Below are 119,847 nucleotides of genomic sequence, written 5' to 3'. Positions count from 1 at the left end.
ACCTCTTCAGACACTAAAATTAGACAGCTTTTTATTACTGGATTGAAGTGATTTGGAAGAAGAAAGAGTAGTGTAAAATGACATGTAACCCTCCAACTGGAATTGAATCATCTTCACAAGAAGATCCTAGCGCTTTTCCAACATTTATCATTGTCAGGTCTCAGATAAAAGCATTAAAATGAGTTCTGGCATATGAGTTCTTATCATGGGACATTGGTTTTAGCATTGACCTCGTAAGACCTCACAGATCAGGATTGGATGTCAATAGTTTTGAGTTGTATTTTTGTTCTCATCCTTCCAAACCTCCTTTAAATTAAGGCAAAGAGCCAAGCCTAACAGTCCCACAGTGCAGCAGATGAGAGAAAGTTATCAGCTGCCCATAAAATGTAGCCTATAAATCTGGTCTATATGGCTGCTCTTCAATTACCCCAGACGAGCTTGAAATTAACCTCATGTCGACCTGTTAGCACCTGATCCAATCCAGAGGTGAGAGACATTGCAGCGCCAGTGATAATGAGTATCATTGTCTCTGTCTCCCCACATCAAACGGAAACTTCACCTTTAGCTCTTTAATCGTCATGTGCTGCGTTCATGGCGCTAGTTAACGCAAAGCCCCATATCTTCAGAAAGAGTTATTTTCATAGGACCCACATTAACCTGGAGAGACTAAAATATTTAGGACGGTTCCAATGGATATTGGTTCCAGTCTTCTTTTGCTGCTCTGAAAGGCCGCATCAAAAGGACGCTGAAGGTACATTGACCGCAGCCGCTCAGAGCCAAATAGTAGTGTAAAGCTGATAGCAGCTCAACAATAGCGCTAGATGAGTGTCTCTTTAGCAGTAAGAGGGCCCAGTCACAGTAAGGACAGATCTCATCAGCCGATACATCTGAAGTGAAAGCGCTTTCTTCATGTGTGGCCCAGATATTCATTTATCTACTCTCCATCTTCTCTCTTGAGTCGTTTTGATGGAGAACAAGATGCGGATGCACTTGAGTGATAACCAGTGCATCATTGTGCTCTTATCTTGAACATAAAGCAAGTCAAGTCAACCAGTGTATTTTAATAACTGGTAAGATATTTGACGGGTCACTGCAAACTTTGCAGTTTTTCAGTGGTGAATTAGGTTTATGAGTGTGTTTGCTTTCTTCTAAACCTTTTTTAAAGGGGGGGGGGGGTGAAATGCTCACTTTCACTCAATATCCTGTTAATCTTGAGTACCTATAGAGTAGTACTGCATCCTTCATAACTCCAAAAAGTCTTTAGTTTTATTATATTCATAAGAGAAAGATAGTCTGTACCGATTTTTCCCGGAAAAACACGACCGGCTGGAGGCGTGACATGTGGGCGGAGCTAAAGAATCACGAGCGCCAGTAGACTTTTGCGTTGAGAGCGTTTGGAATCTGTGACATTACAGTGAGAAAAAAAACCAACCAAAACAAACCATGGCTAACAGTCAGATTCAGCGTATATTTATGATCCAGAATCAGATCCAGAGGCTGAAATTGAACAAGAGCAGCATCAGCAACGACGTCTCTATGTGGTATGTACTGAAACTGTATATATTTGCTTAGCGGTTTTGGAAAATGACTAAGTTCCACTTATGTCGTCTTTTTTTTTTTTTTTTTTTAAGCTGTACATGTGGAAATTGCAGTTTGATGACAACATCGCATGTTGACAACACAGAGATATTTGAAGCAGTTTTTACTCACCGCCTGCGGTTCCAACACACGATCGTGACCCTTTTTCGTTGGGACTGCATTATCCTTAAGAAATAAACGATGTGCAATCCAGGCGTCAAACTGGGCCTTGTTTGTAAAACAAGCATCTTCGAAATGCAGGGAACAAACAAAAACACTTGCACAACTCCGTTGATGCTCTGTAAAAATTAAACTCCATCCACTGGTCCCCTAATGCTGTTTTTTTTTTTTTTTTTTTGTATCTGTGCAGCGGTTGTCTTGCCCTGGCAACCAAAAACACACTTCTTTTGTGACTTTTCGCGACGCTCTCGCTCTGGATTCAGTGAGTGTCTGTGCTCTCAGTGCTCTGCTATACGGGAGCGCACCCTCTTCCGGCAGAAAGTGCCTTAGGACCCATATAAGGAAATTCCGCTCCATCTAACGTCACACAGAGCCATACTCGAAAAAAAACTTTCTGAAAACCTTGTGACAAACGGAAGGAGTATTTTTTGGAACAGAATACTCCTTCAAACGTACAACTTAATTTTTGAAACTTTGTCCATGTTTAGCATGGGAATCCAACTCTTTAAACAGTGTGAAAAAACTCAGTATGCATGAAATAGCATTTCACCCCCCCCCCCCTTTAAATATTAGTACCCTGTTGAAAAACAAAAACAAAGGTATGTTTTGGAGCATGGCAGCTGGTTTGAGCTTGTTTAAGCTGGTCCTTAGTTGGTCATGAGCTGGTTAATCAGCTTCATTTTCCCCAGTATCATTGCTAGCCCTGACTTACATTAAAATCCATTCAAAGCTATCATGTGGCTTCAAAATGGATCACGCTACCAAAAATGAAAAATCTGTCATCATTTACTTGCCCCTCAATTCGTCCCAAACCTGTTCTGTATAGCAAAAAAAGAATATAAATAAAGAGTATTTTAAACACTATTGATAACTAAACAGTTGCTGGTAGCATTTGACTATGGAAAAAAGTTACTATTAGAGTCAATGACTATTGTTGGGTGTACCAACATTCTTCAAAATATCTTCCTCATGCAGGTTTGGAACAAGTGGAGAGTGCTTTGTCATCTTTTTAGTTCAAACTAAGAAATGTTGTTCCAGCAATATTAATGAAGAACATGTCCTACTTGGCAGAATCACAGTAAGATAAGGAAGAGAGGAAAGATAGATTTAAAAAAAAAGAAATGGAGAAGTAAAGACTGCAGTGCTTTCTGGCCATCCTTCATTGGCAGTGATGGATGGACGTGTCTCCTGCTGAGGACTGATGGTCAAAGAGTGGAGCTGAGAGACATTTATTATTCCCTGATTCTGTTACAAGTCTCCATCCCAGCTGTTCCTTCTGTCCTCCAGCCTAAGTGACAAGATCTCAAACAATCAATTATAGTTAGAGACAAAATCTGATCTGGGGGCTGATGGAAGTTAATACACATGTTTGTTTACAGGCCAACTCCACAAGAGGGCAGACTGTTGAAGATGTTTACATGTGCCAGCTTTCACAGGTATAAGTGTGTGTAAAGCGCTTTCACCCTTATAATGTGCCCCACACCGAGCATTTGCTGAGGTTGGCAGTTTGTCAGTGCCATTGCTTAAGGCTCTGTAGCGCCGCACGCAGAACCATTAAAAATAACGAGCTTTCCCTCACCATGACAACCACATAACTCCTCATCATAGCAGAGCGCACAATAGTTTTTACAAGAGCTTTTAATTTCAAACCCATCCAGTGAAAATTCCCATTGGAAAGCACCTTGGCATTTTCATTGGCAAAACATTATGTTACAATTGTAGATGATACATGAAAAGAGCGTCAAGAGACTATGGTTATGAAATGAAGGAGAAAAAACAGCACGGGATGGAATCATGTGAGCTCAATTGATTGTGTGTTTATTTCAGTTGGCCGAGTCCCTCTCTGAAATGTTAAAACACTGGAAACATTGCCTCCAACAATTGCTCTCGATCTCTGTTGCCTGTCAGTTGTTGGTAATTTAGCTAGTGGTTTCCACAGATCAATATGCTTGCCCTGCGGAGCTACACACAACAGATTTGTGTTTCATGTTCCTGCCATCATAGAGAAAATTTAGGACACTGGGATGTAGGAATGAATCTCATATTTCACCCCAAAATCAAAAGGAAGAATTTTGCGGAAGTAATGGGTTCATATATATTTACAAATATTTTTACAATTATTTTTTTCTTTTGCTCACCAAGGCTGAATTTATTTTATTAGAAATATAATAAAAACTGAAATATTGTAAAATATTATTGACATTTAAAATAACTGTTTTTCTATTGTAATATATTTTACAATGCAATTTATTTCTGTGATGCAAAGCTAAATTTTCAGCAACCGTAACTATAGTCAGAGAGCTGCTTACACAGGCAGCACTTTTTTTCTGGATTCTCTGAAGGATAAAACATTCAAAAGGACTTTTTTTTTTTTTTTTTACTTTTTAATATTTCTTTAAAAATCACTTCATTTATAAAGTGTAATTGTGTCCATACAGGATGAGTTTTTTTTTCTTCTGAACTTCAGTAATGAGATTTACAGAAGAAAATGTGCTAATTTAACTCAAGATTACATTAAGTGAAAGGGTTTGTTTCTATCTATGCGAAATATAATTTTATATAATATAACTTCTTTTGATTTTGGGGTGAGACATGACCCAGACATTTCTTTGTGAGATTCATCAGTGAAATTCATCACAAAATAACCCAGTAATGCTTTGATGTTTTGTTCACTTTAGTGCTTGTTTTCACAAATCTCATAAAACTTAAGAAGAGGAGAGGACGCTGGGGTCTCAATGTCAACAACCACATTCTTGTGAAAGCAAGACAGAGAGCATTGTTTTTCCAATTCCAAACAATTTAACATTCAGACCCAACTGGAGACTGTTCTTGCTCATCGGTTGCTTACCGCAGCTGACATTGCAGTATAAACAACATACCCCTTCCGGACAGATTTAAACAGTGACCACCATAGCTGAGGTCCACAAAACACACTGCTCTCTGAGGCCAGAACAGCGTGAAACATTTTCTGGATGTGGTAGCAGCTGGAATGCCAGAATGTAATTATTTAAGGTGACTGGAAAAGGAACATTACGACCCAGTCCCTTAATCAATCCTTTTATTCTGGCCTTTCGGGGTTTGATACTGTAATTTAAAGGTCTACTTTGATTATTAGTGTTTTGAGTCCATGACTAAGATAAAAGATGAGATGCATAAAGGATCTAAACAAAGTCAGATTAAGAAAAAGAGACAGGGTGAGCACTTGGTTTAGAGGCCATGAGGCTGTTTATGTTTCTTATGAATAAGAGCCTGTGTTTTTATAAACTTTCCTCTACAAGTCCAAGCCCGACGGACCACAGATATTGAGTACTGGCAGGTCTAGCATCTGCAAAGCTGCTCTTCAAGCACTGACGAAAACAATTCATTAGCTAAAGACATTTTCTTTAAATAAATGTATTTTTCTTTCTTTTTAATGTTTTGGTACAATATTATGTTTTAACCCAATTGCAAGTGCAGTTTAAAATCTCTCACAGCCCCATTCAATACAAACAGTGTTGAATTTTTATTCATTTAGCAAAGCTTTTCTGCACAGATAATGTCATCTGGTGGTCAAAATGAAGAAGCGCACCCCACTATGAACCAAAAAATAAATGCAGTTTAGGACTTGAGTAGAGTAGTTATGCACTTAAACACACAGGAATTACCCTAAAAAAAAAAAAAATCTCACCTTATCAAAAGTTTTTCCACGTAGACTAGTGAATGCATACTTTAGTAAAGTGCATGTGACATAAAAGCCGTCATCAGGAGAGTATGCAAGTACTAGCCTACTTCCTGTATTTTTACGGACATTTAATGGAACCAATAGAGACTTGAATAAGCAAATATCAGTGTAGGCTTTACACAATTTGGAATGCAGTCTGGTAGAAACTGTTCAGTATGCCATCCGCTCCACTGATGACAGTCGCCACAACATATTCAGAGATACTCAACAGCTGTAAAAGAACAGTTCCTGCACATTGTGTCATATTCCAGCCCATCTGCAGAAACAGCCTTGACCCACTGTGATAAACTGCAGGAAATACGGAATGTTTACACATCTGTAAATTCACTAGCTTTGCATAATCTTATAATCTTAGGAGGTGATTCATATAAAGCATATGAAGTTGAATGATAGCCTAAACAATAGTGTGTTTTCTCTGCTTATGTTGTAATGTGATTGTAGGTCTGCTGGGTTTCTTGGTGTTGTTTAAGGCTCTGATGTTCTCTTGCTGCTTCACAGCACATTTATAAGGTTAATGTTCCTGTAATACGATCTGGGTGGGTCTCACGTGCAGTTACTCAAGTAAATGAGAAGGGAAACATATACAAAATGTTGTCATCTATGTAAAAGTGAATAAAGAGAGAAACAAAGTATATCACAATATCGTTATTTGTTATTAAAATATTATGTAAAATTAAATGGTTAATTTTCAATAATTTTGTATTATTGATTATTTTATGTTATAAAAATAAAAATAATTCAAATTTTGCCATTGTTATTGACATTAATTTTAATATTTGATTATGTTTGCTATTATTATTTATTTTATTTATTATTTAATCTTTTTTTTTAAGTATTTGTGTTTTCTTTAAATAATACAAGAGAACATATGTTCTATAAAATATAAAACTGAGGCAGAAAATCAGGGTTCAAGTTTTTCCCCTTCTCCTGCTTTTTAACAAATGAATGCAGTTACAATTATCTTCCACAAGAGATTAACACACACATTAACACATGATCTGGTGATTCTGGTCTCGTGCATGTGCCTGTTATCCATCCATTCTCCAAAACGCTTTGTCTATGTATGAGGGGATGCTTTCTGACCCATCGGAGAATCATTTCCACCAGCCCATTTTACTTTGGTTTAATTTGTATTAAATGTTGTGATGTTTGATTTTGTAGGCGTGAAGAAGCCAGAGTCTCACTCCTCTATCTCCAGCCTCATGATCAGAGCTCCAGAGAGACTCACATCCTCCTCCTCATGAGTGACACTGAGGAAGATCCAGTCCGGCTTTACTAACTCCTGCTCGATTCTGCAAACACAACAACACAAATTAATTGTCTTAATTGTGAACAAACATCATACATAAAATCAAATAAACATCTACTTCAGCTATAGACTATATATATATATATATATATATATATATATATATATATATATATATATATATATATATATATATATATATATATATATTTTTTTTTTTTTTTATTATGTGTTTACATTATGAGTTGAGTTCACATTATGCTATTAAATTCAACAACACAATATTTTACCCTGACTTAACACATTCATTGAAAGCTTATCTGGATCATTAAAAAACTACTAGATCCAAGTTGCTCTGCTGGTCAAATACCTGACAAAATATAGATTTGTTGTAAAATATTCTACATTTAAATGTCGGTCCTCTCACCTATGATTTGCCATCTCAGGTTTGTGGTTTGTTAAGAATGCAGATCAACTCATTGACCACAAGAAGGAGCAGATGATCAGCTTTTTGTCACCTGCCTTGTAAACATTGAATCACATAAAAAAGGGGGGGATTTTGCTTTTTCTACAGTAGGAGAATCTTAAAGCGCATTTTTATATATCATGGACAATGAGGCAACTCTGAGTCCGTTGGTAATAAAATATAGCTTATAAGGTAAGAACAGGAGTGCAGTTTTTCATCCGCTCCAGCAGGCCGCGTCATCGAGCTTTAGTTTAGTTACGTTACAGCTTCGGATGCTTGACAACAACTCTTGATAACAGTCGAAACAACACGTACTACAGACAAGTATAACTTATGCATATGGAAGCTCGGTTAAAAACTTCCATAACCACTTAACAGCACACATTTCAGACCATAAACAAACCAAACTGACAAACGCTGTGATAAAGCGCAGGAATAGAAGGTGTCACGCGACTCGCCTGTAAGTCTCCTTCTGTCCCAGTGTATTATTTGTTTACCTTACAAAATCACCTCCACACGTCTAGCAGCACTTCGTTATAGTTAAGTAATTGAAATGTTTGTTCATGTGTAGGTCCGATTCAGAGCTCATGTCAGGTAATTCAGTCTTTGTTTACTTGCTGAACTCCCTGTCGGACCTTCAGAAGAACAAATGAATCAGTAGATTTACATTTATAATCAGTGAATTAATCGTCATCTGATATTCAGATTATAGAGCGGAATTATAAGTACTCGTAGTTTAGTCTCTTTTGTTGTTGTAGTTTTACTGTAGACTGATGTGGACTGGATTAATGTTAATACAGTCAGTCAGTGTGATATTCCTGCTGCTCCATGGTTTAACATTAGAGCAGCGTTGCTTTGCTTCTAATCCAAACCATCATATATTCAGTCCTTTTGTAGAAATTATGTAATGTAGTTGGGTACTTATAATGTAGACTTCAAACTGACTGTAATATTCTGTATGGAGTGATGTCAGTTTATTCATGTCTCTGCCCTACAGAATATAAAGAAGAGTTACACTCAACAGAAGCACGTGGACACACATTAATGATGGACATCTGCTTATGCACAGGTAATGTTTATAACGTGCCAGTTTGTGCTGTTTTGCTTGTACTGTAAATGTGTAGGTTACTTTCACATTCTTTCACTTTCGAATTCCGATTTATTGGCCGCTGTAAATAATAAGTGCCGTAGATATATTATATTCACCTCATTTTGGAATGGGGAGAAAGCTATTGTCTGCTAATGAGAAGTTAAATACGCGCTATAGGTAAATAAATAACTATAAGAATAAAGTGCAGTAAATTGTAAAAGTATTTGCACTACTATTCAGTGTGTTTATAATTATGACAAAACATCTTTAACCTAAAATGATGTTGTTTAAAATGTGTTTGTTATTGGACAGTGAGCAAAGTATTAAGATACTCACATCTTCTATGAAGGTTTATCACAGACTTTGTTTACATGCTGTTTTAATGCTGAACCTGTCAAACCTTCAGAATAACAAATTAATCAGATCAATTGTTGCGTTACTTTTATAATCTTTAAATTAATGTTATATATTATAAAGTGGAATAATAAGAAATCATGCTCTTTGTCTCTTTTGAAAGTGTGACTGTATATGACATTTATATAATTAAGTCTTTAAACTGGGGAGAAAGGCAGATTCAACTAAAAGATTATAAAAGGTATAGGATTGGCTTGCGTATAATAGACTGCAATATTTTTACACTGTTTAGGAATTAAGTTTTTGTACTTAATTTATATTCATTTACTATTATTTTTAGATTTTAATAAATGCAATATTAAACATTAGTTTGAATGAAACTGATAGATACAGCATTACAGAAGTATAATAGAATCTGCAGTGTTGTATAAATATGCAACATTAATATACATATATTTTTTGTATTACCTGTTTTAAGTCTTGATATGCAATATGTCTGATGATGTCTGTATTTCTGTCGTCTCTCTAGAATAAGAGGTGTCTTGTTGGTTGTAAACTCGTCAATCTGAAGCAGAGCTCTGGGACGTGTGGACAGACGTCGCCTGTAACGATGGACATCTGCTCATGGCCAGGTAATGTATCTTATGTGTGTTCTAGTGCACTAAACATGTAGGTTACCATCATTTTCTTTTTGAAGGGCCTCCCCTTTGAAAAGCAAACGATGGTAACCTAAGTAGGTGGGGAAGGGATGGGGGATGAGATTTTAAGTAGCTTTATATAATTTTTTTTCAGTCTGTCCAAAAGCATAACCACTGCGGGTCACAGTGCCGGAAGCTCCAGGGGGAGACCGTACTGGTATCCCCCTTCTTTAGGCGCGCCTTCACACACACACACACACTCCAATCACAGAGACCTGGCTGGGATTGAACCAGCAACCTCTGAACCCATGAGGCAGTACTCTTACCTGTGAGCCACAGGTCTCTTGTTGGAATAAAGGAAGGAACTTATATTTGACTGTTTAACTGTGATTACCCAATAAAGAAGTTAACTCAAGCTGGGTACATGATTTTTAGAGGTGGGATTTGAACCCATGTCTCCAGCACAATCTCATCCTCAGAGAACATGTGTTTATCCACTCACCCACCATGGATTCCCCTTACTTTTTTTGGCATGAGTAAGTAGTATAGGGATTTGAACTCAGAGCTCCCAGATTATAAGACAATGCTTTATCTCCAGAGCCACTGAGTCTGTGGAGTGAAGGTTTGTCTCAAGCTCATCCTCAGAGAATGTGTGTTTATTGACTTACCCACCATGTATTCCTCATTGTGTTCTGGCATTTGAGTGAGTTTTTTGTTTGAGATCAATGTCAAGTAAGCAGTAGTGGGGTTTGAGTCCACATATCCCAGATTAAACAATGCTTTATCAACTGAGCCACTGAAGCTATAAACTCTGAACGTCATTCAATTTAATAACAATTTTAAAGTTACCAATTGTGGGATTTGAACGAAAATGTATCTCCTAACCCACTGAGTCTTGTGAGATAAAAGATCTTTTGGGCAGATTTTTTTGAGTGTTGTGTATGATATGAAGAAAAGCATTGAGCTTTAGAACTGATGTCTCAGTCGCAGCATTATCTCAAATGACTGGTGTTTAACCACTATAGCATTCACAACAGCAACATCCATTCAGAGAGCTTCATTTGATTTAATGAAAACGGTTTCAAGTAAACCCTTGTGGGATCTCCCAGACAGAAAGATAAAACATATTCTTCTGAGCCATTGAATCTGGGAGTTTGATAAGTATTTTGGACAAGGTTTTAGTGAGAGCTTTGTTTAACCTGTTAAATGTCACCCCGTCCCGTATACGGGACGCCTACGTTGACTATACTATATTACAATCAAATCTAATCTAATCTTGACAAACTATATATAGTTGGAAAGGTCTATGACTCCCAAATATATATTTTACCAATATTTTTTGTTAAAAATTATGTAGGAAAAGGAATAGATGAATTTATGACAAGAGTGCACCCTCAGAAATCTACATTACAAAAGGAGCTTTGACCTTTGTTTAAAAAAAAGACTTCCTCGTTGCCTTTTTCTCTATCACATTTTAGAAATCATCAGAAGTTATATATCACTTGAAAACACAAAATCTCAAAATTCATCCTTCAAAACCCATTTTAAAATCAGACATTGCATTACCATGTAAATGGCACATCAAAATCATGTTACAAAATGTTTTCAGTCATGAATTATAAAAATGTATGTTTGTATCATGCACATTCATGTCTATCTTCAAAAACGTGAGTGACAGTTAACAGGTTAAAATAATGGAAAGCCTTAACAAGTGTGGGATTTGAACCCAAGTCCTAATTATAACCGGATCTAAATAGCATACCTAACCACTAAATCACTGTGTTCTCAACATGCAACAGGGACATTTCGAATACCTTGTTAAATTTAACTTAAGCAATAGTGGGAGTTGAACTCAGAACACCAAGATTTAAAAAAAAAAAGCTTTATCAACATATTAAAGTCAAAGTTATCCTCTGAGTTTGCAATTAATTGTTTTGGGGTGTTTTTCATGAGATTTCACAGGTCATGCTGAAATTACCTGATTATTCAGAAATGAATCATGAGTGACATTCTCCCAAATGAGATCAAATATTCCGATCAGTTTTTAACAAGCCATACAGTATGTCAAATGTCAGTTATGTGTTTAAATGCATGAAGCTGAAATATTCAATTACTGAAGCACAACCAAACAATCAGGAGATTTGTCAATAAGATTTTTATTAAATCTTTGCATGTACATCTTCAAGGCCTATCAAGAGTTCCAGATAGATTGCTCACATCCTCCTCATCAATTACACTGGCACAGAAGATCCTCTTCTTTTCTTGCAAGTGAAGGCACAAATGCTTTATGATAGGTAGTCCTTGTAGTCATTTACATAATATGGAACAAAACAGCCCTTATATTTGACGTTACCAAAGATCCACATTATTTAGTCTGTAAACATTTTTAATCACTGTCACTGTGAAAGATTGCTCTTCATTATCTCTATGAGACACACAGTAGCGTAGCAGGACGTATCCAGATCAAAGGCTAGTGATAGACTGGGTGTGCCAGTCTCGTCTGACTGACCCTGCTGCTCCTCTGCGGTCCGCAGGCTGTAGGTAATATTCTGTGGCTTTGCGAGTAGGGGGCGATAACATCCCGGGACATTGAGTTTAAGGGGAGTCACTCTAAAACGGCATTGCCCCAAGCCATCCTGAGCCAGTCGGTCATGATACCACTGGCCCAGCAAGTTTTCAGGGTATTTGACACTATTTCCTGGCATCGGAAGAATTACCTAGAAGCAATTAAGCAGAAACACCATAAGGGACTGAAGGGTAAGGGTCAGCAGAGCAGACACAGTCAGAAGAAAGGAGACAGCAGAACATAGAACCTGGTCTAGTGAAAAAACTTCATCCTTCTCCTCCTCAGAGGTTACAACATGGACCTATAACATAGAAATTAAAAGCAATTACAACAAAAGTCCATAAATGACATATTTTATATCCATCTATCTATAATTGATATTTTCATATAGATAGATACACCCTATATATATATATATATATATATATATATATATATATATATATATATATATATATATATATATATATATATATATATATATATATATATTAGAGGTGGGCATAGATTAATTTTTTTAATCTAGATTAATCTCACTGTGATTTTGAAATTAATCTAGATTAATCTAGATTAAAATGGCTCATTCGAATTCTGTCGTCGGCATTCAGAATATGTGTGTTACCCAAATAAAATTGACAAACAGTAAGTCTTTGAGAAGGGGTTAATCAAGCTAGGTGGTGCATTAGAAAAGGGGCTCATCTCCTGTTTCCAAAATGCATCACAAAGTGCTTGAAAAAGCTGTAAACTAATTCCACATTGCACAAGGTGCAAACAACATTACTCCTGTTTCACACCAATGTTTACGTTTTTTTTTTTTTCCAAGTTTGTAGGTGTCAAGGTACAGAAACCAAATAATAGCTCTGGATAGTCTTCAATGTAAAAATGAAATATACAATCAAACCTACATTTATTCAGACACCTTCAACATTTCTCACATTATTACAGTTTTGCTATATATCTCAAAAATTATATCTGGTTTCTGAATAATTTTTGGTTTGACTGTTAAAACTACAAAGAAATTCAGTCAAGAGCAGTGAGTGATTTACATTTTAATTTTCTTGGATTAACATTACAGCAGCCAGTCGCTAAATTAGGCCCGGTCACTTTAAGAGACGATGAACGCATCCAATATAATACACATCCCATTTTTCCTCAACTGTTTACTTTCACTTAAGAAATAACTGACAGTTTTTTCGAGCATAATTTCCAAGGTGGATATTTTGACATATTTTGTATGTATTTGTGAGCACAAGAGCAAAAATAAGCAAATTCGATGTTCCAGTGTTTTGAGACGCCTTTCTCTGCGCGAGCCCTGAACACCAGAACACCAGAACACCGTGGTGTTGAATTGGGCTCTTTCACAATTTTTTTTTTTGTTCAAACTGCGATTTGTATTTGTTCGTTCGGGTGCAGGAGGAACTTCGAGGTGAACTTCGCAGAAGAGAGCTCGGTTCAGTGTGGCTGTCCGTGATAAGCGTCTCTCTCTCTCTCTCGTGCGCAGAGCTGAACATTACTCTGTTCAGCTTTTCCGCGTCTTGTGTTTGGATGCTTTAATGTTTAAATCGACAAGCAGTAAGGCTTAACAACACGTGAGAAAGATAAGCTTTCATGACATTGCGCAGCAGTGGCCCATCAACTGTCCTGAGCATCTTTTTAGGCTGTCCTCAGCGAGTCAGTTATATAAAATATCAAGGTGAAAGTCATCATAGCTTGCTTAGTATAGACCCAGCTCTCAACCCAACTTTGAGAATAGATTAACGGCGATATTTTTTTTATCGCCCGATAAGAGTCTCGCGTTAACGCAGCACGTTAACGGCGATAACGTCCCACCACTAATATATATATATATATATATACTACTACAATTGAAATGACTTCAAATAAAATGTATTGTTTTTTTTCCCCCCAAACACTAACTTAACGAATTTCCTCACCTGTGGAGTGTTCAGTTCCTTTGTGGTGTCTTTGAGTCCCTTTTCAGATCCAGCCCAAACCAGATCTCCCTGGACAGGCTTAAAGCCCAGTTTCTGGAGCCGGTAGTTGGCGGCTTCGTTCCACACTCTGCTACAGTAAGAGTGGAGGTAGAAGACCCTCATGCTGTGGGGTAAACTGAGCCAGCCACGTATGCAACCCTCCTGTCCGCTGCCGTACCTGTGAAGCGCACGGAGCATAAGCCGCTCTCTGGCTTTGTAAGCTGGCATGAGAGCCAAACTCTCCTTGGCATTCCCTAAAGAGAGAGATCCGGAAAATGTTAGATGTTCTTGGATGTATAGGAACTGTATGCAAAGTCAGTCAAATGGGTTTTGAACGACATGAAGAATCAACACACGGTGACCACATTTGCATTTTTTGGTGTACTATCACAAGCTTCACAATCAGAGAAATCCCAGCACACACCAGTGAGAAGAAAATGACGTTTTGCCTTGTTCTGGAGATCTTCACCCTCCTCTGGAGTGAAGAACAGCTTAACAGAAGCCTCCTGTCCAAAGACAAAGGCTTTAGGACTTTTTAACAAAAGCAACAAATATAGATGTTAAATGGAAATTAATGATATGAACTGGTACCATTTTCTCCTTCAAGAGCTCAAGTCCTACTTGGTCTGCTTGGACACATGATCCACTTCCAAACCGTTGGGGACCATAATAATTTACGAAGCCTCTGTTCTGTAAAAACAAAATCATTTTTGTAGCGGTGTGTCTACGCCATTTATTCATTAAATACTGGTGAACGTATATTTACCTTCACATTTTCCACTGCCTCTTTTACAAGCTGCTGCGGTCCTCTAACTCCATGTTTATCATGAGGCTTCAGGTCTCTGATGACAAGATCAAAATGATTGCCCTGTAGTCTGCCAAGTTTAAGGGGTTCAGACACAGGACGGACGCGAGAGATCTGCATTCCCCTCCGCTCAAACTCGGAGACTTTGTCCAGCAACCTGCCAATAGAATTATTAAATATATCTACTTATTGATTAAACCTTCTGATGCCTTCTGATTCATTAATTGTGCTAGTTACAGTACCCAAATGTCTAAAGATAAAATGTGACTCCAAAAGTTAAACATAGCTTTGATTCTATTTATTTTTCGCTCTCCACTTTTAAATACAATGTAATTCATTTTAAAATATTATTTTGTTGTTGTTGCTTTTTTCTAGTAGTTAAGGTAAGAAAGAGAATATTTTCCGAGCAGAAAAATGGCAACAAAAACGGACATTTCCACTTACCCACTTATTTCATTAGGTTCAAGAAAAGAGAAGAAATAAATAATGGGAATCGACCGAACATTAGATAATGGACTAATTGGCTAATGGTGCGTTTACCGCTCTGGAGAGATCTTTTTCACCACCATGGCCTGGTAGGTGATGGCTCGCTTGTCTTTGATTCCTGCGTAGGTAAAATCAGACGGAAGCACTCCGAGTACAGCAGCCATATAGCTGATGGCCTCCAAAGTCTCCAAGTTCTCCTTTCTCAGTGTGAAAGCTGAGGAGGAAAGACGTTTTACATTTTAGGCAGGTTTCCATAGACTATCAGCTTTACATGATGCTATAAAATGTTTTCTCTGCTCACCGGTGTATAATATCAACTCCTCTTGAGAATCCGCTGCTCTCTTTTTGGGGTGTTTGCTTCTCTCTCTTAGTCTCACTGTGATAGAAGTCCTCTGCTGGTCTGTGAAGCTCTTGGTTTCCACAAGCTTTCCAAACCGCCTGCTAACAAAATGGTGAACTGAGGTTCTGTGCTCCTTGCTGTCATCTGGCAGGAAAGTGAACGCAGAACCAGGTACTTTGGCATCGATGAACCTGAAGAACTCCTCAGCTTCTCCCTCAGAGGCTAAGCTCGCAAGCTCCTTGAAGTCTGGGTCCTCTCTGACCCGAATTTCTGATTGGTTGGTCACCGTCTGGAGGAAGGGGAAGTTGTATCGTACTGCTCTATGGACAACAGCTCTCAGGTGTTTATCAGGATAAGTACCCAATGACAGTTCCACCTTTTCTTGCTCACCAGCTCTTACTCTCACTTTGTTAGTGAAATGTTCCAACTCTTGGTTCACAGCTGGACCCAAGATTATATTCAGATCAAAGCAATCCTGATTTAAAATGTCAGTGTCATCTGGTTTAGACTGCTTTAATTTATCATCCCTTTTGCTAGCCTGACTTGATCGAGAAGGACTTTTCCTAAGTTCTTCTTGAACATTAGAACTGTTAACAAGTTGTCCATTGATGTCTATCTCAATAACCACAAAGTCTTGGGGTGACTGTTTTATGGTCCCATGGAAACCTTCATGGTCTGATATAAAGCAGGAGAGACTGGGCCTCTCCATTCTTAAGTCCTAAACAAAAATACACTTAGCAATTAACTCACTCAATCATTTGGTTATTTTAGCGATTTGTTAACTTGTATGTAACGTTAATGTAAAAATATAATAAAATGTAAAAAAAGGGGAATTCTTCGGATAAACATTTAAATTATTATATAAAAACAACTGAATCCCTATTACAAAGCTGGTTTACTTAACCCTGTTACGTCAACACAAAGCAAGCAAAATGCACATTTTGGAACAGAGTGCTTCTGCTTCCACTCACCCGCTACTGTTGTCAGTTCACTTCCTCCTCACCACGTGGTCCCGGTCTTAAAGGCACAGAAGCATAAAGACGGGAAGGGCAGTGTATTCTCGTTTTGCGAGGATTCCAAGAATAGATCACTGATCTATATATATATTCTATATTATTGATCAGTGGAATAGATACAGTATTTCTTCAATTTGTAAAGCATGTTGTCATAAAATCGTAATGAGAAACTACCATTAAAAGGCATGTAAGGGGGCCATTAGACAGGTACCACAGGTAGTAGACACACACACACATATAATAGAATCAAAAGGCTTAAGATAACAAACGACTCCAAATTTAAAGGTAACTTCAAATCTTTTTATTTTTGTCTTTTATTTATTTTATACAATGCATAAAAAAAGACATTTAAGGACATTAACGATTCCTTTCTAGACTTCATAATACCCTTACATAGCAGACATGTTAATTAGTGGTTTGCCTGTTGTGAATCAGTAGATGGATTGTCCCAGAGGTTCAGGAACTTACAGTCCCTTCCCTTATGAGTGGTTTCAAAAACTTCCCAAGCATGATGCTAAGTGAACTTAACTCCATGCACTGTATACATTAGTGTGGTTGCGAATGGTATTAAATGGAGGCTGAGTTATAAAACATTAATTGTGAGACAGACAGGATGACCCTAACCGTCTGAAACCACGGACACTCACTTTAATATGTCAGACAACGACATCATCTGGACAAACAGCTGTCTGGGCTTAGAAAAATAGTATCTCTGCAGGTTTAGTCTTCACTAAAAGAACACGAAAAATAGCTAAGATGTAAAGAAGCATCGCTTTTTCAGATTTTTTATGGCGAATTCAATTATAGACATATCTCTATAATTACACAATCATATATTTAATAAAAAACGACCAATTTTTACATATTAAAAAAGGAATCGGAAACAATTTCAGCACATTATTCTTGGCAAATCCTTCATCAAAATCATCCCTAACCTATCGCTACAAGGTTCAGTGGCTGTCAGAATACTGATTATTTAAAATTTGTCAACCTAATCAATCAGAAAATTAATAAATTATATATATATATCCTCATAAAACAGAGCTGGACTTCTGACCTTCCTGATCAGACAACCACAAAAGTTAAGCCGTGGACTGTTTAACTTTCCAGGCTTGTTTTCCAACCATAAATCATGCCTAATCTCCAAGGGCAATTTCCCAGACAAATATTAACGTTACTCCCAAGCTAAATTGTAATTTTACAGAGTTACCATTAAAAATTAAATTTATACCTAGACTAGAATAGATATCTGATTATGGGAAACCATCTTTTTCTCAAAAACATTCTTCAAAAAGGTTTTTCCTTAAAAATCAATATCTATTTCTGGAAAATAAGCACTATATTTCAACAGTATTGCACTCTATATCATCATCTTGGCTAATATGCAAGTTAACAGCATAATAATATTAAAACTATTACCAGGAACATCACAGACAGCATCCTTGTAAACAAGTGAAGCTTAGTAAAATACATTCTTCTGTACCTCAGTCTGTGTTCTTCAATATATAGAAAATATTGCAATATCTGACAAATATCAGATTGCAAGCTACAAAATGTAATTTCACAGGCTTAGTGTTTTACTTTGTGCATAGTTCAGTCTATAGGGCTGTGGTCTACATGAGTCAAAGTAAAAATGGGAATTCGCTTTGAGGACGGGATTCCTTAGACTAAGTGGAATATACCACCGTCAATTTCAGAACAGGAAGAGGTTTAATCATCATCACCGTCGTCCCCTGGTGCCCGTGTGATTCTGCGGCCCCCCTTTTTCCCGGTTGGCCCCTTGGGTTTGGCAAAAGCTTGCTTGTGTGCATGCTGCTTGGGGTGAACCTCTTCGTACAGGAAGTCACTGGTTAGTTCTTCACCATTGTCAATTTCCAGCTGAAAGGAAAAATTAATGTTTGAAATCTACAGCATTAACATTGTTGTAAATGGTCCGATAACCTTGAAATGAAGCATGCCTCCAGGAAAACAGGATGGTGTATGCAGTACTTAAAAATACAGTGAGAAGGGTTATATAGGTAAACAAATAAATAATACCTTTTTAGCAATTTCAATGCCTAAGTTTTTCTCCACTGTGTCTACGAGAGGGTTCTTGCAGCTTGAATAAAGCATTCTCTCTTTGATGCTGCATTTATAACCAGGCATAGAGTAGATGAACACTGCAAACACACACACACACAGTACTCTTGAAACTATTGACATATGGGATAAAACATGTCCAAAAATATTACTTTCCGTTATCATGAAATAAAGAACAAAGAAAAAAAGGAAGAAAAATAAAAAATATAGAAATGGTAATTAAAAAAATAATCATAATTGGTCAACAGAGTTTCTATAAAATATATATATATATATATATATATATATATATATATATATATATATATATATATATATATATATATATATATATATATATTTATTTATTTATTTATACACAGACAAACATACACACACATACAGATATAAAGAGAGATATAAATCATTTTATTCGGCTAGGGTGCATTGAATTGATCAAAAGTGACAGTAAATATAATTTCATAAAATACTTATTTTTCATATAGAAGCAATTATTTTGAACTTTCGACAGAAAAAAAAATTCTGAAAAAAATATATATATATATTTTTCCACAAAAATAATAAGCAGTACAGCTGTATGCAACATATACAGAAATCATTCTACTAAAGAAATATATTTTTTTTATATTTCCTGAGTAGAATGATTTCTGAAGGATCATGTGACTGAAGGCTGGATTAATGGCTGGGGAGTGTATATAACATATTTGCGTTTAACATTTAAACACATTTCTTTGAACATTTGATATTCCTCTCTTACCTGTGGACTCAAGGTAGTCTCCTTCATGAGAATGTTTGTAGAGGAAAAAGTGATACCTAGCTGCATCATTTGGGATCCTTTTAGGTAAATCTTTCACCTCTGTGGGAGACGTGCTGGACAACTTGATGGATTCTTTAGGAAAATCTATTTCCTGTTAATGGGATAACATAATTAGTGTATTTGAACACAACAATGTATTTCCGTCACATGCTGGTGATTCTGCGGGCAGGGGCCAACCCAACCAGTCTGTCTTCTAACAGTAAAAATACAGTTCTGGCTATTCTTCTTCGTTTTATGCAATATACAGGATGAACAGGATGTTACAGGATGAAAAGGAGGAATAAGATGCTATTGTACAAAGCCGCTGGGAGTGGTAGAGAGGGAAAAAGTCCTGAAGTACCAGTTGAACGTAGTTAATCCTCTTCTCCCTAAACTGCTCCAGAGCCTGAATAGCGTCTCTCTGCATAGGGAACGCCACTCCCTGAAGAGTCTGCTGCTTTGTGTCAACATGGATGTCTGTCTGCAACTGAAAACAAGCATATAATCCTTTAATAATATGTATGCACTGACCTGTATAACCAAAGCAGTCACAGTGGTTGTTAAATGATTAGTTAGGAACGAGCTCTGCAATTCATGTTGTAAATTAAAAGCAACGTTGTGTATAAATTCCTGAGGATAAAATCTTCCCAACCCTAAATGTTTGAATGGTATACTTAAAATATAATATAATATTTTTAAAAATGACACATTCTGTGCTGCATCCAAACAAACTTCTGCATCCTTTGCATCCAGGATTGGGACCAGCATTTTATCCAAACATCTACTCAATAAAAATCTCTCTTTCAACAAATTAATAAAAATAATAACACCACAAAGCAGCTTTCCTCTCCTCTGGTACATGTAGATTAGTGTAGCATTCTCCTCCTCCCACAGCTGCTCTGGGGGGAGTTCACTGAGCCTTTTCATTGGTTCATTGATGCAGCCTGTAATTTTAAACAGCCAATGATGCAACTAAGAGTCAGAGCGTTTCCTTTTATGGTATGAGGGGAGGTTTGTAAGCATTGCCAGCAGCATCCTTTGCAACTGGTTCCAGGAGCTGGTTTAAATGAGAGAGTGCCTGGGACTGAGCTTCTCTATTTTTAGTCAGCGTATGTTTGCTGCTAAATATTACATTACATTTATGTCTCTTCCACAAATCATCTTAATATACAGTAAGCTTAGACATATGCATGGTGATTTGGAACATGCCTTCTAAAGAGCAAGGATCCATCATTTTGTTTTGAGATAATGTTGCGCATAATGTAATGAAACTGACTCTTGGCCTGATATGAACCGTTGGACTGATGTGGTTACACCTTATTTTAATAAAACCTCAGCAGAGCCTGACTAAGGTGTACACCCCTGCTGTGTTTATGTTGGTGTCAGCATTACCTCACTGAGTTTGATTTGCCTCAGTTCCTCCTCTGCTGCAGTCAAAGGCAGAGGCGCCGCCTGGGAGCTGAGGTACTTTTTATAGCCATTTCACGAGTTCACACTTACATATAATTAACTGAATATTATAATGCGTATTTGGCGTGCTGTCCGGGGAAGGGGCTCCGAGCTCGGGAATGGCCCGAACCTAGAGTACCCCCCCCCGTATATGAAAGTGTAAAGTGAACTCTAGTGGAGGAGAAGGGGTGGAGGGGGGATGCTGATAAACCGTCAATAGAGACAGGTAGGCTGATTCAGCTGTATTTATACCCTAAGGTTGATTATCTTGAGTGGTTCCACCTGTGCTAATTAGGTTAAGTATCTGACGTGCTTCTCCCGAACCTTGTTATGAAACTACATTTCACGAGTTCACACTTACATATAATTAACTGAATATTATAATGCGTATTTGGCGTGCTGTCCGGGGAAGGGGCTCCGAGCTCGGGAATGGCCCGAACCTAGAGTACCCCCCAAAAAGCTTAAGAGCAGGAGGACAGCCGGCCGAACTAAAGACCCCCCCAAATGAGTGCCACGTTTGGCGGGCTGGCGTCTCGAGAAAGGGTCTGAATGTTTGTCCAGTGGGCCTGTGATGGCGGCTCACTGTACCTGGACTGACGGGCCCTGCTGGCCTGCAACGGGGAGCAATTGTAATTTGGAGCGACTGATCAGGCGAGTTTGTGCCTTTCTCCGCTGTGAGACCGTTGCTCGCTGGACCGAAAGAGAAAACAGGAAAGAGAGAAAATGAAAGCTTGACCGGGAGATTTTCTCACACTGCGTCCATTGTGAGACCAAATGCTCGCTGGACGAAAGAGAAAACGTAAGTGCTCTACCGGGAAAGTTCTCACTGCGTCCGCTGTGAGACCAAATGCTCGCTGGACAGAAAGAGAAAACAGGAAAGAGGGAAAATGAGAGCTTGACCGGGAGATTTTCTCACACTGCGTCCGTTGTGAGACCCAATGCTCGCTGGACGAAAGAGAAAACGTAAGTGCTCTACCGGGAAAGTTCTCGCTGCGTCCGCTGTGAGACCAAATGCTCGCTGGACAGAAAGAGAAAACAGGAAAGAGGGAAAATGAGAGCTTGACCGGGAGATTTTCTCACACTGCGTCCATTGTGAGACCAAATGCTCGCTGGACGAAAGAGAAAACGTAAGTGCTCTACCGGGAAAGTTCTCACTGCGTCCGCTGTGAGACCAAATGCTCGCTGGACAGAAAGAGAAAACAGGAAAGAGGGAAAATGAGAGCTTGACCGGGAGATTTTCTCACACTGCGTCCATTGTGAGACCCAATGCTCGCTGGACGAAAGAGAAAACGTAAGTGCTCTACCGGGAAAGTTCTCGCTGCGTCCGCTGTGAGACCAAATGCTCGCTGGACAGAAGAGAAAACAGGAAAGAGGGAAATGAGAGCTTGACCGGGAGATTTTCTCACACTGCGTCCGCTGTGAGACCCAATGCTCGCTGGACGAAAGAGAAAACGTAAGTGCTCTACCGGGAAAGTTCTCACTGCGTCCGCTGTGAGACCAAATGCTCGCTGGACAGAAAGAGAAAACAGGAAAGAGGAAAATGAGAGCTTGACCGGGAGATTTTCTCACACTGCGTCCGCTGTGAGACCCAATGCTCGCTGGACGAAAGAGAAAACGTAAATGCTCTACCGGGAAAGTTCTCGTGCGTCCGCTGTGAGACCAAATGCTCGCTGGACAGAAGAGAAAACAGGAAAGAGGGAAATGAGAGCTTGACCGGGAGATTTTCTCACACTGCGTCCGCTGTGAGACCCAATGCTCGCTGGACGAAAGAGAAAACGTAAGTGCTCTACCGGGAAAGTTCTCGCTGCGTCCGCTGTGAGACCAAATGCTCGCTGGACAGAAAGAGAAAACAGGAAAGAGGAAAATGAGAGCTTGACCGGGAGATTTTCTCACACTGCGTCCGTTGTGAGACCCAATGCTCGCTGGACGAAAGAGAAAACGTAAGTGCTCTACCGGGAAAGTTCTCGCTGCGTCCGCTGTGAGACCAAATGCTCGCTGGACAGAAAGAGAAAACAGGAAAGAGGGAAAATGAGAGCTTGACCGGGAGATTTTCCTCACACTGCGTCCGCTGTGAGACCCAATACTCACTGGACGGAAGAGAAAACGTAAGTGCTCTACCGGGAAAGTTCTCACTGCGTCCGCTGTGAGACCAAATGCTCGCTGGACAGAAAGAGAAAACAGGAAAGAGGAAAATGAGAGCTTGACCGGGAGATTTTCTCACACTGCGTCCGTTGTGAGACCCAATGCTCGCTGGACGAAAGAGAAAACGTAAGTGCTCTACCGGGAAAGTTCTCGCTGCGTCCGCTGTGAGACCAAATGCTCGCTGGACAGAAAGAGAAAACAGGAAAGAGGGAAATGAGAGCTTGACCGGGAGATTTTCTCACACTGCGTCCGCTGTGAGACCCAATGCTCGCTGGACGAAAGAGAAAACGTAAGTGCTCTACCGGGAAAGTTCTCGCTGAGTCTGCTGAGACCAAATGCTCGCTGGACAGAAAGAGAAAACAGGAAAAGAGATAATGAGAGCTTGACCGGGAGATTTTCTCACACTGCGTCCGCTGTGAGACCCAATACTCACTGGACAGAAGAGAAAAGGTAAGTGCTCTACCGGGAAAGTTCTCACTGCGTCCGCTGTGAGACCAAATGCTCGCTGGACAGAAAGAGAAAATGGGAAAGAGGGAAATGAAAGCTTGACCGGGAGATTTCTCACACTGTGTCCGCTAAGAGTTCCAATGCTCACTGGACAAAAGAGAAAACGTAAGAGCTCTACTAGAACAGTTCTCGCTGCAAGACCAAATGCGGGAGATGCAGACAAGGCTCATGCAGGAGTGGACACTGTTGCGGCAGCGGGGAGATACAAAAAAGCTCCTGCGGGAGCAGACACTGCTGCGGCAGTGGGGAGATCTGTGGCAGTGGAGAGATACGGAAAAAGCTCCTGCGTGAGCAGATACTGCAGTGAGGAGGTACAGGAAAGGCTCCTGCGGGAGCAGACACTGCTGCGGCAGTGGGGAGATACGGGAAAGGCTCCTGCGGGAGCTGCGGCAGTGAGGAGGTACAGGAAAGGCTCCTGCGGGAGCAGACACTGCTGCGGCAGTGGGGAGATACGGGAAAGGCTCCTGCGGGAGCTGCGGCAGTGAGGAGGTACAGGAAAGGCTACTTGCTTTCGGCTGCTGTAGATATTGGCTGCGGGAAGAGTAAAAAGGGTTAGTAACATTTGATGGGGCAAGCAAAAAAATGAATGGGTAGCCTACTGTGTTACCAGCTTAGCAATTGGTTGCCTGATTTGACAATTCCTCAAGCATTGTCCACATTATTATGTTACTGTTGGAAAAGCATCTTTTCCTCTCATTTGGCCTCCGGGCTCTTAGGCGGTCTCCCGGGCGGATACGTTTGGAAGGCTGTTTTCACGTTGTTGTATGGACTGTGGAAAAAAAAAAGGGTTTGGAAACGATGAAGCATGTTTAGTCTTGCAAGACATTGTACCCCGAGGACATGATTATAGCAGTAACGTACCAGTCACCCCCCATTTTGCATGGAGACAGAAATTACATACCCAAAATAAAAATGTTTCTGCTCATGATTCTTTCTGACTAGATACATTATCGACGTTTGTCCATGAGCTGACACTTCAACGTTTTACCGTTCAGGAATAGGAATCGTATTCCTGATATAATTTACTAAATAACTGTCACTGAAAATATGTTTTATCGAAATATTGGTCAAATATCGAAGCCAGAGTCTTTAGACTTTCAATTGATGCACGGTTTATCCATATCAAGTCAGAGTGAAGTTTAACGTGCTGTGGAAGTGAAACAATAATAAACTGGGGCCGTCGGCGATGCTTGCAAGCAAATGGGTTAATAGCAGTTATGTGCTATTCGCTTCTAAGTGGTTTCTAAAGATATTTACTTGCCTGTTTTTTATATTACGGTCCTGAAAAGGCAACAGTAATTTTACTCCCACTTGCTGTCCTGTGTCAAAACACGAGGGCAGATGCGTTTTACATGAATTTTGAGTGATCACTAAATAAGTCCCTAAATAATTTGGTCCTGCCAGAAAAATTGCATGGAGATAATTTTTTTTTTTTTTTTTTTTTTTTTTTTTTTTTTTTTTTTTTTTTTTTTTTTTTTTAACTTATCATGGAACATTATTGTATCATTTCAGTGAGGTTTAAACGTGCTCGGTAAGGCAAATGTAATGTCTTGGACATTTCAGTGTGGATGAAGACTGGAAATAATGCCTTTGTTCGTGGTTAAATGTGGCATTATCATCTGACGGATCTACATTTGTATCTGTAGTCCAAATCTATGCGCACTCCACACTCCAGATCAGCAGGTGGCGGTAATGCATTTTTACGCTGGTTTGCCAAAATCACCACAAAACACTAGTAGAAGATGGAACTGCGTCATGACGTCATTTAACAAACTTTAGCCGCGAACCTGCTTTTAGATGCAACACTTTGGATGCCAACTGCCGTAAAATCCAATGAACCTGCTTTTAGAGTTTTCGCCTGAAAAAGTGTTGGTTAACATCGCGCGGTCAAACTGCAACTCGGCCGGAACGCCGGTGTGAAAGGCTGAGTCGCGACGGGAAGTGAGAGCCTTGTTGCCGTGAGAACTTGGGTGCGGCCCAGGCTGGTTGGATTCCAGCTCGAGGAGAGCTCGGTCTCGGGCGGCATGAACATTGTGTCGAGCGAGCGAGCGAGCTCGGAGCTTGCACGGTCTATTGGCCACGACTTGTGGCTTGACGAGGAGAGCAGCTGTCGCGATGACGCTTAATGCTGCTCAATAGTCGTGTTTGACTGGGTAGGAAAGATCGCGGGTCCGGCAAAAGCAGCAGGTCTTATAAATCCCCGGTGAAACTCTCTTCGTTGGTACGAAAAATGGGTCCGTGGTAAGGTGACAGACGAAGCGAACCGGCATGCTGATAAACCGTCAATAGAGACAGGTAGGCTGATTCAGCTGTATTTATACCCTAAGGTTGATTATCTTGAGTGGTTCCACCTGTGCTAATTAGGTTAAGTATCTGACGTGCTTCTCCCGAACCTTGTTATGAAACTACATTTAGAGAGACATCGTCCTGAGCCGAAAGAGAGGCATTAATGGGTTAAACCTATGACTGTGATCCATTCATGTGGAGGTTTGATTTAAAGAATGGCAGGTGATATAAGTCATACCTTCACTGTGCCAAAAATCTCCTCTTTAATGTGGCCACCACCAAACTCTTTCTTTAGCGTGGCCCTCGTAGCAGCATACAACATTTTTTGTCGAACCTGAAAGGAAAAGTTTTTCAAAATAAGTTTCTGGATTTGCATGTTTTTACTTAATATATTTTCTTTTTAGGAACAAGAACATACATCAAATGAAACTGTTTTAGACCAACATACTTCTAAAATCCAAAACAGACATTATCAAAAACCAAGCAAACATATATAACAGACAACATATACAAATAATACAAATTAATTTATATATATATTTTTATTATTATTATTATTGATTGCCGTTTGTTTAACCAGGTAAAAAATTTCTGAGATTACAAATCTCTCTTACAGTCATCTGGCCAAGATGCAGCATTACATTATTATATTCTCCCATATTGTTATATATTCTTGTATAATTATGGTACTACTTCTACTGAATGAATAAATAAAAAAAAAAAAATAAATAATAATAATAATATATATTACTGTCCCTCAATCCATTGAAGATTAACTTATTTCTTAAATTGAACAAAAAATCCTCTGCAGTAAATGGGTGCCGTAAGAATGAAATGAGTCAAAACAGCTGATAAAAGCATCATAATCCACAAGTAATGCACACAACTCCAAATGCCTTCATGATGGATTTGTTTCTTATAATCATGCAGCTTTTCACTTCACAAAGCATTAACTGATGGACTGGAGTCATGTGGATTACTGTTATGTTTTAATCAGCTGTTTTGACTCTCATTCTGACGGCACCCATTCACTGTAGAGGATCCACTGGTGAGCAAGTGATGTAATGATAAAATCTATTCCAATGAAAAGACAAACTCATATATAATCTGGATGGTTTGAGGGTGAATACAATTTTCAGCAAATGTTCATTTTTGGGTGAACTATTTCTTTAAAACTCGAATCCAACAAGGAGGAATTTCTGGATTTCAATTTTAAAGTTGTTTTGTTATAGGAAAGCTTAAAGTTTGAGCAATTTGAGCTGGCTTCAGATGGGCATGAAGTGAACGATTGATTTTGGTGCGATTGGGACTCTAGCCATTTTAGTCGCCCTCTGGTCGTTGAACATTGAGGGAAAACATTAGAATTGCAAATGTGTAGCACAGAACCACAACTGTCCATTTCGTATCAGGTCACCCGTGCTTTTCATATAAAAAAAAAAAAAGAAAAAAAAAAAAAAGGAACTGTGAAAGTAGATCAAACTGTTTTGCTTAAAAGCACAAAGTATCCCTTATATGAGCTTACCTGATACTATATCTTTTGATAAAAGATCACATTACAGGGGATCTCCAGTTATTTGCACTCACTTAAGATACACTCATTTATTATAACAATGATAATGATCATATCCAAATAGTACTACAAAAACTTCTTATTTTAGGCTGTTTTATTATGGACTGGCTTCACTGGCAACCAGCTATTTAAAGAGCTTTAAACCAGGGATTCTATATATGCTGGGGATGGATTCAAATGCACTGAGCAATGTCATCTCATGATGTCCTTTGGCCTCATACAAGCTGAAAGAAAACGACAGCATGCAAACAAACTCACTGGAGAGTGATCCGGAGACCAGGCCAGGAAGATCCACTCATAACCCTGGTTGTTGGTGGTATCCAACCTGTAGAGAAGGTACGAGGGCATGTCGTCCTCCACGAGAGGAAGAACATAGCTGTCCCATTCCTGGTCCCATTTCTTGGCAGCACGTTTACTTCCGCCAAGAACTAACTTCTCTACAGCAACACAATATAAATAAAAAAAGGAAAATGTGATATGATTCTTTGGTCATACGTAGACAATATTTTTTTAGTTTATTGTATTTTGTTCATTCAAATACAGAGCAAAAATTACAGCAGTAAAAGAATTGTGTTTTTTTTTTTGTTGTTGTTGTTGTTGTTTTTTGCATAACTTTTTTGCAGATACTATTAGTTTTATCAATATTTTTAATTTGTTTTTAAATTTTTGTTATACATCTTAGTCAAAAGTATTTTTTTTTTTTATGTCTACATAGTTTTCTTTTATTTTTGTTTTGTTTCAGGTTTATCACGATAAGCTAAATGAAAATGAGAAATGTTGCCTTGAAGGCAATCTTAAACAATATGTTTTTGTTTATATAGATTTTTTTTATAAATATATATTATTTTCAGTTCAAGTTTATTTCAAGTAACAATTTTATTTTTATTTTATGGTTTTTGTTTTAGTTAACTAAAAAAAAAACAGATGTGAAATAACAAAAATAATAATAACAATAATACAGAGTGAACATATAAAAAAATACATACAAAAAATAAATTTTGACTTGTTTCTTGTTTTTTGTGCTCCCATGTTTAAAGGGATTTGAAGTAATATTAATATCAGTGTTACCTCAAGTAATATATGGATAATTCTTGACTTGTCAATGTAACATTTTGCTAATGTAATTTAATTAAGTAATTTTTCTTTTAATGGTAGTTGGGGTTTTGTAAAGAAAGTAAAATATCTCTCAGAATTTAAATCTCTTTTAAGTCAATCAAACTGAAAGGAAAAAAATGCACGGACAATTTTGCCATTTGTCCTGAATATTACTTATTTACAGTATGTTTATTTTAAAAAGCCATTTAATAAATGCTTGTATTCTGGTGTGTAAAATGGTCATCTCACCATTTTCAATCACTACTTTGATGAGCCGATATTCACCATTGCGAGCCTTTGCAAAGATTTCTTTGACTTCCCCGGTAGCTGAGAAGAGAAAGCACAGGGTGAGAACAGGACACAATCAGACCTTTTATTCTGACACAAAACAAAGCTGACCATCTCTGGACAACGGAACTGAAATTTGGCTGATGAACCAAATTGAGGAATCTAAAGAGGCATTGTCAGGGACAAGTTTGAAGACGGCAGTCCTTTCCTGGAGTATGTTCTTTGAAAATCACAATGTGACCATTCAAGGTGATCTTTAATTGAAACTTTAGCATGACTACATTGATTCATACACTTGTTTTCATGGCAACACAACACTACTGCAGTAAAAGCTCAATGTAAACAGATGTCTATTGCATAATGCCTAGCAACAACTTTGAATAAAGGTGACACGGTTATTACAGCTGGACCTTTGAGACCTGCTGCCTTCCTGCATAACTCTCAACTCCAGTCTGATAGTGAAAGACCTATCCGAGTTTATTTGCATGACCATATTAGTGCAAGAAAAGACAGAGTACACTTGACACAGATTCACGGTCTAGGATCAGGTTTGTTTACTGTAAGCTCGCAATAAAACTCTATAAGGTAATTCCGTCTGAGACGACCACAACAGGTTCTTCTGTTTGCAAACAAGCGCCAAATCGTGCATTATAGCGATTCAGTTAACCTAGTCTCTATTATTTTAATTGCCAATAAAAGATCGTTAAGGATTTTACCTTGGATGCCGGTTTGATGAGACATTCTGGTTCTATTGCGTCGGTTGATGGTAGTAGTGAAAGAAGAACACGGAACCCGGAGAATGAACTACAGTAATTTGAGATGCCTGTCATGTGACGCCACGCCGTGGCCCCGCCCACTGCGGCGTGGTGCGCGTGTAATTTCTTTCTTTTTCTTTTCTTTTTTTTAGACAAAAACTACAAACACCTGTAAAAATAAAAAAGAGGACGTCTTTAAAAGAGAATATGCTAATGTAATACAATTCGTTTTTTATTTTGTGGTGTTTTACTGTGAGGGTTTTGGGGTAACTATCTCTAGAAAAGTTAGTGTTTTTAATTTACGTTATATAATGGATGAATACTGAAATAATCTGTGCTAAGGGGTCCATGGAAAGGTTTAGAGAAAAACAGTGCAATAAATAAATAAATAAATACATAACCAATCAACCTACAATACTATAATGAATAGAAAAAAACTGTGTTATAAAATAGCTTAATGGATGCTACATATTATATTGTGTGATATTAAATAATATTTAATAAAATATAAACAGGTTATTTATAAGAAACTATTTCAGCATGGGGGTCTCTTGCGCAAAGATGGTCAAATTTGGGGGATTGTGGCAAAAGACTGAAAACGCCTGTGCTGTGCAGTTCATGCTGAGAGAAGCAGGGCACTTGGGTGCACTTGGGACAGATCTTGGAAGCGGTGGAATTTCTCAAATGCAGGGTGGGGTTGGGAACATCCCACATGAATACTATATAAATATACTGCCAGACTATAGTGTTGATTCAGTTGCTGCATCTGCGTGTGCTCTGCTAAATGAACCACAGACTCAGCAGGAGGGAGTGGCACTAGAGCAATGGCAGGGCAATTCATGGTAAAAGCAGACTAAGCCTTCCTTGTGAATTAGAGGTTACTGGGCCACACACCCTACTGCCAAAGGCCTTAATCGAAATCCTCTGTAATAGTTCTGTGTGTAATAACATATTCTATTTAAAGAAGACCTTTCTATTGTTACTCAAACTGGACTGCTAATTACTAAAAGTCCTAGCTTACCATATCTGCCTTATTTTGCAGTGCAAAAATACGTTTTCTATGAATATGCAAGACTTGATAGTGTGATTTGTTAAATAACTAAGAATAACAACGTGCAGTAAATTGTAAAACTATCTGTGTTGTAATATTGTCAGAATATCTGATTCACGCAACAGTCATTTGTGATTTGTGGCAGCTCCTGTTTATCTGGTTATGTGAAGTCAAGAAAGGAAAACAGCTTTGAAATTCAGAGTGCCTGGATTTTCATGACTACTCCCATCAACACGTCACTGAGGATCATTTACAATCAGAGAAAACTCTGACACTATACAATATGACTAATAAAGTTAGAAGCTCAATAATTCAAATGAATCATAGGATATTCCTTGAATACGCAGTATACAGTGTGTAATTGTTTTTTTTTTTTGTTTGTTTTTTTTTCAGTGTGTACAATAAAGACCTACTACATTTGCAAAAAGTTGAGTACAGGCCTACAAAAGAGCACACTGGAAAAAAATCTTCTATTGAATAATGCAATGTTCAAATTTACCTTTTCAACTCCAAGTGTGATTAATGAACAAGTAACATCAGTCACAAATTTTAACATCTCTTTCTGACTCATTATTTACCAAAAGATACGAAATGTAAACAAAATTGAACTGAAAATGCATGTTTAGTTTAACTTCTGAAATTATAACCGGATGCTCTTCAAATGCAGTGTGATGAGGATATATGTAGCATACAACGTTTTGAAACATTAATGTTCACTTTCTCCTTTTTAAAAGTATAAACTCACTTGGGCGGTACCTTTTCAAAAGGTACACCTTTGTACCTTAAAAGTAGGCTAACCTAAAATGTAGGCCTACATTCCTAAATTTTGTGTATTTTGCACAGTATTCAATAAAACAACAACAAAAAACATATTCTGGTTAGATTCCATATTGAACTTACTGGACAGAGTTAGAGTATTTAATTGCACGCATTGTATGAAGATCCTATAAGGTCCTATAATATCGCATCACAGCTCACAACTTTCAAAACTGTTTCATGGTTTATTAGTCTACTGAAAGTTTCTTTCAGAACTACATTTCAACATCGGTATGTTGTTAAACAACAGTACATTCCACTGAATGCACCATACATTTATCATTCACACAGCCTCGTTTACATTCATGTAAAAAAAAAAAAAAAAAAAAAAAACAATAATAAAAATAGGAACTACCCTGACTAAGATGTATAGCATACAGTAGGTTCTCAAACCTGCTCCTGGAGACCCACTTTCCTGCAGAGTTCAGCTCCAACCATAATAAAACACACATGAACCAAATAATCAAGGTCTCCAGGATCACATGAAATGAAACGTTAATGCTGTCTGAACCACTAGGTGGCGCCATTATCCTATCTATTTTGGGACATTTATTTTTTATTTCTTAAACAAGTTCAGACTAAATATGACATGTAAATTCAGGAAAGCAGTTGCAGATTAGTGTTTGCTTTCTCCAGATGCCGTCATTCAACAGAGGGAGTGAATCTTCTTTATTCTTTAAATCCATTTCTGAAACACAGCAGTGTTTCACAAAACAAACAAAATAGGAATTTAAATGCACAGGACACAGTTAAAAAGGTGTCATGGGGCACATACTCAGTCAGGAGGGTTCTCATGCAAGTACACATAAAAAAAAAATCTCCAGTACACACAACAGGCCCAATATTGTCTTGCCTTCCTGTAATAGGAAAATAAATAAACTCATCCAAAGCTGTCATTCAGGTGTTTGTCCAGAACTGAAAGGCTATATCAAGATAGGCATAGAGGCCTTAACTCAAGCTGTCTCATTTGTTTGAGTGTGTTTACATGTGTGTGTTGATGACGACACAGACTGAGAAAGAAAATGAAAATGTGTTTTTGTTGGTGTGCGTAGGAGGGAGATAGAGAAAGGTAGAGAACAGAACAGATACAGCCTGGAAATATATTTCTGCCCATGACTATGATATTAGTGTACAAAATCACAAGCACCTACTGTAATGATGCATATTGTGTGCCCACTCTTAGTCTAATATGAGCTATAATGTATCCTACTGTTAGCTCCTTTTCAAATCTCATTACTGAGAAACATCACCGCAGGAAAATCCCACCATTCATCCTCTTAACCAAACGAAAAACTAATTACACCCCAAAGAAGATGTTATACCTGTATTTGGAGGATCTGTAGGGAAATTCACATAAAATGGGTGAATGTATTCTCATTTTAGCGCTGCTGAGAGCACTCTTGCCTTCATCTGTCAGCGGGCTCCAGGTTTAGTGGATTTGGCACAGCTCGGCTACTTTATAGCTCATATCCAGATGGACATCATCAAATTTTGGTGCTTAAAATTTCATGACCTTCAGCGGCAGAGTAAGAGATTTATGGTCGCTGCACGAGATAGTGCTACATTCATGAAGAAAGTTCATGGAAAGCCACTTGAATTTATAATCAGCATGAATCTGTGTTTTATTTCACAATGTGACTCGACACAGAGGGACGTACCAAGGCAATTATTGTCTCTCTAAGACATGTTGATCTGCCAAACTGTATGTTTACATGACGCATTTAAGAGCTTTCCCCAATGCTGTGGGATTTAAAACATCCCAGCACCAAAGTATTCTTTCGGAATGAGTTCAATTATCAAGCAACAAGCCTCTATTCATCTTTTGATGCATTATCGCAAATCAGACACACCAACAGAGATATAACAAGTTTTAAGAACATTATCCTAACATTTCTATCACGTGAATGAAACTTCTGTGGACATTCACATTTTTTTTAAAGAATATGTTCTAAGATCATAGACTTATTCTTCTTAAGTTATTTACTGTTTTTAATGTTTCAGGAACACTTACGTTTTTTTCACAATTGAAAAATTTGAATGGTCAGAAATAATGTTTACCTAACATAATTAAAACTTTATAAAAATGTACTTAAAACAGACATTTTAGCTAGATAGGCTTATAATGTATATACTGTATATATGGGGTGTCTAAATCACATAGTGATTTACAATAACAATACAGATTGTTTCAAAACTGCTTCATGGTAATAAACTGCAAAGTAATAGTGTTAATTTGGCCAAAGCCTGCTAATGTTATTAGAATGTCCTTTTTAATGTCCCTTTAACCAAAAAAAAAAAAAAAAACTATTTTCTTTAATGGACAATTTTAAAACAACAGTTTTAAATGCTGAGTCATTATAGATGCAGATATGTAAAACAACTGCCTTTAGTAATATTACACTATAACAAAAAAGTTAATAATGCTTTCATGATGTTTTATCAAGTCTATTAACGTTGAAAAGAAGTGTCATTTATAGAACATTCTAAGAGCTTTTTTGAAACTAAAAATCAAACACAAATTTGTGCATCATATTGGGTCCAATTTGTTATTAACATGAAAATACATGGCATGGTCCCATATTCCATCTCTTTCCCATGCTGTACACCTGGAATTATTGAAAAACATGAAACAAGCTTCAAACATGTTTAGAAACCAAGAGGCACAATTTTGCTCCAAATGATATTTTGAAAAGACCATTTCAAGCTAACCTAATGACGCTCCATATTTGCTCTACAAGAAACAAGAAGTTGCCCTTGGGATGTGCAACTGGCTTCTGACATTTTACAGCACTGACTTATCAATGAATCAGTATATGATGGGTGACACAACAGCGCCCCAGTGCTACACTGTCTATTTTATTAAACTCATATTTTATAGTTTTACCAATGCTAGCCAACAACTCATGATGTGCGTTCATTAGGAGCAACTCTGAAGGACAGCAGAGTATTTCTCTTTGTGTTTTTGGGGGGCAGGGTAGATGCTTTTGTAATCACCCCATCCATTACTCAGATCATGAAAGGTGGCCGATGGGGGAGGGACATCCTCTGAAGAGAGAGATCTTTTTGACACATTGCAATTATCTTGTAATTTAATTTCACTTATAAGCAATAGCAAATTAATCTTTTGGACGCTGGGTAAAAAAAAGAGAGATAGAGAGAGAAAAAATAAAGATAAACATCTTTCTTTGTGTTTTGAAGACCATTCCAATGATGTTGTTGATTGCTCTCTAGAGTTGGGTGTGGTCTGAAGCACCGAAATTAAATGGTACTGTCCAGCTTTGACAGCACCTTCCATTTAGAACATATCTCAGCTGTTATTACCCTCTTTCTTTCTGCAGAATAAACTGCATTTTCTCTCTGTAATTCTCTGTGTATATGATGTTTTGAAAGCAATCTTAGAACCTAGTGAAGATCAGTTGACACATTCCATAGTCCAATGGTTTTCAACTCATTTAAATTGAGAATTCAACCCTAAAACACTTAATGTTAACATAATCATCTTTTTAAATGTTTTTCCTTAATGGGCAATTAAGTGTATTTTAAGCACATTGCTGAAATTAAACTTTTTTTTGGGGGGGGGGGGGGGGGGGGGGGGTGGGGGGGGTTAAAAGCTTGTGTTCTCAAGCATTATTAAGGCAAATATTGCAAAGAAACTAGTAAATTAGGAGAGGTTGAGTGACGTTCTCAACTGTGACAACATTAATGTTATACAATATTATATATTATATTCTGTAATGTGTGTGTGTGCATCTAAAATTATATGTTTTCCTTATTTTTTATTATGATATTATTATTGTTCATTTATAATCACATATAAAGTACACAAATGTATATACAATTATCAATAACAATAATAAAAATACATTATTTTTCTTTTTAAATAGTTAAGTTTCTACTAGAAAATTTATTTATTTACATTACATTACATTTCTGTCACACGCTTGAGGGATTCGGCCAATCACAATGCACTGGATAGCTGGCCAATCAGAGCACAACTTGCTTTTTCAGACCGATGAGTCTTGTAAAAATCTACACGTTTCAGAAGGCGGGCATAGAGGAGAAACAATAATCTGAATTTTTAGCAGCATCATATGACCCCTTTAAAATATTAGCAATATTGCTTTGCTCAACGTTACAATTAAAGTATCCCTGTACCTTATTAGACTGAACCTAGGATCTCATTATCATGACATATTTTCCCCTTATAGCTGAAGTGCCTTATCAAAAGTCCTACTGAAGCTTTTCCTCAGTAGAGAGTAGCAGATGGCATTGCTGTTAATACTAATGAACTGGCTTAATTGTACAGAAATGTATTTGACCAAGAAAATTCCAGTCAAACCGCTGAAAATGCTTCTCTCAGCATGAATAACTCTCACAGATTCAATTAACATCACCTCAGTCTACACACTGCCATTTATCAAGCACTGCTAGAGCGCAGTGTGTGTGTGTGTTGAGGAGTGGTGCAGAGGGATTTATTTAGAATGATCTATTGTGAGGGGGATTTTGAGGCGGTAAATGTCTTACATGAGAGGGCCATTAGAAACGCCTGCTTAGCCGAATTACAGCATGCAGCTAGTTCAATTCACCATTCCTCTCCACCCTTTCATTGTCTTCCATTCTCCATCGGAACTCCTGTTTGCCCCATTCACTGTTTCTCCAAATTCACTGTGAATGGTGATCAACCTTGCTGCTTTTTAGGCTAATATTATACCCAATGATGGGTTTTCCTCCATTTAATTTTCCACCAGGCAAAATCTGACAGCATTTGGGGTGTTATTTACATCCACAAGCACAAACTGTATGACTTTCTCATTTTCTGTGGAACATGATATTTTAAAGAATGTTGGTAAACAAATGGCTCTTGGTCCCACTGACTTCCATAGTGTGGCCAAAAATACCATATGAGCCAAAGGGACTCATATTAGACAGAATTCATTATTATTATTACTATTATTATTATTTACTTGAGAAGCTGATATGGTTTTAGATTAGATAGAGTATATCTTGAATGTGATTTTATATTATTATATTTTTCCTGATTTATGCATAAATAAATAAAAATGTAGTAAAATATTTAAATTAAAGATTAATTATAATATTATATTTATACATTTTAATATACAGTAATAATAATAAAAAACTATATTTATATTTATAAAACCAGCTTTATTTTAATCATATTAAAATGTAAGGTATTCTACAATTCTCACCTTTTGAATTAAGCTTTTAGAATTTCTGAATTAAATTAAGTAGCTTCTCATTTTGGTTTACTATTTTTGTTTTTTCATTTCAAAGGCACATATCAAACACAATTCCACAATTCTTCTAAGCAGTATATTAAACATACGGCCACAATTCATGCATTTTAGCCAAAGCGAAGGATTCTACACTTCTGTTCACAGCATCCAATCAGCTCGGCTCATTCCTGATATGCGCAAAAAGGCACATACGTATTCACACCTGGCCCTTACACACAATCTGTCTGAAAACGGAGGTCTAATGAAGAGCCCAGGGGGTCTGGCTATCTGACTGATGCATGACATCATGCGAACGGACACCTTTTCATGTTGCTGTAGTGTGTAAGAGAGCAGCCTGCTGAAAAACGATTAGAGGGCTGGGAACGTGACCCCCACAGCTTACTAATTACATTTCTACAAGCTAGTCCAGAGCTGTGCATTGGTTTGCTGAGGGGAATATTAAGATAGAAGCACCAGACATACTTCAGAGGTCAGTTTTTAAGGGCTAATGTAATGAAATGAAACAAAATGGAATGAAATGATTTTGCACTACAAACAGTATATATGTTTAAATATGTATATATGCATATGTTTTAAATAAACAATTTACCCGATGAGCAAAACAAATGCATATATAGTATATTTGCATATTTTGCAAATAACCTTTGGCTTTGTCACAAAATCAATATCAGTAACAGAACATGTGAGGCTCTCAAGAGGAAATATGACCTTATTTGAGATTTGTCCTTTTGGACCTGGTACTTTTTAAGCCTGAGGGGGTTTGGTGATTGGAGGACGCTGGAGCAGACAGTAATTTAATGACGAATGGTTGTAGGGGCCGTCATGCTGCTCATGGTCTCTCAGTGGAGAGCGAATGGCTGAATCCGCTAGTCTCTCATTGCTTTAGTATGATAATGATGCCTTATGGGGGTCCAGAGGTGCAGCTGGTGGATCCGGAACACCTGAGTCCACCACTTAAAAGTGAGCCATGCCAACAATTATTGGAACACAAAGGAATTGCAGATTCTAAATTAATATTCATTGCTGAAGGCAAACTGGAGCACAGAGAGCATTTGTAAGATCAAATATAAGTCTCAAGCCACAGTGAAAAAACTCACTGAGAAACTTCATACTTTTAATATTTTCTTTTCTTGTTTTGTATGAATCTTGAGCAAAGGCTTTCTAAAGTCTTTGAAAAAGTAAGAATCGATAATCTTACACCTTTTCCTCTGCGCCAGACGACTGCGGGGGTCTCTCTCCAGGTGTGTGCTGCTGAACAGATGCACACTACTGGTGGCCTGAATGTGGTTTTTGAGGTTTTTTGTGTATATTCATGAGTGTGCTGATGTGACTGTATCAGCCCAGCAGGAACTTCCAGTTTGCATTTGGCAAATTCTGCTACCCTCACAAACTCATAATTAGCACTAGTGAACTAAAATGGCTAATGAGTCTCAGGAGGAGTTCAAAGATTAACCCACAGTAGCAGGAGAAGACCCGGGTTTGATGGCCACATTGGCTCTGACAGGTGTCCTACATTCTGCCTGTTTCAAATTTTAGCATACATGAATAAAGCATGCAAGAGGAACAAATGAAACATGACTGACCTAATGATTAAAAAAATTTTAAATCACCATTTGAGAACAAATGTGAGCCATTTCTTAGCTTCAGTGGTTTATTTGCATATTTTACTAATTTTTACATTTTACTTTTGAAACTTCATTTTATTTTATTTTTAAATCTAAAATATTCTCTTTATTTTTAAACATATCAAATATAAATGTATTGTATTATTTTATGTTTATATAATATTTAATTTTGACACATCTTTTTTTTCCATTTAAAAATATTGTTTAAAAATGTTGTTTTTATTCAATTTTATATAATTAAATTACTAAAAAAAGAATTACATGTTATTTTAAATAATTAAATTAAATTAAAATTCTGACTCATATAGCATGCAATAGCATGCATTGGACATCTGCATATTTAAAAAAAATATTTTTAAACACTTTACTTATTTTGGTACAGCCATTACATACAGCCATTATTTTTATTTTTACATTTGAATTTATTTTAAATATAAAATATCCATATATTTTGAATGTGTACAACATATAAAAAACATCAAATAATATTGTGTGTATATATATACACACACACACACATACATACACTAATACACTAATAATTGAAAGGATTAATAATAATGATAATAATAATAATACAAATAGTTTATTCTACTTTATCTACCCATCCCTAAATGCCACCAAGAAACTATTTTGGTTCCCCCAAACAACTTTAGACAACCGGACACTTTTATCTAGAATAACACAAGACTATGTTTATTATCTGGTTACATGAGACAAGGTGAGCCCTAAGTCTGACTAACACAATTACATTTCCCGTAAGACTCTTCACACAGCCCAGGGTCATTAAAATTGTAGGAGTATGACTAAACAAACATAGTTTTTTTGTGACAGAAATCCATTTGGACCAGCTTTAAAAAATGCATTAACATGATTTAAATGGATTTTCGGATATAAACCCTAATACTGAACAGCAATTGTAACTAAACCCTGCACTCGAGAGATAACATAAAGGTGGCCACTTCTCTCTGGAGGTGGATGAGGCACAGGTTCAGGACACGAGAGGTTCCCGGGCTACTGTGGGTTTGACGGACGATGGGGATCTTCAGATCTAATGAGCTGTGTAGGAAGCAAGTGGAGAGGAGAATATTTCCTGCAGTGAGTCAGCCAAAAACGACTTAACAAAAAGAAATATGCAGGAGGTCCAGCAGCAAGGGGCTTTTCATTTTCTCCCTTCTCTCTTTCTGCCTTCCTCTCTCGATTTCCTGCCTCAAATTGCGAGTGAGGAGAGTTTTAATCCGTGAGGAACAGGCAGTGCAGGCCTGACGAGAGGCATCTGTGGGCTGACATTTTTGATATGCAATAAAATAAGGCATTGAGAATCAGGCGGGAGTGAATTTGTATCTGGAGTCGATCATTTAGTTCTCGTTACGGCTGATACTGAGTGAACAGTATTACTGTTGTGTTTGAGGGGAATGACGTGGCATTCATTTGCACAGTATTCAGTTGCGGTTTGAACATTACCTACACCTACACAGATCCACCGAACAATATGTAAATGATCTATCTCACTGAACCGTGAGCTCAGCTTAACCTGAGAGGTAAATGTATGTTGTATATATGTGCAGAGGCAATATGTGGGCAATGAGAGCAGCAGGGAAAGATGACTCAACGTAACAGATGTTAGAATAAATTACGATTAAACTTTGAAGTTGTGTTTCTTCGTGCTGTGTGGTTTTAAATGAAACTCACTGCACATTAGGAGGAGTTAAAACAAGGTCAATGGGTGTGTTAAGGCCACAAAAATCCAGATTAACAATATATATTCACCAAATTATAAACTTGCATATTGTAGAATTGAGATTTCAATGAGAAACACAACCAGATGCGAGATAGAGACTGTTATTTTTTTATATTCAATTCATTTAAATAATTAAATTAATAATAATAAAACAATAAACAATAAAAACTAGTTGATGCAAGATAAAAAATAATAATAATATTTTACTGAAAATGGCAAACTCGATGTCTGATCACAACACCTAGTCAAGGACCCATGTTAAATGTGGTTAGATGATCCTATGAGTCACATGATCATACAATCATAAATCACAAGTAACACTTTCATATTAAACCAGACAAATCATTAAATTTGAATGTGCAGTTATTCTGATACTAAAGCCTGTAGACAATTTTCATTCATGTTTTTTTATGTAACAGTTTAGTAATTTACAAGAGTGAATACCGCATCCTGGAAAATTCAGGTAGTGACGACCATATTATATGGACAACTCATTTTTAATGACACATTTGAATGCATAGCAGAGTTGTGCCTATTCTGTTAAATAAGTGTGGTCCAAGAAATGACATTTTGACTCATACATTTTGACAGATCTTGTTAGGAATAGACTAAATAAATAAATAAAAACAAGCCCATAATGCGTGTTGCTTATGAGGAAATGGCAACCCTTTCAAGAGCACGGTCTGCTAAGTAACCCAAACAAACAAAACACGACAGCTCTATTGATGGTGGATGTTTCTCCCCGAAAATGTACACTGTGTACATAGCCTTAAATAATGCTAAAAAATGCAAACTCCCTCTGACTGTTAACACTGAAGGCAGACCCAAATTCTGCTACACACATACACAAAATGTACATGTACTTATCAACTGTGTTCCAGTTTCTAGAGCTTTGGCTCTTCATCCATCGACAATATGGTCTAGTCGAGATACACTCAAGGGAAAGCAACTGACCCAGATTCACTGGTCATATCACTGAGCAGAGTTCTCAGTGTGGCCCATATACAGTCAACACAAGCCCACCTACTAATCGATGATACATGCTTATTACTGAAATACAGCAGGGGAAGGGGAAGGCTAAAACAACATTCACTTACCATTAATGATCAATATGCATTTAAGGGTTTAGCAAGCAAAACAATGAATACTGTGCGTGCTTTATTCAAGGATTACCGTAGATATGATTAAAAACACTAGGATTGTATCAGCTTTCAAAATTTAGACAGTAGATTGAGGGATCAGGAGTTTTGAATCCACTTATACAAGTTCATTTTCTTACGAAAGAAGAAATTACGAAATAGTTCACCCAAAAATTAAATGAAAATAGACTTTTAAAGTGCATACCTTGCTTCTATACATTATTTGAATACAAAACATTTTAAAACATGAAATTAAATGTAAAACAAATAAATACAATTCCAGAAAGTTCTTGAAATATATCTCATAAATTGTAATTTTGAAATATGACAACAGCACTGATAATGGATCACTTTTTGTTTGGACAAACAGTTATTGCATAACAGACATGGATGATGTTCAAACAGACTGTGTGAGTGGGACTGAATCCCTCATTCTGTTTCAAACACACACACACACACACACACACACACACACACAGTGAGAGACTCTGACGGCAGTCACAACTGATTGGCTCTCATTCACTCATTCACACGTCCACTTTCTGACACTTTCTCCCGCTCATTTTCTTTTTTTCCCCCCTCCTACTCATCTCTGTTCTCTCAAGATGCTGCTTCTGTTGTCAGTCATGCAAAGACTCTAGAAAAAGATTGGCACTTGTGTTCAACAAGCGATTCATGTTAAATGAAGTTGGTCTGGACCACACAGAGGAGTGCGCTTGGATCAATCTTTAATATATGTGTTTATTTTCCTACTGCAATGGCAGATTTTATAAAGTGTTTTGAAAATGCATATGTTTTGGTTTTGTTCTTTTTTTCAGATTAAGGAAAATTGAGCATTATATCACTTGTTCATAAAATAATCCTCTATAGTGAATGGGTGCCGTCAGAATGAGAATCCAGACAGCTGCGACAACAGATCGAGAGAAAGAGAGAGAGAGAGAGAGAGAGAGAGAGGGAGAGAGATGCAGAGCAGGGTGATGCGAGGAACAGGATTGAGAACCGCTGCTTTAGAACATTATTTTGCACCCCTAGTTTTCTCCATCAGAAGTGCTGTGAGTGTTCAGTCAATAGAGAGCAACAAGTCATTCAGAGACATTAGATAAAGAAGAATACAAGAGATGAATGACATGAGTGCATGAGATGCTTTAAGGTCAGAGAGAAGAAGGTGGATGGAACTTGAGGAGAGGGAAAAAAACGAGTTTGTGATAAAGGAAGAAGAATGGAGTGATGGGCTTGGAGGATAATGATGAGACTGGGTTTGAAAGTGCTCTGACAGTGTCCTTTAAAACACTCTTTGTGCTTCCTTCTAGAGAGAGAGAGAGAGAGAGAGAGAGAGAGAGAGAGCAGGAATCTGTCAAGACCTTACACTGCAGTCTTGCAGCTATCTGATAGTTTACAGGAGAGAGTGGCCTGACAGCTCAGTGTAACACCTGCATTAGCATTCAGAACGTGGAGAGAGAATGCATGTAAGGGCAGGACAGAGTGCTGAATCCTGCTGATATTACAAGAAAGCTTTTTAAGCACAAATTATTCAAAAAGTAGCCCTTTTGTGAGGAAATTCACTTTCCTCACGCAGACACACACACGCAATCAGGCTCCATTTTGACCTTGGAAGGAAAATAACCTTTTGTCGCAGAACCGTCTTTATTCTCAGGGTTTATTGACATTTCAAACAGATGAAAAATGCAGGGCTGCATTAATGGCTTACGGTTACCTTGATGTTCAAGCAGGTTTTTGCCAAACGGTTTATTTATTATTTTTATAATAAAGCAGGTTATTTATGAATATAGGTTACAGGGAACACAAGACCTTACACTGGCTGAAAAATGCTTGATTCTATCATTCTATCTATTCATCCTAATGCTAGTGACTTGGTCAATTTCACACTGAACTTATAAGCTTGAGTTTACAGCCTAAAGATGAAACACAGCACAAGATATTCACTCTCTATGATTCACACAAGTGTTTTTCTTATTGCACTGACAGATTGGCGTTATCACTCTAATGCTAAAGCTGAATGACTAGGTCACTTTTACATTGAATTTCTTGCTAAGCTTAAATGTAAAGACTGCAACCATACATTTGTGTATATCCCATGTGAATAAAGTTTTAAAATATTATTACTCTGAAACCTCCCTCTCTTGATTGGAGTCTCGTCCCTGGGGTCCTGAACTATCGAGGCCGACTGACAGATTATTCATATGATACAGTCTTGGTAGTCATTAATATCTGTAAAATGACAGTGTCTTTCCACAAACTGTCAGTAATAGTTAACGTCCTACTTTTTTTAAACATGACAGATACTGCATAAAATAAATCAACGTGCAGCACACTGCCAACAAGTAACTGGAATAAATCTGCATTTCAAAAGAGGTTTGTTTTCAGCTAATAAGACATACATGCTAACAGAGATTCTCTCCAAACTAAAACTAAATTTGATTCTCAAACACATTTGCGTTAAAATACAGGCACTACAAGTGTGGTCGGTAAGGTTTTTAAGATTTCTAATGTTCACCAAGGCTACATTTATTTGATCAGGAATAGTGAAAACAGTAAAATATTGTTACAATTTAAGTTTCTATTTTAATATCTTTTAAAATGTGATGGCAATTTTCTTTCTATTATAATCTCTCTTTTCCAGAACAACCTAGAATGATTCCAGCATAATATCTACCGGTCGGCCTGTTTAACATTACATATAATAATGTATAACATATAATAGAATAACATAATAATGTTTCTATATGTGTGTACAAGAGGCATGTACTGTACATCTGTGTCTCTAAGAATACCATGGGACCCCCTCCTCTCCCCCATCACATTCTCTACATGATGACACCCATGGGAGAGAGGTGATAATGATTATTAAGCCTTATTAATAATCATAATTGTAAGTGAAAATATTCAGGCTTACATCTGTTAGGGTTGTGTTAGAATCTCACACCCTACATTATCTCCCATTATGGTCCTGTAATTGGAAACTATCCTTTTCTACTGCATACAAAACTATGAATGATGAAGTCTATTAGCCTAAATAATTCAAGCCATAAATCGGAAAATAAATCTCTTTTGCGAAGCATATGAAAAGAGACTTGTAGCAGGAATAAAAAAAAAGGATTTATTTCTTAGAGACATGGACTGCTTTTAAACTCTGCATTAAGCCCCTTCAGTGTATGGCTGAGCTTTATTAGAGAAATGTAATCAAATAGAAAGTGGCAGCTCAAAATCTTCATGCTTTTCAAGAGTGTCCATTACTGCATGAACACGCTCAATGGCACAGACATCAAAGGAAAAGCCCTGGCCATAGATCTGCTGAAACTTTAATACTGCATAACCAATCCCCCTTCTGCCATACTTCAACTATTCAAGCTTTTCACACACTGAGTGCTTAGGTGGTTTTATGTCAGAGTAAAATCATATCAAAGTAGAGGTTCTCCACCATTGAAATGATTAATCTGACTTCAAATTGGTTTAAAATGACTTTAAAGGCGTAGTGCTTCTGGTAACAGTGTAACTATAAAGCATGAGTAAATGTAAAAAAAGGAAACTTAACTTTCCCTGCAGTGAAGTTAGATCATTCAAGCTGCTTCTATAGGTCTATAAAAGAAATATGGCAGAGAAAATCGATCTCGCTACAGATCTTCTTAATTTCTTTTGACTGAAGTGAGTTGAAAAGGTGGGATTGAAGAGGAGAGCAAGGGAGAGTGAAAGAGAGTGAGACGGAGGTTTCACACTGTGACTTCCTTCATTCAGTGAAGATCAAAGGTAACATGATTCCTTTTCTTCTGGCGGATCAGAGGTTTTTAATGTGTCTGCTCCTCCCTAAAGTGCTGTCTTGCTGAACTGGATACGACTGGTCAGAACATCACACCCTTCGCTAACCTCACTGAACATTTCCTCCTGTCAAAAACAGTTCATATATTAGAAAATGTAGACATATTATGGAAAATTAGCATGACTCTCATGTTTAAGGAAACCCCAGCATCAATTTAATAGCTCATAACATAATTCAAACGGTGAAACACAATTTTAAACGGTTTAACACTGAAATGTAATAATTTTAACATGCTAGGTGTTCACAAACTGTAGAAGTTCAGACAGTCGACAGTAATTTGCTTTAATGTCTTTTTTTGTATTTCTGTACAGCAGCGGTTCTCAATCAGGGGTTAGCACACATGCAAAGGGGCCTCAAAATCATTTAAATTTATATAAAATATGATAAAACAACTAAAAATCAAGTTATTCCTTCTCACCCCTTCAGCAGTTTGTTGCCTCTGCAATTGTTTGTTGAACCAGAAATCTCACAGTTATAAGACATTTCCGATTCATTTTTATTACTAAAATATTTTTTTCTAGTTTGCCAAGCTCTAAAATATTTTATTGTGTAAAAACGGAGAAAAAAAAAATCTTTGTAAATAAACTGGATAATGTTTAAGGATTAAAACAATGGCAACTAAATAAATAAAAACACATATTAAAATTAATTATTTTTACAAAGATCAAAATGTTTAAGTGAAAATGTTAATAATAATGAAATAGTAAAATATATTTGGTTAAAGGGGTTCCCGTTGACAAAAACAAAAGTTTTGACATTTCTGGGTCAGAGGAACATATTAAAAGAACCCAAAGGGAAAATATTGTCTTTTAGAGCTGCTTTACAGCAGAATCTGAATTGTCTGACACAATTGTAACTGACACAATCTGTAACGTATAAAGCGTTATTAGAAATAAAGGTGACTTGACTAACTAGCACATTTAAAAAATATATATATTATTATTTTTTACACATCCAACACTAGGGTCTTTCGGACACCAAAAATAATAAAGTCAGTCTTACCAGAACATGAGAGATACAAATGAAGTCTTAATATGTCTCTCACACTTTAAGAAATTTCAATAATATCCCATCATCAGTGAATAATGACTTAAATACCAGTCTGTTCATACAAACTATCATATGGCTTCGTATGGTTCACTCTTATGGTGTTTTTATGGTGATTTACAGTCTTCATGAAGCTTGTATGCTTCAGTCTCCACTCATTGTAACTGCATAAAAAAGACTGACTAGCAGACTTTTTTTTTTTTTTTGCTTTCCACGTAAGAAAGAAAGTGATACAGTAGAGGTTTGGAGCAACATGAAAGTGAGTAAATGGCACCCTGAATGTTCATTTTGGGGAGACGTATCCCTTCAAGCCTGTAAAACTAAGTCAAACACTCATAAAGAGATACGCTATCCTCTCTGGGAGTCAGATTTCCTGGCATCCTGTCCCCACCGGCACTGACGTAAGAGAAACTCTCAGAGGAGCTCTCCGTGGTGCTGATATTTCCGCTGAAGCGTGGGGCTCTTCTCTGCTACACTGCTACAGGCTTTTCAGAGCCAGCTGGATAACCAGACAACATGCCGGGTTCACTTGGTCTCCCCCCTCTCTCTCTTCCTCTCTGCTCTTCACAGGCACGAGGAAGCACTAGTCAGACTCTTGGCTCCCCATTAGCCGGCAGACAAATATAGAGCCAAAGTGTCCAACAGGGGAAAGACACATTGCCAGTTAGTTTTGGCAGAGACCCGATTCACCACTTCAGCAAGATTACACGCTGTGCTGAAAAGGGCAAGAGATTAAAAAACAAGCACTTGGTGAGAAAGAGAGAAAGAAGACAAGAATAAAAAGTATGGCTACAAAAATGTCAATCAGCATGGTGATTATAGGTCAAAAGTGCCATCAGTAATTTTTCCTAGTTAAAAAAAAAGAAGAAGAATTGAATAGTACTTTTGTTCAGATGAAAAGCAAAATAAAACACTGGTAACAAGAAACTCTATAACTTGCCACTAAGAATTGAACATCATGATTTGTCCAATATGACTGCTGATATATCAGCCAGCATAAAACAAACAAACAAAAAAAAAGTGGTTCTTTAAAAATATGCTGAACATACGGTTTATTTTTTTTTATAAAATACAGTTTTTAATGGCATTTATGTATTGCATTTCTTTCTCTATTTTCTTATTTTAATTTTTGTCATTTTATTTAAAAAATATAATTTATTTCGCAATAGTGAATTGTATAACCTAACCATAATTATTATTACTATTACTACTAATTATATAATTATTATTATATAATTTGCAAAATTGCAAATAAATAATTTAAATTGACATTTTTTTAAATAAAAAATAAATAAATAAGCAAAGAGAGAAATAAATACAATACATAGTAACTGCCATTAAACATGATATTAGATGGAGTTGACACTGTACAGTGACACTGTAACACATCAATATTCCAAAAGTATTTCATGCCAAGTACCCAAATGCTAATTCAATAAATAGCTACTCACATTAGACATGTATTCCATCAAGAGAAATCACAGATACAAACCCACACCCATATTGTCCACACATTCAAGCATACACTATAGATCAGACAAAGGGTTGGCACATGACGAGGCTCTCATAAGGCGAGGGCTGGCACAGTGACATCAAGATCTGCAGTATGGTCCCTAATCTGTGGGATCAGTAAAATCACGGAAATGAGAGCCATCACACTGCGGTAATCTCCTGCATCGGGAAAACAGTGTGTGCGTTGTGAAAGAAAGAGATGAGAGAGGCTGTATAGGCCGTGTAAACAGAACCAGCCACTATCAACCAACTATTTAAACCAAGTGTAATTGCACAGGATTACTGGCACTAAAATAAACCCAAGTTCATCCTGCATCTGAAGAATGCACAGGATTACTGGCACTAAAATAAACCCAAGTTCATTTTCTGATACACAACTGCTGGCTGTTCAATTAGATTTGTTAGAGTGTTTTGAGTTAAATTTTAATAAAAAGAACAAGAATGCATCTTCTATATTTTTCAATGGAAACCTTTTATTTCACCATGTCACAATAGTGCACCGAGCAATCGAAGGAAACAAAACATCAATTTGACAGAAAGGTGTGACATAAAACATCAAAGTAAAGACAGAATTCAAAAGAAACACATTAAATTAACTATTCACAACATCAAGGTCATATTTTCCCGGGAGGGAGCAGAACAACCATTAATACTGAAAGAAGTAAATACTCGTAAGACCTGTAGGTCAATTACAAATGATTTTACCATTTCTGCAGTCTGTTGAACCCATCAAGCAGAAAATACTGCCATCAATAACAAGTTAACCTTTATTTTTTCAACATAGTTTTGATATTGAACTCTGAAAATTGAATGGAATTAGCTAAACTTGACCTCTTAATCTGAATATTGCGTCATGGTTTCTGATGATAATCATTAAATGACAAATAAACATCTTATCAAATGCATCAAGCAAATCTTAAACACTGTTCAAAGCTAAAACGATTCGGTTTTCTGATAGTTACCTTTATCTTGTGTTAAGAGTGACTTAGCTATCTGTTTATTGTTTATGTTATAATACATGTGAGGATTTGGTAAAAAATTATCTTCTGAAGGGGATGGAACTGTACAGAGAGCCGAGACAAAGAGGGGGAAAAGTAAAACAGACAAAAGGAGAGCGAGAAAAGAAGAAGTAGTCAGACATTTTGCCTTTGAATAAGACTAAAGGCACAACGGGTCCACAGAGCAACAGATGTGACCATTCTGTAGAGAAAAAGAAAGGGAGGGAGGGAAGGAAAAGAAAGAAGACATTTGTCAAAAAAGAAAAGCAGTCAATTTGACACTCACTCAACCATTTCCATACTGTATGTGTGTAATGCATTGAATAAGCATCAGTACAGCCTCTCGTGATTCATCTTTCGGCTCAAATGTAGCTGATGACCTTGGCCAGTCACATAAGGTGCTTTAATAAGTAGATTTATTCTCTCCGGTGCTTGACTACTGTTTTTTATTCCTGCATTCATCCCATTCATCTCACACAGTCAAATCTCACAGCATCCGGGACCTTTTTCCCTGAGCTCAGCTGGACTGTCCGTGTTTCTAAGCTATCTGTCTATTAATGACTTACCCCATCATTAAGAGAGGACTTCAAATGTCAGAGACCACTAGTGAAAATACATCGTCAATATATAAAAAAAATTACATAGAAGCCCATTTACGCAATGGAATGAAAAAAAAGGTAATTGTGGCTTTTTATCTCACACTTCAAACTTTTGTTCTTGCAGTTCTGAGTTTATATCAAAAGTCAAAAATGTAAGATATAAACTCAGAATTGCAAGATATAAACTGTGACTTACTTTCTTGCCATTACAAGTCCACATTTCACAATTCTGACCTTTTTTTCGGCCGCAGAATATTTTTCATCTGGCAACTCTGACTTTTCTTCTCAAAACTGGCAGTTATAAACTCACAATTGCGAGTTAACATCTCGCAAAAGGTATTGCTATTGATTTACAATGCTAACAACCGTGGAAACGTGTCAACAAAGTCTGTAAAAAGGGTTCATTAATGATACAATATCATAAAGTTTCTTTGATTTCTTTCAATTTTTCTAAATTGGAAACCTTTGCATATTTCCATGTTTAGATTAGTTTTTAGGGGTCTCTATTCAGTGGGGTCTCAGATTTTTGGATCTCGCTGCAAGTGTTTTATGAATAATATTTATATGCACCAAAACAATAAAATCAAAGCTGTGACTGGGAGCACCACCAAAATCATTTGCCTTTGACTTAATCAGTATTAAAATGTTTAAAAATAAATTAGCCAGATGTCCATGAAACCCCATGAAAGCGGTGTTTGTTTTATGTGAAAGGACCCAGCTTAAAAATAATGACAACCACAAGGGTTTATGTCTAAATTCTCAATAGTAAATAAAGTGCTTGATCTTGGTGATTTGCAACCTGTGTCTGTGGGTGGTTATGTAAATGTCAAGTACCTTGCATTGGCAGAGGGAACACTCCATGCCGTGCTTGGTCCAAGCAGAGCCGCTGAAGCGAGTGACACCGTATTCATCCACGCAGCTCTTGGTGATGTCATTCCGAATGGTATCGGCCAGGCAGGGGTCCGAGACACAGCGTGGACAGCACTCGCCCTCTGGAACCACTGTAAACTCACAGTCAGCCACCGGCGCACACGATATCGGCCAGCAGTCTACTTCACCCCTCTGAGAAACACACAGACAGAGACGTATTTCAGCCCTATACAGAACAGAATCAATATTTTCACAATTCCGTTCAGTGAGGACATAAATTACACACTTCTTCTTTAACATGCTGCAAATCACAAATAGTGTATTGCCCTTAATGATCCAGAGAGGAGCGTGTAATGAAGGATCGATACGACACTCCTAGGTCAGAGCTGTTTTAATAAAGTCACACACAGGGTTCTGTTTCCTCCAGTATTCTTTAAAACTTTGAGTAACATCTGCTAGACTGCAGGTGATGTGTCAAAACATATCAAAGCTTTGATCCTCTTTGGATGCTTTCCACAGGTACAAGGATAAAGTGACGGTGTACTTGGACTGACAAACATAAAAGTGTGTGAAGGTCAGTACGAACAAACACTGCACGGTAAGTCTGAGTAAAACAGACAGAGAAGAGACTTTAGTCTAACCAGGGACAGAATGAGGGAGATCATTTGCTTAATATGGCGAGTCAAGTCAATTCACTTTGTGAGGCATCTCGTTTTATTTTTACTCTGTCATGTGCATGTGCAAGAACAGCATTTATTTGAAATGTAAATATTTTATCATTATAGGTCTCTGCTGTCCCCTATGATTAATTTATAGCGTTCTTGCTCAATAAAAGTATTAATTTCTTCAAAAAACAAACAACCAGAACAACATACTTGCTAAGACAGCCTACGATTTTATTAGAGTTCATGAATCAAGTAGTGATCTTCGGTGTTCTGTACATTATTAAAATACTTTCCTTTTGTGTTTCAGGGAAGTTACAGGTTTGAAACCACGAGGGCAGATAAATGATTCATTTTTGGACGGGAAATGATTGCTGTTTCGCTGCAAGACAGCATATTTTTCAGATCACATCCTGAATCAGACCGAGCAGGTTATGTAGACCTTGATTACAAGGGGAATGCAGATATTTCTTTGGATGTCTCTCTCCACCCTCCTGGAGTTTTTCATTCCGGAAACATTCTTTGTTCTTTCACTCCTCACACTTTTGTATTCTTAAAATACAAAGCGTTCTTCTCTCTTTTTCGGTGTCTCTTCCTCTCTTTCAAGTTCTGTGTTCTTTATGCTTCACAGGGAGCGAGGAAAAAAACTGATGAGGAGGGATTCGAAGAGTAAAGGGGGTAGAAAATCACTAAAAGAAAGCGCTGACTGAAAGAGAATGTGATAACAGTCTGAAGGTAGAAGAAGAACATAAAAGAGACAAACAAAAAGCAGCTGTACTGAAACCTAATAAGATTTCACTAAGGCCATGCAAAACCGACTCTGTTTGATCATGTTTCTTTTTTCAAAATTGCTTTAAAGGACACAGACCATGCTTGTCTAGGATTAAAAAGAGCTTTCAGTTGAGAGTCAGTTATTGAGCAGTTAATCCAGAGACTGGCTTTAGCATTAGCCTGGAAAACAAGCCTGTTACACTGTCCACAACTGTCCAGAAGTCTTTAACAGAATTCATTATATGTAGACCTTGATTACAAGGGGAATGCAGATATTTCTTTGGATGTCTCTCTCCACCCTCCTGGAGTTTTTCATTCCGGAAACATTCTTTGTTCTTTCACTCCTCACACTTTTGTATTCTTAAAATACAAAGCGTTCTTCTCTCTTTTTCGGTGTCTCTTCCTCTCTTTCAAGTTCTGTGTTCTTTATGCTTCACAGGGAGCGAGGAAAAAACTGATGAGGAGGGATTCGAAGAGTAAAGGGGGTAGAAATCACTAAAAGAAAGCGCTGACTGAAAGAGAATGTGATAACAGTCTGAAGTAGAAGAAGAACACAAAAGAGACAAACAAAAAGCAGCTGTACTGAAACCTAATAAGATTTCAATAAGGCCATGCAAAAACCGACTCTGTTTGATCATGTTTCTTTTTCAAAATTGCTTTTAAAGGACACAGACCATGCTTGTCTAGGATTAAAAAGAGCTTTCAGTGAGAGTCAGTTATTGAGCAATTAATCCAGAGACTGGCTTTAGCATTAGCCTGGAAAACAAGCCTGTACACTGTCCACAAATGTCCAGAAGTCTTTAACAGAATTCATTACAGACCTACAAGTTTAGCAGTCCTAAACCCTGAGGAAAAAACGTCATTCTCCGTGTACTAAAAAAAAAAAAAAAAAAATCTCTCAGACGGAGAAAATGTGAGCTGGGAGCCTGGCATGTCATGTGAAGATCCCCTGACAAGTTTAGGAGCCCTGTTTGAACCCATTGTCAGTTCGGCAAATACTGCAGTAAGGATTTTCACAAGAGATAAAGATAGAGTTAGCTGTACTTTGTAATTCAATTCTTCTCAGAGTGCAAAAAGTTCTGCATAAAGAAAGAAAAAATAGCTATTGGTTGAAAGTTTAGGGTAAACCACACAGCACACAGGAGGGAAAAGCACCAGAGGGGCTGAAAACTGCATTGTTCAAGGTTTGGCGCAAGACTTCCTGACTGAGATATTGCAGAAAGTTCCACTGTGGACCAGCAGTTTCTCTGAATCTGAATCTAATACACAGGGTCAGTACAGACAGTGGAGTTTATTCTGAGCATTGTGCATTTGTGAATACTTACTGTTTACTAAAGAGGACATATTTCACACTTTTGCATCATATTCTTTACCTCGAGTACAGTTATTTACTTTGAGTCCAGAGCATTTTCCAACCCTCACTCTGACTCTCAGGCTGTTTTTGACAATGTACTTTTACAAAACATTTTCCAAAAACTACAAAAAATATTATTATAATTGAATAATGCACAAATAATAATCATATTAAAAAGTATAACGTGTTAATTTTCGGTTTAATTATTTTTACATTTAGATTTAGAATTTAATAAAAAAAAGTATGTAAAAAATATAAGAACGTTTAAATGTATTCTTTTAAGATATATTTCAAATAATGTGTTATACATACTATATTTAAAAATATGCATACACCTACATAATAAATATTTATATTTTTGACATTTAACATATAAAAATATAAAATAATATAAAAATACTACATTTACCTCATATTAAATAATTACATTATAATAAATGCACAAAATAATAATCACATCCAAAAGTATGCAAACATCTTAATTTGTAGTTACATATATTTAAATTTAAATTTAGATTTTGAAAAACAAAGCAAAAGTATGATACAAATTTAAGGATTTTAAATACATTATTGTATGTATATTATTTTTAAAATGTGTATATGTTTAAATAATAAATATCTATGAATAAATATAATTTCTCTGACGTTTACATATACACAATACACAAGATGCTATTCGGAACATTCTCAGATCATACTATATGAACCATTGGGTTTTATAATAAATCAGGTTCATTAACATATTTTATAATGACAAAAAAGAAAAACATATATATATATATATATATATATAGATTTTTTTACGATTTTTACTATTGGTCTCAGACATTTGGAACCCATTGTTTTAATAGAATCTTTTCTAATATTCTTTAGCAAGAGGTCTTTCTAACATCAACTATACACTACATATTAGTTTATAAATATATACTGGCAATCAGAATGCATTACCACATCGAGTTGGCATAACATGCTGCCACTCACCATGCACTGGCACTGCTGGCAGTTCTCCACCCAGGTCTCTCCGTTGCTGTACGCTAGCAGACCATTCTGATGCAAACACTGAGAACTCAAGCGAGGATCGCATTCAGGACAGCACAGCACATCCACTGTGGGATTCTCACAATCACACACCATCCGTCTACACATCACCAACCCCGACTAAAACAAGACAGAAAGATAGAGAGAGAGTAAAAAAGAAAAAAACAGTTTTCCTTATGACTACAATTCCCATCAACCCCTTCGTCTCACCTGACAAGAGCAGACCGAGCACCTATCGTCATCCAGCACCCAAATCTGCCCATTGTGTTTCACCTTCCCATCATGGGCGCAGTCGCCCGTGCAGTTCCTACCGTGCGGACAGCGGCAGTCATAACCTCCGTCCACGTTAAAGCACACAGTGTCGTTAGCACAGCTGTGCCGCCCCATCTCACATTCATCAATGTCTGCCATGCAGAAACAAAGGAGACACCAAAGCCAAAGTAAGTCACTTGATTAATCCAAGCAGTCATAGTTTAGTTAGTTTGCATGACCTTGTTAGCTAGTGTATGTCATAACTACGGACACACAGCAAGCTGAGTATACTATACTATACTGACTTCCATTAATTCGAAACAAGTTACCTTCACACGACTCTCCATTGGCCGAGAACATTCCGTTGTCATGGTAGCCATCACGACACTCGCAGTGATACCAGCCAGGTAGGTTGACGCAAGTGGCTCGACTGTCACACTCCACAAATCCATCGGAGCACTCGTCGATGTCTAAAGAGACAAGGTGGAGACACGCATGAGAAACCCGGTTGCACTTTATTTTACAGTACGTGTACTAACATGTACTTATAGTGTACTTACAGTGTATTTATCTAAGAAAGTTCTGGTAACACAAGGTGACTACATGGGGTAGGGTTAGGTTTAGGGGTAGGTTCAGGGTTAGTACCTAGTTATTGCATAGTTATTGTAATTACTATAATAAGTACATAGTATGTACATGAGGAACAGGACTGTAAAATAAAGTGCTACCGTCACAGTGTCACTTTAGTTGAGGACAACTGTACCTGAATGACGTCAAAAGTTAAAAATGGTCTGAAATATTTAATATGATCTATTATGCCATTTAAAGAGAGAAAGACACTTAAAGATTTTGTGTGTGTGTGTGTATACATTATATACTATTATTGCTCTCTTATTGTTGATTGTTTCCATTGTCCTCGTTTCTAAGTGACTTTAGATAAAAGCATCTGCTAAATGACAAAATGTAAATGTATATACTATATATCTATATCACACACACTTTTTACATTATTCATTAATTTACTTATTTTTTTTCCTATTCATCAAAGAATCTTGAAAAATCTGCACAACTGTTTTCAACAATAATGATAATAATATATGTTTCCTGAGCACCAAATTGGCATGTTAAAATGATTTCTGTCTGAATATTCAGCTTTGCCATCACAGGAATAAATGTCATTTTTTTTAAAATATATTAAAATCTAAAACAATTATTTTAAATTGTAATATTATTATTGTAATATTATTGCAAAGTGTGTATTGTAATGTTGATTTATGCTAGAGTGTGTTGTCCTGTTTCCAAAACCTTTTCAAATTCCTAAATGGGTGCAAATCTACATAAGTATATTTGATGTCTGTCCTCACACCAGACACAAAGGTAGGGAGACAAATAGAGCTTTTGCCATGGGCGTCTTGAAAGGAGCATATCCAGCAGCTGTTGATAATGATGCTCTTCAAAATCTATTCAATTTTCAGTACTTGTCCTTGGATTACACTCCCACACACCCAGCCAGTTCAATGACAACTTCAACCACAATGGCAGACTGGGAGAGAAATTACTTTGTGACTTAAACTTTAAGCTACCGAATGTGTTTCACCTCACCTATCTCATTAGATTGTTAAGAGAGCAGTGTATTACATTGTACTTCAATGCCAAGTTCAATGTCTGGAGTGAAGGCAAGGCTGAGCAGACAGGGTTAAACAAAAGCCATATGAATATTGTAGGTATGTGTATGTGTGAGAGAGAAACAATTTAGGTAGCCTTGAGAGTATTTGTGAAAGAGCACAGAAAATGATAAACCGCCTAAAGGACCTTTTGAATTAGGTGTTGCATGTTAGTATTGCATGGGCTGAGAAATCTTTAAAGAGATTAGAGTTTTAAAGAGATAGTTCCCTCAATAATTAACATTTTGACATAATTTTGACATACTGAAGTGTAAATGTTTAACCTTTACTCTGCCTCAGCTCTATTTAAATATTTAAATATTGTACATTAAAAATGCTTAACACTGTGAACATCCGCACATGTTAAAAATTCATATTACATTTATTGAATCTAGGGTCATTAACAGAAGGTTATTGTTCATTTGAGTTTGTAAATGATGACAGAACATTCTCATTTCGGTGAACTGTCACTTTAAGAGAACCTTCTGTTGTACATTTTAACATAAGTGGAATGTCTGATGTGCGATTTTTTTCCTGCAAGGGTTCTGAATATTTTTCACTCCTCTGACTTTGATTTCCACAGTTTTTCTAAGGATTTCACTTGCCTAACACTAAATTCCCTATCCCTCAAAAACAAAAGAACGACGAAAATAACACAAACAGTGCTGAATAATACATAAATGTAGGCAGTGCTGATGACATTTATTCATTGTCTTCCTTGAGCATAAACACATACTGCACTCATCTCTCTCAGAGGAAAGGCTGGCATTTGTGCTGTCAGTAAGCAGTAGCGAGTATTGATTGAATGTGTATTCATGGGCAAACCCCCAGGGTTCCCGTTGTCCTGCAGCCTTGCCACTAATTTGTCACGGAATGTCACAAGTCGACGGCACAATACACTGTCTCCATCTCATTTGTTCCATCTTCAGCATTTGGGATCCTCATATATTTGCATTTGTTTGCAGCAGCAAAAACCAAGGTCAGTTTAAAAGCAGAGTTGACTTAAAAATGAATATTTGCTGAAAATGTACCCACCTTCGGGCAATCCCAGATGTAAATGAGTTTGTTTCTTCATTGGAAAAGATTTTGAGAAATTTTGCATTACCTTACAGTAAATCCTCTGCAGTGAATAGATGCCATCAGAAAATGAGTTCAAACAGCTGATTAAAACACCACAATAATCCACAAACAGTCCACACAACTCTACAGTAGTTCATCAATCACTGTCCTATGAAGTGAATAGTTGCATGTTTTGAAACAAATCAATCATCTAAGCCTTTTAACATTAAACCATTGAGTTCATAATGCTTAATAAAGCTTTGTCCAGTGACAAAGTCCATCCTCATTTTACCTCTCACATCAAAATTCACCAACTTATCTGTTTAGAGCAATTTTGGACTTTAAGTTTAAGTTTCATGTTTAATTTTGGACCAGTTGAAGTCTATTAATAGATGAGACAGGCAGCCCATAATATGGCAAATTTCAATAATCAAGCCATGATGAATCAAAAGCATGCATTTCAATCTCAGAACTTTGGAAGGGTTCAACTTTGTTAACCTTTGAAGGTGATAAAAGCTAGAGCTGACAACAGGATTGATTTGTTTGTTTAGCTTTAGGCCATTATCCAAAATAAAATCCAAATCCTTGGCATCAAAAGAACGATATAGAGTGACAGAACCTAAGTAAACAGGAATCAAATCAGTTTTCTCGGTAGGCCCTTCAAAACAATTTGCATTTTATCATCCTTCATATGCAAAAAAAAAAATACATATGTATTGGTTAGCCATGATTTCAATTCTTGGATTAATTGATTCATGGCATACCTGTCATTGCACATAAATGGCATGTAAAGTTGGGTATCATCATAGTAGCAATGATACTACACACACAATTTCATAAATAGAAACAATGGGTAATATATAAAGTGAAAACATTAATGGTGCCAAAGTTGAACCCTGAGGGACATCACATGTAACACATAATATGAAAGAAGAATGCTTTATTATATTTATAGAGAATCTTCTGTTGGACAGAAAGGAACAAAATCATTCAAATACACTGCATCTAACACCGATCCAGCACTCAAGTGAGACTATAACAAAACAAGAGCTGAGTCAAACACTAGCAAGCACTAGTCAAGCACTAAAGCCATAGTATTACCAGCATCAGTATTACCTTTCAAAGGGCAGACTCTGTGCTGTGTAGAATTTTAAAACCAGCCTGAAAATGTTCAGAAATACTGTTACTATTCAAACATATTTTGCAGCTGCAAAGGTGCGCACAAAAAAAAAAAAAGATGCACAAAAAAGACAGCAGGGTAGAGATTGGTCTAAAACAGAGGTCTTCAACCCTGGGAACCACTGTCCTGCAGAGTTTAGCTACAACCCTAATCAAACACACCTGAGGCAGCAAATCTAGCTTCTCAGTGTTGCTTGAAAATACACAGGTAGGAGTGCTGAAGCTGGTTTGAAATAACCTTTGCAGGACAGTGGGTCCCCAGGAGCAGGGTTGAAGACCTCTGATTTTGAATAAGAATGAATTTGAATAAACTATCAGGCGAAGGGTACTTAGGGATTGGTGACACAGAAGCTAGTTTAGAAGCCACTTCTGAACCACAGACAACATCAGAGGCATCTTTCCTAGGCTAAGGAGAAGAAGAACTGGACTGTTGTGCAGTGGTCCAAAGTCCTCTTTTCAGATGAGAGCAAGTTTTGTATTTCATTGGTGGAGAAGCTCAAAGCCCAAGTTGCTTGAAGTCAAGTGTTCAGTTTTCAAAGTCTGTGATGATTTGGGGTGCAATGTCATCTGCTGGTGTTGGTCCATTGTGTTTTTTGAAAACCAAAGTCATTGCACTCGTTTACCAAGAAATCTTGGAACACTTCAGGCTTTCTTCTGCTGACCAGCTTTTTGAAGATGCTGATTTCATTTTCCAGCAGGATTTGGCACCTGCCAAAACTGCCAAAAGATCCAAAAGTTGGTTAAATGACCATGGTGTTGGTGTGCTTGACTGGCCAGAAAACTCACCAGACCTGAACCTCATAAAGAATCTATGGGGTATTGTCAAGAGGAAAATGAGGAACAAGAGACCAAAAAATATAGATGAGCTGAAGGCCACTGTCAAAGAAACCTGGGCTTCCATACCACCTCAGCACTGCTGAGAGTTTCACAATCTGAGTTGAATTACTGAAATAAATTAACTTTTCCACGACATTCTTATTTACTGAGATGCACCTGTATACTAGTAGAACAGGCTGAACACTTCCCGAGTCAAAATGCAAGGTAAAACAGATTATCCAATCCCATGAGTACAGATGGGAATAGTTATGGGTCCACAATAGAATCCTTAAGTCGATTTCATCAGGGATGAATCTTCAAACGGTAAGTCATCAATCCACTCAGTCCCTTAACGTCCCGGCTGTTCCCACGCCAGCTATCTCCTTCATCTGCTCTGCTCTAATTTTTTTTCCCTTTCTCTTCATCCCCCCCCTCCATCCTCACGCTAATGAACAGATTCACACCCACTGCTGGTTCTCACTGGGGAGCTCGGCACTGTAGAAGGGCCTTGATGCAAACAAGAGTGTGTGCATGAAAGCCTGGTCCCATTCTTAAAAAAAAAGTTTTTTTGGCAATTCAGAGGAAATTACTGTATTATCTTTAAAGTAGAACTAAACTGCTGTTCATAACCCGTTTTATTGATATTTCAAGATATTCAGGGAGAAAAAAAGAAATCTTTAATTGGAACAACATGAACATTTAGAAAGTAAATACAGTTGATATTTAACTGAATACGAGAATTTTTTTCTGTTTATATACTGACACCATTATCAATGTTTTTCCCTGTTTTAAGCAATTTAGAGAGATGCAAGAACAGTTAGAATAAACAGGTAAGGAAAAAAAAACTTTATAAAAAATAAAAGACTTCAAAGGCATTTTTTGCAGTCTAATCACTTATTACACAACATTTCACCACAAAAATAATTAAGGCAATAGAAGAATTAAGACAAAAATGTTTCAAAACCTTACCAGTTTGTTAGTTCTCTTATAATCCATTACATCTTACCAAACAATCGTAGCAAAATGGCAGCAGCTTAGTTTGTATGAAATGAGAGCGAGTCCGCGATACCAGGATTGTACACCATTTTAAATCAAATTTTAATATTTTATTAGCTACAAACAGAAAACTTCCACCAAGAAAAAAAATTGTTCAAGAAGAGTACAGCGCGGACTGCTGTTACCCGGATGAGTCTGTTATTAGCTTTTTCTGGTTGTTATCTAGGGATAACAAACCTCGGAATGTCGTGACTGACCAATCAGAATCAAACATTCCACAGAGCTATATAGTATATTTATATTTAATATTGCGACATATATATATATATATATATATATATATATATATATATATATATATATATATATATATATATAATAAAATATCAAAATAAATTATAATATATTTATAAAAGTATTGGTCATCTCATTAATAAATACTTAAACACATTACATAGCATTTAATAATAATTATAATATTATAACCCCCCCCCCCCCCCCGTATACATATGTGTATATATATATATATATATATATGATCAAATCAACATAAGTTTAAATTTAACAATTTAAAATAATATATTTAACAATTTTAATAATTACAATGGAAAATTATATATACTGAATTGTGTATTAAAATATATAAAGTACAATTTTAGAACTATTTTACATAATATTATACATTAATGTTTCAGTTTTAAGCAGGATAAATAGTAAGGGTAAATAGTAAATAGTTAGCTCCACCTCATTAAACAGAATGATTATTTTATTTAATTAATTAAATGTAAATATTTAAATGTAAATATTATGTTGCATTATAAATATATATATATAAAAGAATATAAAATATATAATTATATAGATATATATAAAATTAATTAAAATATATTTTGTGTTACTCTGATTATGATAAAATTGAGGTTTATTTTGCACAGTGAGGGAAAACAATCAACAGCTAAACACTAATTAGCTCCACCTCATTAGACATTATGAGTAACGCCTTGGAAAACATGAACCCAATGAAGCAGACATAATCATAGCACTTAAATAAACATGGAGGAGTTTTATCAGAAGACCCACCCAGCAGCTGTTTTGAATCTCTTTGTACATATAATGTTACACTCCTCCCTGTGGGACTGTCTCACCAGCTTCATTAAAATTGAATAGAGGTAGGGCTACTTTCTAGCTTTATATTATGAGTAAACACTTCTTGAGACTCCCATCCTGGTACAAAGACACAGTTAAGGAGTTCTGCGTCAGACCATAACCATTTTTTCGCAAGACTGCAAGTTGAAGATGCTTACATCTCCTTGCTATGCACCCATCACATAAAGAATTAACAAGTAGCCTGCAGAAACGTCTTGTTTAAGAGGAAGGACCCCTGAGCCCAGGGCGTTTAACCCCTGAGGACCAGCTGTAATTGGGTTTCCTTTATGAACAGAGCTTGTGTGAAGCATCTGAGCCAATCTGATGGATAATACATGGTGCCAATCTTCTAAGAGGTAAGAGCTGAAATATGAAAGGAAATGCGACTCCCTACAGTTTCCTTTTCAGAGGAAGATAAAAAGACAGCGATAGGGAGAGCTTCCCAAACAGCATTTCTATTCAGAAAGCATATCTGCGACAGGATATTTGATGGAGAAGACAATTAAGAGAAGAGTCTTTGTGCTTCACCCGATTACTCTCATTAAACAGACAGAATAACAATAAAAGCACAATACTCTCATCAAATTATTCCTCTGTTTTACCAGGAGAACAATATCCCCTGAACTAATGGCTTGCTTTGCATTTACAGAACTGGTAGGGAGTGTTACCGAAGTTGGCCATATGTGCCAACATCAAGCTGGCATAGATAAAAAGAGAGAGAGAGAGAGAGAGAGAGAGAGAGAGAGAGAGAGAGAAAGAGTCTTACTGACAAAAACGGAGAGTTTAATAATGCAGTTCTTTTAGTGGAGGGATAGGAGGTTTCAAAGGGACAGAGAACAGACTTTTCCTTGCCTCTCATGTTTGTTTGGGCAATATTTATCCTCTTTGTGATTTTGTCATAACATTAAATTTCCCCTCAGAGGAAGAAAGAAAACATGTGGGGAAACTGTGAGGGATTACAGGCGGCTGAGCGCACCAAACAAGCATTAAGCACATAGTCTATCACTCATATATACAGAAAAATACCACAAAACCCCAAAATGATGAGACCTCTTTAACATAACAAAAAAATTTTGGTCCTTTATCTTTTGGTAATTTCTCTCTGTAATTCACAAATTCATGAACAAATTTAATTGAAATAAAAACAGTTTTTGTGGGTTTCAAAGTCTTTATAAATATTTATAATTTTTGTAAAATAAAATCAGAGTATAAAATATTTGAAATAACTGTTTTGGAATGCTTATTAAGCCGTTTCCCTGTGTAGATATTTTAAGCTTTTCTTCCTTGTGGAGACATTTGGTCCCTGCAATGTAGGCAAAACCTGACCCATGTAACATAGCTGTGAGTTTGTCTGTGTGTCAGCCAGTTCTGCCTCCAAGAACGGTGAGTCAGGCTTTCAGCACACACACAGTGTCTCGCAAACCACACCTCACTCTATCTTCTCTCTATCTCTCTACCAGCTGTCTCCTTTAGTCCCCATGCCTCCTCATTTCCTCTCTCCTCACTCCTCTTTTTCTCTTTCTCTTCATCATCCCTCTGTCACTCACACATAGGAGCATGTGGGTGTCGGACCAGTTTGTAAAACATCAACGGCAGATGCCCTGCCGGGTAACATTGAGCAAAAGGTTCTAAGGTTTCTGTCTCTCTATCTCAAACACACACATACCTGGGGATCGCCATCTCTTTTTTGCTGTTCCAAATTCAGTTGCTCGCTTGAAACCGTACCTGCCAACACAAGCCTGCACTACAAAAAAATCTATCTCTGTATTTTTGGCTTGTTTTTGAATGAAATTTTGAAACATCCTTTGAACCAGTGTAGGGTAAGTTACTTTAAAAAAGAATTAATTACTAATAATATCGTCGATACTTTAATGCATGCACATACGTATTACCACAAAGTTCATAAACAACCTTCTGATATTTTAAAAACTAAATTCTTATAGCTTAGCACATTATAAACCAACCCGATCTCACGGCAATTCGTACATTTTTCACGAGGCTTATTCGTACGAATTCGTACGACCACACTCATACAAATTCATACGATTTTTGCCAAATCTTACGTATTTTTTACGAGTTGCACAATTCGTATGAATTTGTACGAATGACCTACACCTAACCCCGCCCCTAAACCTAACCGTCACTGGGATTTAGACAAATCGTATAAAATCATACTAGTGAGGTTGTACAAATTTGTACGAATAAGCCACCGCGTAAAAAAAGTACGAATTGGTCGTGAGATAGCGTTGTATAAACATCAAAATCTAATAGTACATTAGGAAAAGCCCAACTAGTAAAATACATATAAGTTTATGTAAAAATAGCATGTTAATTATTGTTATTCAGTTGTTGATTAACGCCGCGTCAAATCGTGCTGTTCTTCTGAGGTAAATTCTGGCTTATTCCTGATAGCAAGTCTTCTACCAAAAATAGATCTAAGTTTGTATCTAGGTGACGAGGGGGTTTGCATGCAAGTTTGGTTACAGGTAATGAACTCTGAGACGGGAAAGACTAACTTGACTGCGTTACATCCAACACTGCTTGGAAATAAAGTTTGTGTAGAAACCATTTTCAATCAGAAATTGCTAGTAGATTTCACAGTTAATCACAAATAAATAGCAAGCAAGACACTGAATGAAACTTGCAAACAGAAAAACTGAAATAGTATGTTCTTGTAAAATGTAGTCATGACATTATATATATATATATATATATATATATATATATATATATATATATATATATATATATAATGGAAAAACACAAAATACTGATTCCAAAATATTTTTTCTGCAGTGTTTATTTTTGCATGTACAACTCTGCACCAGTCCATGGAGAACGTGTCCACACCCTGACAAGTTTTCAGTGTCAAGTAATTTTCCTGTCAACACGAAAAGTGCAATACTGTGTGAAGCCACAAAATCACAGCCCTTCAGAACATATTTAATGTTTAATGTAAAGCTATGAGGTGTTGGCAGGCTTGTCAATGCATTGTAACAAAAACACAAACAAAACGACAGGCAAAACACCTTAACATGTCACTTGTCGTGATTGATTAGGATACAGACTGAAATTACATGGAAGAGATGTGATCTATATCTTGATGCTTTCATGGCACATTTGGTTACAACACGTTGTCGGGGAAACAGCTGACATCTATCTTCAGAATCAGACACATGCATTTTAACTGTGATGACACCTGTTTCACTTCTGTTTGTGGGGGGTTTCATGAAGAGAAGCTGCATTGATGACAGAATATAGTATATAAGACGACAAGCTGTATTGCATAACACTGTATCATATACTTGAAAGTTGACCACTGAATTTTGCTGATTGACGTTCAAATAAATAAATACGTTTTGTAATGATAATAAAAATAATATTATGTCTTCTGGTCTTTCTTTTTCTTTTATTTTTTCTTACTTTTTTCCTTATTTATATATATATATATATATATATATATATATATATATATATATATATATATGTTAACAATTTATTTTAATATTTAACTTTAATTTGAGGTTAAAATTGTTATTGAAAATCAGAATTTCACTAGCATATTGACTACTGAAAATATTTTTATAATACATTTTTATAATAATTATAATTTTATAATTTTTTATTTTTAGTATTATTTTATATTAATATTAATTTACATTAAATTATATTAATATTGTAATTTATTAATAATATACTAAAACTACTGTAAAAAGTAGTTATACCAAGTAATTATATTTTTCTTTTTTAAATAATTTTTTTAATTTATTGTAATTTATAATTATATTGATTACATTTATCCATTACATTTGTTGATTTATAAAATAAATAACCCCCGTTTGTATATATTCTGTATTATAATACAGAAATATATTAAAATACTTTGCAATCATCAAAATATAGTGGATAAGTTTAGCAATTTTTCATTGCATATCTGCAAGCATCACTTTAGATCATCCTTTGACATTAATCATCAAATTCCTAGCAAACATGCATATCAGCTGTGTCATGAAATATCGCACAGTCCACATAGAGACATCTTTGATCATGTTCACATTCTTGGAAATCATCTGAGAGAAGTATCGCACTCGCCTCGAAAAATAAATCATCTCTCCTCCAAGCTTCTGCAGCTCCTATAGCACTATTATTGCAACCAACTCACTCCAACACTATAATATGAAAACACTTGAGAGGCAACATCACAGTATGAGAATATGCTGTACACTTTTCTCCACTTCCAATTTCTTGCTCTGACTGCTGTTGAAAGGTTACAGGAAATGTCCTTCCACTGGCCTAATTGCGTCTTACCTGTCTCACATCTCTTTCCAGTGAAGCCCTGCTGGCAGATGCAGGTATCTGGAGAGACGCAGGAACCTCCATTGAGACACTGGCCCTCACACAGCACTGCACATCAAACACAAGACACACGGGTCAACACACATTTCAGCAGAACTACACCATACCAATAAAACAGGTCTCTGAATACTAAGCTAATGCACGGTAGCAGAATAGCGATGCACACTGTGAGAAATATATATATATAAATTTCAAGTTTAATTGTTACTTGCTATTTCTTTGTAATTAATTAGCAATTTGTAAAAGAAAAATTACATTCCTTTTTTTTAAATGTAATGGTACTATTTGCAGTATGCATCTAAATGTGTATAGCTATAATATAATAAGGTATAATATTCTGGATTATGCATTAGATAATGCGGTGCAAATGCAGTGTAATGAACCTGACAATTGCTTTCAAATTTCTTTAATTTGCTTGTAATTCGTTCTTTTGTTTATTATACCCTTATGATATAATTACTTAAATATCTACTATGACAAACGTTTTTAAAAATACTTGTTATTTATTTGTTTATTAATTATTATACATTTTTTATTTATCATTCATAAAGAAATATCTTTGTTCTGTTCATTTTAAAGTTCAATTTGCTTATTTATTTCTTTGCTCATTTTTATTATTTTACTTGGAATATTAACTTGTTTTTTAAATTGAGAAATACTTTGTTTTAACTAAATTTGTTCATATTATTATTATTATTATTAGTAGTAGTAGTAGTAGTATATTAATTTAAGTGGATAGTCCATACTAACTGATTGAGTTGTTTCAAAAACTGTATGACTTTTGTTCTTCTGTAAAACAAGATATTTTGAGAAATGTCTTTGTTTTTGTTTTGTTTTTTCACATAATGGAAACCAACGCTGTTCTCCAATATTATGAGTTCCAGAGAAGAAAGTAAGTCATAAGGATTTAAAAAGACACAAGTATGAGTAAATAATGACAGAATTTTCATTTTTAAGATTGACTATCACTTTAACATTATAAATACATTCATATTAATGTTAACCCTGACATTAGTTAAATTTGTTTTTGAAAATCAATAATCTTTACTGTAGTTTTGGTACTAAGACAGTACAATGTATAGTGTAGAGTTCAGATGTTTGTGCTTACCTCTGCAGACGGTTCCGTTACCGACGTATCCTGGTTTACAAGAGCAACTGTGTCCGTCCACCGTATTGAAGCAAAGAGCGTTTTCATCACAGGTATTCAGTTCACGCACACACTCGTCGTGCTCTGAAAACACAAGAGGCATGTGCATCAGTGTGTGTTTGCACACTTTCCTCAAACTTTTTGCACGTTCTGCACTTTCCATCTTCCTTGCTGCTGTTTCTCTCAGAGGAAATACAAGATGAAAAACAAGTAGAAGGAAGGAGAAAAAGACAGAAAGAAAGAATAAAAACACGAAAAGGGGTAGGAGTCAGATGCGCATGAGTACGGTGCTTAGGGAATAACTGACACTACTGTACAAAAATAATATGCCACAGTCTTTGTTGAAGGTTGTCTGCGCATTTGAGATGCTGTCAAATATTAATATGTTTTTTATGCACTTAGTCTTTCTCTATATGGGAATATATATATATATATATATATATATATATATTTAATCAGGATTCTTTGATTAGATAATTCAAATGAACAGCATGCATTTGAAGTAGAAATTTATATATTTTTATGAACATCATTTTTTTTTTTTCATTTCTTGAGCCTTTGCCTTTTTATTTTTTATTTTTTATTTATTTTTTTACTTTCACTTAAAATTCAAGGTTAAACATTTAATTTATAATAAAGAATGCAAACCAGTCCATATATTACACTGTAAAAAATTGCTGTAGTTTCTACAGCTAAATTTTACAGAATTTTACTGTATAAACATTTTACAAGATGCAGCTGTAATTCGCAATGCATTATGGGTCAAATAAGGTTTTACAGTTGTTAACAGTATATTTCCACGTCAACTGTAATTCATTTACAAGAAGCAGGTGTTTCCTACACTAACTTACTGTAGTGTGGCATTATGGGATTGCGCGCGCATCATTCAAATTCAGAAACCCAGCCGACTGGAGCAGCTCGAGAACGATTGAAGATAAGAGGCTTTATTCATAATTCCTGGTAAGTTCACTTAATTATACTTAAGAAATATAACCCTTTATATTTATTTAAGTTAATCTATAAGCAATTTCATGTCACAAAAGCCTCCTATCCTGACATTTAGTGGCCTTGGTAACTTCTGTGCAGTAAACTGGGAATTGCTATCATAGCATAGTTACGCCAAATGTTCGATTTCTGGAAGTAAAATGTTCTTATTGAGAGCATTTAAAAGTAGTGTTTACCTAATGCGAACGATTGTCATAGAAACGAACGTTACTATCTATCTAAATAACTGACGAAGAGCAAAATTTGAAATTTCATTCGTTTATATGTGTTCAACTATCCCATATTGACTCAACGCCTTACTATAATAAGTGAAAGACATCTTTATATGCCCGACTGGACAAGTTAGCCTGATTAAAAAAAAAAAAAAAAAAAAAAGACCGAGGAAGCATCGAAACGCGAGACTGATTCTGATTATATTAACGTTTCATTCAACATCAAAACAAGATTAACCGCACACATAAACTCACAGAAAATACATGAGGTAAGTTAAATGTTCAACTGTTGAGTTTATTTATAACATATAAGAAGCATCACAAGTGAGCTGTTTTGCTGAGTATCACGATTGCAAATACATAGTTCAATAAACAATTAGTTCACAAGTTACTTACTTTTTTAGACACAATATTAACTGTTGTTGTATTTCACCGACGAATATAGTTCCAAACAAAGACCAAAGCAAAACTATTTTGCTCATTCTCAAATCAAAACTCTCCAAACTTGAGCTAAATGATTCATCTTTTTGAACGGATCAGTTCAATAAATGACTCAGTTGATTCCCTCATTAAGTTATTTACTGCCACCTAATGGCGGATTAGTTTCAGGTTTAATAAGTAGCATTGCATTTTTCCAACATTTATTAATTGTATTTTCAAATTTCATATAATTTTGCACTGTTAATTATTTCATTTGATTGGTGGTACAGTCCTAAAATGTAATATTACAATTTATAATTATAAATTATATAATTTATAATAGTTTGTTTAGTCTAATATATATGCCTTTTGGGGTGTTCATTTTGGTCTCATTTACAGTACATAATGCTTTAAAGAAATCACAAGATCATTTTCATTGTCAGAATAGTCCATCTGCCATCAGTGGTTCAACTGCTATTTTACAAAGCTACAAGAATAATTTTTTTATGCAAAGAAAACAAAGAACAACTTTATTCAACAAAGTCGTTATCATAGCTGTTTTCGTTCAAATCAAAGCGTAAATAAACATAGAAAGCGTGTCCATGTGACCCAGCTGACACAGAACAGGCTATGTAGTGTGTGTCCAACAGATACTCTCCAAAATGGCACTACACTGACGCAGAGGAGGCGAATTGTTGAATAAATCGATATTTTTGTTTTCTTTGCATACAAAAAGTATTGTCTTCGCTTCATAACGTTACGGTTGAACCACTGATGGACTATTCTGATGATGTCTTTCATACTTTTCTGGGCCTTGACAGTGGTATTTACAGTCTATGGGACAGTCACAATCTTCCCGGTTGCATCCAAAATATCTTAAATTGTGTTCTGAAGACGAACAAAGCTTTTACGGGTTTGGATCGACATGAGGGTAAGATTTTCATTTTGGGGTGGAGTAACCTTTTAAGTACTGGTAAATGCTGATTGTATTGTATAAGTGGCATTTTGACATTTATTTTATTGAGCTAGTTTCATTTGATACATAACTTTATCCTGATGCTTTTGCTTGTTTTTATGTGCAGATGTTTTCTTGGAATCACTACACTCACTGGATACAAGACAGACACATAGAGGCAAAACAAGAGGAACAACCCTCATGTCTGTGCTCATCTCAGAGAGTTGATGGACTTTCAGTATGTATTTATTAAATTGTCTTTTGCAGGAATATTCTTAATTTAATAGAACATAAGCTCAAACAACAGAATTTGTGATTTAATGTTGAATCCAGCATTTTATTTGAATCCTTTTCTTAAAAATTTTTTTTTTTTAATTTTGAAATGTTTAAAAAAAATTATACAAATTCTGTTGATTGACCTTCATTTTTATAGAAATGTAATGTTCTACTCTGAATATGGCTTTTTTTAAACAGTTATTTGTGATGCTATGCTATTTTTATGATAAGATTTAACTGTTGAAAGACTGAAAATTTTATTTTACCAGTAAAAGCCTTGCAATGTCTTTCTGCCAGTTTTAATAAATACTTATTTGCAACATCATTGACTTGGTTTTCATTCATTTGTAAATGTATTAAGATAGAGCTCATGATAATGCATTATATCAGTATTTTATAGTTTACTGTTGAAATTATTCTTTAAAGCAGTTTCATTGTTAAATTATTACAATATCATATTGTATTTAGGGGTATTTACATGATTTTATTGGCAACTTTTGTTGCCAGCTAAATACTGTAATTTAATGAAATTACAAAGAAATGCTGTAAAATATATTTACAGGACTTTATTGGCAACTTTTTTGCCAGGTAAATACTGCACTTTAGTGAATTTACAAAATATTGCTGTAAAATAAACTACTTGTAAAATTCAATGTTACTGTAAAAAATACTACAAACTACTGTATATTCACATACAGCAATTAACTGTTATTTGCTTTGCAGTAATATCCTGTAATCCATTTTACAGCAATTAACATCATTTTTACAGGATTTTATTGGCAACTTTTTTGCCAGTAAAATCCTGTAAATTCTACAGTACATTTTTTACAGTGTATTTACACTATAATAATAGTAATAAATTTTGCATTGAAATTGATCATGAAACATTCAGCAATCATTTCACAATGTTACAGTCTTACGATGACCTCCAGATGACCCCAAACTAAAAGAAAGGCTTCACTTGGCCTACTTAAAATGCCAATGAAAGGTTTTCTGCTGCAGATATCTTTGGGGAAAAACACTTACTTAATATTTAAAAACACTAATAGTTGCAATGTAATTTTTAGCAAATCTAAGACTCAATATCTGATTTTCAAATTGCAGATTATAATGCTGTGATGCCTAAATTGAATAGTAGCATTTCAAAGGATTTATTTAGCATTTTTATCTAATATGAAGATCCAAAAGAAGAAATAACGTGTGAAAAAAAGCCAATAAACAATTTGGTCCAATATCAGCTCCATTGGCTCCCTTGACACAAGCTCTGTTTACCTCAATCAGTTATATTACAGTCATGCCAAGCAGCGTTTGACTGAGATGAATCCCTCACAGTGGACGTGTTTGTGTGGTCTGATTTCTCATCTGCGTTGCCCATGACAGCTAAAATGACACCAATTATCCTCCTAATTACTCACATTAACAAGCTTTTCTCTCCCTGCCTCACACATATTCATGTACCTTCTATCTTCCAGATGGGCAGATCTGTCAGCTACCAGGTGAAAAAATATATACTCACATAAGCACTGAAAACAACAGCAGACCCACATTGTGCTTAGAAATACACACACACACACACACACACACACACACACACACACACACACACACACACATATCTGTTACATATTCTGTTTAATCTTTCCAAATCCCAATGTTTACACCTGTCTGGTGTCTTTTTCTTCAACGCAAGTCACTTTTCATTTCCTCAAACCCATCCTCCGGTGAAGCAAAACTGCCTAATCTACTTTATTCATAAATCTTACAGCACAGATCTTTTAATCACTCTCATTAAAATGTCATTAAATAATCTCATTAAAACGCACTTTAACCGATGAATGATGCTGATTGGCTGTGTGTTTTTATGCTGCATTTGCAGCTGAATTAAGGAATCTTAACCAAATCACAGATTCAGTCTGAACGCTTGCACAGGGTGCCAAAAACCATATTCGTTCTTACAGACAGAAATGCTGTTTCTCAAGCATGCAATAAAAAAAATCACATTTGGAAAAGATGATTCGTTGTGTTTGTGCATGAAAGGGATAGTTCATCCAAAGAATAAAATCATTTAGTCCTAGTCCTCATGTCTTTTGAAACCTGTTTCACTTTATACTGTGAAACACAAAAGAAGTTGTTTAGCAGAACGTCCAAGCTGCTCTTTTCCACAATGTAAGTGAATGGCGAACATGGTTGCGGAAAGGCTTTTTTCAGTTTGTTGCTTACACAAACATATCACATGGCTTTAGAAGACTTTGAATACAGTGAATGGATATGGATCACTTGTATGATATAGAACAGCATGAACGTTTTTCAAAACATCTCCTTTGGAGCAAAGAAAGTCACACAGAATTGAAACGACATGAGTGTGAGTAAATGATAGCTATTCTAATTTCAAGGTGAACTATTCTTGAAAATTAGAAACCTAATTAAGGTGAAATCTCGCTGACCTTTGAAGGGACATTTACATGGACAGCTCTGTCCAGAATAGCACATAAATGAACTGATTGGAGACTAACGTCATTTTTAGTTTAACATCTGCTGACTGCTCAAGAGGAACTAATGAAGTATTCTGTAAGAGACAGAGAGAAAGTAGAAATAGAAATCCCATAATTACTGTTATTAACTGCGTATATTCTTTTCTTCGTTTGACAACAAATGTCTGGTACTGTTCATGTAACTGACAAAACCTCTTATCATGCCTACAAGTTCTTTCATTGCATAGTTAAAGGACGTAATTAGTAAATATCAGTGAGTCGATTATGAAGGCAAGACAGAGCTTTAATGAACAGATATGGAAACAGTGGAGCGCAATTAAAATAATTACAGTAATTCCAATAACTTCTGATGTTTTAAATTAAAATACGATCAGCTGATTAAAGGGCTTTTGTTTCAAACCAGGTAACGTCTATTGCAACTTCATTTTAAATGAATTACAGTTTCAACTGATGCGACTGCAGGCTGAAGATTATCTCATAATAATCCCATAGGCAAAATATGCAATATTTTTCTCTGTGTGACTGCACACATGAATAATTGAAAATAAAAATGTTTTGCCATCAGAAAGCCAGCCTCCCTGAGCTAATCAACAATAGACACAAAGATTTCAACCAATCATCACTGGGGAACAGATCCAGAGGGAAAAATGAGATATTCAACAAATAGAGTTAAACTTATAACTGCTGCAAGTAATGGTTTCATTCAATGGATATAAAAGCAGCACAGTGTGCATTTACATTAATTAAAAAATAAATCTCTCACCTGTACATTTTGAGATGACAACACACATTCAGAGGATCAATTTCAAAAATGACAACCCAAATATGATTCTGCAACAATTCTTTGATTCTAGAATAGCATTAATAGAGTTTCAGCCATTGTGAACACCATTTATGGATCAGTATCCAAATAATGCTCTAGATAGGCAAATTTAACCATACAATAATTGACTCCATAACTCTACATAAGTTTGAGGCTCAATGCTGTTCAATTTCTGTAAGCTTTTTCATCAACTGCTGAGCACAACCACATTACCAGGTCATTAGAGGCTTGCTCAGAGAAAGCTTTTTCCACTTGTGCCTTCGTACATCAGTCCAGCTCTTTCCATTACAAAACAACAACATGCAGCATTATAACGAACAGAAGTCGTCATCTACCCAGAACTTGATAGCGAGGTCTGTGGTATGCAGACTACGTGAAAAATAATGAGAATAAATAACAACAACGCAGCTGGCCTTGAAAACACATGGCTTTCTGAGATGATCAGCAGAAAGAAACCTTGAACAGTTTCAAAATAAAAGCTGAACTGTTGTTGCCCATGATTGCGCCTTGCAGCCCAGGTGCAGTTTTTTTGTGCTTTTGTGTATTTATTGAGACAGAAACCTTCCTGGCCTCTTCATTGTAATTAATTCAGTTTTAAAGTAGGTCACAGAAGGACTAAGGCTCATTTATCGCATAGTTGTTCCCTTGCATCATGTTTTGCTTCCTTATCCTGCACTCCTGAAGAGATTTAATAGCTTTTTTTAAGTTAAAGATCAGGAGCACAAACCATCTGTACTTTCCATCAGTGAAAAATTTCACATATGCTGTCTTTTATCCCCCCCAAATTCACTTTCTCAACCCTTTTTTTCTTTCTCCCTCTGTTTAATTCTCATTATTCCACTAATGCATGCACTATTAAAGCAATGTTAAACAATGCTCGATAAGATGCATAAAACAAACATCATTAGAACAAAACAAAAAAACAAAACTATATTTTTTCTGTATGTTGATATGTATATATATATATATATATATATATATATATATATATATATATATATATATATATATATATATATATATATATATCAACCATTTTATTTATTTAAATATTAAAATCAATTAAATGAAAATGAAATGAAATTTGAGTTTTTACTCACATTAAAAAAGCACAAAAAAGAGAGAAAAGATAACAGCAAAAGTTTATTAAAAAGATTTATGTTTCAAAAACTAGAAAACTAAAAAAATATATAAGAATGTAATTGTAATTATAGTTTACAATATTACTGTATTTTTTATCAAATAAAAACAGTCCTGATGTATTTAAGTGACTACTTTCAAAAACAGTTTTAAAATATGCATGAATTATTCAAAAACTTTTGGAATACTACATAGTAAAATATTTATTATATTAAAATATTAAACATAGTAGCTGCATCCATTTAATAAAATATTAATTCACTTAATTAAGATTATTCCATGATTTTACTTACAATATTTTTAAAAATCGATCTACTCCTTAACAAATGCTCATATTTCTTTAATGAGTGAATAAAAATGAGTGAACGAGTGCCAAATGTGGCATATTAGATGAATTTATGGGTTCTTTAATCATATTTTAATGGCCTGGAACCATGACCTAATTATAAACACTCCAGACACATTATGCCATGGATCTCATCTAAGAGATTCAAGTTAATAATTCCATGGCGAAAAAGCCCATCTGAATGATTTCTGTACTCACCTGTGCAGGAGTAATCATCAATGCGGACATAGCCGCTGTTGCAGACACACATAAAGGAGCCGGGTGTGTTCATACACATTGTGTTCTCCCTGCAGTAGTGTTTCCCCTCCGCACACTCATCAATATCTGCAAGCACAGCAGAACACAAGACACACTCTGTACTATGACCCGGACACAACACGGTTTGCAAAACATTTGGGAAGAAGCAATGCCAAAATCCACCATTCACACTGCAGCTGCGATCAATTAGCAGCATTTGTCTAGAGTGCTGAAAGATCCAGTCTTCTGTTGTACAAAGAACATTACTCTTCACACTACTGCAGGAAACTGTTAAGACTGTAATGTAGCAGGAACATCAACACCATGTTTGAATTGTTTGATGAATATTTAAAGGGAAGCACAAATAATTAAATTATGCCATATTATACATTTGTCGCCTCAAATCTTATTTGACCCCCTGTCTTCCATGAAAACAAGTAAATAAACCACTGCTTTAAACTTCTTGTAAATCTACCTGAAACTTCAACAGCCTTGATGATAGAAAGAAAACAAATCCATCTATAATAAAGAGAAAGTGGTTTGAATATCTTTTGAAAATAATGCATAGTACCGCATGTGTGACTCAGTCAAGTCCTTAAAGTGCATTAATAAAACACAGAACACTTCTAGACCTTTCACGTTCTGTCCCTTTCCTCCACCCCCTTCACTTTCTCAGCCTCCAGCTTTTTCTCTTATACTTTTCATAGACACACACTTGTCTTTCGGTCCACCCACTCTCTCCTCCTCAAGAACACTTTATATAATCTTCCTCACAATTTTTTCTCTGTTTAAAGCACAAACTCATGCTCTTAATCAGCATATTGTCTCTTTTTTTCTTTAATAGAAAATATCATTTTCATCATCAGTTTTTTCTAAGATTATTCTTAAAATAAAAATCCACCCATTCATCCAAGCAATCAACCAACTTGTCCCATCTAGGGTCCATTTTTGGCTGCAGGCAAAACAAATTAAAAAAATAAGTAAAATAAAATAAAATAAAAATATATTCTCTGAAAACAAGTCTTATTAATGGAGAGGCATTACATTTTTTTTTGAGAAATAATAATTATAATAATAGCCTTTGCACACCAGTAGCTTTAGCAATGGACTGTTAAAGTCGATTTTTCTTTTTAAGATGGTGAAAACATAATATCAGTCCATCAGAGCAGTGTGTTTGGATTAAAAGTGAATAGTGGGGAGAATATGTTTAAAGTCTTATCTGTCTCAATGTGTCTTCTAAGGAGAATTCAGTACTTAAAATTAGGAGAATAAATTCCCTCTTCTATTCTGTAATTGAAAATGCAATGCCTTTTTTGGCCACTTTTGTTCTAGAAGACATGAATCCCAAATTAATAATTTAAAGTTTATTTCAGTGCTAGCACTGTTATCATTTATAAGCCTGAGGCTGCTACCAACTACAGACTGCAACAGTCAGAATTGTTCCACAAACTAACAAGATAAAAAGTCTTTCATATAGAGGCCATTGTCAGTTATGTAATTCTGTTAAAAAACGTTATTTTATCCCAGCTTAATGTGTGAGACAAATATAAACCACTGATTAACTGCAGCAGAAAGCAAAAACACATAAATAGGTTTTTCCCTGTTTCTATGGATCTTTCCTGACCTGGTATCAAAACAGGCAAGATCAGCATATTTCCAAATGCTAAACGAGTCAAACAGTGCTTGATAAAGAGTGCTACTATGACCCAGCAGGTCACACTGAGGCTGGCCTTTGAGCCACATTACTGTAACAACAGTGTTGTGTATATTCTCTCAGACATTTACAGAAGCTTTCTGTGCATTTCTGGTGACCAAAAGTTTTTCTAATGTCACTTCCCCCAAAATTGTCTATTGACTGTCTATGCTGGAAGCATCCTACTGTGACTCACACTGATAAAGGTGAAAGTCACATTATGACAAAGTAAGCTATTTGTCTCCACATCACTTTAAAGTGCAGTCATCTCAATAGATTTTTCACAGCTTAAGGTTTTCAATTAAACTGCTTTCAAATAACTTCCTTGAAATCCTAAAGGGGAAGTCAAAACTGTTTATAACAGACTTTCTGCTTCACAACATGTTAATTGATGGATTGAAGTTGTGTGGATTACTTGTGGATTATTGTGATGTTTTTATCAGCTGTTTAAACTCTCATTCTGACGGCACCCATTCACTGCAGAGGATCCATTGGTGAGCAAGTGATATGATGCTACATTCCTTTAAAACCGGTCTGATGAGGAAACAAACTCATCTACATTTGGATGGCCTAAGGGTGAGTACATTTTCAGGTGAATTATTCCTATAACAGGACTTAAAAACCTAACCAAAAGAAAACCTCTTGCATGTTTTCAAGCAACACCAAGGTAAAACTATAAATAGTCATTGGATTTATGTGTGAAAAGAGATATCCGTCTCATTCTCGCTGGGCTTCCATGTATGTTAAGACAAGGGTACATCCTATTAAAAGCCAGCGAGCCACAGGAACCCTCCTTCACATCTGTACACACACTCGCACAGCATGAACTCTAGGGTTCACAATGCATTAATTACAGCTGTAAGGATAATAGCGGTGCTGAAATATTAATTCTGCGAGACACTAAGTAATCACCAGTCAACAGCTTTCGTCGGCAACTCCTCCATCTGTGATTGCAGGCAATTTAGTGATTTGTGAAAGCCGTTATTTGCTTATACAAAACAGAAATTACTAGCAAGCAAATCTGTGGGGGGTCAAATAACAGCTATGACGGTTTTGATGGATTTAGAGTTTTATTTGTTTGTATAGTGTTAAGAAACAATCTTTGGGAGTTTAATACCTTGGCAGTAGGCGCTGTCGTCCCTGAGTGCATGGTAACCTTCTTTACAGCTGCAGAAAGCTCCTGCTTCTAGGTTAATGCAGTCCGAATTCTCCACGCAACTGCGGCTGTGATCCTCAGCACAAAAATCGTGCCCTAAAAGTGAGATAGATGGATTAGAAGTGCTATGCAATGCATAATCTGATATTTATAATTTATGCATTATATTTACACAATTTACCCTATGTATTGTGGTTAATACAAACTTTACATTCAACTGGGAGGATTTTTTTGTTCACATACACCTGGCTATTAGATTTTAGTAGATATGCATATTGCATATCCTGTGGTGTGACAGGCAATATACTAAATTATCTAAAATAATTTTAAATAGCATTTTACCAATTATTTTATAATTGTTAATAAATTACTTCTTAATGAGCTTTTAATTGGTCTTTTTAACTTGTCTCAACAAATCTCCATTAAACAAAATCAGTTTACTTGAGATGCAACTTTGCATTTAAGATATTAAGGTTTGTTTTCAGAAATTATTTATTAAACATAAATGTATTTTGTACTATTGGACTTATTTTTTAACTTGTTTATACTTAAAACAAGTGAACAAAATTAATATGAGGTTTATGCAGTGTTGTTTGCACAAATAAGCTGATCTTGTTTTTAGGGATTTAGATATTCTAACTTGAACATTTGATAAAAATCATTATTAAGAGTAGTATATTTTGATTATATGATCTCAAATTAATAAATGGTCTGTTTGTGGTTTTAGCAACCTGTCATAAAGCAGGACCCTTTAAAAATATAGAGTGAAGTAATAAAAAAAGATGTACATTCACTTATATATTCATATAAATTACATGATTAAACAATTACAATTAAACATAAAAAGCAAATACTAAACAAAAAGCAACCCTAACAAAACAATTTAAAAAAACAGTTCAGAAGTGTTAAGCCTTATTCATACTGTCAGTCCCAATCCGATTTTTGTGCATATCCGACTGGAATTCGATCATATTTAGCATAGGAACAGCAAAAAAAAAAAAAAAAAAAAATCACATGAAATTCAAATTGTACAAATCTGTTTGGAACTACATTCATATGTGGTTTGAAATCTTATTCAAATTGCATTTCTGGAAATATGTCTCAGTCTGACCGCTCAGACTTGGCATAGCTTTTTCACTTTCTCAAGCCACAAACATGTCAGACGTTTTTTGTAGAAAACATGCTCTGTGAACTACGAAAGGTGTTGAAAAGTTGAGAATATGCTGCCCTTTAAAGTCACTGTTAAACTAGGTGTCATGTGTGTGCAATTATATGTGTGAAGACTGCAAAAATAGATGAGTGGTGTCATGCACAGTCAAGGCTTGTTATTGAGCACAAATCTAGTTTGTGTGTGCAGTGGTAAAAGGTGGCTGCCCTTAATATGAATCCAATCAGTTGAGCGTGGAGGGTGTGTGTTGTTCCTGCGTGTGTTAGTGTGTCACACCTCTGCACACTTTACAGCAGCGGTCTGTGAGTGTGATCTGCTCTGACTCCGGGCAGTTTAGCTCTGGACAAGAAGTGATCTCAACCCTACGCATACTTTGATCCTGCAAACACACAAACAACGTTTTTATTCAATTTATCCTGCAAATAAAACTGAAAACTGGGAAAATCCAACTTCTAATGCTAGATGCTAGTTTTGAAACATGGTAGCTGTTTTTAAGCTGGTCTAAGATGGTTCAAGCAACATTCCAACTTCCATGATAGTCTAGATGGTTTTTGGAACATTTGGATAAACCAGTTAATGACCAGCTTGATTTTCAAATTTTCAAAATCAAAGGTTGCCTGGAATTTTGCCTGAATCCATAACCAGGCTGAGACGGATTTAATATTCTGCCTGAGATTCTAATTCATAACCAGGAACAGACAGATATTGAATTCCAATGCTGCTTGGAATTCAAATTCATGACCAGGCACAGACAGAATTTAAATTCAACCGCTGTTTGGAATTCAAATTCATAACCAGGCCAAGAGAGAATTCAAATTCCGCCTGAAATTCAAATTCATAACCAGGCCGAGGGAGAATTCAAATTCTGGTTGAAATGCTGCTTGGGATTGCAAATCATAACCAGGCCTAGGCACAATCTTCACAGCAGAATTCAGATTTCAGCAGAATCTGAATTCCGATTATTCATGGGATTCCAATTAGCATATCCAGGCAAGAGAACTAGGAATTTTGTTTAAAAAAAAAAAACAAGTGCAAATAATTATGGAATAAGTCTGATTTGTCTGGGTCTGTTGAAAATTTCAGATCACTGGCCTGCAGTTCCACTAATTCTTACCCTGCATTCAAACAGCAGACAGTTTCCCTTAGAGTCATGTACGCTCTTGCGATCACCTTCCACGTAAACTCTTCCTCTGAACAGACACACGGCTAAAGCAGAAAAAGATATACAGAGAAGAAAAGAGCAAAAATAAGATCCAGACAAGAAATTAAGAGGAAAGAGCCAAAACAAAGTGCTTTAGAATGTAAAGCATCGATCAGACAAGCATGTTAGATTAAGCCTAGCAGAGCGCAGTGTTAAATAAAGCCCTGGTTATCAGTCAAACTGCTATTAGCTTCTGCACATTAGCTCCGCTCACTCAAACACTACACACCGCACACTGGTTTTGAATTATTAATGATACCAGCGAAAACGTGTGAATGTGTTGTGTGTGTTGACATTCGCATTTGTGGCAGCGGTATCCTAGCAACACAGGGATCTGGTCACTTTGTTATCAAGACCGCAGCTTGATTATATAAACGATTTTGGTGGAAAGAAAGATAGCAAAGAGAGATGATGAAGATATAAAGGAGCAAACATGAAACAAAGGGACAGAGAAGAGAAATATGCACCTTTATACATGCATGGCCTCAATTTTGTTCGTGTGTGTTTGTGTGTACACTCACGCTGGCATTCTTTACAGCAAATTCCAGGCATGTAGATAGGAGCTGTATCAGGGGGACACTGAGGTGGTGGGCAGAAAATACTCTCGCACTCCACTGTGCCATTCTGTAGGTGGAAAACGCACACACTATCATCATCAGTAAAAGAGCTTCATAATCACACGATTCTGCAACATAAACTGACAGAATGCTGATGGCAAATCACAAAGCTAAGTCTTCAAAATCCTAAACTAAACTAAAACAAAGCTCAACAAATACTAAGGTATGAAGCAACTAATCTTGACAGTTTGGCTTGCCAATTTCCTGTACTGTTTATTGATACATATTTAGTATTTTTTGTCTAGTTTTCTAGTAAAAAATATTTACAAAAAAGCCAATGGTGTAAGAAAAATAAAGATTTTTTTTTTAAATAAACACTGATAAACTTGATACTGTAAATAAATATGATTAATACATATAGATATTAATATATCTATATTGATATATGCATATAATTATAAAAAATAAACATTAAAGTATGAACTGAAATCTTATGATTCTCATACATGAAAACTGATCTTAACATATCTAGTGAATGTATAATGCGTTTGGATATCATAGAGCTGCTAATGGGAAGGAATTGGTAATGAATTGTTTTGTGAGAGAATGCAAAGTTTTTTGAGGGGACATAATCATTTAGCAGGAGAATGCAAATGTTTGTCAAGAGAATGCAAATGTTTCTCAAGAGAATGTAATAGTTTTGTGAGAATTACAAATGTTTTGCATGTGAAAACAAAGTTTCTTGAGGAAATGCAATACTTTTTAAGAGAATGCAAAGGCATTGGCCTCTTAGAGGCTCTGTAGGATATTGTGGAAACAAGCTCCCACAGTAGTAACAGCAGAAGTAGTCAGATCACATCACTACTAATTTGCATAATTTGTATTGTCACTCATGTCATCGCAGCTATTACTAAAAGGAATGACTTCCAGTTGCTTTGTCACTGAAAATTGCTTTCATTGAGAACGGTTCTTGTGTTTGTAATTTGGAGAGCCATCTGTTGTTTAAATTCCTAATTCACCCCATCCACGCAATACATGAACTTACTGAGCATGTACAGTTTCTGCATCCATCTATCCAAGCATCATCGTCCCTGTATATCTCTCGATTTAGGGTGCATGTCCTCTCACAGTAACAGCCATCCAAGTACTTCATCTTCTCTTCGGCAAGTGCCAACTACAGCACAATGAAGACATGAGAAAGAAGAGAGGGTGAGACTGAATGATGAATCAATAGAGGGAGGCGATAAAAAAAATGACAAGCAAGCAAAAAAAAAAAATATTTAAGAAGGAGAGGGAAATAAGAGATTTATGATAAAGGCAGCTTTGGTGGTGTTCACTATAAACAGACTATATAGCACATAAAACTAGTGACATTCAAACCAGTACTATAAACATTGCATAGTGGAAAGAGAATCGAGTAAGCACCAATAAAATGAGACAGATTAAACAAAAACAATTTTACATTTTAGAATTAAATATAATGAAACACACTGAATTAAATGTAAATTTTTCAAGAAGTTGTAGTATAAGTACTAGTAGTGAAATAGAATTGACATAATAGCCCTCATTTAAAGTCTTTTAAACTCTTTTGTCATTTTGCTCAAAAACTAAAAAATAACACTTAATTTTAACATATACACTTCTAATCCAGTCCCATACAATTCATGCTGAAAACTGGAATTTTCCTGCTCAAATGATTTATTTATTATTCATGTAGCCCCAATGCAAATTGATTAAATAAACTTCTATATTACAAATTTAAATTCATTGCACAGAATGAAATCAAGGTAACTGTGACAAAAAAGAACAACTGTTTTGCATTAGTACAGAATAATAAAAATTGAGCAAGCAGCAAAATCAAGTTAAAGATTTTAAAAGAGTACATTTTTTAAAAGCTTACAGTACCTTGCTTGATGTTTTAGCCAAAATATCTTGAAGTTCCATGATCTTCTGAACCAGCCCATGGAAATCATTACAAGTGGGACAAGCTGCAAAAGTGGAGGGAATGCATTACCAGCAAGTAAACAAAGTGCATTGGTATTTTTTTCTGAGCGTATGCACTTACTACGGTTGAGATCTGGACACTGGATGATGTATCCATGGGGTACGACTACCAACTGAACATCTTGCATCACTCCCTGAGAGAAAAACAGAAAGAAAGTTAGAGATGTAGACAAGATAAATGAACAGTATTACATATTCTATGGTCTGTTTTCAATGTACAAGATTATGTTGTACCCTGAAAAACCCATGGGCGTCATTTCTTTGACCAAGCCAGATGTTCGTTCCTCTGGGAAAGTCCATAGATGGCATCTCCACAATCCTTTCGTAAATTCTGAAAAGCAAGCCAAAATAAAAAGCAACACATGAGTGGCCAATAATAAGGACTACTACAAGGCATTCAAATCTGTCTCTGGTGGTTCTCAAGCCATTCACCTGTTGCAGTCAATATGGAGCACCACTTGGGTGGCGCTGAATGCCAGGGAGACTTTGTGCCAGTGTCCATCTGCTAGACCATAGGGGAAGACCTCTCTCTGCTGCCGCTGGTCTGAGGTTTGGAAGAAGAGACGGATCTCATTACGCAGACCGCTGCTCTCTACCTCCAGAAACCTGAGGAGGAAGCCAAGAAAACAGATTTACCCTTGTGAAAAGTCATAATCAAGCTTAAAATCTAAGAACTCCAGGAAATAACTGCTGCCAAAATGATTTCTGTTAGCCCTAATGTTCCCATGCACAAGACTTCAGCAGGTTAAGCTGCCAAGAAGTCATTATTAAATTCTGGAATGTGGCAAAGCCGCAATAATGCTGCCCAAGGGAATGTATAGTTTTGAATGAATGTGAAGAGGAGCAGTGATCCGTGAATCTCTTGGCCTGGACTCTGAGTGCTGACCTTAGAGATGTGGTAAAATCAATACTGTGTGTGTTTAAGAAATGTCAGTGGACACCCCAATCAGAAGTGTTACAGACATCCCATCATGAAAACAGATTATGTGTTCCTCTGAGGAACAGTAAATCAAAACAGAAAAAAAAGCACAAAGGTTTTACAGGAGCAAAAGCCTACCGGAAGAATGAAAGCACAAACAGCCAAATAGATAGACAAGCAGAGGGATGGATCAATGGAGGGAGGGAGTGAGGGGGGAGGGAGGGAGAGATGGATGGAAGGATGCAGGGATGATGGAGGTATGGATGGAAGGAAGGAAGGAAGGAAAGAGGGAGGGAAAGAGGGGTGGACAGATGGATGGAAGGAAGGAGGGATGGAAAGAGGGGATGACGGATGGATGGATGGATGGATGATGGATGGAAGGAAGGAAGGAAGGAGGGATGGAAAGAGAGGTGGATGGATGGATGGATGGTGGACAGAAAGACAGACTGATCAACCAACAGAAGGAATAGATGGACAGATGGACAGACATACAGACAGATAGATGGACAGACAGACGTACAGACAGACAGACAGACGTACAGATGTACAGACAGACGTACAAACGTACAGACAGACAGACAGACAGACGTACAGATGTACAGACAGACAGACAGACAGACAGACAGACAGACAGACAGACAGACAGACAGACAGACAGATAGATAGATAGATAGACAGATAGATAGATAGATAGATAGATAGATAGATAGATAGATAGATAGATAGATAGATAGATAGATAGATAGAGGAAGGGAGAGAGAGAGAGAGAGAGAGAGAGAGAGAGAGATGGAATGGATGGAGAGACAGACAGCCAGGCAGACTGATTGAAAGATGGAGGGATGGATGGACAGACAGACAGACAGATAGAGATAGATAAGACACCTCTGATCTCCATAGTGGATGGACAGCAGCACTCCGGAGCTGAACTTCTCCTGTTTGAGGGTCAATAGAAGAGTGAACTCAGTTCTTCCTCTCAGCTTCTGAAGAATTCTCTCTGCTACCTTGAGGGACACTCTTGCATTCCTTAATGTGCCTGATGGAGAGAGTGACAAAATCAGTGAAGGAGACATTAATTTCTCATTCGAATCAATTTACATGCATTATATATTAAAGAATATATTACATGCTTTATATATTATAGATCCCAGAACAGGTCACACAGATGTGTTTGATCCATTCAACTCTGTGTGGCCAAGCTACAGTACGTATTCAACACAACCATCAGCATGTAATTGAATTTGTTAAACATTTAGGCTACTGGTATCAAGCAAAGTGGCTTAGAGGCAGAAACAGCCTTTAGTTTCCTGACCATGATGTAGCTATGGAACTAAGATGGGTGTTTTAAGCCAATGAGGCCAACTGGTGATATTTAAGTTAAAATATCCACTCTGGAGCCAGTGTGAACACTGAACTAAACGGAATAAGTGAGCATGATAAATACCAAGAGGTTAAAGTTTGGTTGGTTAGTATAGTCCGGTTAGTGCCAGCAGGTAAAAACAACTTTGCCATCTCAAACAGCATTTATTGCCATTAATGTCATTTTGTGCTAAAACAAGATATAAATAACATATATTTTATATAATTACATATATTAATTGCTGCCTTGTGACATCACAGACCAGCATTGTTGCTACGGGTTTAGGACAATGAAAAGAATATATACTGTATATTTACCAGTTCAAGAACTAAAGGCCAAAGTTGGTGGTCGCTGAGCAACAACCATTGAGATGAATGGGAATTCTAGAAGATAACTTTCTCAAGGTAATAAAGCTATACTTGGAGCATACAAAGGACAATTTTAAGGAAAAGATGATTTGCATCATCTTTTCATTAAAGATGACTTGCAGGTCATGTTCTAACACCGATGAGAGTTGCAATGGAATGGAAATAGAAAAAGCAGAAAGAAAGGAAACACATTGGGAAAGCTGATGAGTTGGATGAGAAGGAGACAGGAAGTTGACTGTCTCCTCAGGGATGAATGTTTAAATCAGTCCTGTCAAAATATAAAAAATGTCTGGGTCTGATCCTCTCACAGGAAAAAAAAAAAAAACATGCAACCCACACACACTCGATCACACATAAAGGCCAACTGTTAGCTATTGTCATGTAAAGCTCAGGGGAGCTGTAAGCCCCAGCCATGAGCCTATTGTACACCAGGAATGAGGCGGAGTTTCAGCACCTTCATTAATCAAATACACTGTACGACAGTGAGCTGAAGCTAACCTGGTAACCTCGACAATCCACAGAGGACACCGCAGCTGATCTAATGGATTCCAGGACAGTTCACAAGTATCAAATTAAAGTCCTCTGGGGAAGGGCTAGGAAAACACCTTTATTTTGGAAACCTCTCTGAATCGATTGCCCTTGGATCGACACTTCGTCTCAGATGCACTATTCTTCTATCCCACTCATCATTGAGGGTTGTAATAAAGTGCTGTAAATCAAAGGCAAGTCATTTGATTGCAGCATTTAAGGGTCAGAGAGCAGCTGGAAATCGTTGATGGCTTTCTGCAAGGAAATTATGCAGATTACCAGTAATGACTCTCTAAATAAATATATTTAAAAATAATTAAATAAATAATAATAATAATAATTACAAATCTGTACAGATAAAGAGTTAGCTCTAAATAAATAAATAAAAATGTGCAGAGAGTTATCAAATTATATATATATATATATATATATATATATATATATATATATATATATATATATATATATATATATATATATATATATATATATATATATATATATATATATATATTATAATTAAATAAATGGCTACAAATCTGTACAGATAGACTAGTCAGCAAAACATTACACAAATAAATGTTGCAAATCTGTGCAGACAGTTAGCAAAATATGAATATAAAATCTGTACAAATTTTTTAATATAAAGGAGCTAAATATTATAAATAAATATAAATAATTAATTAAATAAAAACAAATCTGTTACAAATCTGTAAAAATTTGTACAAAGTCAGCAAAATATTGAATTTTAATAAATAAAGTTAGTGAGCTAAATATTTAAATATAAATATAAATAATAAATTAAAACATTTTAAAAAATGCATATCAAATACATTTAATAACAAAAAATATTATTTTATCTATCAGTCAGTTTTTAAATAAACATTAAAGATTCTAGTTTATCTCGTTCTAGTTATCTCATTTAAGGAACATTAGACTATCTAAATTCCAGGCCATGAGTACACAGTCACCACTGAGCACAAAAATATTCTGAGTCTGTAATCAATCTCTCTAAATGATCAACCACCACAGCCCTGCTACGCCTCAAGAGAACCAATAACTTCAATACTGATAAATGAGAAACGGGCTCCTGGGAGCAAGAAACACACTGTGATGCAAATTATGTAACTCGGGTGACACCATTCTGGCAGAATTGAAATAAAAAAACCTTTAAGAAGATTGCTGGTGAGTTTTCCTAATGATGCTGAGTATCCGTGCCACCAATAATATGATCAATTACATGTAAAAAGCGCTTAAATTGATCACAAGTCAGGCTACTTATGATGCAAGCACTTAAAAGTGTGTCCAACGTATCTTAAGTTTTCTTTTTTTAAGTCAATGCAATAAATAAATAATTTACAACTGATGAATTATTCAAGGCCTGTTATAATGACAAAACGAGCAAGCTACTCTCCTCAAGTTAACATTGCATTAATCAGAAGACAGAGGTCTATTATTCTGTGACTCAAAGCAGTGGTTTGGTTTGTTGAAATGCCACAGATGCATGTATTAAGGGAATAGTTTTCACAAAAATGAAAATTAATTTACTCACACTTGTGCCATTTTAATTTGATAAGCATCTCAATTTGCGTACTACATATGAAAAAAAAAAGTTAGGTTTGAAATAACATGAGGGTGAAGTATTCATTTAAGTCCCTGCGAAATATCTCATCGACCTGCTGCAGACACAAAGTCGAGACATGGAATCTCAGCTGGGGAATGCAGGATGAGTGATACAAGTGAAATATAGTATTTGTCTGGTCCAGACTGCATCAGTGCACTTAGCAGATGTCCCTCTTGGCTGCTGCATGCTCAAATAGCGCATGAATGAGCAGGAATCTGAACCTGGCACTTAAAAGATCCAGCAAGCACAGGTCTGACAGAAGAGGTACAACTGAGCCAAACTTCTTTCTTTTATTGATTGCTTCCGCACTGCTCTATCCATTGACTCATTAAATCATTAAGTCAGGACAAGTTATTTAATGAAACACAGCTACACTCAGACTTGCAGATGTATTTTACCCATTCTGATGTTTAACATGAAGTTACAACAGTTCAAGGGTATAGATTCAACTATAGGATCAGTTTGTGTTTGTGTCCATAAGATAATTTTTGTTTGAAATAGTATAGAAATAGAAATAACAAAGTAAGCTTAATAAAGTTTTTAAAGGGATAGTTAATCCAAAAATGTAAGTTCTGTCATTATGAACTTAGTCTCATGTCATTTCAAACATAAAAGGTGACATTTTTAATGTAAAATCACATTAACATATTAATAGCGGTCCAAATGCCTCATATGACCAACATTTAAGTCATTATTCACTGATAATCTTCCCATCCAGTAACTGATTCAGTCAGCTGGTTAGTTTAATTCATGAATGAATCATTCAGGATTTGTGAACTGAATCAACAGATTCATTAAAAAGAATCTACTCAGTTATTGCCATTTTTCTGTCTTTGCTATCAACTGACTTCTACAAGACATATGGACCAATTTTATGATTATTTTTGGAGCTTAATTTGACATTTTGGAGCTTGACAGCCTCATTTCTCATTCGCTTTCATCATATTGAATATAGTCTACAGAATATTTCAAAATTCATGTTTTGCATTCAATGAGTAAATACCGACAGATTTTTCATTTTGGGTCTATACCTTTCAATCCATTCTCCAAGATTTTATTTTTTATGTAATACATATACTATTTTCCAACATATATAACTACACTCTCAGTTAAAAGGGGCAAAGCTTTCTTTGAAATGTTCCCTTAAAGTACAAAAGATGAAAATGTACATTTTTGTACCTAATTTACCAGTTAATTGTACAGTACATATTAGTACCATTTTATTACTTTACAAGTACAAAGCAGTGCCTTTTGTGGTACAGCTTTTGTCTGTGAGCGTACTGTGACAAATATATAACTGTGATAGAAAATTACTCATACCATGATACAAGATTTTGTTCATACCACCCACTTGCACTTACTCAATACAACAATATCTGTCTACAGGGACATTATAATGTGTTTATCCTTGAATTATCTTTAATATCTCCTCCTCCTCCTCCCCTCTTCTATTTTCTTCTTTCTTCTCCTGTATAAACAGCACAGCATGGATGTCATTAATGGACATTGATAGGTCTCTCATCTGCATTCTGCACATTTATGACCTTGTCTTGAAGCCTGTCTCTTAGATCCCAATTCCACAATCCCACTGGCATTTACTGGAGTGCCAATCAATACTGTTGAGGTGCCATCTTCCCAAATTAGAACAAGACTATTGCCTCCACTCATATCAAATGCTTCTGCTTATCCCAGAATGTCAGACTTTTTTTCTACCAAATATGCATGCATCCTAAGTCTGTCTAATGCAATGTTTGTGTGTGTATTTATGGGTGTACAGTTGCACATGCACAACGTATACAATATGAATACATTCCCCTGAGCAGCAACATCTCATACACCATTCATACTGCAGTGCGGAACAGAAGTGATGACACAGATGCTGGCTAATTGCAAACCTAGAACATTACTGCATGCATAAAAATCTGTCATCATCGTAGGTCACGGGAGTGGTGACAGCATAGCGTTTTACCCTTTTAGTAACTAAAAGGTTGGTGGTTTGTCCTAAGGTGCTTAAGAGTGGTTGAGCCAGAAAGCAGAGAATGGCCATCACCATTTTGCCCTTGAGCAAGACACTTAACCCCAAACTGCTCAAAGCGGGATATCAATCTGAATAAACAACCAGCTATAAATCACCAGAGGGACACCGATGCTATAGGAAGGTCTGCTAAAACAGCCCTCCAAATAAACAGTGGAATAGAATAGAAAAGAACAAAGGACAGAAATAGCAGAATAGTGCAAAATAGGAGAATAGAATAGAATACAAGAGCAGACACAGAACCAAATAAAGTAAACTACACAAATAGAGCATAAAATAATTAAATACAGCAGATATGAATAAAATAAAGGAGACAGAATACAGATAGAATTATGTATAATAGAACAGGCAAAGAATAGAATAAAACTAAATGGAAAAGAATGCAGTAGACCAGACATTCAATAAAACAGAATAGAACAGAATATATTAGATAAGAAATGTAATTGAATAAACAAAGACTATAATATGATAATGCAAGAGAAGACAAGGACAGAACAGAACAAAGCAAGGAATAGACAATAAATAAATAAAAAACAGTAGATCGGAAATAGAATGGAATAGAATAACGATTTAATAGTGAATAAACAAATAGAACATTCACATATCTGTTTTCAAAACCTAGCTGAATACTTTGGTTGGTAACTTATCTATTCATCATAGTTATAGAAAGAGCACAGTAGAAAAGAGAAGAAAAGAGTACGCAAGACTGGAAAGGGCAGCAGTCAATGACATGGAAAACTTAATTTTAAGAGCCCTAGAAACCGACTTCTTTGGTAACTGGTTCTATTTATCATACTGTAACTCTAGAGCCATAAACAGCATCATCCTGGCATTCAGAGTGAGCAGTGGAGCCAGATGTTATTCCCTTCTCTACTCGCCGTCCTCATTAACCACATCTCCTGAATGGGATGACAATTCTTTGATGGGCAAGAACTTGCTGCTCAACACAGGAGCCTGTTTACTCCTGGGATTGATGCTTCACTGTTGGGTTGATCCATTTTTCATGAGAGATTAAGTGGGATCTGGAATTATGCCGTTCTAAACCAGCTGTCTGCTTGGCTGTTTCCTCTCACCAGATGTTGACAATAGATTCCAATTCCTCTAAATTGATGAAGCTCACTGTGAAAGCTGCTGTTATGTCAGTTACACTCTGATACTAAAACAAAAGCAAAGAATAACATGCCAGTTCGATTGACTTGTTAAATACCAGTTATACGCACCTTCAAACAGATACGCTCTGGTCTCATTGTGGAACCCCTGGACCTGGGAAACTCCATCACTTGTCTTCACATTATCAAACTCCTCGAAGATATCCACATGTAATGCTGGATCAACCCCAAAACCTGAAACTAAGGAACATAAACATAAGGAATCACTTACAAACAGAATTGAATAAAAGCAATTAATATAATAATAGTGTTTAGTGATAATGTTGTGTATAGAAAATAAAACTTAAAAAAAAAATAGTATCATTACATATACAGATGACCACCATAATAATACATCTGGTAAAATAGAAGACCTCATTATATATATATATATATATATATTCAAGTTAATTAACACTGAGCATAATAAACAAATGCTCAGTTCTACTCACAGAAAATCTAAATTTAATACACATTTAATATTTTTACATATATTAAAATATGTAGCCTTGAATACATTAAATAATACCCCCCCAAAAAAACAGTATTTTACAGTATTGCATGCATAACTTTTTTTTTTTTATGGTAAGCTAATTTACAGTTTACAGGTATTTCACAGTTGCATTATTATTCTTTTAAATGTTTATTATTTGCTATACCAATTTTAAATAAGTTAGAACACATTTATACAGAATGCTTAAATATCTGTAGCTACATATGTCTCAACATTTCGGTTTCTCAAACACTGTTAGTATTTAGTGTGACCATCCACTAAGCAAAAAATAACTATCTCATAGCAGCACCCATCCTGTTGCCTAAATTAACTAGCGATAAAACATCGGACAAATACCAAGCTTACCACAGAAAAGTCCGACATTGCAAAACGCAAAATAAAGTTTGAATAATCCCATTGTGAAGGATGGGAGAGAAACGCCTATTCCATCATGCTGATGTTCTGCTGGATACTGAGCGAGATGGGCTTCAGTGATGCATCTCCAATAAACGCATCCTCAAACCCTCATTACACTTCGCCAGAACTTTAGCAAATAAACACGGGGAAATAAAGCAAGAATGAAAACTCCATGAAGCGAAAATTCAGCTTCTGGGGAGGCAATGTCCTTTTGTGAATGAGCTGTCAGTGGAAAGATGCAGGTGGCTCTGTCCTCCCTCACGACCAGAGAGAGAGAGAGAGAGAGAGATTGAACACACGCACCTGCAGCTCATAAATCCTGCCACCTGCTGGTCATGCACATGGTTCAGCCTATAAAAATTCATATAACATTTTAAAGTTTGCAGATACACACATTACGCATACAATATCACAATAATAGCTTTTATTAAAAGTCAACATTTTTACAAGCTCAAATACTTAAAAACCTGTCATTAATGAATTTTTCTACATGGGGGAAAAGAGCTTGTTTCAAATTTGTGGTTGTTTCGTGATTTTTTTTTTTTTTTTTATTAGGCCTATTCTTTCAATTGTTTAACGGTTTACATTTTGCTAAAAATCCATAAAATCTATTTTTATTTTTAATATAAACAAATTTCACCTGAAATGTATGAATTGTGTGGAATTTCACCTGAAATGTATGGAATTAGGCTATACACCATTTAAGTAAACATATGTGCGAGACTTCCGATTAATATTCCAATAAAGGTAAATAACTAGAAGAGTAACAAAGTGCAGTAATATGCGCTAAGAACCAGTGTGTTACAGTGATAAATAAAAAATAATACAATAACAAATACCAGTTTGTAAAATTTAAGCAGCATAACTGTTTCTGTTCAGCGAATGTCAGCGGAAGTCTTGGACAGTCAAGATACAAATGGACGCACTTATGTTAAAACAGGTATTAAAGTTATAAGATATTGAGGGTTCTTAAAATTACTGTGATCATTTTATGAAATGTATAATTACTGTTGGCTCATTTATTTACAAAAAATCTGATGATGATGATCCCCAACATGCAAATGACCTAAAATAACTAATGTAAATCAGTGGAGATGAACTGATTAAATATTCATCTACTAAAAGCATGGGAGAGATTTTGTTGCTTGGATATCCAGCGTTGTTTCACTGAAATAACTCAGACACGTTGCCATGGCATCTGCTGTGTATTTGCATATGGAGAAGGGTCAAAGAAGAAGGTCATGTGAGGCATAATTAATAATTGCAGGACCAATCAAACAGGCATTTTATGATGCGCGTCAGACTTGCACTAGTGATACATGTAGCAGAGCACTGTTTTCAAATGGCTGGCTTTCCAAAAAATGCTTCTTGCATCTGTTTTGTGTCCATGAGAATGTGGTTTCAATGCTTTGCATAAAAAAATAAAATAAATAAATAAACAAAAAAACATGCATTATTAATGAATCATTTGGATGGTGAACCTATAAATCTGATTACAAGATCCCACCATCACTTATTATTTATTAGACCACTGTATGCAATATACATGATATTAATCTAAATGCATATAAACCAGAAACCTGTGGTGAAAACAGAAAGAAAGTGAGAGAGAAACTGCTGGATGTCTTTGCATACACCTTTCAGTTTCCACAATGACAGCTCAAGGCATCAGTGAGACAGAAGGCAGCTTAGAAAGCAATCCACAGGGAGGTAGCTGTCCAGTTTGGGCACTACATAACAACAAGTGTTTCAGACAACAGCCTGTCTACATGACAATTTTTGTGGCCTCCAATAAAAGTAGCAGTTGGGGACTGCAGTATGAGTGCTGCAATAATTCTCTTCACTAGAGAGAATAATAAAAACCACACTGTATTTGATTGAGTGAGACAGAGAGTGTTTTTTAGTATACTCCTCTTTAAGATCCCCCATGGTTAAGGATAATATTTTTTATTTTGAGCCTTTTAACCTCTTAAGTCCCCTTTGGATGGTGGCGGTATGTTAGTTGGTCATTCAATATGTATTTTTTCTGATACGCAGCTAAAAGGGACATTTCTGAGGTTCTCTCAAAGTTATGAGCAGACGTTTTTTCCAGTAACATTAATTCTTCCAGCTTAGGCCCATTTAGGGTTTTTTCTTTTCTGAGTAGGAATTTGTATTTTTGACAGAAGAGGCTTCGAGTGCACATAAACTGTCATTTACCCTTAAAAAATGATACTCTCTAAACCTCTGCAAGTGCACAATGAAAACACTTATCTAATGCAGAAGTACAATTATTAAGGTGGAGTTTTATCATGATATAACAGGAAGTAGTATTTCTCATCTTCTAAAGCTTATAGTGCACATTCTTAATATATATATATATATATATATATATATATATATATATATATATATATATATATATATATATATATAATTGTGACTGTTACAATGCAGCCTGTTTTAAAATCATTCATAAAGAGTACAGCATAAGAACATATAAAAAGTAGTTGAACTGTACACTATTTAAGACTTGACATTGTCATACATTGCAATAAATTATAAAACGTTTTGAATGCAAGCAATACCCACATAATTACAACCATAATAATTAAACATATTACAGTAATAATAAACAATATGTAGATAAGCAACAAGTAAAAAGGAAGCAAAGTTGGCTGAGCAACAATATACAGTATAGATATACAATGCTGACATCTAGTGGAACAAACAGACACAGTTTCTCAGATATCCAAAGGTATATTTGTCTGTATGACTATGTGTGTGTGTGTGTGTGTGTGTGTGTGTGTGTGTGTGTGTGCGTGCGTGTAAATATAAATTTTGGAAATATAAATGTATTTAAATACACTCTATAACTCTAAAGGTCATTTTCACAAACATTATAGTTTTTTTAATATAGTGTATTTTTTATATATTTAATATTATATAAGTATATACAGTATATTTGTTTATTGTATACGCACACAACATATAAAATATAAAACTGTATTAATATATACATCATATACATTAATATATATAATATATACATATTTAATTCTTAAAAATGAATGTGCATAAAAATTCTATTTAAAAGCAATTACATTTTAGATATTTAATAGATAGATTAATATAACATATTTGTTTACTGCATATACTGTGTATAATGTAGAAATATAGACATTTTTTTGTTAAGGTGCACTCTGCATTCACAGGACCAGCTGTTCTGTGCAACTGACCAAGAAAAAAAAAAAAAAAACAGACAAAAGTGCCAGTACAAGGTGTAACACTGCTGGAGAAAAGAAAAAAAGGGAAAAAAACACATGTGAAACACCTGTAAAATACCTTAAAAATGACTGATTTTTGCAAAACAATTCAGTAGCAAAGCATATACTGTAGTTTGCATAATTTTCCATCTTGTTAAGTAAGTTACAAATAAAAAATAAAATAAAAAAGCATAAGGTAATTATAGTCCAAAATGATTCACATGTACTGTACACAACCTCAGCAATGACTACTCATTGCACAAAATAAAAAATTAGCTTACATCAGTCCACTTTACGCCATCATGATGAGCCATGTGAGCCAGTGCAAGCGGTCAAAGGTAGGTCTCCTTGCTGCCAAAACATAAGCGTGATTCAATAGCATGCGGGTTTAAGTGCTGCACACTACATGAACATGCAGCCAAATGTGAAAACCTCTGCCAACCCGTGTCATGCCATGTATGCATATGCAGCCTGCCAGTTAACATAACAACCCATCTGAACCAAAACACAAATGCAGCTAAGTGCATGTGGCCCACCAGAGGAGTCTTAATGCAGAACCTCTAAAAAGCAATGTTGCCAAATAAATCTGAACTGTGTACAGAGTGCTATGCTGGACTGTCCACCCACAACCTTGCTTTGATAATCAGCTGAGCAATACACACCATTTGTAAAAGCATTTAGACACTATTAAATATGAATTAGAAATTTAGTAAAATGTCATCACATTAGATAAATTATCTAAGGGAGTGGCATTAATTTGAAAGAATTATAATCTTTCAAACAAAGCATTTCACAAAAACTGAAGTTTAAAAATTATTTTAACTACGGATTTACAGATTCCAAAATTAACATTTTGAAATGTCCATTATTTTCATGTTACAATATTGTTGATGACTGGAATATATATATATATATATATATATTTTTTTTTTTCTAAATAAGTATAAAAAAAAAAGCATCATAATACACTGTAAAAAATAAACAATAAACAAATGCAAAAAATATCAAACTCCATCATAGTAACAAACATTATACTAAAACTAAGATGACATCAAACCCTAACGTGCATAACTAATAAGAAAAACAAAAAAACTAAGAAAAATATATTTAAAAAAAAAAAAAAAAAATTCTGAGAATGTCAATTTACAGTTTTTCACTGAAATTATAAGAGGACTTGATCTTTCACTTCCAAAGATTGTTAATGTAACAGTATTTTACTATAAAATAAATAGTGATGTCCAATTTGATTAAATACATTTGACATGAGCCTGGCCTTCGTTACATGTAAAGTTTCCAAGAGGTCAGGAAACAACATTGCGTATCTGGACATTTCTAAGAAATCTTTCCAAGTAGTTTTTGGAATGCTTTCATTTTTAAAAGGTTTAAAAACATACTGATTCTATTTTTGTACATTTATGTACTATATTGTCTAAAGTGCTCTTGAGAGTGCATTTGTCCAACTTTTTGTTTGTTAATGGGTGAAAATGTCACTCTGGCATTTAGCCACTCAGTGTACAGTATGATTCAAAATAGCTTTTTTTTTTTCTTTTAAGTTCTTTCTTTATGCCTGAACTTCCCATTTAGACTTTTAAAGAGTAAAAGTCATCACATGGACATGATTCATGTTTTAAACTCTTAACCTTCCTGCACGTTTTCAAAAGAAGGGTTCAAATGTCCTGCTTTGAAGAAGTTGCTGTCCGTGGTGCTGAATCCTCTTAGCTTTCTGCGTCCCATTTTATTTAGCAAACTGTTTGATATACAACCAAACCTTTTTATATTAAATAACATTCATTCAACCTCCAAACCATTTGTCCTACTATATGTAGAGTCATGGGATAAGCTAAACTAAACTAAATACTCAGGCCATACTAAAAGGGACTTGTCTGTATATAAGTCAAAATATATATTAATTTATATATATATTAATTAATTAATTTATATATATATTTCTATATCAGCCACCTGCTGATATAGAAAGAATTAGCATTTTTCAATAACCCCTTCTGCTATTTTTGTTTAGACCAGTGGTGTCAAACTTAATTCCCGGAGGGCTGGAGCCTTGCAGATTTTTGTTCCAACCCTGCTCCAACACACATACCATGTAGTTTTCAAATAAGGACTTGGTTAGTTGGATCAGGTGTGTTTAATTAGGGTTAAATCTAAACTTTACAGGGCTCTGGCCTTCCAGGAATTAAATTTTACACCCCTGACTTAGACAAAAGCGAAAATTGACCCTTTTTTTTTATGCAGAAAACAAGAAGCTAATGCATTATAAAAACCTAAACAATGAAGACATTAAGATATATTTGTATGTTACTAAAAATATATAACTAATTGATGATAATTGTTTAAATTCATATAATAATTGATACTTTTGAAAGGAACTTTCCCGATCCCACTTCATTACATGTCAGCTCTATGCTGTCCTATTATAATAAAGCAAAAAATAAATCTTAAAAAAAAAAAAAAAAAATTCTTACTAACCCCAAACTTTTGAATGGAAGAGTAATACTTCAGCAACAAAGGAAAACTATATTTAGTTGTAGATAAGGTTCATCTACAGAGTTATATCCATTCACCTGATCCCTATCCCTTCTGTCAGTTGCTTCACACATATCATCATATGAAGTGGCATTCTGTCCGTATACTATTTTCATCCCTGAACATTTGAGAGAACACTTCACTGTTTTATGACAGTTTGTAAGATTTTGTTTCTAATAATAGTCCCACAGCCTATCCAGCTGTCTGACGTCATATTTCCATCCTGTTTAAAGTCAACCTGTCATAGACACACATATCGTGTCTTGAGGGTTGGGTGGCGTATGATGGTCAACACAGTGGTACTGAACATCCAACCACACGAACACAAATGTCTGAGGGTCAAGTGTCTCTTACAGAGCACATGCAGCAAGACATGTTGAATTTAAAGAAATTATTTGCAAAATCAAACATCAAATTGCAATGATTGTTGGCTTTTGTCAGATCAGTGTGTTCACCCTGAGTGAACTGAGTCTTAAAAAAACAGAAGCAGTGAACAATGTGTTCAACTTAAGTGACTCTCAAAAAAAAAAAAAAAAAAAAAAACACTCAAAAATATCACATTTTCACTCTCTTCCTATTTCATACCTCATACAAATATTTTTATATTTTAAAAATATTCTCTTCTCCAAACATTTTAATTGAATCCTCCTCAATATTTATAATATAATATAATATAATATAATATAATATAATATAATATAATATAATATAATATAATATAATATAATATAATATAATTTTTTCTAAGAACTTAATGGTACAAGTGCAAAAATTATAGGATAATAACAATATTTTATGCATGTTAATATAAATAATTCCTTTATTTCTAACCACCATTTAATGTTACGATGCAAGAAAAAATGCATATTTTTTATTTAGTCTTAAAAAAACAGAAGCAGTGAACAATGTGTTCAACTTAAGTGACTCTCAAAAAAAAAAAAAAAAAAAAACACTCAAAAATATCACATTTTCACTCTCTTCCTATTTCATACCTCATACAAATATTTTTATATTTTAAAAATATTCTCTTCTCCAAACATTTTAATTGAATCCTCCTCAATATTTATAATATAATATAATATAATATAATATAATATAATATAATATAATATAATATAATTGTCATGATCCTGCCCTCGTGTCCTTGATTTTTCCTAGTCTTGAGGCAGGATCATGGCAGACCCGTGTTTTGTGTACAAGCACATGGCCTTGTCTTTGGGCCATGTGCTTGTGTTGTCTCGTTCCCTTGCCCCGCCCCCCTTGTTAACCTAGTCGTGTCTTGATTGTCCCATCTGTGCCACCTGTCGTGTCTTGATTGTTCCCCCTATTTAGATCTCCTAGTGTGCTCTGTCTTGCGTCGGTTCATTGTCATTGAGATTTGTACCTGTCATTGTGATTGTACCTCAACTGTGTACCTGTGATTGTTCCACTCTGTGATTGTTCCTTAAGAAGTGTTTGTATTACCGTGAGTGTTTGTTTATAGTTAGTATTTAGAGTCCTTGTTTATCTTGTTAGTCCAGTCCTGTTTTAGTTATTTAGTCTTTACCTTGCTCCGTGTTTTCCCCCTCGTGGGTTTTTGTTTTCCCTTTTTTGTTAAATAAATCCTGTGTTTAGTCACTTCCTGTCTGCACCTGAGTTCCTCCCTTACCAATACCTGACAGAATGAACCGACCACCAAGGAACTCAGCAGACAGGAGGCAATTCTGGTTATCATCAGCCAGCAAGCGGGATGGTTATGAGGGCTCTCGCCTAGTGGTGTTCCGGGGGACCAGGGGAGGTCGCTCCGGAGCAAGTGGTCGAGAGGAGGAGCCACAGAGGTCCCCCCCACCTACCCAGCTGCCAGCAATCCCAGAGGGTCGTGTCCTGGCCGTGGCAACCCTGGGGGATCAGGCAAGCCCCTCCCAGAGCCCTGAGGTGCCCTCCACAGCCAGCAGTCTCCCCATGAAACGAGGGAGACGGTTTTCATGGGAGTCAACTTCTGAGTCTTCGGCGTCCGAGACTGCCCTGCCCGAGACCAAACTCCCCCAACCCGCCTCTGACCCGGCTGTGGCCTCTGCACCGCGCCCAAGGAGGAAGAGGAGGAAGAGGGGGCCTGCCGGTCCTGTGACCCTGTCTCCTCCCGTGCCAGCAGCGGAGAGCGCTGGCGTGCCCGTGCCAGCAGCGGAGAGCGCTGGCGTGCCCGTGCCAGCAGCGGAGAGCGCTGGCGTGCCCGAGCCAGCAGCGGAGAGCGCTGGCGTGCCCGACCCAGCAGCGGTGAGCGTGCCCGAGCCAGCAGCGGAGAGCGCTGGCGTGCCCGAGCCAGCAGCAGTGAGCGTGCCCGAGTCAGCAGCGGTGAGCGCTGGCGTGCCCGAGCCGGCAAAGAAGAGGGCTGTATGCAAGTCGGCAGTCGTGAGAGCGGAGGAGAGTGCCGCGGCCGACTCTGCAGCCAAGACTCTAGTACAGTGTGTCTCATCTCGTAAGGAGATGCCAATTGTCTTAGCGGCTAAGGCCTTTTCAGATTATTTGTCTAGTCTTGTCCGTATCCTAGAAGTCCCCGTCAGTCCTGTCGTGTCCCCAGACCCTGTCCCTAGAAGTCCCGAGTGTCCAGCCGTTGTCTCCCCGTGTCCTGTTGTCCCCCCGAGCCCAGTAGATGTCTCCCCGTGCCCAGCTGATGTTGTCATGCGTCCCGTTGATGTAGCCCCGTGTCCCGTTGATGTAGCCCCGTGTCCAGTGAATGTTGCCCCGTGTCCCGTAGATGTCCCATGTCCTGTTGTCCCCCCGTGTCCAGTAGATGTCGTCCCCCCGTGTCCAGTAGATGTCGTCCCCCCGTGTCCAGTAGATGTCGTCCCCCCGTGTCCAGTAGATGTCGTCCCCCCGTGTCCAGTAGATGTCGTCCCCCCGTGTCCAGTAGATGTCGTCGTCCCCCCGTGTCCAGTAGATGTCGTCGTCCCCCCGTGTCCAGTAGATGTCGTCGTCCCCCCGTGTCCAGTAGATGTCGTCGTCCCCCCGTGTCCAGTAGATGTCGTCGTCCCCCCGTGTCCAGTAGATGTCGTCCCCCCGTGTCCAGCTGTCGTCTCCCCGTGTCCAGTAGATGTTGTCCCCCCGTGTCCAGCTGTCGTCTCCCCGCGTCCCGTAAGTGTTGCCCCGCGTCCCGTGTCTGCTCCTGTCATGTCCTCTGTCAGTTGTCCCGAGACCCCTCCCCACCCCTCACCACCTAGACCTGCCCGTACCCCCCGTCGTCAGCGTTCGTCCTGTCCTCCTAAGATCCCTACCCCTCCCACCCACCCTGGTCTGTCCCCCATGAACTTTGTGCTCCCGCCTCCTCCCCTTCCCTGTTTGTTTTTTTTGATTTGCCACCCTAACCCGGCCATTGTGTATTCGTGTTTGCCATTGTTATTATTTGTCATGTCTTGTTGGTTTGTGTCGGTGTCCCAGTCCGTCATGTCAGTCATGTCCCGTGTTTGATGTTCCCTTGAGGAGCGTCTGGAAGCCGCTCCTTAAGGGAGGGGTTCTGTCATGATCCTGCCCTCGTGTCCTTGATTTTTCCTAGTCTTGAGGCAGGATCATGGCAGACCCGTGTTTTGTGTACAAGCACATGGCCTTGTCTTTGGGCCATGTGCTTGTGTTGTCTCGTTCCCTTGCCCCGCCCCCCTTGTTAACCTAGTCGTGTCTTGATTGTCCCATCTGTGCCACCTGTCGTGTCTTGATTGTTCCCCCTATTTAGATCTCCTAGTGTGCTCTGTCTTGCGTCGGTTCATTGTCATTGAGATTTGTACCTGTCATTGTGATTGTACCTCAACTGTGTACCTGTGATTGTTCCACTCTGTGATTGTTCCTTAAGAAGTGTTTGTATTACCGTGAGTGTTTGTTTATAGTTAGTATTTAGAGTCCTTGTTTATCTTGTTAGTCCAGTCCTGTTTTAGTTATTTAGTCTTTACCTTGCTCCGTGTTTTCCCCCTCGTGGGTTTTTGTTTTCCCTTTTTTGTTAAATAAATCCTGTGTTTAGTCACTTCCTGTCTGCACCTGAGTTCCTCCCTTACCAATACCTGACAATAATATAATATAATATAATTTTTTCTAAGAACTTAATGGTACAAGTGCAAAAATTATAGGATAATAACAATATTTTATGCATGTTAATATAAATAATTCCTTTATTTCTAACCACCATTTAATGTTATGATGCAAGAAATGCATATTTTTTATTTACTATATATATTTACTTTAATGTATGACTTTTTCCAGTTTTTGGAATTATTCCAGTGCATTACTGAACACTAACAGAGCTGAATTAATTATAAACTCTAAAGACAACCCAGTCCATCTCTGTCTCTTACTATTTATTCCTTACAATAACTATTTCAAGTTTTGACGTTTTGGATGTCAGAAGGCAAGCATGCCAGTCACCCGGGTTACTCTCATGGGTCAGATGACAGGACAGATGAAAGAGAGAGTTAAAGAGGTAAGAACACAAAATTGAAGTGTGCAGCCTTCAGGGACTTTGGTGGGGGAAAGCTACATTAGTCACCATCTGATTGAAGGAACGGACACGATGGACTATGACAATCACGCCATCATCTGCACGCACACTTTCATGCCCGCCCCCTTCGTTCTTCCCTTCTTTTTAATGGGCAGATTCATCCCTCATCATCTAAACTCTGGGCACTTTAAATAGCAGTCCGACCCTTGCTTTTCCACAACCTCTCCACTCCTCTCCTCTCAGAATGTCTAGGAGCCTGAAGCAAGGTATTTCTATGAACTGACAGAGGCTCTGATTCAAGGAGACCCGCTAGCTTTTGAAGCCCATCAGGGCTGACTACAGTTAGAAATCAGAAACTCTTTTTCAATCTGTGGATGTACTCTCCTGTTTTTCTCGGAGGAACTTTGAATTTCTCTAACCCTGTGCTCCCTTACTCTATGTCTCTATTTCTCTCTCTCTTTTGGTTTGTCTCTGTGGGCAGTGGCTGTGCTGCTTGTGGCACTTCTGTGCCTGGATCCTCACAGCCGGGTCAGCTCCGCGCCCATCTGCACACACGGGCCATCAGGATGTCACGTCCCGTCCCTGGCAGATCTCTTCGACAGGGTCATTCAGCACTCTGCCAGAATGCACAGCCTCTCCAACGATCTGCACTCAGAGTTTGTGAGTCACATCTGTCTCTTCTACTAAATGTTCTAATGCAACAGTCTTTGTAAAGTGAGGAGGCTGTAAAATGTTGTCTAGATGCTACAGTGTTGTATCCAAATTTTTTAATGCAATAATGCATTTTAGAAAAAATTATAATGTACCTGTATATCAAAATGCACAGTATATGAATTGCAAATTTGTATTACTATTACTTGAAGTAATTATCTAAACTAAATAATCTACTTATATATAATAAAAAAAAAACTACATACAAAAAAAGCATAAATTGACTGAAATGTTTATATATATATATATAAAATACAGATAAAATAATCTATTTTTGCTAATATCATGTGATTTTTTTAGATATTTATCATAATAGAATGCATAGCAACAAAATTCAATTCAAAAACTCTTTTTGTTAATTAAAATAACATTATTTTAATTAAAATAATATAAACTTCAGATGTTTAAAGATGCATCAAAACATTCATAAAATCATAACAGCAAAATTAACTTTTTTATATATATATAAAATATTAGTTTAAATAAGAATAGACATTTAAAAAAATATTTTAAGTGCATCTGACAATTTTTTTTAGATATAGTGCATAATAAAATGCATAACAACAGAATGTATAATTTTCGTATCATCTAGTGTGAATTAAAATAATATTAGCCTTTTAAGATATTTAAAATACATAATGAAAACTCGAAATTAATGACTTTTGCTAATACAGTTTGAACTTAAATAATAATAGATATTTTTGATATTTTAAAAGTACATAAATCAATTTGATCAATTATATACAATGTAAAAGTTGAATGAATGATACATTATTATTTCATTTTAACATTTAAATATAAATATATTTATATAAAATTTTTAAATTAATAAACTAATTAACTATCTGCAAACTTCTCTCTTTTTCTTTTTGTCTAAAGGAACAGTATTTCCTTCCCAGCAAAAATTCTATTGGAAAGATCTACCGCAAGTGTCACACCTCCAGCATACTGACTCCAAACGGCAAAGAGAATGCACAGAAACTAGCTGTGAGTATAACATTCGAATCAGCCATCAGAAATGAGACATCAAATACTGTTCTTGTCATAACTGTGGTTCTAATTCTTGTGTGTCAGCGTGAAGAGTTAACAGAGGTGATTCTTAAACTGCTGATGGCTTGGAGGGACCCCCTGTTCCAGCTGCACCAGAGCATGGCTCACCAGCAGGACTTCAACAGCTTCAGCAGTAACAAAGCCCTGGAGATGGGTGACATGGCCCATGAGCTGAGGAAAGGAGTGGAGAAAGTAGCTGAGAAGGTGAGTCACATCAAAGCAGGAATTTTTTTATGAGTATGTTTTGTCATAAGTTACTGCAGGCACTTTCCACAAGATCTTTGGTTTTAATACTATTCATACTCAGCATAAGAGATGTTTTCTGTTGTGAGTATTAGGTATGTTGGATCAACTATCACTGAATATAAAATTATAAATGTTAGTGAAGAGTAGCTGGAATTAAACACATTTTATCTTAATTAATTTTTTAATTAATTAAATCTTTTTTATGCATTATATATATATATATATATATATATATATATATATATATATATATATATATATATATATATATATATATATATATATATATATATATATATACATATGTAATTTCTATATGAATTTTCTCCATTTGCAGGCAAAAAAAAAAAAGTTCATATAATAAATATTTTCTTTACTTAGTGGGAAATGTACAGTTTAACCAATGACAAAACCAACATTTGGTCTCAAACTCTTAGGTTCCTACTAGGTGATATTTTTATGACAATTAATTAACAATCCCAATTAATCAAACATTGGAACAGGGTTGGAAAAAAGTAAAATAAAAATAAAAATATTTAGACCTGCTGTGGTTGACAATAAACATTTAGTGAACTTTCTGTACCCTGTTTGTGAAGAACGCTGTGATTCATTCATTGTTTTTTCTGTCTCGTCCTCTGTCAGATGAGAGTACTGGGAATGCTTGGCAACTCTGTGACAGGGCTGTCTGCAGCAGAAACCATGCTTCCTATATCTGACAGCGGAGAGGCCATGAGCAACTATGAGCTCCTGTACTGCTTTCGCCGTGATTCGAACAAAGTCCAGAACTATCTAAAGATTCTTAAGTGCAGAATCGTACCTGAGCACGACTGTTAGATTAAAAAACAACAAATAAAAAAAAAACAATGGCCTTTCACCTGCACTAATGGACAGCACAATGGACAAATGCTGGTCCCAACATATCAAGCATTTTCAACTCTGCACCATCCGTTAAGACTTCACCAGATCCCAGTCAATAAACCTGACTTTCTGCATCGCTTCATACTCTAGTACTCCAAACCAATGTATTGCTATAATTATCAAAAACATATTTAGTAGGAGAGGGAGAAATTGTTTAGCCTCTTTACAGGAAATTTCCTGTGAAGTCAATTCATTCTTTAAAATATTTTTCTATGTACCAAGTACTTAATATTTATAATTCCAAATAAGTCAAACTCCTCTTAATCATGTTGTTATTTTATGTTTTCAAATTTGATCAGTGAGAAAGCAAATTTTCGTTGAATGAACTGAGAAAAAAAAAAAGACATTAAAACTGTAGATTCTTCAGCACAGACACAATGTTTACTGTATTTATTAAAGAATTTGAATGAAACATTAAAATGGTATTGCAACCACACTTCCCACTACACAACACTGGAGCTTGAAAATAATTCTGTAATATATATATATTTATTTATTTATTTATATATGTGTGTATGTGTGTGTGTGTGTCGAATGTTAAATCATTTTATAATTGTCAATGTATTATGTTGCATATTTTGTTGCATTTTATTAGTATTTATGGATAAGTCATATTTTAATACATATTTTACATTTTAATTTGATTTCATTATCTCTTATTTTATCTACTTTGCCAAAAGAAAATAATAATACAAAAACAAACAAACACGTAATGTGCTGAACAAACATTTCCCTCATCACTAATTTGGGCTAGGCAAACCTGCACGTGCATTTGGGATTAATAATTATTTAATTCAATCTGGATGGGAGTTGTGTGTTCTCTCTGCATGTAATGACAGCTTAATCTTCATACAGTAGGACAGAAAGGCATTGAATTACACTAGAGTTAGACTACTGGGGCCTGTGCTTCTGCCTGAACTCTACCATTTTACCAGACCATGTGTCACAGATTCAGGTGCACTGTCATGTTCAAGGAGGAAAAAGTCTAGTTCTGTTTTGAAAAACTGCATTATTTGTAAACCATAGTAAGGACCGCAAGAACCCAAAATTTGACTTTTGTAGCTTTTAGTCCATGTCTTTTAGTTTTATGATCGTACATGCATAAAAATTTGCCAAATTTATAGATGTTCTCTTCTTGGATAAAAGGTATTCATAAATCTTGGACATTTTGTCATATTAAATGCTTTCTAATATTATCTGCAACCGACTCGACACATGATGGTTTGTGGCTGTGGCTGTGACGTGACTCGAGACTGTTGGCCATCTATAAAAAAAATATTTTTGATATGCCCCGCCCACATTTCAGCAGGAAATATGAAAGAAAACTGCATCTGACAAGCCATTTCATGTGGACTTTAAAATCAGGACACAAGATTGCTGACGTATTTAAATGATGTAAGAAATCATTTTAAATGTAAGAATAGAAAAATGTAGATCAGCATATCTGGACATTTCTGTGTGCCTGCAGGGTGTGTGAGTATGTTTGGACACTGAGGAAGGCCTGTGTGTGTATTGCACAATGCTCATCCATTCATCTACATGTCAGACTGCTCAGGTCTCGCCAGTCTCTGGAACTAAGAGACTCTGTCAGAGGGCAAAACAAAGTTTATTTTTAAGGGTGAGGCCACTGCCATACAGTAACACTAGAATAATGATGTTGTTATACAGTATGACATGACTTTGTACTGATAAATTTGATATCAAGCATAAATATAATGATTGCCTTTGTTACTCTCATAAAAATTTCAATTAAAATATGAAATTGCACCCAAATTTTAACAATAGTTGAGGTTATATACATTGCTTGACGAATTCCACTGGGGTGTAATGTGTGTATATATTTATAAAAAATATATATTTATTTAAAATATGTATTTAATAAATGTATTTAAAATAAATACATGTTATTTTATATTTAAAAAAAAATTCATCAAATCAAAAGTGATAGTAAGACAGAGAAACTTCTTTGTATTTCTATTTCAAAAATATTCTGTTATGAATTTTCTATTCATCAGAAAAAGAATTATAGTTTTTAAATACATTGAAATATGAAATATATTATTTATATATTACATTTATGAAATATATAATTGTTTTTATATATAAACATACAAAATAAAATATTCAAAACAGTTATTGTACAAAAACGATTTCACAATATTACTGTTTTTTTTTTTTGCTGTATTTTGATTAAAACAAAATGTATAATATAATAATAATATATTATTTATTGATTGATTTTTCAGAATTAGAAACATTCAGAATTAGAAACAAGTACAGTATATGCACATCTTTTGACTGGTAGTGTAGGAAATCTGAAAGTCACTACCATACATTGCATTCCCCTTCATAGCTCTGTCAGAGATAATATATGGATAGACTGTATATATTTGCTACTGTAATTTACACTAATATGCAACTCAATACTACGGCTTTCATGTGAAGTCTAACAAAATGTTGCATCTCCAGACTGCCTGAATATGTGGCTAGTGTGTATGACACAAACCCTTGAGACAAACCACTAATCTAGGATGACAGAAATGGAAATATACAGGAACATCAAGAATGTTATAGTAATGTACAACACGTGCCGTGTCACAGGCAAGACAGTAAGCACCAGTCACAGTACATTCAGAAACCATGATTATTCATTTCCTGTACACCACAAGGATTAAATTAATGCAGATCTGACTGATGTAATAACAGCTAATGACACCCAAGGTCTTCTAGCGATCAAATCAGGACCTTTTTAATCTTTTAGGGTAGAAGAGGTATTGCCTACTTGTCATCTGACTGAGAAATCCCAGAATGCTCAACTCTCAGACTGACTCTGGTTGGTAACATCAGCTATACATTAGCCATCATATCTGATTTTATAGGGGCTGTCCATCAAAACCTAGCCCGGAATACCAGAGGACAATGATCCACTTCTGTGACAAATTAAAGACCGTGTAAACATTTACTGTATGGGCCCTAAACTATCAAACTAGAGCTTTTTCAGTTATGATGTTTATCTTTAATGCACTTATTGTTTATTACCCTTAGCTGAATTGTTGAAATACACGTTTTTTTTCTTTACCCCACAGCCACCTCTAGTGACAAATCAAATTCCATGAAAATCTGTGGCTATTATACTCTAATTATTGCTAGCGAATGTAGTAAAGTATGCCAATGCTATTGCATGCTTATAATATCAGGATGACTTATTTGTTAAAATGCAAAACAATCCTTAAGAACTTGACCTTCAATTTGTAGTATATAATGGATGAAGGACATCATATCTTGTAATGAGGTCATGTGACAAATATAGTAAGGCCATATAACAACAAATTCTACTGTTTGAAACGTTGAGGGTATAAATGTCATCAGTTCCAATACTGTTTTTAAATAAGGCAGAATACACATACATAGACCGCACTGTCACACAGGAGTCTTGAGATCAAGATGAACGGTTGCATACAAACCGTTTTGCCAAACTTAAGTATCCTGTGCACAATACACACACTTCAGAAACGCATTCTGGACACAACCTATTTTATTGCCTCCATATGGTGGCAGTACTTCCAAATGATCCCACTATATGGCAGACGAAGAAATATCGTGCTGTTGCTAGAGGGCGCTGCTGAGCCATATTTTGCTCACTGTGTGTAATGTTTGCTGCTGTCCTGAGAGTTACCAAAGTTTAGGATCGCAACACAAACAAACACAAGCGGTGGACTACAGAAGAACAACCCGACATTAAGGATATGAAGCTATGACTAGTGGATTTCAAGGAAATACATACCAGAGATTCTTCATTAGAAATGCCATTACTGCCCTGCAATGCATTAAACCTAGTCAACATCAGCATAGGAAGTAGCTACACAAAAGATCCAAACAAATAGCTTAGCTTACTTATAGTACATATTCTTAAAGTTCATTAATGTATTATTTATTTATGTGTATTTATGTAGGCTATTTTTTTTAATCCACGTGATATTATTTATTTATTTAATTGGAGCTTACATTACATTTTGTATGCTAATAATGCTAATAAAATCCCCCCTCTTGTCTGTTTACTTTCGTTTCTTTTCTTTTCACTTCACATTATTTTCCTTTTTTTCCTTTTTTCTTTTTCTTTTTTTAGCTTATAGGCCACTTCATGTAAATCATATCAAGCATTTTTTATACTGTTGCTCATTACTCAGTTCAGACATTTATCATTATTATTATTATTGTTATATTGTAAATATTTTGTTGAACTATTAATTGCTGCAAAACACATAGGCTATTACATGCAACTGGAAATGCTTTAGTCATAGAAATGTACAGTTAGCCTACTTCCCAATAAAGCACATTAAATTGAAGAATAATTTAGAGAGGGTGGTGAAGGGAAAGCACTGACAAAACCTAATAAAATACAATTAAGTGTTCTCCGTGACGCCATTATGTCATTATTCCATTATTCCATTAGGAGAGAGAGAGAGAGAGAGAGACCTGCACTTCTATTCTAACTCCGCCTCTGGCTTCATCCAGGCTGCATTCTTTATTCCTGTAGTCTTTACTCTGGAGAAAAGGGAAGAGGAGGGGAGGAGAAACACGCCGGTAGTGGGATGGACGGGTAAAGCATGGAGTCTTCTGGCGCAGATTTGAGACGAGCACTTCACCGATGAATGAGTGACGGGTCGCTCTTCTAAGACGCCCCCTTCAAATCCCAGACCCCATTTAAATAACGACTAAACACCGAGTGCGGGATATTTTTGACCTTCTATAAAGGGCGATCTCAAGGTCTATCGAGCATACGGACACATCGCCGAGGAAACCATGGAAACGGAATCATCCCAGTTAGGGAGTAACGGAGGGAGTGAAAGTGAGCCTCTACCGGTGGACTATCCCGGAGGAGAGATGCCAGCCTCTATCGGTGTACGGAGTGGGTCCAGCGTGAAGAAGCATCACCACAAACACAACCTGAAGCACCGCTACGAGCTGTTCGAGACGCTCGGGAGAGGAACATATGGAAAAGTGAAGAAAGCCATAGAGAGGCACACTGGACGAGTGGTGAGTTGACCAACATGCAATGACTCCAAGATAGCTCTTTCAAACCTCAAGAGATCTTATTAAGTTCTTGGTACCAACTTAGTTTCAGGTGTTTATTCTACTGTAAAATTATTTGAGATAAACTGGTATGAAAATACAGAGCTATAAAATGCAAATTTTGTTCCATGAACCAGTTAATCTGGTTTTAGAAGAATTAAATGAGTTTTGCATCTTGTCAAATTGAAGTCTTTTTTTCCATCACTCTTAGAAATAAAGGTTCCAAATGGGGGTTTTCATAGTGATGCCACAGAAGAACATGTTAATAATCTAAAGAACCTTTCCACAGAACCTTTTGTGGAATGGAAAGGTTCCATGGATTTTAAAGGTTCTTTGTAGGACCATCAATGTCAACAGAGAACCTTTATTTTTAAGAGTCATCATGGCGAAGCAGAAGATGAGAATGTTTCCACTTCGTCTCATTGTCCTATGACATTGAACAGAGATATTAGAACAGAGTGTTTCACTTGCTATCAGTCGACTTAATTAAACATTCCTTTGAAACATTGGTAAAAGTAAATGAGCTCTTAATGACCATCATTACATGCACAATTTCACAGGGCAAGTGCTGTCTTCCGTTCCTCAGTGACAGGGGTCAGCTCATTTAGGTCATATAGGAGCTGAGCAGGTCAAAGGTTTCAAAGCACGAGAGGTATGTTTATGTTGAAAGTAACCGAAGCTCCTTTTCGTATTACTCTGGATACACCACCATTGCAAGACAAGACATCTGTAGAGCAAGTGAGAAAAACCACTAGGATAAACCACTTCTGTTTTGGAACTAGGTCAGCACATTATTCCCATTATACAGGTCTGCATCTTGAGTGGGGCAGATATAGACCTAGTGGGTCAGAGCTGTGGGCGAAAAATGTGGCCTTATGTCAACAGCTGCTTGAGCGCAGGATGCTCTCAGAGTCACGTCCGGGACATGGTAACCTAATAATGGAACCACTTTAAGAGCATATCCTCAGAATTAGCACCGACCGACTAGACAGAAACATTAGACAGTGTGATTCTGTGGAGACCAACACAACTGGTTGTGTTTTCAGTGTCAATGACCAACTCTAAATCTGAAGGGTGCAGATAAACTCAAGTGTTTGCACGGTGATGACTTTGGCAGCAGGAAAATAAGTTCCAGCATATACATTTAAAAACACATTTGTGAATGAGCTTCAGTCGTTTGCTTTGTGAACTTTGTTATTTTAATGGGGGTTCAATGATTAAAAAAAGACAGGTAGACATTGTAGATGGGGCAGCTGATAAAGTAGCTTGCACAAACTGATAAATTTTGGAGTCACAGTCCATTGTCTGAATGAACCGATGGCTGAATCTAGGAATGCATGACTCAGGCTAGCAAAGGAAAGAATTTTTAACATTGTGGGATGAATTGAACCAGAACAATTATTTTGACTCTTTGCATGTGCTTCATGCTTGACAACAAAGTAAAATGGGATAATGGAAAGCTTTAGTGTTTTTTCCACACTAAAATAATTTTCACATGCATATTTTTATATATATATCTTATGGCTATATTGTCGAAACAGAATTTTAGTGTTTATGAATTGGCTCATTCAAAAAAAAAAAAAAAAAAACGAGGGTTGAGTTGAAATTCATTTTTGTGGTTATGCCAAGGAATCTAAAAATATATGGTTTTTTTTTACTGAAAGAACACTAGTATTCGTCTGGAGACATAGAAAGTTGGAAAAGGCAGAGGAAGTTGGAAAGTAACAACAAATGTGACAACAGGCTTTCTTTTTTTGCTCCTTTATTGTTCAACTTTTTATGGCGCATTTTTCCAAAACTTTGTTCCGCACGAGTGCTCTGGTGAGTAAAAGTGCTCCCTTTTCCCCCTTAAACGGCGGACAGGTAAAACAACACAGCTGTTGTGTGAGGCTCAGGCTAGGTCTAGACAATAAGAAGGCTTCAGTTTTAGCCAGGGGTTGGAGAAGAGCAAAGCCTACACCCAGCTGGCAGAGGCATCAAACACAGGTTGGCTTAATGATCTGTAGCCACAGGCTGAGTAACAATACCACTCAACCATGTGCGCTTCCTTCTGCTAGATCAAAAAATCACCTGAGTGCCCGTCTGCTGCAATGCAGTTTTAATGAGTTTATGCTTTCACTGTAATTAGGGTAAAGTTTGAGAGGATAAGACATTATATCGCATTGTGGTACTAAAGTGTCTCTGAACACTCACATCTCTATCTTACAGCCTTTTTAAGCCCATCCACCATCCTAGTTACAAACACCAGATTCTAATCAGACAGATCATATCCAAGTGGCAAGTTAAACACATTTATCACAAGCTCTGTACTATGAGCATTACATAAGTCGTTTATAAGGCTGTAACATGCAATGCATGCATTCTATATGTCATCAGACAATAAAACAATACATTGCATGAACACAATTTTGCCCCTAAAAGGCTTGGGTTGGCAGTATATCGGGGTTGTGAACTGCACTAGGTGGACAGGAAGTCAGCTCTGTCAGCACCACTTCCCCTTCTGGGTGTTTTATGAGTCAGTGAAGGAACAGGCTGCAAACTTCCTGCAAATTTAATCCCTCCTCATGACCACTCAGACTTGGCCAGGCAGAAATCTTCTCAGCATCCTCAAGCATGGATATAAAGGATAAGACTTTGAGATATAGAGAAAATACAATTAATTTACCAGCAAAAATGGTTTATGCTAGAGATAACATTGCATTATCTAAAAATAAATAAATAAATATGTAAAAATGAAAAAACAGGTTCTTTGAAAGCAGGCCTTTGAGCACTGACAAATCTCTATGATAGAGCCTGTTTGGGAGCTGGTAAATGGGACATTTAAAAATAACTTCTGTGGTGCGCCTTCTACCAAAAAAGCCATTCACCTCCACAGAAACCCATTTTCGCACAAGGTTAAGCGACTAACTCCTGATCTAGACTCCCTCAGCTTACCAGAAAAACATCTCTCTCCAGAACTTAAAAAAAAAAAAAGTACTGTAATAAATGCAATGCTTTCTATAAGTAATAAAATAATTTATATGATTTATGCTGTCTTTTAAATTACTATATACAGAACGTAGTTCATAATAATTAAAGCATATTATCACCGTACAATATTATATTATTCATTTTAATTACATTTATTGTATTTTATCGCATTATTCTGAAGGTACTATGTTGTTTAGTCCATAATGTAATCAACATTATGTACAAAATTTAGTCCAAAATAATGTATATTGTATTATAAAAGAAACACTATTATAGTTTTTGTTAATATTTTGAATTCAGTTGAATTCAGTTTTTATAATTTGCTTATAATTTTTTGTTTTTATAAATTTTTAAATGGATCTATATAGATTTTAGTTTATTTTAGTACAAGCTGAACTAAATGAAATTGCCCTAGCAACTAGCTGACACAAAATAAGTTTAAGTTTTTTTATATTTTATTTCATGTAATAGTTTTAGTTAACTATTATAACCCTAGTCCATTTTAAAACCCACTATAATAAACTGCTCTGCAGGTTAAATAAAAAGAGTGTTCAGCAAAGTTGTGGGTCACCTGACCACCTAAGACAGGAAGTACTTTCCTGTGAACTACTTGACACTATAAAAGGGAGTAGGCTCTTCTGTTTCTATGATCTATGATCCCCGAGCCAGGATGCCACTGGAACACAAAAATCATCCGTCAGAGTTTTTGCAACTTTTGACCCTCATCAATACTGCTCAATCAAACTGAAAAATTGAGTAACTAAACCAGGAATCCATCAATATTTTCTAGTTACTCCAGTCAAAAGAATCGTCAATATTAGTTTGCATGAACGCTGATGTCCTTCAAGTAGGATTCAGAGTTGATTTAACATGTTTGTTGGTTCTCAGGTGGCGATTAAATCCATCCGAAAGGAAAAGATTAAAGATGAACAAGACATGGTGCACATTCGCAGAGAGATTGAGATCATGTCTTCTCTCCGTCATCCACACATCATCTCTATATACGAAGGTAGGTCTTTTTCTCACCGCTAATCTTAAAACACTCTCACTGAGACACCACAACTCCACTTCATGTATTCAGAAACCGAGCACACATCAAAAGTCTACAAAACCCTTCACTTTGATTCTCAACATGTGTCAACTCCATACCCTTTGCTGCCCAGCGTGGTTTTTCTCAACATCCAATCATCTTTCGATCAGTTGCCCTCATGTTTTATTTATGCATTCTGACTGCGCCCTGCTAGCCCAAGGGTGTTGATCAGGCAACAATGTTGTTAGGGGTATAAACTCTCTAATGGAGATGAAGCGAATGCATTAAAGTCATTACAGTCCAGCAATCAGCATGTTTAAAATGTCCCACACATGTAGCTTTGCCTCTCAGAACATAAATCAAAAACCCATCAAATTAGGCCCCGAGCGCAGCATGCCTTGAACGTGATACTCAAAACAAAGACTTGACAAAGCTGCTTTATCTCCACGCTGACAGATAGAGACTCCACGGCTGTGGACTCATGCCGCACTCTCAGCCAAGGGCCATTGTTACTGACCCTGGATCGGTCTGAGAGGCGGTGCCAAAACATAGAGCGTTCAGTCTCCTGTGTCTAATACGGATTAGCCGAGAGAGGTAATTACTCAGTGCTAACTTCTAGCGCTGGTTTGGGATTGCGTTCAATGTCTTGAACATGAACTTAACTGGTTTTCGAAGGTTATTTCAACAAGCTTGGTTTGTCCTAGACATTCAGCAGGTGTCCACATACACATGTTGTTGAAAGTGACACCATGAGAGCCAAATGAAACCCACCTGATCAGAAGGATCCTTCGTTGTCTATTTGGTCCACTGGCCATCACTGTGACAACCAGCCTCCGGGCAGTAAACACTGAAGAGTCACTATAGAGATGCTCCTGCTGTATCAGCAGAAGGTGGAGGAGGATCTGAATGGAGCAAGAGCTTCACTCCCCTGCAAAATAAAAACAAAGATTTGCTGAGGTCCTATTTTTTCCATCAAGATTTGCAAGATAAACACTTCTCTGATTGGTTTAAATGATGGCTATTAATCTGAGAGCTGCTACTAAGAATACTGTGTTGTGCAAAACACATACCTTTTCTTAGAACGGGAATGTTTACGCCACCATCCAAGATCATGTACACCAAATCTCACTTCCTCTCTGCACTTAACACCAGTTAACAGTTGTGGTCTCGCTTGCAAAGACAGCTCCTAATCACTTTGACACTGACTAAAGCCAGACTCGTTGGAGATTTTGACTCCTACGTACTGGCAGCGGCCCAACAAAAGCTCGAGGCAAACTGTTAACAGTCAGTGACAGAGAGCTTAATCTAGAAAGCTGGACATAATGGAAATCTCTCTTTACCATACAAATGCCTATAATGCAATGATGTTGAGTAATCTAATCGACCGCTGCTGTATTTGCTTCTATTCACAGTGTTCGAGAATAAGGATAAGATTGTGATCGTGATGGAATATGCCAGTAAGGGCGAGCTGTACGATTACATCAGCGAGCGCCGAAGGCTCAGCGAAAGGGAGACCAGGCACTTCTTCAGACAGATCGTCTCTGCTGTTCATTACTGCCACAAGGTGAGGGTGGAACCGGTGAAGCTACGTGGTGAGGCAAATTAAAAACTAATTTGCTGAACTTCATGTCATTCCAAACCGGTTTGACCTTTTCTACTTGGAAACACTAAAGAAGATATTCTGAAATATGTGGGTTTTGTTGTCCATACAATGAAAGGTGGTATTTTGGACCCCATTGAATTTCAATATATACACAAAAACAGTTGAAACATTCTTCTAAATAATTTTGTGTGTGTTTCATAAAAGTAATAAAGGTCAAACTAGGTGAAAAAATTAATACAAATGTTTTCTATATTATGGAGGGGAAAATAATTTTTGCACTTTTCAGATCAAATTAGCTACCCTAGCACCTAGCCAAACAAGTTTTGGCAGGTTTGGGGACTAGCTTTAACCAGCTAAGGCCAGCAAACTAGCTGGTTTTCAACAGGAATATTGTAAATATATCCTCTACTGCATTTCTTGTCTTTAACCTTATGTAGCTAAGTTACTTAGCCTTTAACCATGACTACAGTTACAATATAGCACAGCCTCTGGAACTAAAACAACTGACATCTGTGGAATGTTCATGTGCAGTCGCACATGAGTTCTCTATAGAGTAAATAAAATGATTTACTGGATGAAGGAGGACTTGACTTGATATGAGAGGGATAAACTAAACTTCCAAGAATGTCTCGATGCGAAAGGTTGCGGAGCCAGAGAGCAGCTGTGTTCTTCTGTCCTGATGCCAAACCCTCTCCTCATCTCCAATTTTCCCACTTTCCAAGAGTGATATACTTCAAATTGGCCTTTCACATTGATCCAGCACACAGCACATTCTTCATAGTTTTCTCTTTTATTTCACATTTTAGAGCATATTTTTCTAGTTTTATAAAGATTAAGTGTAGGATTAATGCAGAAGATGTCGTTCCTAGATCAGTACAAAGGGTCAGCCGGTACCCAGGGCCGTGTCAGCTGGAAAATGAAACGCCCTGGGGAAATTCAGCCTTGGCTTGGCCTTTGTTTCTATACAGCTGGGATGATGATGTCATCAACTCAGCTGGGGGATTCCAAGGAGGTCGTCCAGAAGAAGGGAGGAGATACACAGATCAGGCCATTTGACAGTCGGGTTCTTATACCGGATGAAGAGAAATGTCACTTTTCCGTTACATAACATATTGCTGTCTTCAAAGAATAGCAAGAGCTAATGTATTTATTGTTCATTACAACGTTTTGTAGGACATTATATATGACAAAACTAGCCGGCAGCTATTTATTTATACAGTATGATGCCTATGAGAAAGAATTTGATCTAAAAACAATGTTTTTGATGATGTCTTACAGAACGGAGTAGTACACCGAGATCTCAAGCTGGAAACATTCTCCTGGATGACAACGGTAACATTAAGGTTTGTTATGATTTTCCTCTAGTCATTTGTTTCTCAATATCAGCCTTTTCTGACTCTGCTTTATATTCCAGATTGCAGATTTTGGTTTGTCTAACCTCTACCACAAGGACAAGCTTCTTCAAACGTTCTGCGGCAGCCCGCTCTACGCTTCCCCTGAGATTGTGAACGGACGACCATTATAGAGGCCCAGAGGTGCATTATGAACTAATATTTCCCAGTTATGCAATCCTACAATGCCATTTAAGAGGACTTCATTTTTGACCTTTAAAAAATGTGGGCTTGGAAACACAATCACTTATTTCCTGTCTCAAAAGATAAGATAGAACAAAAAACAGATAACAAAGAGAAAGAGAAAGAGATGGTGTTTCCAACTCATATCTGAAGGAGTCAAGACCACCCTTCATTCCACATCCAAACTCCCCACACAGGAATCACTTCACAGGCCAAGTCAGTCAGTGTACCCAACATCCTCCATAAGCCAGTGACAAACAAACGCTTTGCCAAAAAGGAGGAGGGACTAATCCCAAAGCTATTTTCAGCATATCAAGCATTCTTATAGCCCCTTCATTTTTCTCATATTTAATAGCCAAACACTAAGTCTGTCTCAAAATTCCCATACTTTTTCTCGGTTCTAATGTATGATGACACATGCAAGATTCTAAAATGATCCCCCTGGTCCCTCAGACTTCCTTACATAACTGGAGACCATGGGAAAGGCAGCGTTCTTCTGGCTGGTCAGAGATCAGTGGATCAGGGCCAACAATCACAGAGTTCCTCACATTCTGCTCAGGGTTAGACAGGTCTGGAGTTTGGGAGTGGACGCTTCCTGTGCTGTAATCAGCCATTGTTTCCCCTAAAAACCTCCTCATTCCAGGCCTGCACCCTTGGCTAATCAGCAGAGGTGCAGCAGGGTCAGACGATGTCGGGCACGAGAAATTCTTAAATAATGAGCAGGAATTATGATGGCAGTTTCTGTGGAGATATATGTGAGATTACCTATTGTTCTCAAACATTAGCTGTACAATGACATCTTGATTAGATGTTTATAAATATAGGCAGATTTGTCTTTATGGACCAGGCAGGAGAATAAAATAACACAACCTTTTAATCTATTGCTAAATTCATAGACTACATTCATAGACAAAAACTATGACAAACAAACAAAAGAATTCCAAAAAACATTTTCAGTGGACAAATTTATCAGTGTGGGGTTGTTTTGACAGGTTGACAGTTGGGCGTTGGGTGTATTACTCTACACTCTCGTCTACGGAACAATGCCCTTCGATGGAGGAGACCACCAAAAACTCATTCGCCAGATCAGCAATGGAGAATACAGGGAACCACCACAGTCATCAGGTACTGTATGTGTCTTCTTGATTGGTATTTCAAATTCGTCTTAACCCACATGTCTCCAAGTTTCCTGAGTGAGTTCAAATCTCTCCATTGTATTCAGATGCTCGTGGTTTGATCCGCTGGATGTTGATGGTTAATCCAGATCGCAGGGCTACAGTTGAGGACATTGCGAATCACTGGTGGGTGAACTGGGGCTGGAAAACCAGCGTATGCGACTGTCAAACACAAAGGGAAAACAGCTCGCCAATGCTGGCCCGCTTCATTGACTGGCAGAAACCGCACCGAGGTCAAAAGTTCAGGCAAAGTTCAATGCCCAGAGCCTGGTAACATTAACAATGTCACAACAGCCTTGACTCCAGCCCGGCGTCTGAGAAAGTCCATGAAGGAGAACGATGGTGCGATGTGGGTTGTTGCAGAGGAGAAGCCAGGCCTCAAGAGACCAAAGAGCATCCTGAAGACTCGGCGACCAGTGGAGACCAGCGGTCCCAGAGTCTGTGCGAAGTAGAGCTCAGGCGGTCCATTTGCTACCAAGACATCGAGTCCAGCTCCAGTCCAGAGCGAGAGGAGACACTGGGTGGCTCGCCAGCCAAAATAGTGTCCATGTTACCCAAGAAAGGCATTCTGAAAAATAATCAGCAGCGTGAGTCTGGATATTACTCCTCGCCGGAGCGCAGCGAGTCCTCCGAACTGTTAGGGGGTGCTACTGTGCAGCCTCCGAACAGCTCACCGCCCAAACGGACTGTCGGGAGAAAAGGTATACTGAAGCGTAATGGGAAATATTCCACACACAGTGCCGTGGGAGTCCATGGGGAGATCTCGGCAGAATCAACCATCTCACGGAGCCAAAGCAGACCATCTAGCATCTTGTACGAGGAGACGGGTCTCTCCAGTATTTGTTTGGACTGGCCTCCCACCTCTCCCAAACCCAACATCCGGGGCTCGCTGTCGGCTGAAGACTTGCTGCAGATGGCTGGGTTCAGGGGCCTTCAGACCAGTGTAAAGGGCATTCACAGCCCTCCGGTTCCCCTGGAGACAATGGCAGCTTCTCATTACTGGGTGATCTGGATGATGTTACCCAGGTATACCAGAAAGCCCTGGACATCAGCAGCCAGCTAGGCTAGACTTGGACAAAAAGACAGAGAGACTGGAAGAGTGAATGACTCCCAGCTTGTCCTTCTCATCACAGTGCTGCTGGGTAAATGTTTACAGGTCGAGAAGCGGGACATTTCAAATCTCCATTCACCAACTCGTGTTGATGAGCATTTCTCATGATATCCTCGTCTTAGACTCGACAGTTGAGGGAGAACAACCGAAGCACTTTAAAGCGTCTGTTCTCCGAGATGCAGCACAATGACATCTGGGATTGTGTTATTTAAATTATTATCTGTCATTCGTGGTTTGGAACACTTTGAAAACACCAAGGCCATTTCATAGTTTATGGGAGAGCGATTTTTATCAATACAGGTCATGAATTATGAAAAGTGTTAGACAAACGCCATTTAAACATCTGTATAATACATTTTCATTGTATTATACCAGCAATCAATGAAGTGCATGCACAACAGTGTATCAGTAATGCTAAGATTTAAAGTTCAGGAGTGTTTTTTGAGAGTTTGAAAAGTTGTAGGTTTATTATATAAAAAAAAGAGCATTTTGTCTTTTGTAAACCGTTTTGACAACACTTACAGAAAAGTAGCAAAAAGGTACTATACTACAGTACCACATGCTTTTTGAACATGTATCATGGTATTGTTGGTGTGGGGCTAATTTATTATTTTTATAAAAAAAAAAAACTTTGGTACTCCTAAAATTTAATAAATATAATTACAAGTACCTAAAAAATATAAAACTAAACAAATGTAAAAATAAAATAAAATAAGAAATTCTAAGTTACAAAAACTCTGCCTTGAAGTATAATTCATTTTCAGTATTTACTATGGTATATATCAAAGTACCATGATATTACGTTCACTTAACCATGATACTTTTTTGTAAGGGAGGAACAAGATGTCATAAAAGGTACCAAAAATACACTGAGCTCATTCTAACCTGTGCAGGGACAGAGCAGTGCAAATGTTGACATATCTCTGAGATCAGCTAGAGAGCAACTAATGCAACACAAAGCACAGCAAAGGTCAAAGGGCCAAAGGTTGCATCAGTGTTATGATACCCTACATTCTCATTCTCTCTCACACAGACACGCACACAATGCTAGTGCACACGGGTAATTATATGAGCTCCCTGAAGCATGAAAGTGTGGAAAGACAAGCTTTGACCTGTGGTGAAATTCTGGTCCAAAATGACCCTGTCTCAACAGCACATGCTTTTTAAGACAGGAAAAAGATGCCAAACTATTCTTTTCACAAGGTGG

The 119,847-nt window shown here is 36.6% G+C and overlaps 4 protein-coding genes, 1 long non-coding RNA gene and 1 pseudogene across 6 annotated transcripts; 3 read left to right on the top strand and 3 right to left on the bottom strand.

Annotated features, from left to right (window-relative positions):
• The first annotated feature begins 7,331 nt into the window (after positions 1-7,331).
• LOC113074452 (uncharacterized) lies at positions 7,332-9,235 on the top strand. The gene is made up of 3 exons (XR_003280650.1): positions 7,332-7,654; positions 8,192-8,263; positions 9,168-9,235. It is a non-coding gene; the product is annotated as an uncharacterized LOC113074452 (long non-coding RNA).
• A 2,178-nt stretch (positions 9,236-11,413) lies between these two features.
• On the bottom strand, positions 11,414-16,474 carry LOC113074451 (pseudouridylate synthase 7 homolog-like protein). Of its 2 annotated transcripts, XM_026247296.1 has the most exons (9): positions 16,418-16,474; positions 15,408-16,164; positions 15,161-15,320; positions 14,582-14,777; positions 14,407-14,505; positions 14,240-14,321; positions 13,777-14,069; positions 12,090-12,143; positions 11,414-11,993 (listed from the first exon to the last, which is right to left on the bottom strand). In XM_026247296.1, exons 2-9 carry the CDS (start codon positions 16,153-16,155, stop codon positions 11,673-11,675), a joined length of 1,953 nt encoding a protein of 650 aa, XP_026103081.1. In that variant the 5' UTR covers positions 16,156-16,164; positions 16,418-16,474; the 3' UTR covers positions 11,414-11,672. The 2 variants fall into 2 exon arrangements, with proteins under 2 accessions (XP_026103081.1, XP_026103082.1); XM_026247297.1 differs by lacking the exon at positions 16,418-16,474 and having other exon boundaries at positions 15,408-16,371.
• Positions 16,475-17,486: 1,012 nt separating this feature from the next.
• On the bottom strand, positions 17,487-29,512 carry LOC113074450 (twinfilin-1-like). The gene is made up of 10 exons (XM_026247295.1): positions 29,391-29,512; positions 28,636-28,713; positions 27,550-27,728; positions 25,960-26,055; positions 25,847-25,862; positions 20,730-20,818; positions 19,699-19,824; positions 19,299-19,449; positions 18,500-18,621; positions 17,487-18,340 (listed from the first exon to the last, which is right to left on the bottom strand). Exons 1-10 carry the CDS (start codon positions 29,413-29,415, stop codon positions 18,173-18,175), a joined length of 1,050 nt encoding a protein of 349 aa, XP_026103080.1. The 5' UTR covers positions 29,416-29,512; the 3' UTR covers positions 17,487-18,172.
• An 18,570-nt stretch (positions 29,513-48,082) lies between these two features.
• LOC113074449 (protein kinase C-binding protein NELL2-like) lies at positions 48,083-91,202 on the bottom strand. Its single transcript, XM_026247294.1, has 20 exons — positions 90,884-91,202; positions 90,097-90,225; positions 83,847-83,997; positions 82,478-82,651; positions 82,280-82,376; positions 82,107-82,179; positions 81,947-82,029; positions 81,087-81,215; positions 80,006-80,108; positions 79,398-79,489; positions 78,560-78,662; positions 77,077-77,211; positions 74,228-74,353; positions 66,322-66,444; positions 65,166-65,261; positions 54,327-54,467; positions 53,956-54,149; positions 53,689-53,865; positions 49,885-50,112; positions 48,083-48,653 (listed from the first exon to the last, which is right to left on the bottom strand). Exons 1-20 carry the CDS (start codon positions 90,933-90,935, stop codon positions 48,612-48,614), a joined length of 2,448 nt encoding a protein of 815 aa, XP_026103079.1. The 5' UTR covers positions 90,936-91,202; the 3' UTR covers positions 48,083-48,611.
• Positions 91,203-101,644: 10,442 nt separating this feature from the next.
• On the top strand, positions 101,645-104,020 carry LOC113074447 (prolactin-like; the record flags this gene model as incomplete). Its single annotated transcript, XM_026247293.1, has 4 exons — positions 101,645-101,839; positions 102,770-102,877; positions 102,965-103,144; positions 103,829-104,020. Coding segments are annotated over 4 exons (675 nt in total), but the record flags the coding sequence as incomplete, so codon positions are not given.
• A 4,606-nt stretch (positions 104,021-108,626) lies between these two features.
• Positions 108,627-118,852, top strand: LOC113074448 (NUAK family SNF1-like kinase 1; annotated as a pseudogene).
• The last annotated feature ends 995 nt before the right edge of the window (positions 118,853-119,847 follow it).

Source organism: Carassius auratus, unplaced genomic scaffold, assembly GCF_003368295.1.
Source record: "Carassius auratus strain Wakin unplaced genomic scaffold, ASM336829v1 scaf_tig00014694, whole genome shotgun sequence".
In the NCBI taxonomy this organism is placed as follows: Eukaryota; Metazoa; Chordata; class Actinopteri; order Cypriniformes; family Cyprinidae; genus Carassius; species Carassius auratus.
Note: the sequence above shows the minus strand (reverse complement) of the source record. Positions and strands in the feature narration are given on the sequence as shown.

What these genes read in the sequence shown, in the direction of transcription:
- LOC113074450 (XM_026247295.1), bottom strand. Translation starts at nt 29,415, where the DNA reads ATGTCTCATCAAACCGGCATCCAAG. An exon ending in TCATCAAACCGGCATCCAAG is followed by an intron (nt 28,714 to 29,390) that starts GTAAAATCCTTA and finishes TTCTCTTCTCAG; the next exon opens with CTACCGGGGAAGTCAAAGAA. An exon ending in GCATTGAAATTGCTAAAAAG is followed by an intron (nt 18,341 to 18,499) that starts GTATTATTTATT and finishes TTTTCCTTTCAG; the next exon opens with CTGGAAATTGACAATGGTGA.
- LOC113074449 (XM_026247294.1), bottom strand. Translation starts at nt 90,935, where the DNA reads ATGGGATTATTCAAACTTTATTTTGCGTTTTGCAATGTCGGACTTTTC. An exon ending in GTGTCCAGATCTCAACCGTA is followed by an intron (nt 82,030 to 82,106) that starts GTAAGTGCATAC and finishes CCACTTTTGCAG; the next exon opens with CTTGTCCCACTTGTAATGAT. An exon ending in TAACGGAACCGTCTGCAGAG is followed by an intron (nt 65,262 to 66,321) that starts GTAAGCACAAAC and finishes TTTGATGTGCAG; the next exon opens with TGCTGTGTGAGGGCCAGTGT.
- LOC113074451 (XM_026247296.1), bottom strand. Translation starts at nt 16,155, where the DNA reads ATGGAGAGGCCCAGTCTCTCCTGCTTTATATCAGACCATGAAGGTTTC. An exon ending in AGGCAGTGGAAAATGTGAAG is followed by an intron (nt 14,506 to 14,581) that starts GTAAATATACGT and finishes TTGTTTTTACAG; the next exon opens with AACAGAGGCTTCGTAAATTA. An exon ending in AAGTTTTTTCACTAGACCAG is followed by an intron (nt 11,994 to 12,089) that starts GTTCTATGTTCT and finishes AATTGCTTCTAG; the next exon opens with GTAATTCTTCCGATGCCAGG.